The 144,179-nt window shown below is 40.5% G+C and overlaps 1 long non-coding RNA gene across 3 annotated transcripts; it reads right to left on the bottom strand.

The window, feature by feature from the left end:
- Positions 1-10,966: 10,966 nt before the first annotated feature.
- On the bottom strand, positions 10,967-119,403 carry LOC129463222 (uncharacterized). 3 transcript variants are annotated; one of them, XR_008651053.2, is made up of 4 exons: positions 118,776-119,403; positions 103,825-103,907; positions 30,443-30,553; positions 10,967-11,118 (listed from the first exon to the last, which is right to left on the bottom strand). It is a non-coding gene; the product is annotated as an uncharacterized lncRNA (long non-coding RNA). The 3 variants fall into 3 exon arrangements; XR_008651052.1 differs by lacking the exon at positions 118,776-119,403 and adding an exon at positions 118,579-118,687; XR_010115414.1 differs by lacking the exons at positions 10,967-11,118; positions 30,443-30,553 and adding an exon at positions 39,571-39,625.
- Between the last annotated feature and the right edge of the window lie 24,776 nt (positions 119,404-144,179).

Raw genomic sequence — 144,179 nt, forward strand, 5'->3', positions numbered from 1 at the left:
CTAGTGGGAGTGCTAGGGGAGGAGCACAAGGCTTCCTGACCAGCAAGCTTTGCTTGGGTGAGCAGGCTGGGGCACGAAGCCCAGGATGCAGAAATTTAATTTAATTCAATTTAACTTAAGAGTGCCAGTTCCTCACTAGAAACTACACTAGTTTTCCCCAAAAAGTAATTTTAATTTATTTAGAAAAAATTCACGTGGCTCTTTCATTTTTCCTCTATTTGGTTTGGAAGCTGCATTGCTGATGGTTAGACATTCATCTTGAGGTGGTGGTACAGGGACCTGGGTGGGCAACAGACTATTCTCTATTAGAGACCTTTGAGTGGTCTGCTTGTTTTAGGCTCAGCCCTCCACCTGCCCCTTCTGCAGTGGGCTTCTCTGGGCATTTGTAAGGTTGTGGATTTGCTCGTATTGTTGTGGCATGAATGGAAAGTATATGCACGTTGATACTATACTTGCTGGATTTAATTACATTTCAAATGTCTTTAAAAAGTTACATTCTGATTTGGTTTTAAAACAAAAAGATATTGGGTATACAGGGCAGCATGACAATGAGGAGCTCAGTGAAGATTTAATGTTAGTGAAGCAAACATTCACCATAACGAAATGTGCGCATTTCCAGTTAGTTTGGAAAGCAACATCCAAATTCTCTATGGGCTCTGAGAAGAACAATTTCCTGGAGTGGAGGAAGCTGGGTTACATCCTGTGACTATGACCCATGAAGGAGAAAAGCTGATCACACATTGAGCAGTGCACTGAAGCCCGGAGAAGTAACCAAATCCCTCCAGTGGACAAAGGAGACTTCGAAGGGACAAGAGGTTTGCTGAGGATCAATTCATGGATTAGGAAGGAATATTGTTAATGCATTGTGTCATAACTGATAGGTAACAATTTTTCTTTTTATTATGAAGTTTTATATTCAATTTAACATAAGTTCCTTTTCTGGTTTCTCCTCACATTCCTGAACGACAACAGGAAAAGTGCTCTGGGGCCTATTCTTAGCCCAGTTTCCCTTTTTCTGTCAACACCCCTGCCGTGGAGGAGCTCGTTGGTAATCATGGCTTTGAACACAGTCCGTAGTAAGAGCTGCTGTCATCCTACACAGATCACTTCCTGGCTGATATGGGGAAGTGGGGGTGAGGGGTTACAAATGGCCATTCCAGTGCCCCACAGTGGCACATTCTGATGCCATTTACTCCCAGAGCTCCCCAATGGGATCAGGCTGAGGCCAGATGTCAGCCAAACCCACATCTTTTTGTTGTTGTTGAGACAGAGTTTCACTCTTGTCACCCAGGCTTGAGTGCAATGGCGCTATCTCGGCTCACTGCAACCTCTGACTCCCTGGTTCAAGCGATTCTCCTGCCTCAGCCTCCCAAGTAGCTGGGATTATAAGCACACACCACCATGACCAGCTAATTTTTGTATTTTTAGTAAAGACAGTGTTTCGCCATGTTGGCCGGGTTGGTCTCGAAGTCCTGACCTCAGGTAATCTACCCACCTCAACCTCCCAAAGTACTGGGATTACAGGCATGAGCCATGGCGCCTGGCCGAACTGACATCTTTGCCTAGCTTCTTCCCCCATCCTATCCTACTTCCCTTGCTTTCTTAGAGATCTCATCTAGGGGCTGTAATAAATCATTTACCCAATCCCTGAGTAAACCATTTACACAAGAACCCCTATCTTGGGCTCTGCTTCTAAGGAACCAGACTTAAGGCATCATCTATATACTCAGACATTCAAATTTACATCTCTGGACTGGATCTATCTGCTGAATTTCCTTATCAACATTTCTACACGGAAGCATCTAATCTTAACATGTCTAAGAGTGAGCTCCTAATCACTTTTGCATTACCAAAACTAGTCCTAGAGATTTCCTCACTGTCCTAAATGGTAACTGATATTGTTTGGCTGTGGCCTCACACAAATCTTATCTTGAATTATAACCCCGTAATCCCCACGTGTAATGAGAGGGAGCCAGTGGGAGGTAATGGAATCATGGAGGTGGTTTCCCCCATGCTATTCTTTCTTGTTTTCTTTTTTTTGTTTTTTTTGAGATGGAGTCTCACTCTGCTGCACAGGCTGGTGTGCAGTACTGTGGCATGATCTCAGCTCACTGCAACTTCTGCCTCCCCAGTTGAGCGATTCTTCTGCCTCAGCCTCCTGAGGAGCTGGGATTATAGGTGCATACCACCATGCCTGGCTAAGTTTTGTATTTTTTATTTTTTAGTAGAGACAAGATTTCACCATGTTGGCCAGGCTGGTCTCAAACTCCTGACCTCAAGTGATCCACCTGCCTCAGCCTCCCAAAGTGCTGGGATTACAGGTGTGAGCCACCACACCCGGCACCCCCATGCTGTCCTCATGATAGTTAGTGAGCTCTCATGAGATCTGCTGGTTTTATAAGCATTTGGGATTTCCCTTGCGTTCATTCTCTCTCCTACTGCCCTGTGAAGAGATACCTTCTGCCATGATTGTAAGTTTCCTGAGCCATACAGAACTGTGAGTCAATTAAACCTCTTTTCTTTATAAATTATCCAGTCTCAGGTATTTCTTCATGGCAGTGTGAGAACTGACTAATACAGTAACCTTATTATTTCATTTGCTTGGTCTAAAAGCCATGGAGTCGACTTTGACTCCTCTGTTTCTCCTGCACCTGTGTTGAATCCATCAGCACATCCTGCCAGCTCCTCCTCCAGGTAGGTCCACACTTGTCCTTCTCACCATCTCCACTGCTACCATCTACTCCAGGCTATCATTATATCTCTCACCTGGGTTATTTTAACAGCCTCCTAAATTTACTTCCTGTTTCTGCCTTTGAACTTCTTTATTGTGTTCTCAATACAGCAGTCAGAGTAAGCCTGTTAAAATATAAGTCTAATCATAATACTCTTCTGCTCAAAATCCCTGAAAGCACCCCACTTTGGAAGAGTCCATCCACATGGGTTCCTGAGTATCCCTGCCTGTTCCTGCTTAGTGTGCCAAACTGCAATCCTAATCTGTCCTCTGAGAGTGAGCAATTTCTCTAGCTGGCCCTGTAGGCCATTAAGTTTCCTGGAGGAAGGGAGACTGGCTTGTTGGCTGTTTCATATAAAGTTTGCTGCCCACTCAGAAAGTGCTAGGCTCTTGGCTCTGAGTTCTTCTCCTGTAACACGATCCACTGTGTGTGCAGACACCCATGTTGGGGCCTTGTGCTGCCTCTGTGCAACTTAGCAGGGAATGGATAGCTGTACATAAACCACTATGAACTCTGGCTACTGTTGTGCCATCTTTGTCTCTGGCCCAGGAGTCTCATGTCTTCTGTTTGCATCCATGAAGTAACAGGCATACTTCTTAGCTTACAAGGAAGGTAAAGTTCCAGGCTCTGTGCAGTTCTTGACACCCATCACATTCAGAGTAAAAGCCCCAGTAGTCTACAAGGCCCCACCACTTGCTCCTCCTGATCTCGTTGCTTATTCTCTGTCCCTGGCCCACACTAATCCAGCCACACAGACCTCCTTCTTTTCTTTCACACATGCTCAGCACTCTCCAGCTTCAGAACTTTCACAGTTTTTGTCCCTTCTAAAAATAGCCCCCTCTCCCAGTCATCTGCATGGCTGGCTCCCTCACCTCCCTCCTGGCTTTTCAGACATACCACTTTCCTTGGGGCCTGCTCCACCCCATCATTCTTCTAAAAACTGCAACCCTCAGACCCTTATCTCCTTTCTTGCTTTCTTTTTCTCCTTGATAATCATAATCATCAAACCTCTATCTAGTTTACTTACTTATTTGTTCCCAACTTAGTCTCCCGCATTAGAATGTAAGCTATAGGGAGCAGCGAGTTTTGCTCATGTTATTCACTGCTGTTTCCCTAGTAACTAGGGCAGTGCCTGGCACATAGTAGACACTCAGTAAATGTGTTGAATGAATGAACTTCTGGCAAACACAATCTGCTAACTTGTATGCTATTAAACCTATGATCACCTTCTGAGAAATAAGAAGCAGTGGGGTCACATATGAGCAAAACAAACACAGTGCGTTCTACATGGAGTTTACCATTTTGTCAGGAAAACATATTTATCAAATAATCATACAAATACATAACTATAAATCATGGAAAGAGCAATGAATGAAAAATACAGAAAGCTAATAGGTCACATTAAATAATGCTGTTCTCACGGTGTAGAGTAGTTATTGGGAAGCACCTCCCTAGCAAAGGCCTACATTTCTCAACCTACTTTTTATCCAGGTGCAATTACGTGATCAGTCCTCACCAAAGGAGTGTGAGAGAAATTAGTGTACATCACTTGTGGACTGGGGTTTCAAGGGCAGAGGTGTGCCTTCTCTACTTTCTCCCCATCTTCTATCTGGAACCAAGAACTGCAAGATCCTGAGGAATGGAGGAATGGCAGGATAGAAAAGGCCAGGGGTCCTGAATTGCCACTTGCAGGAAGCCACTAAACCAACCAGGAACACTGCCAGAGTGGCATCAGAAGTCTACTGGATAGTCAAGACTTTCACCACCAACTAGTGGTGATGAGGCCACTATGTCATGTGTGAGTGGAGATCATGTGAGAAGCAGCAATGAGAAAGCCCTATCCCATCCAGCAAAGCTGATATCAACAAACACATAGTGGGGATCCTGAAATTCTACCCCTCCCAGGCAATAACAAGGTGTCCTACTCATTCAGGGTGTGTCAATGAAGACCAAGTAGGAAACCTGGACTTCCTCCCACATCTGGCAGTAAAAGAGTGGTACCCACTTCCCCTGCCAGTGAAATGTCAAAGGAAACCTATTAAAAGAGTAGATGTTTTTTAAAAAGTAGAGTCTCATAATATTCAATATTCAAAATACCCAGGGTTCACTTGAAAATCACTTGTACCAAAACCTGGAAAAATCTCAACTTGGATCAGAACAGATAATTAACAGGTACACAACAGAAATAACACAGAGGTTAGGATTATGTAACAAGAAATCTAAAGCAGCCATTATGCAATTGCTTCAATGAGGAATTACAAATACATACCACAAACTAAATAAAAATAGAAACATAGACAATCTCAGCAGAGAAATAGAAAATACAAAGACCAAAAGAAGTTTTGGAAATTAAAAATACAATAACCAAAATTAGAATTCAATAAATGGACTCAAAAGCAAAATGGAGAAAACAAAGTAAAGAATTAGGAAACCTTAAGATAAAACAATAGAAATTACCTAACTCAAACAATACTGAGAAAATAGACTGAAAAAAATGAGCAGAGTCTCAGGGACTTGTGGGATGATAATACAAGGTCTTGCATTCATGTCATTGATGTCCCAGAAAGATAGAACATATAAGATGGGATGAAAAAGCCTTTGAATAAATTATTACTGAAAATTTCTTATATTTGGCGATACGGTTTGGCTCTGTCCCCATCCAAACCTCACCATGAACTGTAATAATCCCCACATGTCAACGGTGGGGCCAGGTGGAAATAATTGAATCACAGGGGCAGTTTCCCCCATACTGTTATCGTGGTAGTGAATAAGTCTCATGAGATCTGATGGTTTTATAAATGGGAGTTCCCCTCCACAATCTCTCTTGCCTGCCACTACATAAGACATGACCTTGGCTCCTCATTCACCTTCTGCTGTGATTGTGAGGCCTTCCCAACCATGTGGAACTGTGAGTCAATTAAACCTCTTTCCTTTATCAGTTATCTAGTCTGGGGTTTGTCTTTATTGGTAGCATGAGAACAGACTAATTAATACACTTAGAAAATGCCGAAATTCTACAGATTCAAAAAGCCTAGAAAAATTCTGAAAAGGATGAACTGAGAGAAACCCACACAAGATATATTACAGTCAAATGTTTGAAAACTGAAGACAAATATCTTAAAAGCAGTGATGAGAGAAAAATGCTCCCTAGCCTACAGGAGAAAACCAATTAGATTACAGCAGATTCTCCATTAGAAGCCCTGGAGGCCAGAAAGAAGAGGCACGTGTTTTTCAAGAAATAAGCCAACTGTCAACTCAGAATTCTATATCCAGGAACAATGCATTTTGGAAATGAAGAAGTTAAAATATTCCCAGATGAATGAAAATTAGGAGAATTTCTCCCCGGAAGACTTACTTTAAAATAAGGACTAAAGGAAGTTCTCTAAACAGAAGAGGAGAGATAAAAGAAGGAATCTTGGGGCTGAGTGCGGTGGCTCACCCCTGTAATCCCAGCACTTTGGGAGGCCAAGGCGACTGGATCATGAGGTCAGGAGATCGAGACCATCCTGGCTATTGTGAAACCCCATCTCGACTAAAAATACAAAAAGTTAGCCAGGCGTAGTGGCGGTCGCCTGTGATCCCAGCTACTCAGGAGGCTGAGGCAGGAGAATGGCGTGAACCTGGGAGGCAGAGCTTGCAGTGAGCCAAGATGGCACCATTGCACTCTAGCCTGGGTTACAGAGCAAGACTCCATCTCAAAAAAAAAGAAAAAAAAAAGAAGGAATCTTGGAATATGCAGAAGGAAGAAAAATAAAAAGTAAAAATATTGATAAATATTTTTCCTCTTGAGTTTTCTAAAGTATGTTTGAGAGCTAAAGCAAAAATTATAACCCTGTCTGACATGGTTCTCAATGTGTTGGGAAAGGCAGTCATGCACAGCTCCTCAGCCCTTGAATAACTACCTGAGAGTAGACTTAGGCCTGGAACATCTCCTTTCAAAGAGCTAAAGAGCCCTCATAACCAATGCTGGATTTATTGCCTTTTGAGAGAGTATCTTTCCCTGTTCTGGCCTTGCTGTAGTTACTCCTTTGTTCTGCCTAAGCATGTGTATGTGTCAGTGTCCTCAGGCATGTCCCTGGCTTTCTATATTTCAGGTCCCCATGGGGAAAGGAGAAGGTGCTTCTACTGCAGGACACACTAGAGCGTGTGTAGCCACACTGCCAACATCGTATGTGCAGTGAATCTGCTGGCCACATGGGGATCAATGCATTTCAAGGGGCTATATCTTGTGTGCATGCTCTTTCCTTTTTCTGCAAGTGAACACCATGCAACTTGAGCCTGATGTGTCTATTGTCTGTTCTCAGCTACCTCAAATCATGCACTGGTCTGTTTCCTTGGTGGCACTAATCAGCCTTTTAACTTTGTTCAAACAACCTAGCCACCCAATGAACAATGAAGCACCCTGTATGTAGATAATATATACAAAACAATTATAATTGGGGGGTATTAAAAAAATGTGAAGGGAGGTAAGAGTTTGTAAATTCAAACTGGTAAAATGCTGACACCAGTAGTTTGTGATAAGTAGTCCTTCTAAAAAATGTATAGATAATGCAAAAGAGAATTCTAAGTTCACAGAAATGAAGGAAAAAGAAAACAGACATAAAAAATGAACAAGCACAAAACAACAACAAAAACACTCATCAGTTAAGGCCTTACATATCTGTAAATTGCATTACATTAAATGCAAGTGATACAAATACACCAATTAGAAAACAGAGATTGGGAAAAATAGATAAGAGCAAAACAAACAAACAAAAAACACAACTCCATTATATTCTGTCTATAAGAAACTCACTTCAAATGTAAGGTTGTAAGTAGGTTGAAAGTAAAAGAATGGAAAACGGTATACCATGCAAACTTTAATCAAAGGAAACTATGAGTAGATACATTGTTGTCAGATAAAGTTGACATCCAAGCCAACAAAAAAAATTACCAGGAACAAAAAGAAGCATTATATGATTTCAAAACATAGCAATCCACCAAGAAGGTATAGCAAATCTAAATCTGTATGCACCCATGTGAGGCAAAAATTGAAATAACAAAAAGGAGAATGTAAAAACCACAATAACAGAGACCTCAATACCTCTCTCTCAACAATTGATAAAACAACTAGACAGAAAATTAGCAGAGGACCTCAGCAAAATTATCAGACAGGATCTAATTGACGTTTATAGAACATACCATCCAACATCAGAATATGCATTCTTTTCAAGTGCCAATGAAATGAAATACGCTGTCTAGGGCAGCTTTCAGAGGAAAATCTATAGCACTAGTAGCACATATTAGAAAAGAGGAAAAATCACAAATCTGTAGTTGAAGTTTCCATCTTTAGAACCCAGAAAAAGACAAGCAAAATAAACCCAAAGCAAGCAGAAGAAGGAAAAATTCAGACAAGAGCAGAAATCAATGTTATTTAGAACATAAAAAAAGAAAGAAAATCCATTAAACAAAAACTTGATCCTTTAGAAAAATCTTTTAAAATTGACAAACATCTAGCGAGATGTTTTTGACAAAAAAAAAGAAAGAAGACACACATTACTAATAACAGAGATAAAATGGGAATATTGTTACTGCAGATAAGAAAAGGATAATATAAGAGTACTAGGAACAACTCTACAAATATAAATGCTATGTCTTAGAAGCAGCATATCAATTGAGAAGCACAAAGTATCACAACTTTCCTAACATAAAATAGTCTGAATAACCTTATAATGATTCAGAAAATTGGATTTATAACTTAAAAATTCCCCCCCCCCAAAAAATTTCCAGGCCCAGATGGCTTCATGGGAGGATTCTACCAAACATTTAAGAATTAACACTAATTCTACACAATGTCTTCCAGAAAACAGAAGAGAAAGAAACATTTTCTAGCTTATTCTGAGAATTCAGCATTATCCGGACATGAAAAAGAGACTAAGCAAGGATGTCCATTCTCACCACTCCCATCCACTATAGTACTAAAAATAAAGCAAGAAAACAAAATAAAAGGCATGCAGACAAAAAGAAGAGGAAGTAAAACTGCCCCAATTTGCAAATGACATAATGGTCTATACAGAGAAACCCAAGAAATCTACAAAAACTTTAGAATAAGTGAGTGAAGCAAGATCTCAGGGTAAGAGATCAACATATAGAAATAGATGGTACTTATATACATTAGCAGTAACATGGGGAAACAAATTTAAAATATAATACCATTTATTACTGCCCCCAAAATACTTAGGTGCACGTCTAACCAAATATATAGACTTGCATGGTGAAAACTAAAAATTACTAATGGAATAAATCAAAGCAGATCTAAATAACTCAAAAGACATGTCATATTTGTGGACTGGAAATTCAATATAGTAAAGATGTCAACTCTCCCTAAATTTATATACATGTATAATGCAATTCCTATCAGAAGCTCAGCAAGACTTTCCGTAGACATAGATAAAATTGTTCTAAAATTTATACAGAAGGGCAAAGAAACTAGAAGCTAGATCAATAGCTAAATCAGTTTTGAAAAAATAAAGAAGAAAGTGGGAGAAATTATTCTTCTCAACTTCAAGACTACTACAAGATATAGTAATCAAGATTGTGTGCTATTGGCAGAGGGAACAGACACATAGATTAATGGTACATAATAGATAATTCAGAAACAACCCAATACAAGAATGCCAGCTGATCTGATTTTTTGACAAACGTGCAAACACAGTTCAACAGAGGAAGAATAGTCATTTCAACAATTATGCCAAAGAAACTGTATATTCACAGGCACAAAAATGAACCTCAGCATAAATGTTATACTTTTTACAAAAATTAACGCAAAATGGATCATAGATTTAAATGTAAAACATTAAATTATAAAACTTCTATATGATAACACAGGAGAAATCTTCAGGACCTAGGGCTTGCTGGAGACTTCTTAAACCTTGTACAAAAAGCATGAATTATTGAAAAAATTTGTGAATTAACTGTCATCAAAATTAAATTTTTGCTCTGTAAGAAACTTTGTTAAGAAAATGAAAATACAAGGAGAAATATCTGCAAGCCCCATATCTGACAAAGGGCTTATATATATAATATGTAAAGAAGTCTAGAAATTCAACAGAAATTAGAATGTGCAAAAGATCTAAAGAGAGATTTCACCAAGCACCTAGAAATGTTCAATATCTGGTCACTAGGAAAATGCAAATGAAGACTGTCTTGGACCTTTGGTGCTGATATTTTAAAAACCACAAACTGGGTAATTCGTAAATAATAGAAATTTATTTATTGCAATTTTAGAGACCGAAGAGTCCAAGATCAAGGTACCAGCAGGTCTGGTGTCTGGTGAGGGTAGCTCTGTGCTTCCAGATAATGCCATGAATGCTGCATCCTCACATGGCAGGAGGTGAGAGGGCAAAGGGACTAGCTAGCATTCTCCAGTCCTTTTATAAAGCACTAATAAAAAACACTAATCAGTAATAGATAGATTAGCAATCTATTACCAATATTACTATAAGTAATAAAAAACACTATAAGTAATAAACATAGATTACTATAAGTAATAAAATATCTTTTAAGTAATAGATTACTAATAAGTAACAAAAAAACACTAAACTATCAGTAATCCATTACTTATTATTTATTCTTTCCTCCAAAAGGCCCCATCCCTTAAGCCTACCACAATGGGTTTAAAATTTCAACATGAGTTTTGGAGGGGACACGTTCAAACCATAGCAAAGACCATAATGAGATATCCTATGCACCTATTAAACTGCTAAAATAAAAATAATGAACATATCAAATGCTGGTAAGGACGTGGAGAAATGGGATCGCTCAGATTTTGCTGTTGGGAATATAAAATGGTATGGTGACACTGGAAAACAGTTTGACAGCTTCTCAAAAAACTAAACATACACTTACCACACAACCCAGCAGTCACACTCCTTGGCATTTGTCCTAGAGAAATGTAAACTCATATCCCCACAAAAATTTTTATAGCAGCTTTATTTGTGATAGTCAAAAATTAAAAACAATAAAAATTCTATATATCAATGAATGGTTAAACACACTGTGTTACATTCATACCATACACTTCAGTAATAAAAAGAAACAAACTATTGAGACTTGCAGCAACTTCAGTGGATTTCAGGGACAATACATGAGCAAAAAAAAGTCAGTATCAAAGATAGTATATTCTGATTCCACTTCCATTACATTCTCAAGATGATAAAATTGTAGAGCTGGAACACAGATTAGCAGTTGCCAGAGTTAGGAATAATGGGGTTAGGGGAAGGGTGTGGAGACATAGGGAGTGGTTGGGGCTACAAATGGATAACACAATGGAGTCTTGTGATGATAGGACAGTTTTGTAACTTGATTGTAGTAATTACACGAATCTTCTACATGTAATAAAATGATGCTGAACAAAACACACATATTGCACCAATGTCAATTTCCTGGATTTGGTACTGTACCATCAGTATTTGATAGTATTGCATAAATGAACTAAACACACATATTGTGTCAATGTCAATTTCCTGGTTTGGGAAATATGCCATCACATATTTGATAGTATTGCATAAGGTGCAACCATTGGGAAAATCTGAGTGAAGGGTACGTTAGGACATTTCTATGCTATTTTTGAAACTTCCTGTGAATCTATAATGATTAAAAACATTGATTTTGTATCCTGAGACTTTGCTGAAGTTGCCTATCAGCTTAAGGAGATTTTGGGCTGAGACGATGGGGTTTTCTCCTTAGGGATCTAGAACTAGAAATACCATTTGACCCAGCCATCCCATTACTGGGTATATACCCAAAGGACTATAAACCATGCTGCTATAAAGACACATGCACACATATGTTTATTGCGCCACTATTCACAATAGCAAAGATTTGGAACCAACCCAAAAGTCCAACAATGATAGACTGGATTAAGAAAATGTGGCACATATACACCATGGAATACTATGCAGCCATAAAAAATGATGAGTTCATGTCCTTTGTAGGGACATGGATGGAGCTGGAAACCATCATTCTCAGCAAACTATCGCAAGGACAAAATACCAAACACCGCATGTTCTCACTCATAGGTGGGAATTGAACAATGAGAACACATGGACACAGGAAGGGGAACGTCACACACTGGGGCCTGTTGTGGGGTGGGTGGGGGGGGAGGGATAGCATTAGGAGATACACCTAATGTTAAATGATGAGTTAATGGGGGCAGCACACCAATGTGGCACATGTATACATATGTAACAAACCTGCACATTGTGCACATGTACCCTGAAACTTAAAGTATAGTTAAAAAAATAAAAATAAAAACAAAATAGTTTTTTAAAGTAAAATATTCAAGTAAATAATAAAAACACAAAGTATGCAAATCAAATATCCTTTGATATAGGACTGAAAGGGTGATATAGTATGATGCCATCAGGACACTGCATTTATGTTAGCTTTGCTGGAGCCTAAAGTCCTTGTGTGAACTGTTGAGTTACTGCTGCACTACAAGTGAGTTTTACTTTCTTTTATTTTTCATACTTTAACAGGGATAACCATTGGAAATATAATTAATGGATTGAATTTGCTCACATTAATGGAACTCATTTAATGGTCTGAGTAATTAACTGGCTTAATATATATTTACAATAATTCTGCTTGCAATGCAAGTCATAACTATTTGTTTGACAATTTAATTTTATACTTCAACTTTTTGAGAGTGTGGCCTTTTCAAAAAAATGTGTCTATTAATTACAAAGTAAAAAAAAGATAAATGTGTCATATGATTGATTTTATAGTTACTTTTAAAAGCAAATTTACTAGAATAAAATTACTTATAACCAATTAAAGCAAAAAGTGGTAAACTTAGATGCAATAAATCTACTTTATGCAACTTTTCTAACTTTTTTCAACTTACTAAATGTTTGTTAAGAACTATCAATATACAGGACACTCTCACAGGCTTGGTCTAGATCAGCCCTCAAAAGCTTTTCTAAGTAAGCTCCAAATCAGTTATTTAATAAAACTTTCTGCAAGGATGGAATTTGTTTTATATGTGCTATTCAATAAGGTACCCACAAGTGGCTGTTGAACACTTGGAATATGACTTACAAAAACAGACATTGAATTTTTTATTTAATCTTATTTTAATTAATCTAATTTTAATTTTAAAAAGTTGTAGATGGTTAATGGCTGCCATATTGGGTAGCACAGCTCAAGACATTATCAAATAGATTTTGGATATTAACCCCTTATTTTCAGAATACTTTCCTTCACAAATTCATACAGAAATCTTCAGTGTAAACAGGGAAATCCTCTGTCAGACATTTTCCTGCCATGATTCCCCTTGCCTTTCCTCCTTGCTAGCAGAGGAAGCCTGTGTTCGTAGCTGTCAGATATGCCAGATCCAAATTATTGGGGCAGCTCTGGCCAATGGCACATGAAAGTGAGTCTCCCAGAGGATTTCTGAGATATGTTTCCCTGCCTGATAAAAGGAGAATAATAAAGAAGAGAAGACCTTTTTCCTCTCTAGGTTGCTTGCAGCTGCTATGGCCATCTTGTGACCATGAGGCAAATAGTGAAAGAAAGAAGCTTACCCTGACATCATTGAGCCATGGAATTAACTCTGGATCAACCAATACCAGCTGCTTATTTTGTAGAAAAAAAATCTTTATTGTTTCAGCTACTTTTTGTCAATATTTTGTCCGCTGCCATCTCAGCTTCCAAATTGGATAGAGATCCTTAAAATTCATGATGGTAGTTAAGGCTGGGTCATTCCATTGTAGTGGAAGAAGTGTATCAGTGTGGGGGAACAGAGAAGAAAAGGGAGGAAAGACAAGAGATGCTATAAAGAAAGATCAGTAGTTTTGTAACTACTCCAGAGGGAAACTTTGGGACAAGGTATGACACAGCTCTAAGCTGGGGTGGGAGAGCATGGCACTAGGGAGGATCTCAAAGTGTGGCCCAGGCAAACTGGTAAAGAGGGTGAAGGAGATGGAAGACCAGAGGAATAAGCAAAGTTCAAATCATGAAGGACCTGAAGGGACATACTGACGTTTTGGACTGATGTCTAAGGGCCATAGAAAACCACTGTTTTTAAGTTTTAAGTAAAGGACATGGTCACATTTGCATTTTCAAAAGCTTATTCTGGCTGCAGGTGGAAAATGATTTGAAATGGGGCAATTCTGGAAACTGAAATATCAGAGGGAGTACATCATATCAGGGAATCATGATGTTGACATGACGTAATATCTTGATGTTAACTCTGGTCACTTGTTAAGATGGCTTTTTTTTGTTTGTTTTTTGTTTTTGAGACAGAGTCTCACTCTGTCACCAGGCTGGAGTGCAGTGGCACAATCTTGGCTCACTGCAACCTCTGCCTCCTGAGTTCAAGTAATTCTCCTTCCTCAGCCTCCCAAGTAGCTGGGATTACAGGCATGCACCACCACACCCAGCCAATTTTTGTATTTTTAGTAGAGACGGGGCTTCATCATGTTGGTCAGGCTTGTCTTGAACTCCTGACCTCGTGATCTGCCTGCGTCAGCCTCCCAAAGTGCTGAGATTACAGGCGTGAGCCACCACACCCAACCTTAAGATAGTTTTTAAATCACTGACTGGTAGTTTCAAAGTCTAAAAACAATTATGTAATTTAGTAAGAAAACAGCATATAATAATGTTGGCAGGTATGCCAGTGTCAAAATATAAAACACAGAGTTTTTCATAGGACTTGGAATGTTAATTCTAAAAGTTACATAAAGTAGCAAAGTATGCCATATGCTCCTTCAGACCAAGAGATTGCTGAGCTAGCATCATGATGAGAGGATCAAATTTACACATAACAATATTAACCCTAAATGTAAATGGGCTAAATGCCCCAATTAAAAGACACAGACTGACAAATTGGATTGGATAAGGAGTCAGGACCCAACAGTGTGCTGTATTCAAGAGACCTATGTCACGTGCAAAGACACACATCAGCTCAAGATAAAGAGATGGAGGAAAATTTACCAAACAAATAGAAAGCAGAAAACAAGCAAGGGTTGCAATCCTAGTTTCTGACAAAACAGACTTTAAACCTACAAAGATTGAAAAAGACAAAGAAGGGCATTACATAATGGTAAAGGGATCAATTCATTAAGAAAAGCTAACAATCTTAAATATATATGCACCCAATACAGGAGCACCCAGGTTCATAAAACAAGTTCTTAGAGACCTACAAAAAGACTTAGACACCCACACAATAATGGTGGGAGACTTTTAACACCACACTGTCAATATTAGATCGTCGAGACAGAAAATTAACAAGTGTATTCAGGACTTGAACTCAGCTTTGGATCAGGTAGAACTGATAGATATCTACAGAACTCTCCACCCCAGATCAATGGAATATACATTCTTCTCAGTGCCACATGACACTTACTCTAAAATTGATCACATAATTGGAAGTAAAACATTCCTCAGCAAATCCAAGAGAACTGAAGTCTTAGCAAATAGTCTCTCAGACCACAGTGCTATCAAATTAGTACTCAAGATTAAGAAACTCACTCAAAACCACACAACTACATGGAAATTGAACAACCTGCTCCTAAATGACTCCTGGGTAAATAGTGAAATTGAGGCCAAAATGAAGAAGTTCTTTGAAACCAATGAGAACAAAGAGACAACATACCAGAATCTCTGGGACATAGCTAAAGCAGTACTAAGAGGGAAATCTAAAGAACTAAATGCCCACATCAGAAAGCTAGAAAGATCTCAAATCCTAACATCACAACTAAAAGAACTAGGAACCAAGAGCCAACAAATCCAAAAGCTAGCAGAAGACAAGAAATAACTAAGATTAGAGCAAAACTGAAGGAGACAGAGACACAAAAAAAACCTTCAAAAAAAATCAGTGAATCCAGGAGATGGCTTTTTGAAAAAAATATTAAAAAAATAGACTGCTAGCTATAACCAATAAAGAAGGAGAGAAGAAATCAAATAGACATAATAAAAAATGATAAAGGGAGTATCACCACTGACCCTACAGAAATAAAAACAACCATCAGAGAATACTATAAACAGCTCTAGGCAAATAAACTAGAAAATGTGGAGGAAATGGATAAATCCCTGGACACACAGACCCTCCCAAGACTAAACCAGGAAGAAGTCAAATCCTTGAATAGACCAATAACAAGTTCTGAAATGGAGACAGTAATAAATAGCCTAACCAATAAAAAGCCCAGGACCAGATGGATCTATAGCTGAATTCTACAAGAGATACAAAGAGGATCTGGTACCATTCCTTCTGAAGTGATTCCAAACAATTGCAAAGGAGGGACTTCTCCCTAACTAATTTTATGAGGCCAGCATCATCCTGATACCAAAATGTGGCAGACACACAACAAAAAAAGAAAACTTCAAGCCAATAACCCTGATTCAAAAATCCTCAGTAAAACACTGGCAAGCTGAATCCAGCAGACATGAAAAAGCTTATCCACCATGATCAAGTCAACTGCATCCCTGGGATGCAAGGTTAGTTCAGCATATGCAAATCAATAAACGTAATCCATCACATAAACAGAACCAATGACAAAAACCACATGATTATCTTAATAGATGCAGAAAAGGCCTTTCATAAAATTCAACATCCCTTTATGTCAAAAATGCAACATCAAAAAGTGGGCAAGCAACATGAACAGACACTTCTCAAAAGAAGATATTTATGCAGCCAACAAACATATGAAAAAAATCTCAACATCACTGATCATTGGAGAAATGCAAATCAAAACCACAATGAGATGCCATCTTATGCCCGTCAGAATGGCAGTTATTAAAAAGTCCAGAAACAGCAGATGCTGGCGAGGCTATGGAGAAATAGGAATGCTTTTACACTGTTGGTGGGAATGTAAATTAGTCCAACCATTGTGGAAGACAGTGTGGTGATTCCTCAAGGATCTAGAACCAGAAACATCATTTGACCCACCAATCCCATTACTGGGTATGTACCCAAAGGAATATAAATCATTCCAGTACAAAGATACATGCATGTGTATGTTTACTGCAGCACTAACAACAATAGCAAAGACATTAAATCAAGCCAAATGCCCATTAATGATAAACTGGATAAAGAAAATGTGGTACATATACACCATGAAATACTATACAGCCATGAAAAGGAACAAGATCATGTCCTTTGCAGGGATATGGATGAAGCTGGAAGTCATCATCCTCAGCAAACTAACACAGGTACAGAAAACCAAACACCACCTATTCTCATTCATAAGTGGGAACTGAACAATGAGAACACATGGACACAGGGAGGGAAACAACACACACTGGGGCCTGTTGGGGGATCAGGGGTAGCGAGAGCATCAGGATAAATGGCTAATGCATGTGGGTCTTAATACCTAGGTGATGGGTTGATGGGTGCAGCAAACCACCATGGCACATGTTTATTTAGGTAACAAAACTGCAAATCCTGCACATGTATCTCAGAACTTAAAATTAAAATAAATTTCTAAAAAAGCTAATCACTATCCTGACCTCTACTGATATAATTTAGTTTTGCTTATTTTTGAACTCAATATAAATTGAATTAACAATATGAAAAAAACAGATTGCTGAGGAAGGACAAGGTGAGATAACTTGTCAAATATCAAGACTTATTAAAACAATAACTAAAATGTTGTGGTATCAGCTTTGAATAGAAAAATAGATCAATGGCACATAATACATACCAGAAATAAATTCACTCCTGTCTAGAAACTTGATAAATAACAGAGGGAATTGCAGATCTTTGAAAAAGGAAAGTATTCTTCAGTAGAGTTTGGTACTGGAAATGCATGTAGAAAGAATGAAATTTGGTACAAATCTCACAGCAATTACAAACATCAGTTAGAATAGTTCCATGTGGATCAAGGATTGAATGTGTAAAGCAAAAATGTTAAACTTTTAGATGAGGACATAGCATAATACTTCTATAATTATGTGAGAATTCATTGAACAAAACCCAAAGAGATTGATAAGCCGGACCACTTTAAAATTTAAAACTTGTTATTGAAAGAACACCATTAAGCATCTGAAAAGATAAGATCTTTCTGACTTACATAACCAGAGAAGAGTTACTATCCAGTATTTATAAAGGATTTCTGAAAATTAAAAGGAAAAGAAGTCTTAAGAAAAAAAAAATGGAAAAACAATACATCAAGAGGCACTTCACTGAAAAACACGTGAAAAGATTAACCTTGTTAATAACCAGGAAATAGAAATTAAAACCAAATGATACATAATTTTACTTCTACTAAGACTGGAAAGGATGCTAGCCAATGGCACTCTCATCCTATGTAGATGACAAAAGTATAGCATTACTTTATGTAGCCATTTTCCTTGTGCCCATGTATTTTGAGGGACCCTTGCATGGGTACCACAGGTTTCACGCACAGGAATGTTCATAACAAAACTATTTTTACTAGCAAAAATTGCAAAGAATCCAAATATCCTTGGACAGAAGGATAAAATGGTGGCACAGTGCAATATAGGACAGGAGAGAGAAGAAATCAATTACAGCCATACACATTGCAGATTAACTCAAAATATAAACACTCAGAAGGGTGAGGAGGTAGGAGGGGGTTTGTATTAGTCTGTTCTCACACTGTTATAAAAAATACCTGATACTGGGTAACTTATGAAGGAAAGTTTAATTGACTCATGATTCTGCAGGCTGTACAGGAAACATAGCAGCTTCTGGGGCAGCCTCAGGAAACTTTCAATCATGGCAGAAGGCAAAGAGGAAGCAGGCATTTCTTACATGGCCAAAGCAGGAGGAAGGTGTGGCGGTGCTATACACTTTTCAACAATCAGATCTCACGATAACTTATTCACTCACTCTTTCCATAACAACACCAAGGAGGATGGTGTTAAACCATGAGAAACCACCCTTATTATTCAATCACATCCCACCAGGCCTCACCTCCAACATTGAGGACTACAATTAGACATGAGATTTGGGGGGAAAACAGATCACAACAATATAATTCCACCTCTGGCCCCTCTCAAATCTCATGTCCTTCTCACATTTCAAAACACAATCATGCCTTTCCAACAGTCCCTTAAAGTCTTAACTCATTCCAGCATTAACTCAAAAGTCCAAAGTCCAAAGTTTCATCTGAGGCAAGGCTCCCTTCCATCTATGAGCCTGTAAAATCAAAAACAGGTTAGTTACTTGCAAGACACAATGGAGATACAAGCATTGGGTAAATATTTCCATTCCAAAAGGGAGAAATCGCCACATAAAAAAGTCTATAGGCCCCATGCTAGTTTGAAACCCAGCAGGGTAGTCATTAAATGTTAAAACTCAAAATAATCTTCTTTGACACCATGTCTCACATCCAGGGCACACTGATGCAAGGAGTGGACTCCCAAGGCCTTGGGCAGCCTGCCTCTGTGACTCTGTAAAGTTCAGTCCCTGCAGCTGCTCTCAAGGGTTGGTGTTGAGTGCCTTTCCAGGCATAACTCTTAGGTGCATGGTGGAAGCTATCGGTGGACCTACCATTCTGGAGTCTGGAGGACAGTAGCCCTCTTCTCACAGCTCCAGTAGGTAGTGCCCCAGTAGGGACTCTGTCAGGGGATCCAACCCCACATTTACCCTCTGCACTGCCCTAAGAGAGGTTTTACATGTGGGGTCTCTACCTGCAGCAGTCTTGTGCCTGGACATCCAGACTTTTCCATACATCCTCTGAAATCTAGGTGGAGGCTCTGAAGCCTCAGCTCTTGCTTTCTCTGCACCTACAAGCTTTACACCACACAGAACCTGCCAAGGCTTATGCCTTGCACCCGTTAAGCAAGAGGTCTGTACTGACCCCTTTTAGCCAGGAGTAGCTGGGATGTAGAGAGCACTGTCCTGAGACTGCAAAGAGCAGCAGGGCCCTGGTTGCAGCCCACAAAAACATTATTTCCTCCTAAGCCTCTGGGCCTTTGATGGAAGGGGCCACCATGGAGGTTTCTGAAATGCCTTCGAGGCCTCCCTCTTGTCTTGGCTATCAGCATTTTCCTTCCTTTTAGTTATGCAAATTTCTGCAGCCTGCTTGAATTCCTCCCCCGAAAATGGGCTTTTTTTTCTACCATATGGCTTGGCTGGAAATATTTCAAGCTTGTATGCCCTGCTTCTCTTTCAAATATAAGTTCCCATTTCAGATCATGTCTTTGCTCACATATATGAGCATAGGCTATTAGAAGGAGCCAGTCCACATCTTGATGGCTTTGCTGCTTAAGAATTTCTTCCACCAGATACCCTAAATCATCCTTCTCAAGTTCAAAGTTCCACAGATCCCTAGGGCAAGGGCACAATACAACCAGGCTCTTTGCTAAAGCATAGCAAAAGTGACCTTTACTTCAGTTCCCAAATAAGTTTCTCATTTCCATCAGAGACCTCCTCAGCCTGGACTTCACTGTTCATACCACCATCAGCATTTTAGTCACAACAATTTAACAAGTCTCTAGGAAGTTCCCATTTTTTCTCATCTTTCTGTCTTCTTCTGAGAACTCCACACTGCCAACCTCTGTCTGTTAGTGAATCCCAAAGTCAATTCCAGATGTTCAGGTATCTTTATAGCAATATCCCACTCCTGGTGCCAATTTTCTGTTTTAGTCTATTCTCACACTGCTATAAAGAAATACCTGAGGCTGAGTAATATTTAAAGAAAAGAAGTTTAATTAGCTCATGGTTCTACAGGCTGTACAGGAAGCACAGCAGCTTCTGGGGAAGGCTCAGAACACTTTCAATCATGGTGGAAGGCAAAGGGCAAGCAGGCATGTCCTACATGGCCAGAGCAGGAGGAAGAGAGGGAAGAAACAACTAGATCTCATGATAACTTGCTCACTCACAATTGCCATGACAACACCAAGGGGGATGGTGTTAAACCATGAGAAACTGCCCTCATGGTGCAATCACCTCCGACCAGGCCCCATTTCCAACATTAGGGATTACAATTTGACATGCGATTTAGGCAGGGACACAGATCCAAACCATATTGGGATGCGTGATGATAAATTACTTAATGGATACAGTGCATGTTATTTGGGTGATGGATACTCTAAACACACTGATGTCACCTCTATGCAGTCTACGCATGTAAGAAAATTACACTTGCAACCCATAGATTAAATACAAATTTTCAAAAACAAAGCAAAAAACAAAGTTGAATGAAAAATGCAAAATGCGAAAAGTAAACATACAGGATTGCATCATTTACATAGAGTTGAGATACATGTGATGCTATATTGTTTATCGACACATACATCTGAGGTAAAACTCTAAGAAAAATTAAAGATGTGATAAGCACAGCATTCACAATAGTGGTGGCCAATGCTGAGAAGAGAGGGTGTGGGGACTGAGGAAGGTCTGCAAGGAATAGTGTTCTGTTAATTACCCTGGGAGGTGAGCATATATATATGAGTATTTACTCTCAGTTTTTAAACCTTATATATATACTACATACAGATATTCAATTATTTTATAATCAAAAAATGAAATTAATAATAAAAGACTTCCAGGTTTTTGTTTTGAGGAACTAGATGGCGTCACCATTATGATAATATAATCCTGACCACCAAATTATATCAATTCCCCAGTGGGAGATACGTGTGTGGTTCCCTAAGGAAAAACATTTTTGTCATGGGAATATCCACCAAGAGAATGGCTACAAACCAAAAACCTTATCTTATTTGGGTCAGACATAAGCTCTAACCCCATTACCCCAGGTTTATTATAGTCGCTGAATTTTCTAGGAAAACAATGGTTTAGCAGCATATACTCTGAAGAGCATTCATATTCTTTTCAATTTTAGGATGAACCATAAAACTTGTGTACACAGGTTTTGTAGGTTTGAATATAACATTATGGATGTGAAAACGGTTGAGAGAGCAATGTCTATAGAGGAGAAATAGGAAATTCTATTCTTTGTCAGGTGGAAACTTTTTGAAAGCAAAGGTAATATATGTGAAAGCAATTGTGGGGTGGGGGGAGGGGGGAGGGATAGCATTTGGAGATATACCTAATGCTAAATGACGAGTTAATGGGTGCAGCACACCAACATGGCACATATATACATATGTAACAAACCTGCAAGTTGTGCACAGGTACCCTAAAACTTAAAGTATAATAAAAAAAAAAATATATATATATAAATATTGGTTATTATTACATGAACAATGAATTCTGCTTACCCAGATACTGTTTCTGAATGCTTTTTTTTTTTTTTTTTTGAGACAGAGTCTTGCTCTGTCGCCCAGGCTGGAGTGCAGTGGCGCAATCTCGGTTCACTGCAAGCTCCACCTCCCAGGTTCATGCCATTCTCCTGCCTCAGCCTCTCCGAGTAGCTGGGACTACAGGTGTCCGCCACCACGCCCAGCTAATTTTTTGTATTTTTAGTAGAGATGGGATTTCACCGTGGTCTCAATCTCCTAACCTCGTGATCCTCCCACCTCGGCCTCCCAAAGTGCTGGGATTACAAGCGTGAGCCACCGCGCCCGGCCTCTGAGTACTTTTATCTGTCCCTGTAACAGATTTATTGAATGAGTTGAATTTTGTAGGGGGCAAGCAGAAAGTCAGTTTGCTTTTTGGCCAGCTCTGTATTTCCTCTGTTCTATGGCAAATCTCCCACCTCTAGCCCTGGAGAGAGCCTTGAGTAGATCTCACAATTACTGTGGTCATTCCCAGTTGTTACAATTAGTCTGATTTTTTAGGTATTAAAAAATCCAGATTAATTCAATATTAAACTTTTACCTTGCATCGACTTCAAAGTTTATCCCCTGTTCTGGCTCAGTCCTGGCTCAGATGGGGAAGCCTGCAATGGGGCAGGAGACCTTTATCACTATTATCTCCCACTCCTCTTCCATTTCTCCTCCCAGACTCATTGTGCCCTCCCTTGCTTCTTTAAGTTTGAAGATTGTGAGAGGAGAGACAGAAATGTCCCCAGTGGACTTGGATAGTTGTAACATGGCAGAAGTGCCATCTGGGTGTAGCAGATGACTTTATTTTTATGGAGTAACTTGGGTAGGTTCTTCAGAGACCCTTCTTCACCCAAATTCCTTGAGTCAATGGGATGTTAGAAGTCATAACACATGAAACACACGTGTATGACTGGGCTTCTCATTCTTGCAATTGTGCCATTGCCATAAGACTATGGAGTACAAAAAGCACATGGAAGCCAGCAAAGTCGTGTATAGCTATAATCTCAGCTATTTTGGAGGCTGAAGCACTTGAACCTACAAGTTCAAGGCTACAATGTGCTATGATCACACCTGTGAATAACCATTGCACTCCAGCCTGGGCAACATAGCAGGACCCCATCTCAAAAAAAAAATTTGTTTTTTTTTTTTTTTTTTTTTTTTTTTAAAAGCACATGGAGCAGAGCCAAATTACCAGGCCACCCTGACCCATACTCAGACCTGAGAGATATCCCAGCTGATATTAACAGAGCTCATTAGTTTGCTCCCAGCTGATCACAGGCATGTGAGCAATAAACACTTATTGTTTGTTGGTGAGGTTTTGTGATGATTTATTATCCAGCATTATTGCCATGATAGGTAGCTGACATAACTGTGAGTAGGATTTATTTTACTTCCACTTCACAGATACAGAAACGGGCATTTGGAGAGGTTAAAATTACACTACTCATGAATGGCCAGAGCTACATTTGGACCCAGATGTCCAGGGCTGGGCTGGGGCCAGGTTTGCTTGCACTGTCAGTTCTCAGTGTTACATGAAGGGTTACTATATATTGAGGTGGTATAAATGTTTGCTGACATTCTAACAGTACATTTCCTTCTCCTACAAAAAAGCTTGGGATCTGGGCATGGTGACTCATGCCTATAATCTCAACACTTTGGGAGACCAAGGAGGGCATATCACTTGAGCTCAGGAGTTCAAGACCAGCCTGAGCAACATAACTAAATCCCCATCTCTAAAAAAAAAAAAAAAAAAAAAAAAAAAAAAAAAGAGTACAAAAAATTAGCCCGGCATGGTGGTACACGCCTGTGGCCCCAGCTACTGGAGAGGCTATGGTAGAAGGATCAATTGAGCTCAGGACTTCAAGGTTGCAGTGAGCCATGAATGCACCACTGTACTCCAGCCTAAATGATAGAGTGAGACCCTGTCTTAATAAAGAAAACAAAAAGGCCTGGAATCATAAAGATCCACCAAGTATAGCCAAACAATCTTGAAAATGAAGAACAAATTTGGAGGACTCAAACTTGCCAACTTCAAACCTTACTATAAAGCTACAGTAATCATGACAGTATGGCACTTGCATAAGGATAAACACATAAAGATAAATGGAATAGAGTGGAAAATTCAGAAATAAACCTTTACATTTATAATCAATGGATTTTGGACAAGGTTGACACAAAAATCCAGGGGAGAAATGTCTTCAACAAATGGTGGTGGGACAGGTGGATATCTACATGCAAAAAGAGTAAATTTAGACACCTACCTCCCACTATATGAAAAAGTAACTCAAAATATGCCATGGACCTAAACTTATGAGTGAAAATTATAAAACTTGCAGAACTAATCGTAAGAGTCAATCTTTATTACCCTGGTTTAGGCAATGATTTCTTAAATTTAATACCAGAAGTTCAAGAGAGAAAAGAAAAAATAGATATTGTACATCATCAAAACTGAAAATATTTTTGCTTCAAAAGATACCATCAAGAAAGTGAAAAGGTGGCTAGGCACAGTGGCTCACTCCTGTAATCCCAGCACTTTGGGATGCTGAAGTGGGCAGATCACCTGAGGTCAGGCATTCAAGACCAGCCTGACCAGCATGGTGAAATTCCATCTCTATTAAAAATACAAAAAATAGCTGGGTGTGGTGGCACACATCTATAATCCTAGCTACTTGAGAGATTGGGGCAGGAGAATTGCTTCAACTCAGGAGGTGGAGGTTGCAGTGAGCTGAGATCATGCCACTGCACTCCAGTGTGGGAGACAGAGCAAGACTCTGTATCAACAACAACAACAAAAGAAAGAGAGAAAGAGGAAAGAAAAAGAAAGAAAGAGAGAGACAGAGGGAGGGAGGGAGGCAAAAGGCAAACCACAGAATGACAAAAAAAATTTTCAAACTGTAACTTAACATCTGATAAGATGTCCAACATATAACTCTTATAACTCAAAAATAAAAATACAAATAATCAATTTAAACACGAGCCAAGGATTTGGGTAAACATTTCTTCAAGGAAGACATACAAATGGCCATTAAGCACATGAAAAGATGTCAAAATCACTAGCTATTAAGTAATGCAAATCAAGACCACAGTGAAATATCACTTTACATCAAATAGGATGACAATAATATAATAATAATGGATAATAATAAGTGCTAGCAAGGATGTGGAGAAATTAAAACCCTTATGCATTGCTGGTGGAAATGTAAAATGGTGCAGCCACTTTAAAAACAGTCTGGCAATTCCTCAAAATGTTAAACAGACTTACCATATCACCCAGAAATTCCACTCCTAGGTATATTCAAGAGAAATTAAAACATGTGTCCATGAAAAAACTTGTACATGAATATTCGTAGCAGAATTATTTATAATAGCCAATGTCAGATATCCAATAATAAAAGGAATGAAGTACTGATACATGTTACAATATAGATGAAACTTGGAAAGAAGGTGCTAAGTGAAGAAGGCAGTTACAAAAGACCACACATTGTATGATTACATTAATAAAAAATACCCAGAATAGGCAAATATATAGAGACATAAAACACATTGGTGGTTCCTTAAGACTGAAGGGTTGGGAGAATGGGGAGTGACTACTAATAGATATTAGGTTTTCTCTTAGGGGAAATGGACGTATTCTAAAGTTAGATGAGGTGATGGATGCACAATTCTGACAGTTAAAAACAACAAATTGTACACTTCAAACTTAAAAGGGTGAGTTTTATACTATGCAAATTATATCTCAATAAATCTCTTTCTTAAAGTTTCATGCAAAAAACAAAAGCCCTGGTACAATGCAATTGAAACATTTCCAAAAAAAACAATGAAATGTACGTGGGCATCAAAATCTCCCCATCTGCCATTACTGCAAAATGACCAGGTAGTTTTACGACTGATTCTACCAAATGCTATAGCACATACATTCTCTATCTTATACAAATCATTCAATAAAAGATAAAAGGGATAAAAGTTATCCAACTCACTTCATGATGCTAGCAAAACTTTCATACCAAGTCCAGATAAATAGAGGAAGTTAAACAAAAATGTCAACTGACAAACGTCAATGCAAAAATATCAAAGTATGAACTATTTATCCAGCAACATCCAAAACAAATTAATCATCAGAGGTTTAAATCTCAAGAGGTGTATTAGTCCATTTTCACACTGCTATAAAGATACTACCCAAGACTGGATAATTTATAAAGGACAGAGGTTTAATTGACTCACAGTTCTGCATGGCTGGGGAGGCCTCAGGAAACTTACAATCACAGTGAAAGCGGAAGTAGGCACATCTTACAAGGCAGCAGGTGAGAGAGAGAGTGTGCAAAGAAGGAACTTGCCAAACACTTGTAAAACCATCAGATCTCATGAGAACTCACTCAGTATCACAAGAACATCATCAGGGAAAATGCCCTCATGATCTCATCACTTCCCATCAGGTTCCTCCCTTAACACTAGGGGATTATAATTCAATATGAGATTTAGATGGGGACACAAAACCTAACTATATCATTCTGCCCATGGCCCCTCCCAAATCTCATGTCTCTTTCACATTTCAAAACAAATATGCCTTCCCAAAAAGTGCCCCAAAGTCTTAACTCATTTCAGCATTAACTCAAAAGTTCAAGTCCAAAGTCTCATCTGAGACCAGGCAAGTCACTTCCACCTAGGAGCCTGTAAAATCAAAATCAAGTTATTTACTTCCAAAATACAATGGGGGTACAGGCATTGGATAAATGCTCCCATTCCAAATGGGAGAAATTTGCCAAAACAAAGGGGCTACAGGTCCCTCACATGTCCAGAATCCAGCGGGGCAGTCAAATCTTAAAGCTCCAAAATGATGTCCTTTGACTCCATGTCTCACATTCAAGGCATGCTGATGCAAAGGAGAGGCTCCCATGGCCTTGGGCAGCTGCACCCGTGACTTTGTACAACCCTCCACACTGGCTGCCTTCATGGCTGCCATTGAGTGCCAGCGGCTTTTCCAGGCACACAGTACAAGTTGTTGGTGGACCTACCATTCTGGGGTCTAGATAATGGTGGCCCTATCCTCACAACTCCACTAGGCATTACCCCAGTGGGGACTCTGTGTGGGGGCTCCAACCCCACATTTACCCTGTGCACTGCCCTAGCAGAGGTCCTCCATGAGGGCTCTGGCCCACACCAGACTTCTGCCTGGACATCCAGACATTTCCATACATCCCCTGAAATCTAAGCAGAAATTCCCAAAACTCAATTCTTGACTTCTGTGCACCTGCAGGCCTAATACCACATGAAGCCACTAAGGTTTGGGGCTTGCACCCTCTGAAGCAATGGCCCAAGCTATACTTTACCCCCTTTTAGCCACAGCTAGAGCTGGAGCAGCTGGGATACAGGGCATCAAGTCCAGAGGCTGCACAGAGCAGGGTGGCCCTGGGCCTGACCCAAAAACCATTTTTCCCTCCTAGGTCTCCAGGCCTATGATGGGAGGGATTGCTGCCAAGACCTCTGACATGCCCCAGAGACATTTTCCCCATTGTCTTTGGCTTCTCATTACTCATGCAAATTTCTGCAGCTGGCTTGGATTTCTCCCCAGAAAATGGGTTTTTCTTTTTATCACGTTGTCAGGCTGCAAATTTTCCAAACATTTATGCTCTGCTTCCCTTTTAAACATAAGTTCTCATTTCAGCTCAAAGTTCCACAGATCTCTAGGGCAGGGGCAAAATTACATCAGTTTCTTTGCTTAAGCATAGCAAGAGTGATCTTTGCTCCAGTTCCCAATAAGCTCCTCATCTCTATCTGAGATCACCTCAGCCTGGACTTTGCTGTCTACATCACTATCAATATTTTGGTCAAAACCATTCAACAAGTCTCTAGGAAGTACCAAATTTTCCCACATCTTCCTGTCTTCTCCTGAGCCTTCCAAACTGTTCCAACCTCTGCCTCTTACCGAGTTCCAAAGTCACTTCCACCTTTTCAGGTATCTTTATAGCAGTATCCCATTCTCTGTGGTACAAATTTCTAAGATTAGTTTGTTGTCACGCTGCTATAAAGATACTACCCCAGACTGAATAATTTATAAAGGAAAGAGGTTTAATAGAATCACAGTTCTGCGTGGCTGGGGAAGACTCAGGAAACTTACAATCACTACAGAAGGAGGAGCAGGAACCTTCTTCACAAGGTGGCAGGAGAAAGAAGAATGAGCAAAGGAGGAACTTATCAAACAATTATAAACCCATGAGGTCTCGTGAGAACTCACTCACTATCATAAAAATAGCATGGGGGAAACTGCCCTCATGATCCAATCACCTCAACCCAAGTTCCTCCCTCAATACCAGGGGATTACAACTCAAGATGAGATTTAAGTGAAGACACAAAGCCAAACCATATTAGGGGGAAAATGGCATTATCTGTTAGAGCTTTAGATACACATGTGTTCTGACTCATCAATTTTACTTCTAGATATACACCCTAGAGAAATTTTTGCACATGTGTTCTTGTAGACATGTATAAGAATATTCACAGCAGTAGAGTTCACAATTACCAAAAACTACATCAATGTTCCACTTCAAAAGACTTCAAAATAATCAATGAGTTGCAGTGATGTCATACAATGAAACACTTACAGTAATAAAAAGTAACAAACCTACATGCAATACATACAAAAAAATGCAAATAAAACATTGATTAAAAGAACAAAATAGGCCAGGTGCGGTGGCTCACGTCTATAATCTCAGCACTTTGGGAGGCCAAGGTGGGTGGATCATAAGGTCAGGAGATCGAGACCAGCCTGGCTAACACAGTGAAGCCCTGTCTCTACTAAAAATTAGCAGGGTGTGGTGGCACGTGCCTGTAGTCCCAGCTGCTTGGGAGGCTGAAGCAGGAGAATCACTTGAACCCAGGAGGCAGAGGTTGTAGTGAGCTGAGATCTTGCCACTGCACTCCAGCCTGGGCGACAGAGCAAGACTCCATCTCCAAAACAAACAAACAAAATAATAACAATAATAATAATAATAATAATACATTCTATATGAACCCACTATATAAAGTTCCAAAATAGGCAAAATAAACTATTTTGTTTAGAGTTATATATTGCTGGTACACAGATAAATAAAAGTAAGAAAAAATTATCATAAAATTGGTGGTTACCTCTAGAGGGTAGAGGGGAGTGTAGTGAGTGGTAAAAACACATGACTCTATCTTCCCTTCAAAAAGTACATAAACCTCTGAGATTCTGACTCAGACTACAATTTAATGATTTTAATTCAAAAATGCATCAAACCTTTAACATGTTGCAAAAAAAAGTGTTGTGGCAATTTTTTTCTTCAGCTTTTAAGTTCCAGGGTACATGTGCAGGATGTGCAGGATGTGCAGGTTTATTACATAGGTAAGCGTGTGCCATGGTGGAGAGATACCATTTTATTTCAAGAGCTTAACACTACTAAATTTTAACTGCCCTTTATTCCTGAGGTTTAAAAAAAAACAGCAAAACATGGCAATAAATAATGAAATTTTCAACATATCAGAGGGATAGAAGGCCTATAACAATGTAATTTTTATAAAAATTCTAAAAAACTTGAGAGAAAATTTACCCTACAGCGTTCCCCAAATGTCAGCCCAAAACAGAAAATTACATGGGTATTTGTTTCGTTTATTTTCATTTTGATCAGATTCCTGGGCTCTTACGGATAATTACAACACTGTGCTGTGTTGTCGTTCACTTCTGTTTTGGAAGAATGAGATGTAAGATAAGTAGTCACAACACTTATTACCTGAGCTGATTAACAGAGTTATTCACACGACAGCCTCTTGTTTGGAGTAGAATGAAGATAATATAAATTCAACATTCTGGTATCATAACAAAGCATTTGCCTTCTCTCATTTTCTTAATCTGTATCCACACAGAAGCACATGTACATATGGCTTTTCTTCATTAATAAGCCAATATAGTCACTATAAAATGTAGCTAATCATCCCAGAAATTAATTCATTTCATTACTTTGCTAGAGGGTCAAATCAACCATATGTTTGGTCCTATAAGGCCAAACATAAAAGAAGTGGAATCTCCAAGCACCTTGGTATTGGGAATTATTTGTGTGGGCTCTGGGAGGAAGTGCCTCAAATACAATTATGGAAGCCTATAGTTTGATAAGACTTTACACAGTGCATAAAAACTAACAATTACAACTCCCAATAGTTTTAGACTGATTTAATAAGATTTAATGACTATACCAGTTGTGCATTCTAAAATAGAAATGGTAATGTGGCTCAGATGTTCTACGGAATAGACAAGAGACTAATAGGCTCTGGGTTAAATACCTTATTCTGTGAACATTACTGCAGCTTTTCTATTGGCAATTTTTACCACCTTTTACATAAATGAATCATTCCTTCCAGAAGTCCGTTCAATACTTTACATTCCTCCTGCTTCACAGTTTAAACCACTTCACTGCTTTCCAATTCCTTTGGTGTTTCTTGTGTTGTGATTCTCATAACAGCTCTCTCCCACTTGGTCACTCTCCTAAGCAGAAATTATCATGTGGATCTAAACAGCTACTTACTTCTTATAGGCCAGCAGTCAGAACCTCAGCCCTGTTCCACATTGAAAATGTCCTATTATTTCCTTTCAAAGCAGGAAAATCCCCATCAAAAGAATCCACCATGAATTCCACCTGGAACCAAATAAGAAGAGAACGAATATGTCAGCAGAGATAAATTTCTGGTACCCTCAGGACTTCAAAACAGGGTTGAAAAGGGCAATTAGACTCGTGAGTATTCCCAATTCTATAGTCCATCCTAGTCTGTCGTTTAATGAGTCCTTATTCTGGTCCCAAAAGCTTAACAATTTAATTAGCTTTTTTGGGTTAGATTGGGAACCTAGCAACTTCTTACCATATTGTGGCTATGGCAAAATGCATTCTGATTGTTAAACAAGAAATGTATTAATATAAACCATATCTGGAATGTCCCCATCTGTGTGTAAGTCAGGGACTGCTTGTATTTCATTTTTACTGTGGCTCTAAATTCTTTATGCACACTGTAAAGATATATTCCTCACAATTGGTAGAATGAACCCTCAAGAAATTAGAAATACTGTAAAGGTACACAATAAATGAATGTATAAGCAACAATGCACACAAGGAGTGGAGGCAAAACATTAGCTCATGATGTGAATTAGAGAGTGGTAGAGCATATCAATTCCCTGTGAACAGCGGCATGAATAAAGCTGAAAGATTAACCTGCTAGACAGAATACATAAAGAGAAAGCAGCAATAATATGCAACCTAGGGCCACACAGCTCACCTTGCATCCACCACTACAGCTTCAGAAATGCCGCACTCTTTTATTTCTTTAGTGTTCACTTGCAATACAATCTGTCTTTTCCTCAAAATCTGAGTTAGGTGATCCAGGGATAATTAGAAGTTTGGCCTGAGAGGAGCCTGATTGGTGTCCCAGGTTCCCTGTCTCTCTCCTCTCCCTGCATTTGCTATGAGACCCTCTGTAATGATAGAACTAAGAATTTCTTTATTCAAGCCCAAACACTAGGAATTCATTTCCCTTTTGTTTTGTTTCTCTGGTGAGAGTAGGAAAAAAATGAACCTAATATAAAATAAACATGAAACTCTGAAAGATAATTATGGAAATACTAGCCAACTACCAATTGAAGATCTAAAATCTACACACCTAAATATTTTCCTTTCTTCAGGTATGTATTCCTTCATGTATTAAACACCTTTTAAGTGTTTAGTGTTTGTCTCAAACTCTTAAGTCCATAGTAATTTTAAGAACCAAATTAAACATGCAACTATTTGAAAGAATCACTCTTACAAATTCAAGACAATATTTCTTAAAAGAATACAACTACTAAGAGTCATTGCAGTAAAAGGAGTGGTAAACAGTCAACCAGAAAATAGGCAAGATGAACATAGGTGGGGGTAGGGAAGGCCAGATAAGAAAGACAGAGTGATGGGAAGAGGACCCATGCTGGGTGGGTCCTAGGTGCCAGGACAGTGACAGATGGGACCCGCCTACAGTCATATTTCACAGAAGTCAGTTTGGAGGAGGATCTGCAATGGATACTAACATCCCCCTTCCAGCAGAGGGAAGGAAGCTCTCCCTGGATGTCTTCTTAAGCACAGACCATATCCCATACCTCTGCCCTTTTTTTTTCTAAAGGAGAAAAAGATTTCATATATTCAAATGCAACCTGTGTTTCTGAACATAAAGCAACTCGGTGAGTACACAGGCAATGTCCCTATTTCAACAACCACATTAAAAAAAATACCTATTGAATATTTTTCTGTTTCATATAGTATTCTAGGAGCCACATTCCAATATAAACGACAGGCCATAAACAAGAAAATAAAGAAGCAGAACCACTTCAGATAGGAATTAGTGATTACATGATTTGTTGGACAGGAACAGTGGCACAAGAGCAGTGTTGGTGATTTATATTAGATGGTCAGGGGGGCCCTCACAGAAGACACCACACAGGCTGAGAGCTGAATGGCCAGAAGAAGCAAAACCAGCAAAGACCTAGGGAAGCATGTTCCTTAGCAGAATAAGAAGTCGCCAGGGCAGTATAAACTCCATCTGTCAGGTAAACAGAAATAAACACAAGGGCATGGAGCATGGTCACAAGAGGAGAGAGGATAGATGGACATCTGACCCATAGATTTTCGTTGTCAGTGGGCCTTAATCTAAACTGAAAGAATGCCATTTAAGGCCAGACATGGTGGCTCACGCCTGTAATCCGAGCACTTTGGGAGGCCAGGGCAGGTGGATCACAAGGTCAGGAGTTCGAGACCAGCCTGGCCAACATAATGAAACCCCGTCTCTACTAAAAATACAAAAAAAAAAAAAATTAGCCGGGCCTGGTGGCATGCGCCTGTAGTCCCAGCTACTCGGGAGGCTGAGTGAGATGGGAGAATCGCTTGGACCCAGGAGGCAGGAGTTGCAGTGAGCCGAGATCGTGCCACTGCACTATAGCCTGGGTGACAGAATGAGACTCTATCTTAACAACAACAACAACAAAAGAATGCCATTTATACAGGGGAGGACAGGACAGGATACAATTTACATTTTTGAAGATCATTCTGTCTGGGGTTTAAAGATGGAAGTAATGTGTTCAGCAAGAGAAGAAGCAAAGCTTTAATATAATTTACTTGGTGCCTGGATTAACGTAGGAAGGGGTGATGGCAGTCCAGAAATAGAGTGGTGATAGTGGATTTGGAGACTAGCGAAAAATGGGTGGATTCTGAGGTTATGTTGAGAGAACTCGTCAATAGAGTGAATGGGAGCAGACAGCAAGAAAATAAAAAAAGAGGATTAATGACGAGTCCTAGGTTTTTGTTTTTGTCGTTGTTGTTATTTGAGACAGAATCTCACTCTGTCGCCCAGGCTGGAGTGCAGTGGCATGATCTCAGCTCACTGCAACCTCCACCTCCCGGGTTCAAGGGATGCTCCCACCTTAGCTTCCTGAGTAGTGACGACTACAAGCACATGTCACCATGCCCAGCTAATTTTGTATTTTTAGTAGAGATGATTTCACCATGTTGGCCAGGCTGGTCTCGAACTCCTGACCTCAAGTGATCCACCTACCTCGGCCTCCCAAAATGCTGAAATTATAGGTATGAGCCATCACACCCGGCCAGGGTCCTAGGTTTTTGATTCTGCAGTTAAATAATGCACCAGGGTAAGGGAATGAAAATACCAGAGGATCGTGAGTGTGTGGGCATGTGAGAGAGAGAGAGAGAGAGAAGTGTGTGTGTGAATAAAAGGTCTTCTTTTGATCATGTTAGGTTTGAGATACCAACAAAACATCCAAGGGATGTCAAATAGGCACTTGCTATCTAGAGAGAAAACAAAGGAGTAGGGGAATTAGCAACATTAATATCCAAAACGTAAAACAACTGCAGAATTAGGAATATAGATTAAGAAGAATATAGGGTTTCCTAAAACTCACTGCTATAGATTTCTAGAAAAATGTAAGAATCTAGAAAGGTAAACACAGCTCTCTAAGAGTATTTGCTAGCAACCCCTTGCCCCAAATACCACCACCAAAAAGCTGTGAGTTTGAGCCATAGTACTGGCCATCTCACAGGGCAAGAAAATACAGGTTAAATTCCAGACCTGCCCAAAGTGGAGATTCCAATGAACACTCAGTCACATATTAACTGGGGACTACCAAAACCAAGACTCAAAATATGAAAATAAACCAGGAAGTTATTGAAACCAGAGCTCTTATCATCTGCATGGTCCAGATAACATCAAATTTTAATCTTGCATTAAAATCATCCACAAACTGGTAGTGTCACTAAATGCCTGATAGAAAGAAATGTGAATCCTCCTTGGAAGAATATACCCTCATCTTAGACCTCACATTATTCCTACAAAAAAAGTTTAAAATACAATGACCAGCACACAGTCAAAGATAACCTAGTACACACACACACTCACACACACACACACACAAAGACACTAAAATGGAGGGAGAACAGACAAGAGAAACAAACCTACAAAGACCTGATATTGAAGTTATTACATATGACTAAGAATGCAACTATAATTACTACTTTAGTAAAAAACAAAATTCAAGCTTGAAATTATCAGCAGGGAACAGGAAACTATTAAAAAATGATATAAGTAATCTGAAAACAAAACAAAACAAAACCAGAACATCTATGATTAAAGTATTAAAAATTTTTTAAAAGTTCACAAAGTATGGTTTGCCAGCAGATTAGACATAGCTAATGAAAGCATTAATGAGTTGGAAAGTAGGTCACAAGGAACTATTGAAAATATAGTACAGAGAGACAAAAATATAAGAAAGAAATGCAGAAAGAAAAGGCACAGAAAATAGGACAAGAAAGTCTAGCATACTTTTAATCTGCTTGCCAAAAAGAGGAGAGAATGGGACAGAGGCAATGTTTAAAGAGATAATCTCTGAATTTTTTCAGAATTGAAAAAGAATTGTGACAGCTGTGTTCATCTTTTTCTCACTTCTTGAATTGGCTGCTTAGCTAGCTAGTATTCAAAATGTTTTATTTTCTAATAAATTTATTGAAAGCTATAAATTTCACTCTGATAACTGGTTTAACTATAGTACAAATGTTTAAAATATAATCTTTTTCTTAATTTTCCTCACCTCTTATAACTTATGGATTGTTTTGAAATGTAATTTTTCTAAGTATTTTTATAAATATTTGAGTTTTTTTATGTATTTCTGATTCTTTATTTTCATTGCACTGTAGTCAGAGTATGGGTATATGATATCAATTCTTTGGGATTTGTTGAAACATTTTAATGAATATATGGTACTTTTTTTAAAGTTTCACATACACTTGAAAAAAGTATATTCTTTGTCACATGCAAAATTCTATGTAAAACTATTAGATCAAACTTTTCAACTGTGTTTTTCAAAATGTCTATTTTTTTAGATGTTTGAGTCATTGTTTTCTGAAGGAAATATGTTAAACTTCCTACTGTTAGTGTGGCTTTGTCAATTTCATCTGTTATTCTGTCAGTACTTAGTTCAAAGTTCTGGAAATAGTATTATTATACATAGGATTATTATTGATATAACTTCTTGAGATTTTTTAAATTTCTTTTTAAATATTTTCTTTTTTCTTTTTCTATTTTAATCTAATATTAGTTTTCATTATTAATCTTTATCACTTTATTTTCATATTTACCTGGCATATATGTTTCAGTCCTTTGTCTTTCAACATTTTTGCATCCTTATGTTTTACATTTGTTTCTTGAAAATATAGACTAGATAAAATCTGAGTATATCTGTCATTTACTTTCTGTTTTATCCATTCATATATTTTATGATTTTTTAATATACTTGAACTTATTTCTGACACCTTGTTCTGTTTTTTATATATATTCTATCCACTTCTATTTTATTTTTTGCTAGCTTCCACTAGGTTGATTAAACTACATACATTTTCTGTCTTTTCCACTATTTGTTTATAAATTATCTACTATATTTTTATTATTTGTGTATTTACCCTTGTTTTTTCACATACATACTTACATTTCTGTTGTACAAACAAGTATAACATTAATCAATATCTCTATTCTCTTCTCAGACAAGACAAAAAAATTAGTAATAACTTCCCTCCAAACTTTCTACACTCTCAAACCTCAATTCACAAGATTAATATGGTGTTGTTTCCATACAGCCTATAAACTCATATACAAACAAAATATTTTTCACTTTTGCCCTCATTACTATAATCTTATTTTATAGTGGACATGCATTTAAATATACCACCACATTCTACAGTGTTTCTGTGCTCACAATTACTTCTTGCACCCCACTCCTTCTTTATGGATTCATATTTATTGCTTAAGTACATTATTTTGTATATTTCATCTATCTTGCTGTAATAATCTTTATTTTTATATATTTATTTACCAATTTGTAGGGACAGGGTCCCACTCTGTCACCCAGGCCGGTGTACAGTACTGCAATCATCGCTCACTGCAGCCTTGAACTCCTGGGCCCAAGAGATCCTTTCACCTCAGCCTCCTGAGTAGCTGGGACTACAGGCACATGTCACCATACCCAGCTATTTTGTGTGTGTGTGTGTATGTGTGTGTGTGTGTGTGTGTGTGTAAGAGACAGGATCTCGCCATGTTGCCCAGGCTGGTCTTGAATACATGGCCTCAAGCAGTCCTCCCACCTCAGCCTTCCGAAGCTTGGGGATTACAGGCATGAGCCACTGTAACTCTCATTTAAATAATAACAAGTATTTGTACGCTGAAAATGTTTTCATTTTGTCCACGTTCTTACATATTCATTTATCGGCAAGAATTTTAAATGAAAATATTTCCTTGGAGTTTTAACTTGATTCCATTGTCTTATTTCTTCTTTTATTGATCATGGAAGCCTATCAGATTGTTGCTTCTTTGTCAGTACTCTGAATTTTCTCTGTTGTGTTTTAGAATTTTCTTTTGAGGTTTTACAGTTTCATGACAACATTTCTCCATGTATTTATACAACTTATTTATATTATTCAACCATTTCAATCTGAGAGTTTCTTCATTTCTGGAAAATTGTCAGTATTACAGTTTTAAACATTAACTCCACTATTCCCTCCATAAACTTCTGGAACTCCAGTTAAAGGTAATTGGACCTTCTCATTTTCTATTCCTTATCTCTTATTTTTTCTTTTCTACATTTCATCTCGTTATGTCTCAGTGCTGATTCCTGAAAGGTTTACCCAATCTATCTTCCATTTCACTGATTCTCCCTTCAGTTTTGCCCAGTCTATTATTTAATCAATCCCAAAAAAATTTCAAAGTACTATATTTTAGGCTATTTTTTACATTTGCTTGCTCCATTTTATGACCTCGTATTCTTTCATCGTGTTCACTATTTCCTCTTTTATATTTTTGGGCTGCTTTTAAACATATTTAGTTGAATTCATTTCTTCTCTTGGCTCTTGGTTCTTACTTATGCATTCACCAGTGGGCAGGGGGATGTAGGCTGATTTTCTTGGAACTATCTCAAATATTGTGTCATCCTTCTCTATGACCTTGTTTCCCATCATAGGTTCTCCTTGAGTTTCTTTCTCTGGGTCATCAAGACCTCTCTGGATACTGATCTATTGGTTGCCTTTGCTCAAACCCTACTGTGGACCCTGCCAGTCAGTCTCAGGGAGAATGTAAAGCCGAGTCCAGCAACCTGATGTTCCACAGGTCTGAGGTCATAGATGTTTCCGGTTACAGCTCTGAATGGGAGTGGTCAGTTTGCTCTTTGCTACAACTGAGGCTGGAGGACAGATAGCACAGTCCCTCGTCAAGAACAAGCAGCAATTTCCCAGCTTCTGGGTTCATATAGGAGTTCAGTGTCTACTCCTTCCTCAGCGTGACTCCTACAAATTTGTTTCGCAATCCCATAGGGGTGTCAAAAGCCAGCCATTGCCCTGAGGCCAGCTCAGTTTATCCTCTGCTTCCATCTAGAGTTTCCTACATGACGCTTGCACCTTTAAAACATTTTAAAATATTTCATTCAGAATATAAGAAGGTGACTGGAACATAAGAAGGTAATTTGCTACATTCGATCCACCAACTTGACTAGAAGTCAAGAGCTACTTTAAAACAAATATTCCACTTTGTTTTAAATCTTGAAACATCTCTGCATGTCTGAACTTAGTTGATCCTGGAATATAGACATATCTGTGAGTGGAATTAAGCAACCCTTTGTGCTCAGATGTCTGTCTGCTCCCATCTACTTGTATGGGGTCAAGGAGCCTCCTGGGGAAAGAGTTCAAAAGTGTTCGATAGCACCATTTAGATCCTTAGATAGAAAGCTGAAGCACAGCAATAGTTATGTTAAAAACTAAACTGTGGTGTGGATTCTAGGGACCCAGACTGGACCAGCAACTCTGTGGCAAATATAGCACTGAGAAGCAAAATGATGTATAAATTAAAAGAAATATAAATCCCTTGGGCCAAGCAACTGTAAAGCAAAGCCATTCTGTGAGGGTAGACACCAGAGGAGTAGATTCTATTTCCCCATAAGCAAAGGCACAGAGATTATGCAGGCAGTAGAGAGAATGGAGCATCTAAATTGGAAAGCTGCATGTCACAGGCAACAGCACCTACAAAGTAGCTGTGTGGCTGGCATCTGGCATGCATTAGGCCCTCACTTGTTTGCTGCTGGCCAACTGAAAAGAGACCAAGGGCATTAGGCTGAGTGGGGCACCAGGGATGCAACTTGTGACAGAGACAAACAGTGAAAATGACTCCTGGGAGGTTGAGAGCAGGTGAAGTGGAACCAAGTGACAGTGGAGACAGCCACATGCTGACTTGAGAGCCTGTGGAGACATCCCGACTGCATGAATCCCATTGCTGTGTGAAAGAGAACTTCTTAACAAGGCAAATTAAATTCCAGATGTCGAAGGGCCTCAATGGTGCCAGAGACGAAGGGAGGCCTGTGTCACTTGTGTGATGGAGGATTTTGGCAAAATAAAGATTTTCCAGAATCTTAGAGGAAACAGTGACCAACAAAAGCTGAAACAATAACAACTCTATGCAAAGGTTTCAGAAAATTAAATACTTCCACATTATTCTACTTCATTGTCACAGTAACTATGTGAGAAAGTCACTGTTAGCCTTTGTTTTTAAAATGAGGGAATAAAACTTGAAGTTAAGTGACTAAACTAAATCACAGATTTAGAAGGGGTCAGAATCTGAATTCACAGCTATCTTATTCCAGAGACAATGTTCCTTTAAATATAGTTTCCTGCATCATTTCCCCCAGACTGTATCTATTAATATATGATACTCGCACACACATTTTCCTGTTTATTGTGATTGGCTTTAGCTTCTCATGTATCAGTGAGTTACAAGTACGTACCAGCATACCTTGTTTTATGGCACTTGGCTTTATTGTGCTTTGCAGGCACTGCATTCTTTCCAAATTAAAACTTTGTGGCAATCCTTCATCAAGCAAGTCTACAGACACCATTTTTCCCACACCATGTGTTTACTTTGTGGCTCTGTGTCACATTTTGCTAATTCTTGCAATATTTCAAGTTTTATTATTATTATATCTGTTGTGGTGATCTGTAATCAGTGATCTTTAATGTTACTATTGTAACTGTTTGGGGGCACGTTGAACCACAGCCATATAAGACGACAAACTTAATTGATAAATGTATGTGTTCTGATTGTTCCGCCAACTTGCTGTTCCCCCATCTCTCTCTCAATGCAGACTTCTCTATTCCCTGAAACACACAATATTGAAATTAGATCAATTAATAACCCTACAATGGCATCTAAGTGTTCAGGAAGGAAAAGTCGCACGCCTCTCACTTTAAACCAAAAGTTAGAAACAATTAAGCTTAGTAAGGAAGGCATGCCGAATGTCCAGATAGGCCAAAAGCGAGGCTTCTGTGCCAAACAGCCAAGTTGTGAATGTAAAGGAAAAGTTACTGAAGAAAATTAAAAGTGCTATTTCAGTGAATACACGAATGATAAGAAATTAAAACAGCCTTGTTGCTGATAGGGAAAAAGCTTCAGTGAGCCAATTAGAAGATCAAACCATCTACGACATTCCCTTAAGTCAAAGCCTAGCCCATGCAAGGCTGTAACTCTCTTCAGTTCTATGAAGGCTGGCAAAGGTGAGGAAGCTGCAGAAGATAAGTTGGAAGATACCAGAGGTTGGTTCATAAGGTTTAAGGAAAGAAGCCATCTCCATAACATAAAAGTGCAAGGTGAAGCAGCAAGGGCTGATGCAGAAGCTGCAGCAAGTTATCCAGAAAATCCAGCTAAGATCATTGATGAAGATGGCTACACTCAACAACAGATTTCCAATGTAAACAAAATAGCCTTCTCTTGGAAGAAGATACCATGTAAGACTTTCATAGCTGGAGAGGGGAAGTCAATGTCTGACTTCAAAGCTTCAAAGGACATTCTGGCTCTCTTATTAGGGGCTAGTGCTGCTGGTGACTTCAGTTGAAGGCAGTGATCATTTGCCATTCCTAAGATCCTTTAGAATTATGCTAAATCTACTCTGCCTATGCTATATAAATGGAACCACAAGCCTAGATAACAACACATCCGTGTGCAACATGATTTACTGAATATTTTAAGCCCATTATTGAGACCCTTTGCTCAGATAAAAAAGATTCTTTCAATATATTACCACTAATTGACAATGTACCTGGTCACCCAAGAGCTCTAATAAATGTACACAGGAGATTAATGTTGTTTTCATGCCTGCTAACACAACATCCATTCTGCAGCCCACAGATCAAGAAGTAATTTTGACTTTTAAGTCATCTTATTTAAGAAATAAATGTTATAGGTTATAGCTGTCATAGATTATGATTCTCTGATGGAACTGGGCAAAGTAAATAGAAAACCTTACAGAAAGGATTCTCCCATTCTAGATCTTGTTAAGAACATTCGTGATTTATGGGAGGAGGTCAAAATATCAAGATTAACAGGAGTTTGGAAGAAGTTGATTGCAAACTTCATGGAGGACTTTAAGGGGTTTAAAACTTAAGTGGAGGAAGCCACTGCAGATAAGGTAGAAATAACAAGAGAAGTGGAATTAGAAATGGAGCCTGAAGATGGGACTGAATTGCTGCAATCTCATGAGAAAACTTGAACAGATAAGGAGTTACTTCTTATGGATGAGCAAATAAAGTGGTTTCTTGATGAAATCTACTCCTAGTAAAGATGTGTGAACATTGTTTAAATGACAACAAGGAATTTAGAATATTACATAAACTTAGTTGATAAAGCAGTGGCAGGGTTTGAGAGGACTGACTCCAATTTTCAATCAATTCTACTGTGGAAAGAAGGCTATAAAACAGCATCACATGCTACAGAGTAATCTCTTGTGAAAGGAAGAGTCAATCAGTGTGGCAAACTTCATTATTGTCTTATTTTCAGAAGTTGTCACAGCCACCCCAACCTTCAGCAATCAACACCCTGATCAGTCAACAGCCGTCCACTTGGAGACAAGACTGTCCAACAGCAAAAAGATAATCATTAGCACTTTTAAAGTATTTTTAATTAGATTGTGTACATTGTTTTACACATACTGCTATTGCATACTTACTAGACTACAGTATAGTATAGTCTGTTAAACATAACTTTTATATGCAGTGGGAAACCAAAAAATTTGTGACTCACTCTATTGCAATATTCACTTATTGCAGTGCCCTGGAGCCAAGCCTGCAATATCAGCATGGTATGTCTGTATTAACATTTTACAATCACTTTCATCCTACGTTTTTATGATGTGAATAGAAATATGCAATGAAGTTGGCATTTTCTATGTAGCAAGTTTTAATTTAGGGGATATGGCATGTTGTAGCCCTCATTACACTATAATTAGTTTCTTTGCCTTTTATTTCTTGCCCTTTCTCGAAGACCTACCTCTCATGAGTTCTTTGAGGGTGACGACTGTGTGTCTCATTCCCCTTTTGTCTCTAGCACCTTGAAGCTGCCTCCCACAGAGTGTGAACCCAAAATATGTTATGAATCAATGAATGATCAGGGCAATGATTTGTATAATGCAATAATTACTAAAGGGAATTCTTAGAGCATCTAATTTATATCCTAGTTATAAATTAAATGCTGGGAGTTACAGTTTTTGTTTGCTTATAGCAAGATTTTTCAAATGCTTTCATAGTTAATGCATTTTGTATATATGTGTCTGACGATAAAGGTAACGACTCTTCTATCACTTTATCTTTGAAAGACAGTTTTTGACCTGAAAGGAGTTTTCTCTGTAAGCTGGTCAACCTAGTCCTTTCACCAGTGATAAAATTTTGATGTAGAAAATTTCAGAGGGTTTAAATGACCTGCTTAGTTGTACAGGGAGAGATAAGAAGAGAGTTAGGGTGAGAGTCTCACAGTTCCCAGCGTGGAGATGATTTTACTCTCACAGACTGTCTCTCAATCCTGAGCCCCCCAGTATTATCATTCCCTAAAGAAAACTCATCTGTCCCTTCCACAAAGCAAAATGTTTGTTAGATTCAATTAAATATCCCAGGCACCCCCACAGCAGGAAAACCAAGTTCTGTCAGCAGGGATTTAACTTGCTTTTAAATTGCTAAAAGAAAGTCAGAACCATTTGCACACGTGAACACACACACAGTCACACACAGCAGACCAATATTTAGTTGAAGTTTTGTGATTGTGGTAATGTTCTAGCAGCAGAAGCCTCACTTTTGAGCAACAAAAGATTTTTTTCCCTGCACATTCCTGGATATAGTGACAAGAGGGCCAAGCATGATGTATTAGTCCAGTCTCATATTGCTATAAATATACTCCCCCAGACTGGCTAATTTGTAAAGGAAAGAGGTTTAATTGACTCACCGTTCTGCATGGCTGGGGAGGGAGGCCTCAGGAAACTTACAGTCATGGCAGAATGGGAAGCAAGCACATCTTACATGGCGGCAGGTGAGAGAGAGCATGTGAGAGCACAGAAAAAAACTACCATTTATCATTTATAAGACCATCAGATCTCGTGAGAATTCAGTCACTATCACAAGTACAGCATGGGGGAAAACGCTCCCATAATCCAATCACTTCTCACCAGGTCTCTCCCTGAACACCTGGGGATTACAATTCAAGATGTGACTTGAGTGGGGAAACAAAGCCTAACCATATCACATGGGGACCATCAATCTATCTGCCAGTCCCCTGGACAGCTCAGATTCTGGTGACAGAGTCCTCCCAGCAGAAGCAGCACACAGGCCTGCTCACCACTTGCACATGTAGCTGGACATAGGCAGCCACCACAGGCTCCTTTCCAATCCCATACCTGCCCCTCTGGCCTGTGGCCTCACAGTCCCTGCACAAGAAGAAAGGAGCTTGGTGCACTAGCTACTCCAGTCTGCCTCATCCCAGCCTAGGGTGTAGGGTCAGAACTGGGTAAGACCAAGTCTATAACCAAACTGATCTTTACAGAGAATTGGCCTCTGTAGAATACAGAAACAGGCATAAGTCAGTTCCTACCAAATGACAGCCAGAGAAAGAACCACTATCAGATGCTCATCACAAGTTAATCTACTTCTTGATCAATCTGTAACTTATTCCTTTGTACGGTTTTATTATTTCACTTTTCATGAAATATTTTAAATAAAATCTTAGCAAGTTTGCATTACACTTGAATAATAGCATGATATATTTCCATTAAATCTCATTTAATTGATATTCACAGTTGCAACTCACTAACTCATTTAGTGTCTGTTATTAGGTACGTAGAACTAATAATATCTGGTTTGCCCTTTGGGGTTAAAGTTTCATAAAATTAAAACCAGAGATCATTTTGCTTCCCTGAGGTCAAGATCTAGACTAAGAACAGTTTCTACAGTGGAAAGTATACTATCAGGAAAATAGGCCAATTTTCCTTTCCGCCACCAAGGCATACTCTAGAAATAACTTTGCTTATCAGGTAGGTTCAGGTAAGTAATGCACATCCTCTGCATCAAGCTAGTAAAATGGTGTGGAAAAGGCCAGCAGGTAGTAGGGAAGTTTCCTGGGTAGGCTCTGTAGGAAGAGAAGCCACAGAAAACGGATATATATATGGCTTTGAGTTGAACCTAAGTCTCTCCAGTGAGGAGAAAAGAACAAAGCCTCTACCTTTATGAAAGCCGCAACAAAGAAAAAATGTCAGAGAAGTGCTTTGTGGATTTCCAAACCACGGTCAGGAGCAATTCAAACTGTGATCCAGATAGCTGAGTAACTAATAATAGTGATGTTTATCAACACCCTCTGACTCACTGACATTTACAAGAAATTAACATGCATAGAGGGAGCATGCTCTGAGTAAAGTGTACTGAGATGTATGCTAATGGAGCATCTAATCATATCATCTGTCCACCAACAAGTGCCCCATTAGCTCCCACACAAAGAGGTGGGAAGAAAGAGAAGCCAAGAGAGCTGAGGACACGCTGATATAAGGATGTCATGAGAACAGAAGGGATGTTCATGAAATACGCAGCACCTCGATAGACATCGAAATTGAGTTCTGTGAATAGAGCAGATGCACTATTAGCACTCACAAGGCAGAACACTCATAAGAATACAGGGGAATAAAAAAGTAAGATGAGGAAAATATGTGTTTGCATATATATAGATACATTCATTTGAGATCACATTTTTGCAAAAACAGATGTTAATTTTAAAATTGCACCTGCACGTGAATGCACATATCAGTGTATATTGGTAAACAGACATAAGTCCTTGGAGAAAAGAGAGAAGGATGCAAACCAGACGTTAACATGCGTTCCCAGGGAATGGTAGAGGAGAGGGAAGAAACGCATGCACACACTCTTGCATAGTGCACAAACATGCACATGTATGCACACGTGTACATGCACACTCACATTCACACATTTATACCACTCTAAATAAAATTGCTTGCATGTGTGAATTATATGTGAATTATAGATGTGCATGTATATGCATAAAGCAAAGCATGGAGAAATAATAACTAAAAATTGTTAATGACAGTTATCTCAGGGGTGGAATATCAGATGATTTCACTTTCTTCCAAATACATTTTCAACACTGAATATTTAATAGTGCACAAGTGATATATGAATAACCACATATTATTTGTATAATTAGGGGAAAAAACAAGTATTTTCATTGTGAGAACGTCTTTCCCTGCATTGCCATGATTTCACAGCACTAAGGAGGCAGCTGCCAAATGTAACCTGGAGCTAAGGTCACTCTTTTTTACCAATTACTCCCACAGTCTCAGAACATGAATTACTTCTGTCCATCTCCCGCCCCAAAGAAATCACCAATCTTATCAGTATCAAAGTTCCCTATGATCATGAAATTCTTTTATTTTAAAGCAAAAGTTCAGAATCAACCTCAGTAAATATAATTGCACATGATAATGTTTCTCAGTCAGCATAATAATCGGGGTCATTTTAAAAGGTTTCTCTTCCCCTCCCTTTCCCCCTCCCTTCCCACCCTCACTTCCACTCTCACTTTCCTTTTCTTTTCCTTCCTGGCATTGTGAACCCTGGTAGTACTATTCTGACCAACACAAATATCTTAGACTCCCAGATCTGGTTTTTAATGCAGTCTTCAACGTCATGGCATTTCTGACTTTTCCAGGAATTCTCTTGTGTTCTCCTATCCAGCTCCTTTGCTGGGCTTACCTGTGCATCTGCCCCTTGGGGACTGTTGTGGGCCAAATTGTGTCCCCTCAAAATTCTTATATTGAAGCCCTGACTCCTAGCACCTCGGAGTTGGACTGTATTTGGAAATAGGATTTTTGAAAGGTGATTTAGTTAAAACGAGACAGTTAGAGTAGGCCCTAATCTAATCTGACTGATGTCCTTATAAGAAGAGGAAATTTGGGCACACAGAGAGACACCAGGGATGCACTTACAGAGGAAAGACCAAGTGAGGACACAGCAAGAAGGTGGTGGCCATCTGCAAGCCCAGGAGAGATGCCACAGGAACCACTAAACCTGCTGACTCCTTAAGCTGACTTCCAGCCTCCAGAACTGTGAGAAAGAGTTTCTGTTGTTTACGCCTCGCAGTCGGTGGGATTTTATGACTGCAGCCTGAGCTAAGAATAGTGTTGTGCCTCTTCTACACATAAAATATATTTTATACATATATAATATATATATATATGTATATACAACCTAAGAGTGATCCTTGATTCTCTTCCCCACTCCACCCCACAGAGAGTCACAGCAAATTTTATCAGCCCACCTCCTAGGTAGATCCTAAACCATATCTCTTGTCAAAACTCCACAGCTATTACCTTAATCCAAGCCACCTTCCCCTACCTCCTACTCCACAGCAATGCCTGCCAGCCCATCTCCCTGTCCCCAGCTCTGACCCCTACAGCTAATCAGAGAGAGACTTTCAATCATAAATCAGGCACTATGCTCCAGTGGCCTCTCATTCACTTAGGATAAACTCTCACCTCCTTCAGGTGTCCTGGGGGCCCATGTGCTCTGGTCCTACTGTCTTCCCCACCACCACACTCAGCCACATCAGCCATTTCCCTTGGTCTGAACCCTAAGTTATTCCTGCTTCGGGGCTTTCGACTGTCTGTGCCCTCTGCCTGGAGCCCTTGTCCCCCCACTGCCATGGATGGCTTCTTCCTCTTTAATGGATCTCAGGGAGGCTTCCCCGACCTCCAGTCTGAAGGGGCTCCCTGTTCTACCCATTACTTTCTATTCCATTGCCTTATTTTATTTTCTTCAAGCACTGAATTCTGCATAAATGGTATTATTTTTTGGTCTGTATATTTGTTTATATTGTTGCCTTCTGCCACTAGAATGCAACCTCCGTGAGGGCTCCATCCTGTTGACTGTATGGGGCGTCCTAGCTCCAGCAAGTGGTGGCATTTCCTACGTATTGTTCAGCAGATACATTCGTGAGCCTGCAAAGCACCTGTAACCCTACTCCTAACCTAGGAGGTGTGCAGCGATTGTTCCGAGTTAACCAATGAATAAATCCATGTTTTGAATATATGAAAAAATATACATTTAGGGCAGATGAGTAGGAGTATACTAACTGAATGTTTCCTTAAAGAGATAATTTATCTTTCATTTTCACTCTTGCTTAATCTAAATTTTAAAATTACTGATCAGATGCAATCAGTTTGGATTATACTCATGAGCATGATTACAACAAGGTTTTTTTTTTTAAAAGACATTGTCAAAAATATTTCTAGGTCTCCAACTTTAAGGAGCTTTAGGTCTTATAAGAAAATCTTCTCAAAAATATAATGCTAGGAATTATATTTATAAAATTATTTGGTTAATATTTGTATACTAATCGAAAATATAAAATACGAAATGTAAACACAACATGATCACTAAGAAACCCTTACAACTGTAGTAGACACCAAGAGAATACAGGTGATGATACGCTTAGATGAAAATAAATGTAACTTCCAGATCTCTTGCTGGAAGGGGCAATACAGCTTGCTTAATGAGATATCAGTGAAGCTTTCGGGAAGGCGATAATTTTCCCAGTGAAAAGATACCAGTTCATCTGGTTCATCATAAAGATTCACTGTGTGTTTGGAGGTGGTACCACCTTTGGATAAGGCTTTTGCATAAAGCCACCTTTGCATAAGACTTTTTTTTTTTTTTTTTTTTCACATTCACGTAACATTTTATTAGAGTATACATTGTTACAGTCGTATTTTATTTTAATTGTTGTTAATCTCTTACTGTGCCTAATTTATAAAATAAACGTTATCATGGGCATGCAGGTATAGGAAAAAACATTGCATATATAGAGTTTGGTACTGTCCACAGCTTGAGGCATCCAATGGGGGTCTTGGAAAGCATCCCCCACCGCCCCTGGTAAGGAGGAACTACTCCAGTTTTGAGAGGAGAAACTAAATAGATATGAAAAACATACAAGTTGTAACCTAATAGGAAATTTTTAAAAGCGTTATTAAAAACCATATCTTATATATCTCATATATTAAAAGACTTCACAATGGACTTTAGGAAATTAAGATGGAAGTTGCAATAGCACAAGTTTAGCAATGCGTATTCTTACATACGAAAATCGAAATTAACCTAGCAGTGTTCTGAGCAACTTCACTTTAAGAAGTAAAACTAGTGAAATGATAAAGGTATATGGGTGCTGACTGTTATGTAATTAGGCTGATATAATTTAGCAAGAATATCAGAAATCATATACCCAAAATGAGCTTTATTATATTCAAATTAGTCACTTCGGAGGCAGTACACTAATTGCAATAAGGTAAGACTGCTGGAAATTTCTTTATTTCTCCTCACTTTAAAATGTTTCAGAGCCCATAGTAATTTATTTTTAATATCTTGCTGAGGCAAGTCTTTTTTTTTTTTTTTTTTTTTTTTTTTTTATTATACTTTAGGGTTTTAGGGTACATGTGCACAATGTGCAGGTTTGTTACATATGTATCCATGTGCCATGTTGATTTCCTGCACCCATTAACTCGTCATTTAGCATTAGGTGTATCTCCTAATGCTGTCCCTCCCCCCTCCCCCCACCCCACAACAGTCCCCCGAGCGTGATGTTCCCCTTCCTGTGTCCATGAGTTCTCATTGTTCAATTCCCACCTATGAGTGAGAACACGCGGTGTTTGGCTTTTTGTCCTTGCGATAGTTTACTGAGAATGATGTTTTCCAGTTTCATCCATGTCCCTACAAAGGACACGAACTCATCATTTTTTATGGCTGCATAGTATTCCATGGTGTATACGTGCCACATTTTCTTAATCCAATCTATCGTTGTTGGACATTTGGGTTGGTTCCAACTCTTTGCTATTGTGAATAGTGCCGCAATAAACATACGTGTGCATGTGTCTTTATAGCAGCATGATTTATAGTCCTTTGGGTATATACCCAGTAATGGGATGGCTGGGTCAAATGGTATTTCTAGTTCTAGATCCCTGAGGAATCGCCACACTGACTTCCACAATGGTTGAACTAGTTTACAGTCCCACCAACAGTGTAAAAGTGTTCCTATTTCTCCACATCCTCTCCAGCACCTGTTGTTTCCTGATTTTTTAATGATGGCCATTCTAACTGGTGTGAGATGGTATCTCACTGTGGTTTTGATTTGCATTTCTCTGATGGCCAGTGATGAGGAGCATTTCTTCATGTGTTTTTTGGCTGTATAAATGTCTTCTTTTGAGAAGTGTCTGTTCATGTCCTCTGCCCACTTTTTGATGGGGTTGTTTGTTTTTTTCTTGTAAATTTGTTTGAGTTCATTGTAGATTCTGGATATTAGCCCTTTGTCAGATGAGTATGTTGCAAAAATTTTCTCCCATTGTGTAGGTTGCCTGTTCACTCTGATGATAGTTTCTTTTGCTGTGCAGAAGCTCTTTAGTTTAATGAGATCTCATTTGTCGATTTTGGCTTTTGTTGCCATTGCTTTTGGTGTTTTAGACATGAAGTCCTTGCCCACGCCTATGTCCTGAATGGTATTGCCTAGGTTTTCTTGTAGGATTTTAATGGTTTTAGGTCTAACATATAAGTCTTTAATCCATCTTGAATTAATTTTTGTATAAGGTGTAAGGAAGGGATCCAGTTGCAGCTTTCTACATATGGCTAGCCAGTTTTCCCAGCACCATTTATTAAATAGGGAATCCTTTCCCCATTTCTTGTTTTTGTCAGGTTTGTCAAAGATCAGATAGTTGTAGCTATGCGGCATCATTTCTGAGGGCTCTGTTCTGTTCCATTGATCTATGTCTCTGTTGTGGTACCAGTACCATGCTGTTTTGGTTACTGTAGCCTTGTAGTATAGTTTAAAGTCAGGTAGTGTGATGCCTCCAGCTTTGTTCTTTTGGCTTAGGATTGACTTGGCGATGCGGGCTCTTTTTTGGTTCCATATGAACTTTAAAGTAGTTTTTTCCAATTCTGTGAAGAAAGTCATTGGTAGCTTGATGGGGATGGCATTGAATCTATAAATTACCTTGGGCAGTATGGCCATTTTCACGATATTGATTCTTCCAACCCATGAGCATGGAATGTTCTTCCATTTGTTTGTATCCTCTTTTATTTCATTGAGCAGTGGTTTGTAGTTCTCCTTGAAGAGGTCCTTCACATCCCTTGTAAGTTGGATTCCTAGGTATTTTATTCTCTTTGAAGCAATTGTGAATGGGAGTTCACTCATGATTTGGCTCTCTGTTTGTCTGTTATTGGTGTACAAGAATGCTTGTGATTTTTGTACATTAATTTTGTATCCTGAGACTTTGCTGAAGTTGCTAATCAGCTTAAGGAGATTTTGGGCTGAGACAATGGGGTTTTCTAGATATACAATCATGTCATCTGCAAACAGGGACAATTTGACTTCCTCTTTTCCTAACTGAATACCCTTTATTTCCTTCTCCTGCCTGATTGCTCTGGCCAGAACTTCCAGCACTATGTTGAATAGGAGCGGTGAGAGAGGGCATCCCTGTCTTGTGCCAGTTTTCAGAGGGAATGCTTCCAGTTTTTGCCCATTCAGTATGATATTGGCTGTGGGTTTGTTGTAGATAGCTCTTATTATTTTGAGATACGTCCCATCAATACCTAATTTATTGAGAGTTTTTAGCATGAAGGGTTGTTGAATTTTGTCAAAGGCCTTTTCTGCATCTATTGAGATAATCATGTGGTTTTTGTCTTTGGTTCTGTTTATATGCTGGATTACATTTATTGATTTGCGTATGTTGAACCAGCCTTGCATCCCAGGGATGAAGCCCACTTGATCATGGTGGATAAGCTTTTTGATGTGCTGCTGGATTCGGTTTGCCAGTATTTTATTGAGGATTTTTGCATCAATGTTCATCAAGGATATTGGTCTGAAATTCTCTTTTTTGGTTATGTCTCTGCCAGGTTTTGGTATCAGGACGATGCTGGCTTCGTAAAATGTGTTAGGGAGGATTCCCTCTTTTTCTATCGATTGGAATAGTTTCAGAAGGAATGGTACCAGTTCCTCCTTGTACCTCTGGTAGAATTCAGCTGTGAATCCATCAGGTCCTGGACTCTTTTTGGTTGGTAAGCTATTGATTATTGCCACAATTTCAGAACCTGTTATTGGTCTATTCAGGGATTCAACTTCTTCCTGGTTTAGTCTTGGGAGGGTGTATTTGTCGAGGAATTTATCCATTTCTTCTAGATTTTCTAGTTTATTTGCATAGAGGTGTTTGTAGTATTCTCTGATGGTAGATTGTATTTCTGTGGGATCGGTGGTGATATCCCCTTTTTCGTTTTTTATTGCATCTATTTGATTCTTCTCTCTTTTCTTCTTTATTAGTCTTGCTAGCGGTCCATCAATTTTGTTGATCTTTTCAAAAAACCAGCTCCTGGATTCATTAATTTTTTGAAGGGTTTTTTGTGTCTCTATTTCCTTCAGTTCTGCTCTGATTTTAGTTATTTCTAGCCTTCTGCTAGCTTTTGAATGTGTTTGCTCTTGCTTTTCTAGTTCTTTTAATTGTGATGTTAGGGTGTCAATTTTGGATCTTTCCTGCTTTCTCTTGTGGGCATTTAGTGCTATAAATTTCCCTCTACACACTGCTTTGAACGTGTCCCAGAGATTCTGGTATGTTGTGTCTTTGTTCTCGTTGGTTTCAAAGAACATCTTTATTTCTGCCTTCATTTCATTATGTACCCAATAGTCATTCAGGAGCAGGTTGTTCAGTTTCCATGTAGTTGAGCGGTTTTGACTGAGTTTCTTAATCCTGAGTTCTAGTTTGATTGCACTGTGGTCTGAGAGACAGTTTGTTATAATCTCTGTTCTTTTACATTTGCTGAGAGGAGCTTTACTTCCAACTATGTGGTCAATTTTGGAATAGGTGTGGTGTGGTGCTGAAAAAAATGTATATTCTGTTGATTTGTGGTGGAGAGTTCTGTAGATGTCTATTAGGTCCACTTTATGTAGAGCTGAGTTCAATTCCTGGATATCCTTGTTAACTTTCTGTCTCGTTGATCTGTCTAATGCTGACAGTGGGGTGTTAAAATCACCCATTATTATTGTGTGGGAGTTTAAGTCCCTTTGTAGGTCACTGAGGACTTGCTTTATGAATCTGGGTGCTCCTGTGTTGGGTGCATATATATTTAGAATAGTTAGCTCTTCTTGTTGAATTGATCCCTTTACCATTATGTAATGGCCTTCTTTGTCTGTTTTGATCTTTGTTGGTTTAAAGTCTATTTTATCAGAGACTAGGATTGCAACCCCTGCCTTTTTTTGTTTTCCAGTTGCTTGATAGATCTTCCTCCATCCCTTTATTTTGAGTCTATGTGTGTCTCTGCACGTGAAATGGGTTTCCTGAATACAGCACACTGATGGGTCCTGACTCCTTATCCAGTTTGCCAGTCTGTGTCTTTTGATTGGAGCATTTAGCCCATTTACATTTAACGTGAATATTGTTATGTGTGAATCTGATCCTGTCATTATGATGTTAGTTGGTTATTTTGCTCGTTAGTTGCTATAGTTTCTTCCTAGCCTCGATGGTCTTTACAATTTGGCATGTTGTTGCAGGGGCTGGTACCGGTTGTTCCTTTCCATGTTTAGTGCTTCCTTCAGGAGCTCTTTTAGGGCAGGCCTGGTGGTGACAAAATCACTCAGCGTTTGCTTGTCTGTAAAGTATTTTATTTCTCCTTCACTTATGAAGCTTAGTTTGGCGGGATAGGAAATTCTGGGTTGAAAATTCTTTTCTTTAAGAATGTTGAATATCGGCCCCCACTCTCTTCTGGCTTGTAGAGTTTCTGCCGAGAGATCAGCTGTTAGTCTGATGGGCTTCCCTTTGTGGGTAACCCGACCTTTCTCTCTGGCTGCCCTTAACATTTTTTCCTTCATTTCAACTTTGGTGAATCTGACAATTATGTGTCTTGGAGTTGCCCTTCTCGAGGAGTATCTTTGTGGCGTTCTCTGTATTTCCTGAATCTGAATGCTGGCCTGCCTTGCTATATTGGGGAAGTTGTCCTGGATAATATCTTGCAGAGTGTTTTCCAACTTGGTTCCATTCTCCCCATCATTTTCAGGTACACCAATCAGACGTAGGTTTGGTCTTTTCACATAGTCCCAAATTTCTTGGAGGCTTTGTTCATTTCTTTTTATTCTTTTTTCTCTAAACTTCCCTTCTCTCTTCATTTCATTCATTTCATCTTCTATCAGCGATACCCTTTCTTCCAGTTGATCGCATCTGCTACTGAGGCTTCTGCATTCTTCGCGTAGTTCTCGAAACTTGGCTTTCAGCTCCATCATCTCCTTTAAGCCCTTCTCTCCATTGGTTATTCTAGTTATCCATTCTTCTAATTTTTTTTCAATGTTTTAAACTTCTTTGCTATTGTTTTGAATTTCCTCTCGTAGCTCAGAGTAGTTTGATCGTCTGAAGCCCTCTTCTCTCAACTCATCAAAGTCATCCTCCATCCAGCTTTGTTCCGTTGCTGGTGAGGAACTGCGTTCCTTTGGAGGAGGAGAGGTGCTCTGTTTTTTAGAGTTTCCAGTTTTTTTGGTCTGTTTTTTCCCCATCTTTGTGGTTTTGTCTACTTTTTGTCTTCGATGATGGTGATGTACAGATGGGTTTTTGGTGTGGATGTCCTTTCTGTTTGTTAATTTTCCTTCTACCAGACAAGACCCTCAGCTGCAGGACTGTTGGAGTTTACTAGAGGTCCACTCCAGACCCTGTTTGGCTGGGTGTCAGCACCGGTGGCTGCAGAACAGCGGATTTTCGTGAGACCACAAATTCAGCTGTCTGATAGTTCCTCTGAAAGTTTTGTCTCAGAGGAGTACCCGGTTGAATGAGGTGTCAGTCTGTCCCTACTGGGGGGGTGCCTCCCAGTTAGGCTGTTCAGGGGTGAGGGACCCACTTTAGGAGGCAGTCTGTCCGTTCTCAGATCTCCAGCTGCGTGCTGGGAGAACCACTACTCTCTTCAAAGCTGTCAGTCAGACAGGGACATTTAAGGCTGTGGAGGTTCTCGCTGAGTTTTTGGTTGTCTGTGCCCTGCCCCCAGAGGTGGAGCCTACAGAGGCAGGCAGGCCTCCTTGAGCTGTGGTGGGCTCCACCCAGTTCGAGCTTCCTGGCTGCTTTGTTTACCTAAGCAAGCCTGGGCAATGGCGGGCGCCCCTCCCCCAGCCTCGTTGCCGCCTTGAAGCGTGATCTCAGACTGCTGTGCTAGCAATCAGCAAGACTCTGTGGGCATAGGACCCTCCGAGCCAGGTGCGGGACACAATCTCCTAGTGTGCCGTTTTCCAGGCCCATTGGAAAAGCGCAGTATTAGGACGGGACTGACCCGATATTCCAGGTGCGGTCTGTTTCCCCTTTCTTTGACTAGGAAAGGGAACTCCCTGACCCCTTGCGCTTCCCGCGTGAGGCAATGCCTCGCCCTGCTTCGGCTCGCGCACAGTGCGCTTCACCGACTGTCCTGAACCCACTGTTAGGCACTCCCTAGTGAGATGAAACCGGTACCTCAAGCAGAAATGCAGAAATCACCCGTCTTCTGTGTCGCTGGGGCTGGGAGCTGGAGACCGGAGCTGTTCCTATTCGGCCATCTTGGCTCCACTGAGGCCTGCATAAGACTTTTTGAACTCCGAGTTCAAAAAGCCTTATGCAAAGAGCAGAGCAGAAAAATAAAACTGCTTCCAGGCCGGGCGCGGTGGCTCACGCCTGTAATCCCAGCACTTTGGAAGGCCGAGGCGGGTGGATCACGAGGTCAGGAGATCCTGGGTAACATGGTGAAACGCCGTGTCTACTAAAAATTCAAAAAAATTAGCCGGGCCTAGTGGCGGGCTCCTGTAGTCCCAGCTACTCCGGAAGCTGAGGCAGGAGAATGGCGTGAACCCGGTGGGCGGAGCTTGCAGTGAGCGGACATCACGCCACTGCACTCTGTCGCCTGGGCAACAGAGCGAGACTCCATCTCAAAAAAAAAAAACTGTTTTCTTGGTGGCAACTGCATATAGCTACTCCATCCTCGGGTCCCTGCCTCTAGATGTATGAGGGAAAAAATAGCTCCCCATTTGGTTAAACATCTGTAATAATGATTCATTTATGTGCAACTGAACAATGTCCACAGAAATGATAATGTTCATTTATTTAGCCCACAAATATTTGTTCGGTGTCTGCTTTGTGTCAGACACTATGCCAGAAGCTCTGTAAACACAGAACAAGACACACGGCTCCCACATTCTGGAATTCACATAAGAGTAGGAAGACCAGGCCATTTACCCATGAATTCAAAAAGGTCAACTCTTGGTACATTCATTTCTGTATTTTTCTTTCTTTCCAATAGTTTCTACTTGCTTCATTAGTCAGGGGTATTGCATTATAGCAGGAATGCAAAGGACAAGAAACAGTTAATAGCCTGATTTTAAACTTCCAAATATGGATCTTGATCATAAAGGGTGGGATGATCCAAATGATAAAAAATGATTTAAAAAAATGAGAGGAGAGACTGTGAGCCATAAAAAATAATGTAAACAGAGTGGAGAGAGAGGCAAGAGCTTCCCTTTCCCAGGAAAATAAGAGAAGGGTTTCATAGGGTAGGTGGTGAGAGAGAAGGTTGTGGGAGCAATGTGGCAGATGTCAGTGGCTGAAACAAGCAGACAGATCCTGGGGGAAGGAGGGAGACAGGAAGGAACCAGCGCTGAGAGACGACATGACCTCCAGTTCCAGGGAGGAAAAGGAAATCAAGCCAAGGCATGCTGACCACCCCGTTTGGGGGAGCTCATCAATCAAAGGCAGACTCCTGCGTTCTTCTCATCCCTGCAGGAGGAAGGCTTGCTAACAACAGCTGCCTGCACTTCGCCTGTGGATCATCCAGCAGCACACGCATAAGCTTCCTGCAAGGGTTGTCCACTGAGCAAGCCCAGGGGCATCATTCACACACACTGTGTTGGGCATGATGTCTCCTGTAAGTGTGCAACACGGTGCCCCTGTTCATGAGGATAGCCCCTTCATGATAGGCAAGGACAAAAAGTACCCCTCATTAAAACAGACAAACAAAAAACAGTGTAGGGCCTGGATTAGCAAAGAGGCAGAGTGGTGTAGAAAAAGAAGGCTGTAAATACTGGAATGAGGGAGAGGCTGACTTAAAGTAGTGGGTAATTCCATGTCTTCTGGCATAAACTTTTAATAACTTCTCTGGGGTGACAGAGGTCATCAGCCCTCTGGCCTCTACTCCACTCTCCCTTCCATGGACATGCAACTTGTTTTTTTCAACTACCCACTTCATCTAACCTCCTAAGGCCCCATATTCCACCATGCACTCCAGCAACCTAGTAGGAAATTAGAGAATCTTAAAAAAAAAAAAAAAAGTACTGGGATCCTGATGACAGCAAGGCCAGGCCCAACATTGGTACATTGCAGATGGTGCAAACTGGTACAGTGGTTTCAGAGATTCATACCCCACAGGAAAAAATTTCAGGACTTCATTAAGAGCACTTGATCATCAAACCCTAGGAGATTCTTCCCCCTGACCCTTCTTAAGGGAGAGGCTTTCTGGGGAAAGGGTGCCAGCTCTGCTTTTTCCATAGGAAGAGTCACAGGCAGTGAGCCAGCCATGGTCTGAGGATCCTTCCAGGCTCCTCTTCCTTCCCCTCTGTGTGTTTCTCCATCACTGAACTTCTCAGAACCTTAGTGTCTATCTTGGCTTATACCTGTTATCTTGACCTATGGCCATATTTTTGGTTTTGAACCACTTGCCTCAACTGAGACCTTGCTGTACCTTCAGGACCCTCCTTTAGAATTCTCACCCTGGTTCCATACATCAACACGGTTAAGCAGCCCACCTTGTACCCCAGGATATTATGAAGAAGGCCTTGTGTTCTTCTGAACAAACCCTGTTTGGGGAGGGACATTGATATCACTTATATAGTAAGAACAATACAATTATCTCCCCCAACCCATTCCCCACAAACTAATTTTACATTGATTTAGGTTATCATTTGATTTGCAGTTGTCTTTGCCCTAGGTCTGTTGGCTCCATGAAGAGTGCAACTTTTTGTATCCCTAGTACCTGCTGTGTAGCATAGCCTCAATTGAATATTGGTCCTCAAATTCACTTCCATCTTGTTTTACATGCCAATAAAACACTGATTATTTCTAACAGGCTCATCCAGAATGACAATTCATATTATGTTCAAGTAATTAGGTAATATTAGTAGTATACAATGTTTAGTTTGTGTAATTTTCTTAGAAAGATCATTGAAGTCCTCTAAAATAGCCCACAAGTAGCTTTCTTTTCTCTGGACATAATGATAAAAAAAAGCAAAGGGTAAAAACTCTTTATCTTTTCATTGCAGGGCATTCTCAGTGCTAACCCGCGGCCCAGACATCCCATTATCACCTAACAATTTTAACCTATACAAGAGGGCTCTGGATCCCATAACAAGGAAGCTCTTTCTAAGCCAGGTTTTCTCAGCCACAGCCCTGTTGACATTTTGGACTGAATAGTTATTTGTGGTAGGGGCTTTCCTGTGTTGTAGGATGTTTAGCGGCAACCCTGGACTCTCCCCACTAGATGTCAGTGGTAGCCCTTCTCCCAGGTGTGACAATCAAAAAGTGTTTCCAGATGTTGTCAGATGTCCCGAGTGGGGCAGGGGGCAAAGCTGAGAACCACTGCTCCGACCCAGGAACACTGGTGGGATCCCATGGCTAGCACATGCTGGGTGGTCAATAAGGCCTTTACTTGGAAGGACTTCTAGGAGAGCAGTTGGCTTTCAGCTTTCATCATCATCATCATCATCATTCACCTAGGTGACACTGTCCCCAGAGATCCTTCCATAACAAGGGATCTCATCTTCCCATTCGCCTGCTTGGGAAGATTGTGCTGCTTCTTGTCACATTCACAAGAAAGTACCTTCTCAACTCAAGGTTTCATTATTTCAAATCATATACTTTGGGGGGAAGAAAGAAGTTATTCTATCTAAGAGACATTTTTGCATACAAGGAAAGTTACCTAGGGCATTGTTTTCTCAAGTGAAGGTGAATCGTTGAAAGGAAGAGAAGGGATGAGACCAATGATTTAGAGAGAGTGGATGTTTTCTCCTGTTTAGCAGTGAAGAATACAGATTCATCTCTTCCACAGATACTAGTTCAAAGAAACATCAATTTAATGGACTACATATATTATATATATAACATATGTAACGTGATATATGTATTATATAACATGTATTCTAATATATATGACAATAAAGTTTCATTATTTCAACAACTTATAGAAGAATGTTTATCATAGTGCATTCTAACGTCACTTCTATTTTTGCCTGTTGAATTAGACAAAGTAAATGAAAATTATGCAAAAACTTTAAAAATCTAAAAATTAAATAAGGTTAGGAAATCAAATCAAAACCAAACTTTCATATCCATATTTATTTGTCTTAAGAATTTCTAAACCTCTAAGTGAGGGCAGTTTTAAAACTGCTGATCACAAGATCAAGTCACTTGTTGAGGCCATTGTTTTATAGATGAGGGTTTTAATTTGTTTTTGCTTTTTATTTGTCGGGCAGCAGTTCATGGGTTTTTTTAAAGGGCAGTGACTTATTTTGAATGTGGAACAACTTATGGATTTGCTATGAAAATGGCTATGAGTAGGAGAAGATATATACATACATTAAATTAAAATAAATAGTTATAAATCTTACTTTGTTTGGCCAGTAATTCAGGTTGGATGATAGTAGGGTTGTTTTGGTCAACCTTCAGTACAAAGGCAAGACTATCGGAAAAGCTACTATGTTTCAAGCACTGTGCTTGATTTTTTTGAAAAGCTGTCACTTATTGAGTCTTCACAATTCCAAGAGACAGAAGGCACAATTTTTAAATTTTACAGATGAGAAAGTCAAGACCCTGAAACATTGACTCCCTAGCTATGGAGCTACGATAAGCCAAACAGTTCAGCTCCAGAGTTGCTGGCCCAACTGTGATATTAAACCACCTTCTGCGGCTCTCAGAGACACTGGCTGGGTACGCGTTTATCAGTAAGTGAGGATTTGTGACATTAATGACAGGCAGAGTAAATAAGACTAGCACCATATTATTCATTCTTCCTCCTGCCGCCACTTGTCCATTGTCAATATAACAGTATTTGGAGAAAACCAATCTCAGATAATTGAACATACAAACAACCTTTCCTCTAAATTGATAGTTTCTAGAGCCAGTAGCTGTGAAAGAGATGAATCTGTACTTTCATTTTCATCCAGGAGAAAACACACACTCTCTAAATCCTTGCTCTTGTGTACTTACTTCCCTTTGTTTCAAGAGTTCACCTTCACTTGAGAAAACCATGCCTTGGGCAATTTGCCTTTTTGCAAAGAGTTATCTCTCTGCGAGATTAACTTCTTTCTTCCCCCAAAAGTATATGATTATAATGACCCAAAATGACCTTTGCTTTTTAGAATAGACTTTTTTTTCTCTCTGAAAACAGATATACTTTAAAAAGATTAATGCTGGCTTCTGCACTTTCTTCTGTGGAGAATAAAAAAATCTGTCCATTCTCTAAATATTTTCAGGGTAGATTCTAAATTCCCTTTAAAGGAGAAATTCAAATTCCCTTATTACCATAGGAGAAATTTTATTTTATGTAGCTATTGGGATATTTACCTCGAACAACAACAATAATCCAATTCCTCTGAACTTAGGGATTAAGATTTCCTGTCACATTTGCAACAGTGAACAAATCCTAGGAAATACGATTCCAAAATGAGCTACAATTTAAAATGTAGTAATTATTTTTAAGTAGTATCTCATCCATCATTTATCTCTTCTAAAAGGAAAACTGGTTTTAAAAAGATGCAACATTGCCACCTAGTGCTCTGCATACAAATTATGAAATCATTACTAGAAAGATGCCAGTAGAAAAAACTTTACCTTTAATCCTACCGTAACTAGAGTACAGTGAACACATCTGTGCATAAATAAATAGGAAAAATTTCACCACATAGCAACTTTGTCCCATAGTGCCTATAGCATAAAGGTGTAGGTAGGATTTAATAAACCGATAAATTTAAGTCGTTCCATACTATGAATGGGATGTTTACAGGTATGTCTGCAAATTTTAAAATGTACTTATTCTTTCCCAACTTGAATTTCTACTTATATTCCTTCTACAAATAGTTCACCCGGCCTATGACCACCAGGCAGAATACAAAATTATGCAGTTGGGAATTACAAAAATCTTTAACAAGCATCTCATCCAATTTGTGCTTTTTATAGAGGAAGCCGCTGAGCCCCAGAGAGATGAAATAGCAGCCAAATCCACACCTCCGGGTAATGGCAGAATTGGGACCCAAAGCCGTCTCAAGAGTGCCCGTTTAAAGAACTTTCATGTGCTCCCCTACATGCCATTTTTATCATGGCTGACCAATGTCTTGTGGAGTCAACTGTAAATTCCATCACCTAGCTTCCAACGCCCATACCCTCAACCTTCATACTTCATAGATTCAAAAAACTGCAGAAGACCAACAGGGGCACACGTGGCAGAAGCCATGGGTCCAAGACATTAGGGAGTGACAGGGACTCTATTTAACTGACATGACCTACCTAAAGCATTTGTCACAGTGTTTGCCATTTACTTTTAACTACTTCAAAACAGTTAGTGTAATATTAGGTGTGTTCACTCAGTCTAACAAGTTGCTGAAGACAGAAATGTGCAGATCCAGGGCAACCCACCGGTTTCCTGATTGGCAGCACAGTGGCTGCTATAAGAACTCCTGTTATTCACATCACAGCCAACACTTGAATCTTTTTTTTTTTTTTTGAGACGGAGTCTCACTCTGTTGCCCAGGCTGGAGTGCAGTGGCGCAATCTCAGCTCACTGCAACCTCCACTGCCCAGGTTCCAGCTATTCTCCTGCCTCAGCCTCCCAAGTAGCTGGGACTACAGGTGCATGCCATCATGCCCAGCTAATTTTTGTATTTTTAGTAGAGACAGGATTTCACCATGTTGGGCAGGCTGGTCTCAAACTCCTGACCTCGTGACCCACCCACCTCAGCCTCCCAAAGTGCTAGGATTACAGGCGTGAGCCACCATGCCCGGAGCACTTGAATCTTTTCTAATGATCCTACTGAGTATCAGGGAGAGGTTTTCATTGGAGAAGATAGTGACCTGTCATAGCATGATGGAAGTTTGAAATGGGCTGTCATTGGGAAAGATAAATGTACTCAAGATATGTGGATTGACTGAAATAAACTAGGCGCTGCCTGTCTTTGCATCCATGGAGTACACCCAGAGAGACCTGTATCTGTTGCATCCACTTTGTCCCTAAGGAACCCTTGTTCAGCCATCAGTTCCCTGATGCCAGCTATAAGGCTGGAGAATCCTGCTCTGTAATGTTGTTGTGCTAACATAGTGTTGTGGACAGATCTTTCCTGCAAGTGGTGGCCTGAGCTCCAAAAAGACAGAACCCACAGGCTTCATTGAGCCTATAAGTCAGGCCATGTGGTTGTTCAGTTAACGCAGGTATGAGAGGCTGATTTTTTCTAAGGCTTGCTCTTGTTAACACCTGGTAGTAAAGCGAGTATGAAGCTTTAAGGGAGACACTAACTCTCTTTACCCACCCCAAACTTCTTCGTGACTACTATACAGTCCAGAAAGAAGGGCTTAATGTCAATGATCAGGTTGGCTTAGGTCCTCTCCAGGCAGAATTCAAAATCATATTTATTAGAAACATTGTGCCACTGCAGCAGATTGCATCCATGAAGCAAACACTTTAGTGCTATTTAAGCATACGCAGGGCCAGCTACATAATTGGTAGGGCCCAGTGCAAAATAAAAATGCGAGTCCCCTTGTCCAAAAGTCATTAAGAATTTCAACATACAGCAGCAGCACATCAGTCAAGTGTCAGGCCCTTCTGAGCATGGGGCCCCACGCAACTCTAGGGACGACATGCCCATGAAGCCAATCCTGACCACATGGAATATTTCTCCACCCCCACCCTAAACCTAACTCTCTAGGCCAACCTCACATTTTCCCATCTGTTTATTCAACAAACTCTTTTGGAAGACCAAGCTCTCTGGTACCCTGGGGATGCACAGGTGAAAGACACTGCCTCAGAGAGACTTCATTCTGCGTTCTCTGTGAATCTCTATGGCCACACCCATGCCTCTTCTTGGGACCTCCCACAGCATTATCATCACTGGGATAGGTCTGAGCATTTTATTGTATTATTGCTGCTTATCTCCACTCAATGTCTAATTTCCCCAACTGGATCATAAACCTCTTGAAGCCAAAGAGTATGAAACATTATTTCTTTGCACTCTCTGTAGAGTCTACATTGAGCTACACATCTGAGGAATGTTTAGTAAATAATCCCCCAATTGGACAGGTAGAAACTGATAATACATCTCTTCAGACCTAACAAAGTCAGTTTAATATTTTTCTCACTTGAGCAATGGCATCTGCTTTCTGTTTTGTCCACATGATTTCTGTTTTGCCACATGACTAAATTTATTTCCCTAGACAAGCAGTCAATCAATAAAAATGTACTATGTACCTACTATGTGCCAGATGCCGCACTATGTATTGAGAATACTATGTTAAACAAAACAGAGTCACTGCTCTCATGGAGCTCCCAGTTTAACCTTAAGCTCAGAACTTTGGCCAACAACTCTGAAGCTATGAGTCTTTTCACAGGTTTAAACATCAATACACTTTTTCCTACTTCCAAATTAATTTGAATCATAATAAATGCTGAGGGGAAATATGACTTTATTGTCAGAATTCCTGCTTTGTCTTTCTTCAACTGCACTCTATAAATCCAATGTTATTCTTTTTAAGATGTACTGTCTCTTTGGTACCAACATCTCAAGTCATTTCTGAAATAATAAAGGGGATTAAATGTATACATACATTAAGAACACTTATAAAAGTGTGTACTAGTTTGCTAGGGCTTCCATAACAAAGTACCACAAAGTGAATGGCTTAAACAAGAAAGATTTATTAGCTCAGTTCCGAAGGCAAGATGTCTGAGATCAAGGTGTCAGCCAGGTTGGTTCCTTCTGAGGGCTATGAGGAAGACGTTGTTCTGTTATCTCTTTACTAGCTCTTGGTGGTTTGCTGGCAATCTTTGGCATTTCTGGGCTTGTAGATGCATCACTTCAATCTCTGCCTTCCTCCCTGTGTGTGTGTCTGTGTCCAAATTTCCTGTTTCTATAAGGACGCTGGTGATAATGGATTAGGGCCCACCCTATCCAGTTTGTCCTCATCTTAATTGATTACATCTGCAATGACTCTATTTCCAAATAAATTTCCATCCTGAGATATAAGGGATTAGGACTTCAACAAATGAATATTGGAGGGACACATCTCAACCCATAACATGTAGTGAGATTGACATTCTAAAGGACAGACAGCAAGAGGGAAGGGAGACATGTGACGACGGGTAGGAGAGTCTTTTGGAATGAGGACATAGTCTCTGATAAAAGAAATTACTCATCTGAGTGAGGTATTATGATTCCATATGAGAACCCAAGACAAAAGGAAGATGAGGAAGGAGGAAGAAGGGGAGAAATTTAAAGGGGGAAAGACAGAAAAAGAAGAGGAAGGGGAGGAAGAATTTGGATTAAAATTATAATTGAGCAGAAAAGACACAGTTCTCTTCAGGAGTGGGAGAGGTCGAAGTGAAGATCTGAAACGCACTCCAGCAAAATTCTAGTTAGGTAACAGATATGTGTATATTTACACACAGAGGCAACTCATAGTTGTGTAACAACTGATGAACAATTAGCTTCATAGAGCATCTTGGGCCATGTAAAGAAGTTCCTAAGCCGAGTGAAGGCCAATGAAATATGTGGTCAAGATCCACTGGGCATCCACAGCTCCACCCCATTCTTCTGGGACATATTTACATACTTTTTACTTGTATTATTTTTATTCTTTCACCAAGAAAATAATATTGTGACTATAGTATTCTACTAAATACCACATTTTTTCATGAAAACCCACACATACCTTTCTAGAGATGTTTGACCACATCTTCTTAGGTGCAAGAAACAAAATGCACCCTCACCTTCTCTCCGCCCCAACACCTTAATAGAATGTCTGACTGCTATTCAGTTCAGTCGGTTCACTCAAATTTTACCTTCAAGAATCAGTGTGATACACTGAGGAATTAAATATGAAAACAAATTTTTTTTTCCAAAAAGCTTAGTATTATATATAGGAAAAGGGCAGCATCATAAAATTTTTTATATATTTTATATATGTAATATATAAATATTATATAAACATTATAATATTTATATATTATATAATTAATATAACATATTTTATGATATAAAATATATAATTATATATTTATGATATAAAAGATATAATTATATATTTATGATATAAAAGATATAATTATATATTTATGATATAAAAGATATAATTATATATTTATGATATAAAAGATATAATTATATATTTATGATATAAAATATATAATTATATATTTATGATATAAAATATATAATTATATATTTATGATATAAAATATATAATTATATATTTATGATATAAAATATATAATTATATATTTATGATATAAAATATATAATTATATATTTATGATATAAAATATATAATTATATATTTATGATATAAAATATATAATTATATATTTATGATATAAAATATATAATTATATATTTATGATATAAAATATATAATTATATATTTATGATATAAAAGATATAATTATATATTTATGATATAAAAGATATAATTATATATTTATGATATAAAAGATATAATTATATATTTATGATATAAAAGATATAATTATATATTTATGATATAAAAGATATAATTATATATTTATGATATAAAAGATATAATTATATATTTATGATATAAAAGATATAATTATATAATTATATATTTATGATATAAAAGATATAATTATATAGTTATATATTTATGATATAAAAGATATAATTATATAGTTATATATTTATGATATAAAAGATATAATTATATAATTATATATTTATGATATAAAAGATATATAATTATAATATAAAATATTTATAATTATATGATACATAATTATATGATATATAATTATATGATACATAATTATATGATATATAATTATATGATACATAATTATATGATATATAATTATATGATACATAATTATATGATATATAATTATATGATACATAATTATATGATATATAATTATATGATACATAATTATATGATACATAATTATATGATATATAATTATATGATACATAATTATATGATATATAATTATATGATACATAATTATATGATATATAATTATATTATATATAATTTTATCTTATATATAATATTATATATATTATATTTTTTATATTTATTTTATATATTTTTATGTATTTATGTATTTTATATATTTTGCATGGGCTTTCCCCATAAATTCATCTTAAATGTAAACAAATAATATTCTGTTTGCCTAAAGCCACAGTCAAAGCCAGAATCAAACCAATCCCAGAACTCACTCCTTCCATGCCTCCTATCTCACTCTTATTCTTATCTCATCACCCACAATCTTTATAGGGGCTTCCCTCTCCGTGTCATTCACCTGGAACTTACCATCTTGTGTTGCTGTGTTTTCCTGTGTGTATGATTTATATCCACAACCAGCCTTTGAGGCCCTGAAGGCAAGTTTCATGTCTTCAATGGGATCTATGGGATCAACCTTCCAAAAGCACCACTTCTATGTGCTCCTCCTTTTCTCAGAAATGTCAGCTGTCCGGGCTTGGACACAGGGCAGGTAGCAATCTCTCCATACGGCATTAATATCATTACTAATGATGAAGACACCAGCACGCATTTGTGTTTCCCAGGGCCAGGCACCTTGCCACATGGTACATAGGGCATTCTATCTCACAATAACCCATGAGCCAGGTATTGTCATCAACACTCGACTTTACAAATTAAGGAACTAGGACTTGAGAGTTGAAGTGACTGGCCTAAGGTCACACAGACGGCAAGAGTTGAAGGATATCATTTAAATTCTGACAAACTGATCCCAAACTTCACAACTTTTTAAATTTACAGACTTAACCACTACCATAGATAAATAGGTAGGTAGATAGATAATAGATAGATTAGATAGATAGATAGATAGATAAATAGATAGATAGATAGAGATAGATTATAGACAGATAGAGGCAGACATAGAGAGAGAGCAAGAGAGACCTAAGCTTAAAGTTGTTTCAATTAACATAAGTATATGAACATACCTATAACAACAAAGGTTCCTCCACATATAGGCTTGTATAAAACCAAATGCATCTTTTGTTTGACTATAAAGTCCAAATCTGTTGCAACTTCTGAACTCTCCACCATTTGGTCCTAACCAACCTTATCAATCTCATCTCCTCCTAATTCTCTGCACTTAGTTCAGCCTCAGTCCCCTAAATATTGTTGTTACTGAAATGCCAGGGGTCCAGTTTAGGTCTCATTGCCTGCCACATAGAAAACCACCAATTACTGAGACAATAAGTATTGCCAGGGAAGAAAGGCTTTCTTTGGATGATGTCAGGAAATAGGAAAGAAGTCTCAAATCCATCTCCCTAACCAACTAAAATTGGGGGTTTATATAGCAGGGAAGGAATGTAACTATGTGCAGGAAAACAGAAATTCGGGAGATATAAGGAAGAGGAGTTGGCCTAAAGAAAGCAGGTGGTCTGTCGGAAGAGAAGCCACAGGAACTAGATTTACGCCTTTCAGTTGAAACTAAATTTCTCCAGTGAGAAGAAAAGAACAAAGCCTCTACCTTTCATCATGATAGGTGAAGGGTCTGGCATGTCATTGTCCACTTGCTGTGGTCTGGTGAGTTTCAGCTCCTTGATACAATCTGAGAGACCTGATGGTTCGTTTCCTAAGAAAGGAACTTGGATATGACAAATGTAAGTTTCAAGCTTTAAGACTGGGATGGTCAATTTCTATGTTTATTCAAAAATACCATAAGCATCTGTTCTATGGGGAAAGTAGGCCAGTTTCAGTGTTGCCTTTATAGCCAAGTCACCCCATCCTCCTTACCTGGGTGCTTTCCCCATTTACAGCTGTCTCACTGCTCCCTACCCTTTGTGACTAGGTCAGTTTCCCTCCATCAGTGGAGCCTTTGTGCACACTCCAGCAATCCTTTCCTTAACATACTAATGTCTTAAATCTCACCCTTTTATTTTATTTCTTCATGGAGTCTTCACTCCATTAGCATGTTTTCGGAGGATACAGGAAACAAACAATATGTCCTTGTCTTTAGCAACTTCCAGTCTAAAAGGAGATGGAGAAAAAGCCTACCAAAAACTACCATAGAGTTGGACAGTTCCCTAACAGAGCCAAGCACAGAGCTGTGGTAGGTTAGAAAGTGGCCTATGTCCACATGGCTCCCCACATATAAGTCCTTTTAAATGTGACTTTGCAGCTCCCCAAACAAGAGGAACTCCCCTTGCATCAGGGCTGGCCTCATAACTTGCTGTGGCTGATAGAATGTGGCAGAAGTGGCTAGTTCTGATCCCAGGCACTGGAAGGCCTTTAATACGTTCCCTCATTTTCTTGGAGCCCTGTCTATTGCCCTGTGAGGAGGTCCAGGTTAGTCTCTTGGAGGGGTGTGTGGTTCCAGCTGAAGCCCCTGCAGGAAAGTCTGGAGGCTGACCACAGACATAGGATTTAGCCCAGGTGAGACCAGAAGAACTGCCCAACTGAGCACAGGCCAAAGTCTCCAGTCCTGCCCAAATCATGAGCTTAGTATGAGCTGTTCATTTTAAGCCACTAAGTTTTGGGGTGGTTTTTCAAGCAACTATTGTTATTAGTGTGGAAGCCCAGAAGCAGGTTCACCTGGCACGAAACAAGATCTGGTAAATGTAGGGAGAGAGAAGATGAATTCAACTCAGGACAGAATGAGTATAAACATCTACGCTTAAGTATTTTGCCAGTATTGATGGACATACCAATAGCATTTTTCACTGCCCTCTTAACAAATAATATTAAGCCTAATTTAACCATCTCTTAATGCCTGCACATCATCACGATGAAGCTTTATGATCTCGCACCACTGTGCTGCACATGCTCACATTGATACTCCCAGGTTGATTAAGAAATACAGAAGTGTTTGTTTCCATACATTAAGTGGCCCCAGTTTGCTGTGCTTGGATTTTTAATTCACTTAGCTTCTACTCATAAAATGCCAAGGTTTTCTTCACTGCCAGTCTATCAATTGTCTCTTCTTGATCACCTGCAATTCTGTGGCAGCCTCCCATAGCCATGGTTTGCCCCATCCTTTTCCAACGCATGTGGAGCCCTGTCTGCCCATGGGTCAGCTAAGGCCATGGAGCTGCACTGCAGGTCTGGGAGGGCTTGGATGAGGAGGTGCAGTGAAGGGGTTCTCATGTGCAAAGCATGCCACTAGGCACCAATTACAAGTCTTCAAAATGCTTTAAAATAAACATGCTATTTTACAACCTCCCTGTGAGGCAGACATTGCAGCCACCACCTTTATAGGAAGGGATGGCAGAGGGTCACAGCACTGTGCCAGCTCCAGGGTCCTCAACCTTCCAGGTCACAACCTGACCTCAAACCTTTGTGCACTTTCCAGGATCTTAGGATGTCTCAGCTTTCATTTTGATAATTCATCTATCGATAACTGAGAAGCTTCCTTTTGTTTTCTAATTTTGACCCTTTCTTCAATTTTTAAAGGTGCCAGATCAAAAACCAATAAGAAATATGATTCTTTCTCTTAATCATACAGGTACCTAATCCAGTATTTATAACCAGTAAATAAGAAATAGTTATTATAAATCAGCTTACATGGGAGCAGACTTCACCTGATCCCTAAAAACCCATCTTATTAATATTCCCCAATTGAAAGAGAAGGAACCTGGGCTTTCCAGCCTTACATTTGAATCCCCACTCCGCTGCTTCCAATGCTGAGATGTGGGCTGTATTATAACAACACATGAGATAGGCTGCCTGAACTGCTCCATTAAAGAATTCACTTGTGAGCTACCTAAATCCATCAGCAGAAACAGCATGAAGAAGGAGCACTTTCCTTGCAGCACGTCAGTCAGCCTATGTTAACAGAATCCAGGGGTGATAAGAACAAGAGACTGTCAAGCCAGTGCAATAATGTATAAACTTGAAAAAAAGTCAGATGTAAATCATTTCAGACCCCAGATGGCTCGTCAGGACTAAAAAAGAACACTTGTCTTTTTTCTCCCTTTAAAGCACTCCTAGTGATGTTTTGGAACATGCTCTGCTCCAAAAGACCTTCACTCTGGAAAATTCCATACGCCCTTTAGCTTCAAAGTTGCGATTTAGAAGGTTTTACAGTAATGAGCACCTTGAGAGTCTGTGAATTTATACATTTGCCAGAGGTAGAATGACCCCTAAGAGTTTTCAAGCTACACAGTGAAAATTGAAAGTTGTTACCCAGAAAAGACTCACCTCTCCTTCCATCCTTATTTCTGTGCCTACCCTTTCTCTCACTTCCTACCACCTCCGTTAACCCCAGGAGCAGAGGGCACTACAGTCTTGCAGGCCTTCCAAGAGGGTGGATTCTCCATCTGTGGATTCAACCAACCACAGGTCAAAAAACAGTTGGAAAAATAATGGATGCTTGTAGATGCACTGAATATGTAGACTTTTTTCTTGTCACTATTCCCTAAACAATAGTGTAAAAATCATTATGTAACATTTACATTACATTGTATTAGCTATTTTAAGTAATCTAGAGATGACTTACAGTATAAAAAAGGAGGCCGGGCATGGTGGCTCATGCCTGTAATCCCAGCACTTTGGGAGGCCAAGGTGGGCAGATCACGAGGTCAGGAGATCGAGACCATCCCAGCTAACATGGGGAAACCCCATCTCTACTAAAAATACATAAAATTAGCCTGGTGTGGTGGCAGGTGCCTGTAGTCCCAGCTACTCGGGAGGCTGAGGCAGGAGAATGGCGTGAACCCAGGGGGCAGAGCTTGCAGTAAGCCAAGATCACGCCACTGCACTCTAGCCTTGGCGACAAAGCGAGACTCTGTCTCAAAAATAAAAAAAATTAAAAATAACAAGGGTATGTGCAGATTATATGCAAATACTACACCATTTTTTATCAGGGACCTGAGCCTTCCACAGATCTGATATTTGCCAGGGGGGTCCTGCAGTTAATCCTCCAGGATACTGAGGGACAACTGTTCTTGGTTATGGCAGCTCTAGCAGAATAATATAGACACACCATTGGAAAAGGCTAGAAGAGGGGCGAGATGCTTCCAAACTGGATCTACCCCAAAGTCCTGTCCTGTGAGAACTCAAGAGTGGGCCAAACAGAAGAGGGGCTGAGCTCACAGGGCAGTGAGGCTGGCAGTGCTGCCACCTTGATACCTTTCTGCTCTCCTCCCTGCCTGTTTGAGGCTGACAGGAGGCACACGTGGGGATGCCCATGGCTCCTCAGAATGTTACCAAAACACCAGGGGTTTGATCTAGGTCCTGTTGCTTGCTGCACAGAAAGCCAATCACCGAGATGAGTATTGCCAGGGAAGAAGGCTTCAATCGGGTGCTGCGGCTGAGCAGATGGGAGCTCAGTCTCAAACTCACCTCCCTGACCGACTAAAATTAGGAGTTTATATAGCAGGGAAGGAATGTAACCATGTGTTGGAAAACATAACAGGCAGCAGGTGGTCACTTAGGTAGTCATGATGGGTGAGGGGTCTGGCTTCTCACTGTCCAAACACAGGGATCTGGTAAGTTTCAACTCCTTTATACTATCTGGGTGGCCTGATAGTTCCTTTCCTGAGAAAGGAACAAGATAAGACAAATGTAACTTTCTCAGGTTTTAAGACTGAGAGAATCAATTTCTATGTTTATTCAAAGAAACCATAAACATCAGCTCTACAGGAAAAATGGGTCAGTTTCAAGAGCTCAGCTGTGGTAGGCCAACTGAAGGCAAGAGGCAAGAAGGGGCTGAAGACAGAAGAGGAATTCTGCCCAGAGCACGCATCTGCAGAGATTCTCCTGCAGACCTGATCTACAGGCAGGTAAGAGTAGTCACAGGGTGCCCACTTGGCACTAATGAAACACATCAACAGGGTCCCTTCTCTTTTTGGTCTCCAACAAACCCAAAAGGACTCCTCCATGCTGTCCCCTTGCCTGACATGTGGCACAACCTGCCCCAGCTCATCCACAGGTGGCTGGTGGTGACCAGTCCATGCACAGCAGAGGCAGGAAGGCCCCCTCATGCCTGCACAGGCCAAAGCCAACTCCAGCTGGGATTCTCCTCTAGAAGCACGGGACCTAATCCTGGAGAAGTCTATGAACCAAGGTATGCCCACTTCTTCAAACAAGGAAAACACCGGAGGCAGTTGTTATAATAAAAAATCCGAGCTAGAGAACAGAGCTTGACTGTGCATGGAAAGGCAGAGGTGGCAGATCTGATTTGTAAGCAAAATCCAGTCAGACAGAAGCAGTCATGTGTTTGCTCATCTTTGCTGTGAACTTGAGTACCTGTTTTCTCTTAAAAACTGTATTACCATGCCTGCAATCCCAGAACTTTGGGAAGCCGAGGTGGGTGGATCATGAGGTCAGGAGTTTGAGACCAGCCTCCCCAGTATGGTGAAACCCTGTATCTACTAAAAATACAAAAATTAGCCAAGCATGATGGCATGTGCCTGTAGTCCCAGCTATTCGGAGGCTTAGGCAGAAGAATTGCTTGAACCCAGGAGGCAGAGGTTGCAGTGAGCCGAGATCGTGCTACTGCACTCCAGCCTGGTGACAGAGTGAGACTCTGTCTCAAAAAACAAAAAACTGTATTTACAATGAATATCATAACCATGCTGAAGGCAAGATAAAAGGAAAGAACTTACCTAAGTGACTGCATAAAACAGTCTACAAACTGTGGGGATGAAGACCAAAAGAACCACATATTAATACTGTAAGCTAATCAGCAAATATGTTTCTCACAGGAATGTGAGTTAGAAAATCCTAAACTAATTCTTAGATATGCTAAAATTGGGAAAACAAGGAATATTTTGTAAATTAAGGAGAACCAGGATGCTCACTGTTAGAGGGAAAGTTACAAAAAAGGAATTGGAGAAAGTTAAATGGAGCCCTTGGTGTTGGACTGGAATCTGAACTTTCAGTATAAACCCATGGTTTTCACATACACAGAGATAGATGATAGATAGAAAGGTAGATAGATAGAGACAGAGAGACACAGAAGTACAGATATGTGCATATGCATGTGTTTGTATGCTCATATTGCTCCAACTCTGACTGCTGACAGGGCTAGAAGCAATGACTCCCGGCAGTCATAAACACTCAGTGCTCAGATCTTATTTCTAAACGCTCAGATCTTATTTCTAAAAGGACCCAGAGCTTGGTGGAGACGAGATGGCTGAATAGGAACAGCTCCAGTCTACAGCTCTCAGCATGAGCGACGCAGAAGATAGATGATTTCTGCATTTCCAACTGAGGTACCGGGTTCATCTCACTGGGGAGTGTCGGACAGTGGGTGCAGGACAGTGGATGCAGCACACCAAGCGTGAGCTGAAGCAGGGCGAGGCATTTGCCTCACCCGGGAAGCATAAGGGGTCAGGGAATTCCCTTTCCTAGTCAAAGAAAGGGGTGACAGAATGCACCTGGAAAATCAGGTCACTCCCACCCTAATACTGCACTTTTCCAATAGTCTTAGCAAACGACACACCAGGAGATTGTATCCTGCACCTGGCTTGGAGGGTCCTATGCCCATGGAGCCTGGCTCATTGCTAGCACAGCAGTCTGAGCTCAAACTGCAAGGCGGCAGAGAGACTGGGGGAGGGGTGCCCGCCATTGCCAAGGCTTGAGTAGGTAAACAAAGTGGCCAGGAAGCTCGAACTGAGTGGATCCCACTGCAGCTCAAGGAGGCCTCCCTGCCTCTGTAGACTCCACCTCTGGGGGCAAGGCATAGACAAACAAAAGGCAGCAGAAAATTCTGCAGACTTAAACGTCCCTGTCTGACAGCTTTGAAGAAAGTAGTGGTACTCCCAGCATGCAGCTGGAGATCTGAGAACAGTCAGGCTGCCTCCTCAAGTGGGTTCCTGACCCCCAAGTAGCCTAACTGGGTGGCACCCCCCAGTAGGGGCAGACTGACACCTCACACGGCTGGGTACTCCTCTGAGACAAAACTTCCAGAGGAACGATCAGGCAGCAACATTTGCTGTTCACCAATATCTGCTGTTCTGCAGCCACCGCAGCTGATACCCAGGCAAACAGGGTCTGGAGTGGACCTCCAGCAAACTCCAACAGACCTGCAGCTGAGGGTCCTGACTGTTAGAAGGAAAACTAACAAACGGAAAGGACATCCACACCAAAACCCCATCTGTACTTCACCATCATCAAAGACCAAAGGTAGATAAAACCACAAAGATAGGGAAAAAACAGAGCAGAAAAACTGGAAACTCTAAAAATCAGAGCACCTCTCCTCCTCCAAAGGAACGCAGCTCCTCACCAGCAATGGAAAAAAGCTGGACGGAGAATGACTTTGAGGAGTTGAGAGAAGGTGGCTTCAGAAGATCAAACTACTCCAAGCTAAAGGAGGAATTTTGAACCCATGGCAAAGAAGTTAAAAACCTTGAAAAAAAATTAGATGAATGGCTAACTAGAATAATCAATGCAGAGAAGTCCTTAAAGGACCTGATGGAGCTGAAAACCATGGCACAAGAACTACGTGATGAATGCACAAGCCTCAGTAGCCAATCCAATCAACTGGAAGAAAGGATATCAGTGATGGAAGATCAAATGTATGAAATGAAGCCAGAAGTTTAGAGAAAAAAGAATAAAAAGAAATGAACAAAGCCTCCAACAAATATGGGACCTTGTGAAAAGATAAAATCTACGTCTGATTGGAGTACCTGAAAGTGACGGGGAGAATGGAGCCAAGTTGGAAAATACTCTGCAGGATATTATGCAGGAGAACTTCCCCAATCTAGCAAGGAAGGCCAATATTCAAATTCAGGAAATACAGAGAACGTCACAAAGATACTCCTTGAGAAGAGCAACTCCAAGACACACAATTGTCAGATTCACCAAAGTTGAAATGAAGGAAAAAATGTTAAGGGCAGCCAGAGAGAAAGGCCAGGTTATCCACAAAGGGAAGCCCATCAGACTAACAGCGGACCTCTTGGCGGAAACTCTACAAGCCAGAAGAGAGTGGGGGCCAATATTCAATATTCTTAAAGAAAAGAATTTTCAACCTAGAATTTCATATCCAGCCAAACTAACCTTCATAAGTGAAGGGGAAATAAAACCCTTTACAGACAAGCAAATGCTGAGAGATTTTGTCACCACCAGGCCTGTCCTTCCTGAAGGAAGCACTAAACATGGAAAGGAACAACCGGTATCAGCCACTGCAAAAACATGCCGAATTATTAAGACCATCAAGGCTAGGAAGAAACTGCATGAACTAGCGAGCAAAATAACCAGCTAACATCATAATGACAGGATCAAATTCACACATAACAAAATTAACCTTAAATGTAAATGGGCTAAATGCTCCAATTAAAAGACACAGACTGGCAAAATGGATAAAGAGTCAAGACCCATCAGTGTGCTGTATTCAGGAAACCCATCTCACATGCAGAGCACACATAGGCTCAAAATAAAGGGATAGAGGAAGATCTACCAAGCAAATGGAAAACAAAAAAGGCAGGGGTTGCAATCCTAGTCTCTGATAAAACAGACTTTAAACCAACAAAGATCAAAAGAGACAAAGAAGGCCATTACATAATGGTAAAGGGATCAATTCAACTAGAAGAGCTAACTATCTTAAATATGTATGTACCCAATATAGGAGCACCCAGATTCATAAAGCAAGTCCTTACAGACCTACAAAGAGACTTAGACTCCCACACAATAATAATGGGAGACTTAAACACCCGACTGTCAACATTAGACAGATCAATGAGACAGAAAGTTAACAAGGATATCCAGGAATTGAACTCAGCTCTGCACCAAGTAGACCTAATAGACATCTACAGAGCTCTCCACCCCAAATCAACAGAATATACATTCTTCTCAGCACCACACCACACCTATTCCAAAATTGACCACATAGTTGGAAGTAAAGCTCTCCTCAGCAAATGTAAAACAACAGAAATTATAACAAACTGTCTCTCAGACCACAGTGCAATCAAACTAGAACTCAGGATTAAGAAACTCACTCAAAACCCCTCAACTACATGGAAAGTGAACAACCTGTTCCTGAATGACTACTGGGTACATAACGAAATGAAGGCAGAAATAAAGATGTTCTTTGAAACCAATAAGAGCAAAGACACAGCATACAAGAATCTCTGAGACACATTCAAAGCAGTGTGTAGAGGGAAATTTATAGCACTAAATGCCCACAAGAGAAAGCAAGAAAGATCTAAAATTGACACCCTAACATCACAATTAAAAGAACTAGAGAAACAAGAGCAAACACATTCAAAAGCTAGCAGAAGGCAAGAAATAACTAAGATCAGAGCAGAACTGAAGAAAATAGAGACACAAAAAACCCTTCAAAAAATCAGTGAATCCAGGAGCTGGTTTTTTGAAAAGATCAACAAAATTGATAGACCGCTAGCAAGATTAATAAGGAAGAAAAGAGAGAAGAATCAAATAGACACAATAAAAAATGATAAAAGGGATATCACCACTGATCCCACAGAAATACAAACTACCATCAGAGAATACTATAAACACCTCTATGCAAATAAACTAGAAAATCTAGAAGAAATGCATAAATTCCTTGACACATACACGCTCCCAAGACTCAACCAGGAAGAAGTTGAATCTCTGAATAGACCAATAAAAGGCCTGGAAATTGAGGCAATAATTAATAGCTTACAAACGAAAAAAAGTCCAGGACCAGATGGATCCACAGCCAAATTCTACCAGAGGTACAAGGAGGAACTAGTACCATGCCTTCTGAAATTATTCCAATCAATAGAAAAAGAGGGAATCCTCCCTAACTCATTTTATAAGGCCAGCATCATCCTAATACCAAAGCCTGGCAGAGACACAACAGAAAAAGAGAATTTTAGACCAATATCCCTGATGAACATCAATGCAAAAATCCTCAATAAAATACTGGCAAACCAAATCCAGCAGCACATCAAAAAGCTTATCCACCATGATCAAGTGGACTTCATCCCTGGGATGCAAGGCTGGTTCAACACACCCAATTCAATAAACGTAATCCAGCATATAAACAGAACCAATGACAAAAACCATATGATTATCTCAATAGATGCAGAAAAGGCCTTTGACAAAATTCAACAACGCTTCATGCTAAAAACTCTCAATAAATTAGGTATTGATGGGACATATCTCAAAATAATCAGAGCTATCTATGACAAACACACAGCCAATATCGTACTGAATGGGCAAAAACTGGAAGCATTCCCTTTGAAAACTGGCACAAGACAGGGATGCCCTCTCTCACCACTCCTATTCAACATAGTGTTGGAAGTTCTGGCCAGGGCAATCGGGCAGGACAAGGAAATAATGGGTATTCAATTAGGAAAAGAGGAATTAAAATTGTCCCTGTTTGCAGATGACATGATTGTGTATCTAGAAAACCCCATCGTCTCAGCCAGCCCAAAATCTCCTTAAGCTGATAGGCAACTTCAGCAAAGTGTCAGGATACAAAATCAACGTGCAAAAATCACAAGCATTCTTATACACCAATAACAGACAAACAGAGAGCCAAATCATGAGTGAACTCCCATTCACAATTGCTTCAAAGAGAATAAAATACCTAGGAATCCAACTTACAAAGGACGTGAAGGACCTCTTCAAGGAGAACTACAAACCACTGCTCAATGAAATAAAAGAGGATACAAACAAATGGAAGAACATTCCATGCTCATGGGTAGGAAGAATCAATATCTTGAAAATGGCCACACTGCCCAAGGTAATTTATAGATTCAATGCCATCCCCATCAAGCTACCAATGACTTTCTTCACAGAATTGGAAAAAACTACTTTAAAGTTGGGATGGAACCAAAAAAGAGCTTGCATTGCCAAGTCAATCCTAAGCCAAAAGAACAAAACTGGAGGCATCACATTACCTGACTTCAAACTACACTACAAGGCTACAGTAACCAAAACAGCATGCTACTGGACCAAAACAGAGACATAGACCAATGGAACAGAACAGAGCCCTCAGAAATAATGCCGCATATCTACAACAATCTGATCTTTGACAAACCTGACAAAAACAAGAAATGGGGAAGGATTCCCTATTTAATAAATGGTGCTGGGAAAACTGGCTAGCCATATGTAGAAAGCTGAAACTGGATCCCTTCCTTACACCTTAGACAAAAATTAATTCAAGATGGATTAAAGACTTGCATGTTAGACCTAAAACCATAAAAACCCTCAAAGAAAACTTAAGGCAATACCATTCAGGATATAGGCATGGGCAAGGACTTCATGTCTAAAACACCAAAAGCAATGGCAACAAAAGCCAAAATTGACAAATGGGATCTAATTAAACTAAAGAGCTTCTGCACAGCAAAAGAAACTACCATCAGAGTGAACAGGCAACCTACAAAATGGGAGAAAATTTTTGCAATCTACTCATCTGACAAAGGGCTAATATCCAGAATCTACAATGAACTCCACCAAATTTACAAGAAAAAATAAAACCCCATCAAAAAGTGGGAGAAGGATATGAACAGACACTTCTCAAAAGAAGACATTTATGCAGCCAAAAGACACATGAAAAAATGCTCATCATCACTGGCCATCAGAGAAATGCAAATCAAAACCACAATGAGATACCATCTCACACCAGTTAGAATGGCCATCATTAAAAAGTCAGGAAACAACAGGTGCTGGAGAGGATGTGGAGAAATAGGAACACTTTTACACTGTTGGTGGGACTGTAAACTAGTTCAACCATTGTGGAAGTCAGTGTGGCGATTCCTCAGGGATCTAGAACTAGAAATACCACTTGACGCAGCCATCCCATCACTGGGTATATACTCAAAGGATTATAAAACATGCTGCTATAAAGACACATGCACATGTATGTTTATTGCAGCACTATTCACAATAGCAAAGACTTGGAATCAACCCAAATGTCCAACAATGATAGACTGGATTAAGAAAATGTGGCACATATACACCATGGAATACTATGCAGCCATAAAAAATGATGAGTTCCTGTCCTTTGTAGGGACATGGATGAAGCTGGAAACCATCATTCTCAGCAAAGTATCGCAAGGACAAAAAAACCAAACACCGCATGTTCTCACTCATAGTTGGGAATTGAACAATGAGAACACATGGACACAGGAAGGGGAACATCACACACTGGGGCCTGTTGTGGGGTTGGGGGAAGGGGGAGGGATAGCTTTAGGAGGTATACCTAATGCTAAATGACAAGTTAATGGGTGCAGCACACCAACATGGCACATGTATACATATGTAACAAACCTGCACGTTGTGCACATGTACCCTAAAACTTAAAGTATAATTAAAAAAAAAAAAAAGGAACCAGAGCTCTTTGAGAAGTGGTTGGTTCCAGGTCTGCAGCAGGGAAAATACATACAAGGTGAGCCTGAAGCATCTTGTGGTTCCAGAAAGTAAGAAAATTATATATATATATGTGTGTGTGTGTGTGTGTGTATGATATCCTATATATAGTATATATATGCACTTATAGAAAGACCACAAGAGCCTATCTGAAGAAGATCCTAATGCAAAAGCTGAAATAATTTGAAGAACAAAATACATTGTAATAGAATTAGATTATGGCACATAACATAACATAAATATCCATGAGTCCCTACTGATATAAATTTTAAAAACTGATGTAATAAATAAATAAATGGAGGAGAAGAGAAACCTCTTCCTTTTGGTAGAATTCTATTTAATGAATGTAGGAGGAAAGAGGGGAATAGAAAATCAGCATTAGGCAAACACTACAGTAATTGTTATTGCAGGAAAGATCTGCTGGTGAATGTTAAAATTAATGGGCAAAGTTTCAGGAGAAACAGGAAATAGTAAATATCCCAGGATATTTACTAACTGCAAAGGGAATGACAGAAGTCTTACAATAAAGAAGCCCCGGCAGAAATCACCTTCACCAAGTGACAAAGGTCAACATCACCAGTAATTAGACACACTGATCTCTGGAACATGTGATACGATGCGCTGAGAACACAACTTTCTTTTTTGGTATTCTCGGCAAAGTGAAAAAAGTGAAAAGCCTCAGGCCAATCTGGAGAAACATCAGACAAATCCAAATGTGGGGATATTCAGCAAAATAACTAACCAAAATTCTTTAAAAATGTCAAGATCATGAAAGACAGGAAAAATTGAGGAATTACAGATTTCAGGAGAATAAGGAGAAATAAAAACCAAATGCAATGTGAGGTTCTGGTTTGGATGCCAGAAAATTAGTGAAAAAAAGTGATGAAATTAGAGTTCTTTACTTTGTTAACAGTATTGTACTAATGTTAATTTCCTGTTTTAATTATTGTGCTATACTTATTTAAAATGTTGACATTAGAAGAAGCTGGGTGAGGGGTATCTGCAAACATTCAATATTATTTAGACTTTTCTGAAGGACTAAAATTAGTTCAAAATAAAACATTTTTTAAAAACCAAGTTCAAGCACTGTTAAGTGGATAGCCTGAATGAATTACCTTGTGTCCTTTCAAGGGTCACTCTTGCCTTGCTCATTATAAAATCTATCTTGAAAACTTGTCTTTGAACCACATAGACCTCATGAAATTAAGTTTCCAGTGAACACCAAAGGTCTTGAATTAAGAGAACGCTGAAATGCCTATGTTCTTGCAGTTTCCTCTTCAGCTATCACACTGTTGCCATCCACTATTTGTTCAATTTACCATATGTTCCATTATCTTTTACTTCTGTGAAATGCATTCTGTGCTCTCTGTTTTATTGGTCTTCTAATTTTACAATAGGTTGAAGGGCTAAATCCCATTTTATGGCTTACCTAGCAGGGTAGTGATATTTTCTTTTCTGCTGCCTAATTCTGAGGAACTACACAAGAGCAATTTCCTTCATATAGGCTGTGGCCAGTGGAGAGGTAATCTTAACCAGAAAGTCAGAGATGAAAGCAGTTAAGAAGGATGAGCTGTCATGAATCAGACATTCACTCCATAGGACTGACAGCATTTCATCCCGGAGTGTTTACCATAGGGAGCTGACTTTGAGCTGCTCTCTGGATAGAAATCAACTTAGTCTAACAATTCTGACAGAATTCCATTATGCACATGGTGGGGGCAGAGGGTGGCAGGCTGAGATGAGGAATTATAGGGCAGAAGAAAGATAAATATACATTTTAAGAAAACAGATATCTACACACTCAGCTTGCAGATAGCTTTAATTTTACAAAGGATTTTCTCACTTATTATCGAATTTGATGCAGCCAAACGTTGCAGTGTATAAAAGGTCTTATCTCTATTGTGCAGGCAAAAAGAACAAGACCTTGAGAAAACTTCGAGTGTTTCAGAACAAAAAGTAACTTAATATGGAGCCAGAACCAGCATCTATTTTGATACAATCTTGAATTCTTCTAATAGAAACTCCTGTTGTTTTTCTTCCCAAAGAAGCCATATCCATCTGTCATATGACAAGATGGAGGTGCCCAAGATACCACTTTCTTTGCAGTGGAAGCCGTCTTCAACTGTCCTGCCCTCCATCTGTGCCCAATAGCTACATTGTGTCAGGGCAAGGTGAATGCTTGGCCATACCTGTAGATGCTACACAGCCTGGAGCAGAGTTACAGGAAACCAACATGGAACCTTGGCAATGGAGATGCAGAAGGACTTTCCAACTGATGATGACTAACGTTACTCTCACAAAAGTAAATTGCCAAACCACATCACCCTTATCAGTGAAATGTATGGGGTCCCCAAGAAATGAAAAGCCCTATGCCCTCATCATCCCTCCATGCACTTGGACTTTCCCTTTAGGTGGGCTAAAGGGGTCACTTGGATGGAGTCCGTAAAGCCCATGAAATTTAGCAGGACCCTTCCAAGTCACATCAGCACCTCCAGCTATCAGGGAAAGAAAATGAAAAGTAGAGTTCTGTCTGTGGATCTTATTTGGGAGACAAGGGGCAGACATTCTGGCATCAGAAGAGCAAGAGCTCTGGATTTCAAGAGTTAAACTCATAATCTCACACCAGGAGACTGTCCTGAGCTCAAACCTGTCTCCTGCAAGCCTCCTCCTTTCCCCAGAGAGTTGGGATTGGGATTAAAGGAGAGAATTAACCAAAAAAAAAGATATTTTAGGTAAATCATTAGCAATATGCTGCTTCTTGCTAGAGCCTGCTTCCCCAAATTACATATTCGATATGTGCTTGTGTAGATGTCAGTGTCAACGCAGGTGCAAGGAAGGCGCTCCAACATACATAAAAAAGAAAAGTCACTTTTTATTCCTTCTTATTGCAGATTGTAAAATGAATATTTCTCAACTACACTTCTTATAATGAAGCCAATGGCTAAAGCAATGATTGTTTTTCACATATAGTTCAAGCTGTTGCTGGGACTCACTGTAAACTTTCAATTTGAAAGCACAAATGAAAACAGGTGTGCAGGAAGCAGAAATGCACGCTCTTCCTGCAATCTGAAAGGCATTGTGCCCTTAGTTTCTATAGCAATTGTCTCTGCTTCATCTCTTCTCTGCAGGCTGGGCAATCTTGATCATTCACAATGAAGATGTTAGTTGTTTCCAGTATGAATACTAATGGTGTCTGATTGAATGTTTGTTTATTCTTGAGATAATCAGCTAATGATTTTGATTTGAAAATGTGTATACAAATAAGTATATACATCGCAGGGAAAGGAACACAGGTGTGTTTGAAATTTTTATTTTAATAATTACTAAACAAAGGTAGAATAGAACATATCCCTTCTCCCTAGTGTGCTGATAAGCAAGTTCATACTCCTTTACAGTTGGGAACAAATAGGATGCTATGGAATTTTAAAACTTTAAATCAGAAAATACAGAAAACTGCTCATGAAATTAGTAAATGTTGTTTATATAAACTCAGTGATAAGGAGTCAAATGAAATCAGCAGGCTCACATCTTGCTAGCAGAACTGTAAATTGGTGTACCTTTTCAGGAGGACAGTTTGGCAGTATATCTTAGGACCCTTAAAACTGTTTGTATACTGCAGCCAGGTAACTTCTATTCAGGAAATATTCTAGATAAGTAATCCTAAATATCGGGAAAGATTCCCATATTGGGGCTCATCACAGTATTTACTATAACAGTGGAATATTAGAAATAATTGGTCAATCATAGGGAAATCAGTGAATAAATGTTGGCATCTTAAATGGATGCTATACCTCCATTCAAATTGTGTTTATAAAAAGTTTTGCACTAATATGGGAAAAGCAATTATAATAGCATGACAATGGAAGAAACAAAATGTAATATTGCTCTTACTTTGAAGATATGTAGACTAAATCTCAAGATAGATGCAAAGCCATGAAGAATTTTAATCAACAATTAAAAAACACTCAATTCAAGTTTTGAATAGCAGAGGAAGATGACTATACTTTAAAAAGTATATTGTACTCAGGTGATGAAAACCCTGAATACCCTGATTTGATCACTACACGTTATATACATGTAACAAATTTTCTCTTATACCCTACAAATTTACACAAATCATTTAAAGAAGAAAATTTGGGCAAAGAACAGTGTTTTGTTCTCTACTTTTCCACTGACTGATCTACTGAAATATCATTTTGTATATAATCCTTATTAAATGTCTTTAAATCCCAATATCAGTAAATTAAATTTATATTTTACAAAGCACTCTTATTTCCTAAAACAGATGATGCTATCATTATTTCATGAAATTTATTTTATTATTATTATTATTATTATTATTATTTGAGATGGAGCCTCGCTCTGTAGCCAGGCTGCAGTGCAATGGCACGATCTCAACTCACTGCAACCTCCACCTCCCAGGTTCAAGTGATTCTCCTGCCTCGGCCTCTCCAGTAGCTGGCATACAGGCACGCACCACCACGCCCCACTAATTTTTGTATTTTTAGTAGAGACAGGGTTTCACAACATTGGCCAGGATGGTCTTCATCTTTTGACCTCATGATCTGCCCACCTCAGCCTCCCAAGTGCTGGGATTACAGGCGTGAACCACTGCACCCAGCTGGAATTTATTTAAACTCTAGGGAAACCACCAAATATTTTTTTAAAGAATTATAATTGATATGAGAGGAGAGAAAACAGAATTATATAAAATGACCATTTAAAATCAAAGAAATCAGAAAATGATTGCAAGACAAAAGAAAAAGAAAGAAAGCAAAAAAGAAAGATGAATAGAAAAGTTACAAATGTAGTAGACATTAATCCAACAATATCAATAATCATCTTAGATGTGAATGTTCTACATATATCAGTTAAAAGATGGAGACTATAAGAGTGGATAACCCATCTCCACAATATCCAAATGTATGCTGTCTATAAGAAGCCCACTTAAATATAAAGACAGATAGAATAAAAGTACAGAGATGAAGACAAACATGCCATAACACTAATCAAAAGAAAGGGGAGTTGGTGACTCAATTTCAGACAGAGCAAATGCAGAGCAAAAATGAAAAACTCATCAGGGATAAAAAGGTGTATTACATTATGATAAAGGGCCCAGCTCTCCACAATGAGATAGCAATCCTTAATGTGTGTGCCTAACAACAGAGCATCAAAATACATGAGGCAAAAACTGATCAAACTGCGAGGAGAAATAGGCAAATTTACCACCGTAAGTTGGAGACTTCACTACTTCTGTATCTGTAACTGACCCATCCTGCAGGCAGAAAATCATTGAGGGTAGACTTGAATTGAACAACACCATCAATCAATTTGATCTAATTGACTTTTATTGAATACGTTATGCAACAAGAGCAGAATATACATTTTTCTCAAGCTCACATGGGACATTTACTAAGACAGACTACATTCTGGGCCATAAAACACAGCTTACAAAGTTAAAAGAATAGACATCATGCAAAGTATGTTTTCAGACCACAATGAAGCTAAACTAGAATTAATAACAGAAAGATATCTAGAAAAGCCCAAAATGTTTGGAGATTAAACAACATACTTCTAAATAACATATGGTCAGAGAAGTCTCAACAGGAACTTAAAAACACTTTGAACAAATGAAACTAAAATTACAACCTATCAAAACGTGTGGAATGTAATGAAAGCAGTGCTTAAAGGGAAATTTATAACATCGAATGCATGTATTTAAAAAGAAGAAAACTCTAAAATTAGTAATCTAAACTTTCACCTTAGGAAACTACAAAATTTTTAAAAAAGTAAATGCAAAGTAAGTGGGAAAAAAAGAAATAATAAAAATCAATAAAATTAAAAACAGAAAAACAATGGAGAAAATCAATAAAAACAAAAGCTGGTTCTTTGAAAAGACCAATAAAATTGATACACCTCTAACCAGGGTAACCAAGAAAGTAGAAGACATAAGTCATTAACGTTAAAAACGAAGAGGCCATCACTACTGATCCCACAGACATTAAAAGGATAATAATATTATCCTTTATCCTTACTAACAACTCTTTACCCACAGACTTTATCATTTACATGAAATGGACCTACTTCTTAAAAGATACAAGCTACCAAACTCACATAGGAAAAATTGATAATCTAAACAGTTCAATTTTCAAAATATATCTATTTTAAAAGTGAGATTTATTCCAGGTAAGCAAGGATGGTTAAACATTTAAAACTCGATTAATCCAATCCACCATATCAACAGGCTAGACAAGAAAAATCATATCAACAGATGCATAAAAAGCATTTGACAAAACTTAACACCCATTCATTATGATGAAACATTCTCAGCAAACTAGGAATAGAAGGAAACTCTCTAGTTTGATAAAGAACATCTACAAAAACCTACAGTTAACATTTTAATTTAACATTATAAAATGTATCTATTTTTAAAAAATTGAAGCAATAATTAGTAGCTTTCCAAAACAGAAAGCATCAGGCCCAGATGTGTTCACTGGTAAATTCTACCAAACATTTAAGGAAGAAATTAAACCAATTCCCTACCATCTTTTTCAGAAAGTAGAAACAGAGGGACCACTTTCTAACTCATTCTATGACCAGCATTACCCTATTACCAAAACAAAGGCATTACAAGAAAAGAAAACAATAGACCAACATTTCTCAAGAACATATACACCAAAACCTCAACAAAGTATTAGCACATTGAATATAATAATGTATAAAAAGGAGTATACACCACAGCAAGTGAGATTTATTCCAGGTAAGCAAGGATGGTTAAACATTTAAAAATCGATTAATCTAATCCACCATATCAACAGGCTAGACAAGAAAAATCATATGACCATATCAATAGATGCATAAAAAGCATTTGACAAAATGTAACACCCATTCATTTAGGATTAAAAATTATCAGCAAACTAGGAATAGAAGAAAATTCTCCAATTTGATAAAGAACATCTACAGAAAACCTACAGCTAACATTTTAATGATGAGAAACTAGATGCTTTCCCGCTATGATCAGGAACAAGGCAAAAATGTCCTCTTTCACTACAACTATTCAACATTGTACTGGAAATCCAAGCTAATGCAACAAATAAGAAAACCAAATAAAAGGTATACAAATTGAGTGGGAAGAAATAAAACTTCATTCACAAATGGCATGATTGCCTATGTAAAAGATTTCCAAGAATCACCAAAAATCTACTGGACCTGACAAGTGATTATAGCAAGGCTGCAGGATAGATACAAGGTTAATATACAAAAGTCAATTGCTTTGCTATATACCCAAAATGAACAACTGGAATTTGAAACTTAAGATAACACCATTTACATTAATACCAAAAATTGGAATACTTAGATATAAATCTAACAAAGTATGTACAAGATTATGTTAATTATATCATATTATTTTTTGTATTTTTGATGCTCTATTATTTAACGCTTCCCTGACCAGGGAAGATCTGCCCCTCCCAGTGTTAGCTAATTTTTAGAGATAGTAAACAACTCGCCCAAGAGCATGCATTTCACATGCAAACTAAGCAATACAAAGTCCATATCCCCTGCCCCCAATCCCCAAATTTTCTCTATGGAACTCTCACACTCAGGTCAAATATTACCATGCCCTAATTATACCAGGTCTGGGTACCCTACACCTGAGAGCCTGCTGAATTATTCAAATGAGCCAATCCTAAACATGTTTAGCCTGCCTTAGCCATTTTTCCCCACAGAAACCACAATAAAGCCTCTTGTTATATTTTCCTCCCTCTTTCTGCTTCCTGACCAACCTTAGCACATCCCTGTGTGGTGCCTTCGTGATGTGGTGTGCCCTCTCCTCTTGGGAATGACAAACTATCTTTTCAATGGCAGTTATCTCCTTACGTGCTATGCTCACCATATTTGAATAACAGTAAAACCTGTCAGGCCTCTGAGCCCAAGCTAAGCCATCATATCCCCTGTGACCTGCATGTATACATCCAGATGGCCTGAAGCAACTGAAGATCCACAAAAGAAGTGAAAATAGCCTTAACTGATGACATTCCACCATTGTGATTTGTTTCTGCCCCACCCTGACTGATCAATGTACTTTGTAATTTCCCCCACCCTTAAGAACATTCTTTGTAATTCTCCCCACCCTGGAGAATGTACTTTGTGAGATCCACCCCTTGCCCGCAAAACATTGCTCCTGACTCCACCGCCTATCCCAAAACCTATAAGAACTAATGATAATCCCACCACACTTTGCTGACTCTCTTTTCAGACTCAGCCCGCCTGCACCCAGGTGAAATAAACAGCCTTGTTGCTCACACAAAACCTGTTTGGTGCTCTCTTCACACGGACGCGTGAGACAAAACCTCCATTTCTATTTCTTTTCCCTTGGCCTTATTAAGGTATGATTGATAAAAATTATATACTGCATATTTTCAGTGTACAATATTAAACACACACACACACTGGGAAATGACTAAATCAAGTGAATTAACATAGCCATCACCTCACATCCTTCTTGTGGTGAGAACATTGAACATTTAAGAACTACCATCTTAGCAATTTTCAAATATTTAATACATTATTGTTAACTATAGTCATCATGCTATAAATAGATCACCAAAACTCGTTTATCCTGTTTAACTGAAACTTTGTACTCTTTGGCCAACCTCTCCACATTTACTCCCCTCACCCCTACCATCAGGCTCTGGTGACCACCATTCTACTCTCTGCTTCTACTTCTCAACTATTTTAAATTCTACACAAAAGGGAGATCATGCATTATTTCTCCTTCTGTCCCTGGCTTATTTCACTCAGCATAATGTCCCCTAGTTTCATCCATGTTGTCACAAATAATAGAATTTCCTTATCTTTTAAGGGTGAATGGTATTCCATTGTGTGTGTGTGTGTTTGTGTGTTTGTGGTGTGTGTCACATTTTCTTGATCCATTCATCCTTCAGTGGACACTTCATTTGATTCCTTATCTTGTCTACTGTGAATAATGCTTCAGTAACAAGGAAGTGCAGATATGTCTTTGATGTACCGGTTTTACCTCCCTTGGACATATGCCCGGAAATAGAATTGTTGGGTCATATTTAAAAAACAACAACAACAACAACAAAAATCCCCTACATTTTAAAACAAAGATCTATATAAGGAAAACTACAAAATTCTGATGAAAAAAAGCGGTTCTAAAAAATTGAGAAATATTCCATGTTCATGGATAGGAAGACGCAATATCATCAAGATATTCGTTCTTCCCAATTTAATATATAGATGCAATACAAACCCAATCAAAATCCCAACAAGTTACTTGTGGATATGAACAAACTGATCTCAAAGTTTACATGGACAGAGAAAAATCCCAGAATAGCCAAAACAATATTCAGAAAAGAAGTGCCAATCAGAGGACTGGCATTACCTCACTTCAAAACAGTGTGGTATTATAAAAGAATAGACAAATTGGTCAATAAACCAGAATAGAGAGCGCTTAAATAGACCCACATAAATGTAGCCAGCTGATCTTTGGCAAAGGAGCGAAGGTAATAAAATGGAGAAAATATAGTCTTTTCAAAAGACAGTGCTGGAACAACTGTACATCCACATGCAAAAAGTAAATAAATCTAGACATGGATCTTATACTTTTCACAAAAATGAACTCAAAAATAATCATATACATAAATGTAAAATACAAAACTATAAAATTTCTGTAAGGTTATATTTGGGAGATAACATAGTTAACATTGTGTTTGGCATGACTTTTAGATACAACATCAAAAGCACAATTCATGAAATAAAATATTGATAAATTGGACATAATTAAAACTTCTCTGTGGAAGACACTGTTAAGAGAATGAAAAGACAACCCACAGTCTGGGAAAAAATACGTGCAAAACATGTGTCTGATAAAAGACTGTTATCCAAAAAAATTAAAAGAACTCTTAAAATTCAACAACAAGAAAACAACCCAATTAAACAAGTGAACAAAAAAATCTGAAGCGATGAAAGAAGATAATACAGTTGACAATCAGCATACAAAAAGATACTCAACAGCATCTTAGGAAATTGTAAATTAAAACAATGATTAGATACCACTGCCCACCTTGTAGAATGGCCAAAATTCAAACCACTGACAACACCAAGTGCTGCCAAAGATATGGAGCAAGAGAAATTCAATGCTGGTAGGAATGCAAAATGGAACAACTCCTTGGAAGACAGTTTGACAGTTTCTTACAAAACTAAACATAATCTTAACTGTAAGATCCAGCAATGGCACTCCTTAGTACTTTCCCAAATGAAATGAAAACTTACGTCTACACCAAAACCTTCACATGCATGTTTAGAGTAGCTGTATTCATCATTGCCAACACTTGAAAAAAACCAAGATGTCCTTTAATGCATGAATGGATAAACAATGTGTGGTAGATCCATACAACAGAATATTATTCAGCAATAAAAATGAAATGGGCTAACAAGCCACAAAAAGACATAGAGAAGCCTTATGTCAATTTGCAAAGTGAAAGAAGCCAATATGAAAAGGCTATATACTGTATGATTTCAGTTACAGGGGCTTTTGAAAAAGGCAAAACTATAGAAACAGCAGAAAGATTCGTGTTTGTCATGGGTTGAGAAGTGGGTGAGAGGTAGGATGAAATGAACAGGTGGACCACAGAGGATTTTTTAAGACAGTGAAGCTATTCCATATCATACTGTATTGGTGGACACATGACATTATACATTTCTCAAAACCTATAGAATATATAACACAAACAATGAGCCCTAATGTAAACTATGGACTTTAACAATAATATTTCAATGTTGGTTTATCAATTGTAAAAAAGGTACCACACCAATGCAACATGTTAGTAATGGAGAAAACTCTAGGGTTGGAGAGGGAGTATGTGAAAAATCTCTGTACTTTCTGCTCAACTTCCTATAAATGTAAAATTGTACAAAAATATAGTTTACTGCTATTTAAACAAATGATAAGGTAATAAACTCAAATCTGAATAGCAATCAAATTGCTAATCATACATAAATAATAATGTATTTGTTCCACTGGCCTGAGAAGATGGTGTCATGGTTCCACATGATCACCAGGCAGCTGTCGCCTTAGGCAGGCCCAATTTCTCCCCAAATCTGCTCCTGCCACTCTGCCACACGAGTCCTAAGTGAGCTGCATCTCCAAGCAACTCCTTCTCTCTCTTCTCTCTCCATTAGCCCCAGGAGCTGTGTAGAATTGTTCAATGCTGGTCCCTTGTCAGGTAGGGACTCAGCAGTTAGCCATTGCAAAGTGTTGGTCTGTCAGCTGTCCAGGCAGGATATGGGATCTCTCTCTTCCCAGGCTGCCCTCACCCAAGCACATGCGATGGGTCCTCTGGTGGGGAGACCCAGTGTCCCTTCTCCTCAGTCTGAATCCACTGATGTAGTTATACCAGTTTTCTTCAGCCATTGAGTGAAGTGGAGCTGCCACTCCTGCCGCATTCTGCCATCTTGAGTGCACCCTCATGCCCTCAGTGTTGCATGCATCCTTGCCCTGCCCCAGCCCTCCTACCTCCCCAAACCTTCGACTATGACCTATGGGCCCCAGCTTCATAGGACCACAGAACAGCACTCCCAAGCCTTTGCCAGTGACCCTGCCTGTAGGTACCCTATTCCACACAGAGATCAGGCATTCCTGCCACCTCAGATACCTCAGGGTCAGAAAGTAGAGTTCAGATGCTTCTTACTTCCCTCAACCTTCCATTCTATTGTAAAGCAATCAAAAGAATACATAAAAATAAAAATAACCTTGCTCTTTTAAAACTGCACATGCTGCTTCTCCTTGTTGAACTCTGGTTAACCCTCCCCACTGGCTGACCACTCTGGCACCTGGCTTGCATTTTTTCCTACCCCCAAGCTCTGCCAATAGTTGAATTTGACATTTTGATTTTCACAAAGTGCTAATCTCAAAACCATTTTCCTCCACTGCTATCAGGTGTCCAACACATAACTGCACTCTGGACCTTGTCATTTCTTGTAACGGAGCCAAGTCCAAAAATCATTAACTCAGACACCACTCGCCTGCAATCGCCGTCTTTCCAGCCTGCTTGGCAACTCCTCCCCGAGTAACGAAGTTTTCTCTCCTCTCCACTTTCCCTCTATCCATGATCATTTTCTTCCTTTACCTACTTCATTCAGCCTGTATTCCACAATCATTGTCCAGTGACACAGTTGCCTTCATTTCTCTCAACTTTCTGCTTCTATGCTTGCCCCTGAGAACCAACTGCTGCTGAAGAGCACACCACAGTGATAACTGATTTTATTATGAATTTTTAAATACTTCATGTGGGACTTTGATGATACTGGAAAACCTACTAGATTCCTCTACTCAACTCATTCTCCCAACCCTTCAGTGTTTCATAATTGTTCTGCTTTTCTCAAAAGATGAAAGTCATCAATCTTCTTCCATCCCAGCCACTTTCTCAGCAGATGATGAATTATTTCTATTTGCAGAGAAAAAGAAGTCATCAGGTGAGACAGCCTCGCCTTCCTAACTCAGCTGCATCTCACACACCCCAGCTTCCCCTCTTTCATTAACAGTAGGGATGCTGCCCTTCCTCCTATCTGGGGTCAGAACTCCCCTGGCCATTTGTTCCACTGCTTTCCAGCTTTTCAGGATCCTAGTACACCTATATAATGATTATATGTGAATATGCATAGTAATCTAATCTTATCTTTGCACATTCAACCTCTTCATCCCAAGTAGATGCATTCCTTCTGCTGGCTTGAATTAGCCATTTCCTACTTTGATAAGATCCTTCCCATTGTTTTTTTGTAAGTTCCTGACACTTTTTTTAAGTGCACTCTAATGTGACCCTCACTGTACCTTACACAGTATCATATCTCCCTTTGGCCTTTCATAAATGTCTTTAAGAGTTATTTCAAATATCCAGATGGAGTAATAAATTCATGTTTTGATCCACCCCCTCTTCTAACATCAGTGACAAATAAAATACAAAAAGAGAAAACCAAAACAAAATAGCCTGTTTCAAGTAACAAAAACAATAAGAACCAACCATAAAAGCAGACATTTATATGCCTGAACACATTAAAATTTAACACATCTGTTCAAAGAAAGACAACAAAACAAACTGAGGAATAAGGCACAGATTGGAAAAATATATTTGTAATGCACATTCCTGACGAAAGATTAGAGTCCAGCATACATAAAGAATTCCCATAAGTCAGTAAGGAAAATAACAAAAATCTCCAGAGAAGAACAGGCAAAAAGATAAAAAAGCAATTCAGAAGAGGAAATCAAGTTGCCAGAAAGTAGCATAAAGATGCTCAACTTCATGAGTAATGGGGAAAAGAAATTAAAGCCACAGGCCAGATGTGGTGGCTCATGCCTGTAATCTTAGCACTTTGGGAGGCCAAGCCAGGTGGATCACTTGAGCTCAGGATTTGAGACCAGCCTGGGCAACACGGCAAAACCCTGTCTCTATCAAAAATGCAAAAAAATAGCTGTGTGTGCTGGCACACACCTGTGGTCCCAGCTACTCAGGAGGCTAAGGCGGGAGGATCGCTTGAGCCTGGGAGTCAGAGGTTGTAGTGAGCTGTGATCACCCCACTGCACTCCAGCCTGGGTGACAGAGTGAAAACTCATCTTAAAGAAAAAAAAAAAAAAGTAAGGAAAAACAAATAAAAGCCACAGTGAGATACCTTTTCCCATCCATCTGAAAGGCAAGTTAGAAAGTCTGACAACACCAAGTGTTGAGGATGAGAATGTGATGATAACAGAAGCTCATATGCTGTGGGTGATACTGTGAGAGCCACCAGCATGCTCTGGGAAAACTCCAGGTATGTGGCCTCCCATCACAGCATTCCCATTCCCAGGAATAGTTGGACACAGGCATGCAAGGGGGCACATACAGGAATGTTCAATGCAACTCTGTTTGTAATTATACAAACTTGGATACAGTTTAAACATCCATCAGTGGAAGTTGCTAAATTAAGGCATATTTATAATATAAATAAACCTGAGCTATATCTTCAATGGATACATCAATAAATTTCCAAAGTATAATATTGAGTTTAAAAAAGCAAGTTGCAGAAAGAAATATGATATATAATACCATTTCGATTCAGATTGCAGACTTGCAAAGCAATAGTGTATGTTATTTATACAAATATATAAATGAAGTGATAGGATTAAATATAATACAAGTGAAAGACACCAAATTAACAATAATGGTTATCTCTGGAAGGTAGGAAGTGGGATTGAGAAGGAGTATACAGGGGAAGTCGAGTCACTCTGTATATTTTTTTAATCTAAAGCAAATATGATGAAACATTAACAACTGATAAAGCTAGATGGCAGGTACATAGGTGATCATTATACATTATTTTCTAATTATATATTTTAAAAATACTAAAGTTATCTATAGTCTTTATATCCACTTCTTTGCCTAGCTCCCATCCCACTGCACTCCTAACTGGTTTCCAAAACCATCATTCCACCAAAACTAACAATGCCTCTGACTTCCTGTGTACAACCCAATGCACATTTTCAGTCTTGCTTGACCTACCAGAAATGGTCTCCTGGCTTTGATGACACAGCTTCTCATTTTTCTCTGCCTCACTGGTGTATCCTTCTTTCCTTCAGCAGCTTGCTGAAAGACAGCAGGGATCCTCTTCTATCTCTGCTCCTCAAAGCTAGTTTTCAGAGAGAAACTTCCAGCACCACACTATGAGAAACCATGCAGACACCTGCCCCCCCACAACCCCTGCCACCAGCAAAAATGGTAAACATCTTTTTAAAACAACCATTTAAAGTCTCTGGAAATGGTCCCAAAAGCATATTGCAAAAGAAGAAATAAATGAAGAAAATCTTTTAAAATGTGGTAAGAATAGTGAGTCTGTGGTATTTAAATTGAAACTCACTCCCTTCCTCCCCTGTCCCAACTCAGTGTGATAGAAATTCTACTCCAGACTGGTGCAGCCAAGAAAACACAGCTCCTCTCCTCCCAGAAGCTAGTAAGAGGGCTTTCTTCCCAGGAGGGGCAGGATGTCAGCATTTCTCATTCTGCCTCCAGCTAACTATTGTTGAGGCTCCAAGTTCCAGGTGAGTATGGCCAAAAGGTGCAGGCTCCCCCTTCTTCTGCCCAGCCCTCACCCATAAGACAGAGGCTCTACCTTGAGAATACCAGGGTCTGGATTGCCTTTGTGCTAGCTCATAAGGCAATGGTTCCTTGCCAGGAGAGGCAAGCCAAGACATGAATCTACTGCCTGCTACCTCCACCAAGCACTCAGCTCCTTTAGTGGAAATGTCGCTCAGAAAAAATGTACTGTTGTCCTCATCCTCAGCTAGATTCCTGGCTCAGAAGTTTTGCCTAAGGGGAGAAACAAGCCATAAACCTGACTACTAATCCCTTCCCAAAGAAACTGATTCCATTTGCAACAGCGTGTAGAGAGGTTCAAGCCTAAGGGCACTCTCAAAAATAGTGGAAGTCATCATGAAAGCCAACTAAGAGGAGACAGATTAACTGAAAGATTAGATTAATTGAAAATACACAAGGAACTGCAGGTCAGCTAGTTTGCCCAAGAGAACCCAGAAAAGAGATAGCCTGGAAGAACCCGCCTGGGATCCAAACAAATATCGTACACTGACCACAGAAATTCTTCATTTAAAGAAGTGTAATATGATTGGTTTGATCTACGGGGCAATTGATGACTCACGGCATTGACAAAAACACTGCAATCAGCCAGCAATTAATAGTCTACCAGTTGGGTGTGGTCAGGACAAGCAACAGCCAAAAAGACCCCTGCCAAAACCAGTGCCCAAAGAAATGTAGGACACTGTAAAGCACAGCAACATATGCATAATGGATGTCACAGAATGACAGGAGAGAGAGAAAAGAATATGACACATATTCAGAGAAATTATGGCTGAAAACCTGCAAAATATATTAAAAGTTAGCCTCCCTCAGAGTTCAAGCCTAAACTCTCTCTGCTTCTCACTGTGTACTCTCTCCCTAAGTAACCTGGTATCTGTGTGTAAGATATTAATGACTTGGCCTGTTTGTGTCTCAGTTCAGACCTCTCTGAGCTCCAGACCTCTATATTCGACTCTTTATTTCACATCTCTTCTTGTGTGTGTCAAAAGCTAACCTCAAATTTAATGTCTTCTCTCTTTTCTACAGCCACCATCCCTATCCTATGACCCAGTAGACTTTCACCTGGATCACCCCAATGACCTCCTCACTGTGCACTTGCAGCAACTTACTAGATAGTACAACTGCACCCACTCCTGCTCTGCATCCCATTTGTTCACTTCCTGCAGCCAGAATGCAGCTGAGCCCAAAGCTTGTGCCATTCACCACGTGATAGCCAACAAGTCAAGAAACAGGTATTGGGGCAAGAAGATGACTTTATTTCAGAAAGCTAGCAAACCAGAAGATGGCGGACTGATGTCCTACAGAACCATCTTAAAAGGCATGAATCTCAAGCTTCTTTTTATATTAGTGGAAGAGGAATAAGGAGGGCATTGAAGTCAGGAGGTAACAGGTGACCACAGACATCTGAGTGTCAGCAGAGGTCTGAGGAGTTTGCAAAATGTCTTTGCACTTGTTCAGGTCACAATGCTTCTATAGATCTTTAAACATGATTACTTTTGTACATACTCACCTTTTCAGGGGTAGTACAGGGAAGAGACTGTAATCATCCTTATAGTTAAACTATAAACTAAATACCTCTCATCGTTAGCTTGGCCTACTTTCAGGAATGAGTAAAAGCAGTTTGCTTATGAGGTTGGAAGCAAGATGGAGTCAGCTATGTTACCTTTCACTTACAAGAGTGATGTTTTCCAAACACAATTTGGTTGAATCCAGCCTCTCTTCCTCATGGGGAATATTAACTCACTCTAATTAACATAAAATTCCTTAGCTTGGCCTAGAAGGCCTGTGGGGTCTGGCCCCCTCTTCTAGTCTTATCTTGCACCATGTTTGCCACCAGGTGGTACATGCTGGCCTTGCCTCAGGCCTAAGTATCCAGCATGCTTTCTTCACCATAGGATTTCTGTATACACCGTCCCTTCTGCCTGGAACACCTTCTTTACGTCTCTTTACCTAGTGACTGTTACTCTTCCTAGAGTAGATCAAACGTCTAGTCTTCAGGGCAACCTTCCTTGACCCTCAAGCTAGGCAAATTCCCCTATAATACATTCTCCAAACACAGTTTTTCTTCTTCATGCCCTTAAAGAGAATTGCAGTGTTAATTGTATTTGTGTGATTCACGTCTCTCTCTGGTGTGTGTGTGTTGTGTATTCCAGAGCTCAATGATGGCAAAATTTTTGTCTGCTCTGCTCATCATTGAACGCCCAATGTCTAGCACATTGCTCAACAAGAATTTTTAGATGGATTCAGTTTACTGAGAATGGCAACGGACTGAATGCTTGTGTACCCTCAAAATTCGTTATGTTGAAATCCTAATCCCAAGGTGATGGTATTATAAGGTGGGGGCTTTGAGAGGTGATCAGGTCATGAGAGTGGAGTCTATGAATGGGATTAGTGCCTTATGAAAATGACCTTGGGCTAGGCAGAGTGACTCTTGCCTAAATCCCAGTACTTTGGGGGGCTGAGGTGTGAGGGTTGCTTTAGGCCAGGAATTTGACGCCAGCCTGAGAAACAAAGTGAGACCCCCCTCTCTACAAAAAAATTTAAAAACAGCCAGGCATGGTGGTGCACACCTGCAGTCCCACCTACTCACTGGGGGCGGGGAGGCTGAGGCGTGAGTTGACTTGAGTGATCGCTATGATGTCACCACTACACTCCAGCCTAGGTATCACACCAAGACATTGTCTCTAAATAAATAAGTACAACGTTTTAAAAACAGGGGGGGCCTCAGAAAGCTCTCTTGACTTTTTCCCACCATGAGGGTACAATGAGGAATTGGCAGTCTGTAACCCTGGAGAGAGCCCTCACCAGAACCTGGCCATGCTGGCACTTGGATCTCAGCCTTCCAGCCTCCAGAACTGTGAGAAATGAATTTCTGTTGTCTATGAGCCACCCAGTCTGTGGTACTTTGTTATAGCATTCCAAACTAAGACAATGACCCACTCTCAGCCATTTACAAAGGAAACAAAATCCCTGTCTTCATCTTACATTGATTGGAACAAAATGGAAACTACATAATATATTGGAAATACAGCCTATTTGTTTGAGGCTTATAATATTAAAATAATTCCAACGATCTCTGTCCCCTACAGAAGTCAACAAAAGGAATTAAATTTAATATTGTTCAGAAGTCTGCATGAGTCTGTTCAGTAGGTGCAAAATAATGGTCTCTATCACAGCATCAGATAGATTTATAGAGATTATTGGAAGAAGAGATGTAAGGCTTTAGTCTAACCTAAGTTATAAGTGGATGATTTCAAATCTTTATTGAGTTTGCTATTTCAGTAGATGAGGATTAATACATGGAAGGAAGAATTGAATGTTTCAGAGAAGTTCCATTACTTTAAAATTCTGCTCCCTGGCAGCTCATTTAGAAGTTGGAAATAGTGTGAAATCATGTTTCTCATGAGCAAAAACCAGTTTCTGAAACTGCCTTCAGGCTTCCCCTCTTCCTACAGTCTAAGATTGATATTGGTTAAGATGAAAATATATCCATCGTCTTTCACTAAGTTTCACTGTGGAAGCATGCAATCTCAAACTTACATTGCCATACAACAAAGCTTCACAGTGGGCTCCAAAAGAGAGGCACTTTTGCTCCTCTCCCCAGTGTCTTCTTCATCCCAGCCTGCATGTAAAAGGAGCTGGTCCATCAGTACTTCATCTCACTGCAGAGGGGAGAGGTCAAAGACAGCCCAACTGTACTCCTAAAGCATCCACATGGATGCATTGTGGGTCCTGTCTGCTCACAAGACTCATGGCTAAGGCTGATGCCAATGGAAAGGAAGCCACTCTCCACACCAGGCACTCAGAAGGCACACAGTTCTGGGTGGGGACACCTGCTCTTTTTATGGGGAAAGCAGGAGCCAATAAAGCCACGCCCATCAATTGCTTATTGTCAATGGCTGCTTTCCAGATAACAACATAGAGCTGCAGCAACAGAGATGTAGGGCTTGCAAAGCCTACAATCTTTTCTAGCTGGCCATTTATAGAAAAAGTTTGCAGCCTTAATCTAGAATCTAAGCCAACAAAAGGCAAAGCATAGTAATAATAGAAGCAGACAGATTCGGGTTAGATTTTCTTTTTATTATTATTCTCCAAAGACAATGTACTCCCACCTCCCAAACTCCACCCTCTCCACCCCTCCCCATTACTAACTAAATCTAGGATGGGCATTCGTACTGACCCACCTTTGGCATGCCACTGTTGATCATTGTTACATTTTTGGTTTTTACGAAATTTGAATCTCATGTATCATATTATTTAAAAGGATTTTCTTCTTCTTTGTGCCAAAAAGTTATTAAAATATACATAATTATGTAATCTGGACAAAGCCATTTTAGTCCATTTATAATTTTTTTCCAAATTGCAAAAAAGATATGTAATTCAGCTTTCTGTCCAGTACACTTACTTAGATATAGATGCTTCTAATGGATAGTTCGAGAAAAATGTGTATTCCCCTTGCTGCTTTCAGAATGATTGAGATCAGCAAGGAATCCATTTAAGCACAGAACACTTTCCTGATGGATGTCAGGCTACATTAAATTCAAACCATAAAACGGTTAGCAACTGCTGCTCGTCCATAAATAATTTGCTTCTTAGGTTCCACACTCTCCCATACATGTCCTCACTGACAATTATGGCAGACCCCCCCCATCTGCATTGTGGGATTCAGCAATGTTCAGAAGAAAAAAACACAATAAATAAACAACAGCAAAACAAGATACAAATAAAAAATATAGTGTAAGAATTATATACACAGCATTTACACTGCATTAGGTATTATAGGTAATCTACAGATGACTTAAAGTGTATGAGAGGGTGGGCATAGGTGATGCTCAAATGCTGTGCGCCATTTTATAACAGGGACTTGAGCATCTTTGAATTTTGGTATTTGATGGAGGTCCTGAAACGAACCCCTGTGAATACCAAGGTATAACTGTATATTACAATGAAACTCATTTTACATACATATTCCTCACTTTAGTTTCTTCTGATTTCCCTCCATTTTCTCCCTGATACCTCCACATAACCCTGTTGGCTCCCTGTGGTACAATATTGTACTGACTTTTGGGGGAGACGGCAATAAACAATGGAGGAATTTTTGTATCATCATGGCCGCAGAAGTGAAGCCATCAATACTTGATTTTTTTTAATGAACCCATTTATTTAGATCTTCATCACTCCTTGCAATATGACCTTATGACCAAAAAAATCACCACGTGAAACCATTTTAATTAGTTGAGTGTATGCCATTGTATAATGCAAATTAAAATAAGATAATCTTATTTAAAGCAATTGTTTTGTAAATTGTGAATGAACTCTGAAAAACTGGTGGTAATATTAGAAACAATAATGGACACGATAATCTTCCATACATAGATTGGTAATATTTTCTTTTCTTTCACAGTAGTTGAAAATAGTCATAAACAAAAATTGAGACCTCACCTCCTTAAAAGTACCTGCTTATTCCTTGAGACCCTTGAGCCAAATATCTTTAAATTAACAAGTGATAACCTGAGTAATAGCGATGCCATGAATGGAGAATATTACTAATTTAGATATATCAATGCCATTTCCTAATCTCTATGAAACACTCATATATGCATACAACCCTGTACTGTACAACATACTTTACATTAATTTCTATTTTATTATTAGCATGGGTGCAAGGAATTTAATAAACTCAACTGGTTCAAATTGGTGGTAATCTCCATTTAGATTTTTTATTATAAAAATTTTCAAACAGAAAGCAAAATTAGAAAGAGTAGTAAAATGAAACTCCTCATTACCCTGACTTTTAAAAAAATTCCTAATGCTTGATTTATCTGAGTTGAGTCATGTACGATCAAAATAATAGCCCATTCTAATACATTTTGCAAGTGTGATTACTTACCTTATTTCAGGCATCTCTGTCTCTTCTGTTCAAAGACTATCCTCTACGACTGGAAGTGAGCAATTACACAATGGACATGAATTGAGCCCCTAAAGGGAACTTAGTGCCAGTTGGTCATCACTTTAGGGACCCAGTTGAGGCTAAACTTCATAAACTTGAGTTTATGAAGATCTATCCACCTTAACTAACCCTTCCTTATCATGTTATCTTTCTTTAACACAGTAGTCTTTCAAAAAATTGATCTCATTAAAGCATACATATTCCATATTTTACAGCTCATGCAGTGTCTTATCACATTAAATTATCTCTTCACTCATTCAACATGTATGCATTGATTATGGACTATGTGTGATATGGTTTGCCTCTGTGTCCCCACCCAAATCTCATGTCAAATTGTAATCTCCAATGTCAGGGGAGGAACCTGATGGGAGGTAATTGGATCATGGGGGCATACTTCTCCCTTGCTGTTTTTTGATAATGATGGAGTTCTCATGAGATCTAACTGTTTGAAAATGTGTAGCACTTCCCCCTTTTCTCTCTCTCTCCTGCTGCCATGTGAATATGTGCTTGCTTCCCCTTTGCTTTCTGCCATGATTGTAAATTTCCTGAGCCCTCCCTGGCCATGCCTCCCGTACAGCCCACAGAACTGTGGGTCAATTAAACCTCCTTTCTTTATAATCTACCCAGTCTCAGGTAATTATTCATAGCAGTGTGAGAACGAACTAATACAATGTGCTAGACACTATTTAAGCCACTAAAACTAAAGCACAAATGTGAGAAATATTTGACTGAAGTGATACTCAGTATTTTAAAAGCATCAACATCAAATGCTGATATACTGTGACTATTGAAAGATTCTCACTTATCAAACTGCATTAACTTTAGGTCTGTTAAATTATTTTTTCACCAGTGAGCCCACATTCTTCAAGATTTCTGAATTTACTGTCTGTTCTTAATTGAATTTAGTTACAATATTTCATGTTTTATTGATTTGTGATATTCCAATAAAAAAGTCCACTTTACAAAAGTTCAATGTCATTTTTTTATCATCAAGGAATATGCAAGAGGTATGTATCTATAGTTTTATCTTAAAAAGTTTCTCAAAAAAAGTTTTTAAGATATCACTATACAAAATAGACATTATTGAATTATTTCACCAAAATGTGTGATGTCATAAATAATTATTGGCATCTTTGATTGAATATTTTATTCACTTCATGAAGAGGATAACCATGTAAGTTGTTCTCTAAATAAGGACATTTATGAAAGAGGGTGCCATTAATAGTTCCACCAGGAAAACAGAAGTAAGTCAGATCTTACCTGGGCAAATTATTTTTATGAGTCACTTTAAGTAGTCTTATTTCTAAATGGTTCTTTCCCAAAATTAAACCCCTATCAAAGGCCTCTTGTCTAAGTTTTAGGATTGCACACCTATCTTCCTGCTTATATCTCATGTGGATGTCTGACAGGCATTTTGAATTTAACATTTCCAAAATCAAACTCCTCATATGGCACCCAAACCAGCTTCTGCTGCAGGCTTTCCCATTCAGTGAATAGTAATGCCAACCTTACAATTGTTCAGGACTGAAGCACTGGTGTCAGGTGGATTCTCAGGCCTGCAATTCCCAGGGAGCCTTAGGCTCTTATGTGTGCATCCTCTGGGGCTTTTTAAAGTGATTATTAAAAAGGTTCCACTTGGAGGCTGGCAGCATGCAGAGCTCCATGAACTCACACCCACTGATAAAAGCATAACTAGTAGAAGCTATTAAAAAAAAAAACCAAAGCATCTAAAACCTCGGAAATTGTCCTAAGGAACAATTTACCTAAAGAAGAATTATCCAAGAATAATTTATTCAAATCTACTAAACTCAAGTAAAATAGTGAAGATCTGTAGCTCTTAAGCCACAAACTGCTCTCTCTCTCCTACTACACAGCTTGACAGGAGCTCTGCTCCACGTGAGTGTAACAAAGAAGAGGGCCCTTTACTCCTGATTTTCCAGGAAGCTGCTATGGTGTCTTCCCAGGATGAGCAGGCTGCCACTATTTCTCTTATCCTCCAACTCAACCTGCAGAGACTAAGTTCTGGTGAGTGTGGCCAAGAAGTCAAAACCTATACTCTAAAAAACTACAAAACGTTGTTTAAAAAATTATAGAAAATCAAAATAAATGGGAAATAACACACATAAATGAATCAGGAGATTTGGCATTAGTATGGTGATACAGTTTGGATGTTTGTCCCCTCCAAATCTCATGCTGAAATGTAATCTCTAATGTTGGAGGTGGCGCCTGGTGGAAGGTGTTTGGGTCACGGAGTGGATCTCTCATGAATGGCTTGGTGCTGTCCTTGTGATAATGAGATTTTGCTCTGAGTTCTTGCAAGATCGGGTGGATTAAAAATGTGTAGCACCTCACCCCTCTCTCCCTTGCTCCCACCCTCACCATGTGATGTGCCTGCCCTACCATGATTGTAAGCTTCCTAAGACCATCATCAGAAGCCAATCAGATGGTGGTGTCATGTTTGTACAGTCTGCACAACTGTGACCCAGTTGAATCTCTTTTCTTTAGTAATGAAAAAATGGACTAACACAGAAAATTACTACCAAGGAGTGGGGTGTTGCTGTCAAGATACCTGAAAATACGGAAGCAGGCTTGGAACTGGGTAACAGGCAGAGGCTGGAAGAATTTGGAGGACTCAGAAGAAGATGGCAAGATGAGGGAATATTTGGAACTTCTTAAAGATTGGTTAAATGGTTGTGACCAAAATGCTGACAGAGATATGTACAGTGAAGGCTGTGCTGATGAATTCTCAGATGGAAATGCAGAAGTTATTAGAAATTACAGTAAAGGTCATCCCTGTTACATCCTAGCAAAGAACTTGGCTGCATTTATGTCCATGTCCCAGAGATCTATGGAAGTTTGAACTTAAGAGTGATGGCTTAGGGTATCTAATGGAATAAATTTATAAACATCAAAGCATTCAAGATGTGGCTGGACTGCTTCCAACAACATATGATCAGATACAGAAGCAATGAAATGACTTAAAGTTGGAAGCAGAGCATAGAAGTTCAGCCTAGCCATGTGGCACAGAAAGTAAAAGCATTTTCAGAAGAGGAATGTAAGCAGGCTATGTAGCAACCATTTGCTAAAGAGATTTGCATGACTAAAAGACAGCCAAGTGCTAATATCCAAAACAATGGGAAAAAGGCTGTGGAAACATTTCAGAGATCTTACAGACAGCACTTTACATCACAGACCCAGAGGCCTAGGAGGAAAGAATGGTTTCAGGGGCCAGGTCTGGGGCCTTGTTGCCCTGCTCACCCTCAGGACACTGTTTCCTGAATCCCAGCTGCTCTAGCTACAGCTGAGGCTCAAAGGGCCTCAAGTACAGCTTGGGTCTGTTCTGCAGGGCACAAGTCATAAGCCTTGGTGGCTTCCACATGGTGTTAAGCCTACAGCTGCACAGAATATAAGCATGAAGGAAGCTTGGCAGCTTCCCCCTAGATTTCAGAGGAGGTATGAGAAATCCTGGGTGCCCAGGCAAAAGGCAGCCATAGGTGAAACTCCCACAGAGAGCCTCTAGTAAGACAGTGATGAGGGAAAATGTGTGGTTGGAGTCCCCTCACAGAGTCCCCACTGGGGCACTTCCTAGTGTAGCTGTGAGAAGTGGGCCACTATCTTCCAAACCCCAGAATAGAAGATCCACCAACAGCTTGCACCTGGAAAAGCCAAGGCACTCAACACCAGCCGCTGAGAGCAACCACAGGGGCTGACCCTACAAAGCCTCAGTGTCAGGGCTGCCCAAGGCCTTGGGAGCCCACTTCTGACACTACTGTGCTCTGGATATGGGATGTGAAGTCACAGGAGATTATTTTGTAGCTTTAAGATTTAATAAATGCCCTGCTGGGTTTCAAACTTGCATGGGACTTGTAGCCCCTTTCTTTAGGTGAATTTATCCCTTTTGGAACAGGAATGTTTGCCCAATGCTGGCACCTGCATTGTGTCTTGGAAGAAAATAACTTATTTTGGTTTTATAGGCTCTTAGTGGGAAAAAAAAAAAACTCATCTCCAGATGAGACTTGGGAATTGGGACTTTTGAATTAAAACTGAAATGAATTAAGACTTTGGAGAACTATTGAGAAGGGATGATTATATTTTGCAATGTGAGAAGGACACGAGATTTGGCAGGGGCAAGGTGGAATGATATACTTTGGATGTTTGTCCCCTCCAAATCTCATATTTAAATGTAATCTCCAGTGTTGGAGGTGGGGTCTGGTGGGAAGTGCTTGGGTCACAGGAGTGGATCCCTCATGAATGTTTGGTGTGGTCCTTGTGATCACAAGGAATTATCACTCTGAGTTCATGGGAGCACGGGTTATTTAAAACAGTGTGGCACCTCACCTCTCTCTCTCTCATTCCCACTCTCACTTTGTGACCTACCTGCTCCTGCTTCACCTTTCACCATGATGGTAAGCTTCTTTAGGTCCTCACCAGAAGCCAAGATGTTGCCATGCTTGTACATCCTGCAGAACCATTAGCAAATTAAAACTTTTGTCTTTATAAATTACCTAGTCTCAGATATTCATTTATAGTAACGTAAAAATGGACTAATACTGATGCCAGTACTTCCCAAATTGATCTACAGACTCAAGGCAATATCTATTAGAGTCCTAGGGAGCTTCTTTATAGAAATTAACAAGCCAGTGTTAAAAATTCATGTGGAATTTCATGGGTCCCAGAATGGCAAAAACACTCTTGCAAAAGAAGAACAAAATAGAACAATGTATACTTCCCAATACCAAAACTTAGAATAAAGCAACAGTAATCAAGACAGTGTAGTATTGGCATGATAACAGACATGTAGATCAGTGAAATAGAATTGAGAGTCTAGAATAAACCCATACACCTATGGTTAACCGATTTTTGATGAGGGTGCCAAGGCCATTCAATTGGGAAGAAATAGTCTTTTCAACAAATGCACTGGGTCATTTGCATAGCCACCTGCAGAACAAATTTGGAGATTTACTTTATGTAATATGTAAAACTTAAAATGGCTCAAAGACCTAAATGTAAGACCCAAACCTATAAAACTCTTAAAAGAAAATAGGGAAAAATCTTCATGACATTGAATTTGGCAATAATTTTTTGGATATGACTCTACAAGCACAAGCAACAAAATACAACATAGATAAATTGGACTTCATCAAAATGGAAAACTTATTACCTGAAAGGATGCCATCAAAAAAATAAAAAGACAATTCACAAAATGAGAGAATATATTTGCAAACCATATATCTGATCAGGGAATTGTATCTGGAGTATATACAGAATTCAAAAGAACAACTCAACAATAAAAATGTTATTAAATATAAGAGATACTCCTATAAATACTTTTCAAAATCTATAATAAAAAGAAAAAAACAGATTTAAAATGGGCAATGGACCTGGATATACATTTCTTCAAGGCAGATACACAAATAGTCAATAAGCATATAAAAAGATGTTCAACATCATTAGTCATCACGGAAATGCAAGTCAAAACCACAGTAAGGTATCACTTCAACTAGCACTAGGATGGCTACAATAAAAAAGTCAGATAATTACAAATGTTAGTGAGATTATGGGAAAATTGGAGCCCTCAGCACTGCTAGTGAGAATGTAAAATCGCAAAGTTGCTTTGGAAAACAATCTAGTAGTTTACCAAAAGATTAAGTAAAAAGTCACCATATGACTCAGCAATTTCACTCCCAGTCATATATCCAAAGAAAGAATTGATAGCATATGTCCACACAAAAGCTTGTACGTGAATGTTTATAACAATACTACTGAAATAGCCAAAAGGTGAAAACAAGCTGTGCCCATCAACAGGTGAACAGAAACAAAATGTGGTATATCCATACAATGAAATATGATTTGGTCAAAAAAAAGAAGTAAACTACTGACATAGGCTACAATATGGATGAACCTTGAAAATGACATGCTAAGTGAGAGAAGTTGGTTGTAAAAGGTGACACACTATATATGATTCCATTCATGTAGAAGTCCCAAGTAAGGAGACAAAAAGGAGTTGGTGTTGCTCAGGGCTGAGATGGGGAGTATAGGGTGGTGATAACTAAAGGTCATGGGGTTTCCCTTTGAGGTGATGAAAATGTTCTAAAATTGACTGAGCTGATGGTTGTATATGTCCGTGAATATACTAAAAACCATTAAATTGTATGCTTTACTTGAATTGTATGTTATACAAATTCTATCTCAAGCTGTTAAAAAAGAATAAAAAGAATATTATGAAGTCCTATGTCAATAAATTTGACAAATTCCTTGAAAGATAAAAACTATCAAATCTAGCTCAGAAATAACTTGAATACTTCTGTATCTTTTAAAGAAACTGGCCAGGCGCGGTGGCTCACACCTGTAATCCCAGCACTTTGGGAGGCCGAAGCAGGCGGATCATGAGGTCAGGAGATTGAGACCACCCTGGCTAACATGGTGAAACCCCATCTCTACTAAAAATACAAAAAATCAGCCAGGCATGGTGGCGGGCGCCTGTAGTCCCAGCTACGCGGGAGGCTGAGGCAGGAGAATGGTGTGAACCCAGGAGGCGGAGCTTGCAGTGAGCCCAGATTGCACCACTGCACTCCAGCCTGGGAGACAGCATGAGATTCCATCTCAAAAAATAATAATAATTAAAAAAAAAAAAAGAAACTGAATTTATAGTAAAAACTTTCCAACGAAGTCAACTTTTGGTTCATTTAATGGCTTCATTAAACCTATAGCTGTAATGCAACTCCACTCCATCCCAACAAGCTATTACGTACAAATTGACAAATTGCTTATAAAATGTACGTAGAAATACAAAAGAATTAGAAGATCAAAAGCAACCTTAAAATGAAAATTAAATTAGAGACATCTGATGCTGAAAACTAAATATGTCATATGCTGCAAAAGCAGATCTTCAATGGGATCCAATGATAGATGTATTCCTGTATATATACACATACAAAACTACATGCATATGTACATATACACATCACATGTATATATACATTATATGTATGCACTTACATTATATATATGAACACAACATTTACATTGCATACAATTACACACGTGTATGTTCATACATATGCACATGCATTACATACAAGCTTACATGCATACTTGCACACCCATTGCATACATGCAAACTTAATTATACACATAAGTGCATGCACACATTCATGTTATATGTATACATACATACATACACTATATATACATCCAGAAGCCTGGTCTTTGTCTTATTCCCACAGTGTCCTCCTCTTTTGGCTGCCAATAACTACCTTAAAGACAGTGGATCATATATTGTTATTAAATCATATTCTCCAGGATATTTACTTTGAATTCAAAGACCAAAAGGTAAATTAAAAATCCAAAACAATTAATCTGTAAGGGTGAAATGACAAGTAAATGCTCTTATTTTATGTTAGAACATCATCTCTTTCCTTTCTCACCTTCAGTTTAAACCAAATCTGCTTCTAAGCCCAGCCAAATTGCAAACACAAGTAAGGAAATGAAATTAGTACATTAGAACCTAAAAAGCCTCCAGCAATTTCAGTGGCAGACTGTCAGCTTATTAACTGAGTTCTCATTTATTTCTTGAAGTTTAATTTACTAGACTTAAAAACCTTTAGTTATAACAATGAGGAAACTTCACAGGTACCTGCAGCCTTAAAGCATGCACATGATGTGTCTAGGAGGTATCTTTGAAGAGAAAATTAGATTTTAAAATAGAAGCATTTAACCCAATACACCAACAGTTCTCTTTCCTCAGCTCAAATTGAGGCTATAGCAACATAGCAGAAAGGCCAAGGATATGAGAAACGTGCTTCACAAAAATATTAATCATTCTTTTACTGAGCTGGTAATGATTTCATTTTGTAGCAAGGATTGCAGGTGGTAGACAGGAAAATTTGGAGTAGGTATGCTTACAGCAATTACTACATGCATCTAATCATTTACCATAAGATGCATTGTTTTCTTTAAGACTATTTAGTTTATGGCCATACCTTGTATCTGTCACTGTATGAGATGTGTTTTTATTTCAAAGAGTTAAATTCAACCATAAATATTTCAACAGATCATTTAGTTCCAAGACTTTATAACAAACGTGTTATTGCGCTGGAATGATATTTTTTCCAAGACTGCAATCACGTCTCTTTTCTCATTAGCCAGGAATTTATACTTGTCACCAACTACTAAAAATAATTTTATTCTTGAGTAAAGATAAAGGTGCTATTATCAAGAGTCCTGTTGTTAAAAGTTACTTCCACCTCTTTGTAGGCTAACTAGTACAATACCTTACTTCAAGTAAGCATCCAGTGAATGTTTATTCATGGTGATCATTGCAGAAATCATCAGGATGTTTACAAATATTCAGTTCTCTCCTTGTGGGCAGATGGTAGAACTGCATCTCTGGCCCCACCGAACAAATGATCACATTAGTTGTTTTGATAAGAATGTGAGCAGTATCATCATTTGCCACTTTGAAGAGGAAGTGCTAAGGGCCATTCTCTTTTCCTACTACCATGGTGTCTAAGTGTTTCAGCAAGTGACTCCTCCAAAGACCTGGGACCCAGAGTATGGATAAAAACAGAGAAGAGCAAAGCCCAACTTTCCTGTGATGGGCAGGCAGTGAGAGTGGGAAACAGACCTTTGTTGTTATAAACTACTAAGATTCAGACGTTGTTAGTGGCTGCAGCATAACCCAGCTTACCTTGACTAATACAATCATTATCAGATGTAACCAGAAGAGCCTTGTGCATTTGTTTGTATTAAACGAATCCACTCTACCCTACAAATATTTATCAAGCATGTACTTTGTGCCAGGTATTATTTATATTATGGTAAAAACAACTATGTGCCAAGCGTTTTAGATGCACTAACTGATTTGATTCTTAACACAACCCTACAAAGTAAAGAACATTACTATCATCCCAGTTTTTCAGATTGTCTGGAAAGATTAGGTATCCTTGCTAAGGCCATACTCTCTGTGCCAAACCCACAGCAGTATGGTAAAATACAGAAAAAGTTAACCCAAAGACTATAGCTGGACTGGAAACCAAGAAAACAGTTCTGTGAACCAAATCAAAAGACAAATGCCAGGTCATAAGAGGAGCAGAGGCTGTGGGCCTGTTAGCCTTCAGGGTCACAAGAGACAGGTGAATAGTAACCTGGCTACTGCAGGAGAACAAGCACTAGAAGTTCTTTAGCAAGAAGGTATCTTGGAGCCAGCTTATGTTTGGTGACTAAGAATTAAGCTGACCACTTACTCTACGGCCACCTTCTCTCTGGTTGGCAAAAATGTGAACTCCAGATGATGAGAAACAACCTAGCTACCTCTAGTTATTTTAAATCATATTCCCAATATCATAATGGAACAGAAGTCCTTGAAGTCCATCATGATATTTACTTAAGGCCAGGAGGCTTGAGGGGCTGGCTGAGAGCAACAGCAAAACTAGAAAATTACCAGATAAGAAAAGAGACTCAGGAAAAAGCAAATAATAGAACTGAACAAACGCAAGAAAATTTCCATCTCAAAGGAGCTATTCTCTAAGAAAAACAGTCAATAAAATTTTAAAAATAGGACTGAGTTCACACCAGCTGAAATTAATGATTAAGCATTGTGTTCAATAATTATGATATCTAAGATGATAAAAGCACAGCTTCCATTAATAAAGATATAAAATAAATTTATAAGACGTAAGATAAGTATAAAAAAATTATAAATTTGGAAAATAAAAAAATTATCAGGGATAAACTGTAAACTGGACACAGTAGGGAAAAATTATTTAATTGGAATATGGTACTGATATGGTTTGGCTGTGTCCCCACCCAAATCTCATCTTGAATTGTAGCTCCTATAATTCCCACGTGTTGTGGGAGGGACCCTGTGTGAGATAATTTAATCACGGGAACAGGTCTTTTCCACGCTCTTCTTGTAACAGTGAATAAGTCTCACAAGATATGATGGTTTTTAAAAGGGGAGTTTCCCTACACAAGCTTTCTTCTCGTCTGCTGTCCTATGAGACAGGCCTTTCACCTTCTGCCATGATTGTGAGGCCTCCCCAGTCATGTGGAACTGTGAGTCCATTAAACCTCTTTCTCTTGTAAATTGCCCAGTCTTGGCTATGTCTTTATCAGCAGTGTGAAATGGACTAATAGAGGTACCAAGAGATTCACCCAGAATGCATCACATACAGACAAACAGAAAAGAATGTATGGAAGAGCAGGTAGGATTTATGGAGGACAGAGTGAGAGGCTCAAATATCTGTGTAACAGACAACCCAGAAGCAGTATTTGTGGAGATCATAGTGAGGGTGTGGTCTGGCCAACCTCAAGCTGCCACTTCCAGCCATGAGCCTGGTCCCTGGGCAGTCTGTGGGCTTCCTGGTAACAAAGGATGAGGGGACACGGAGGATATGAGCAATTCAATTGCTCCATTATAATCTTGGAAAGTCGTGACTTCATGGTTGACCTCACAGGATGCCAAAGGCAAGCAATCCCAGAAAGTTAGCCACTTGCTCTCAGAGACAGCTTCATCCCTCTAACATGTACATGAAAAAACGGTGAGAAAACATCAGGCAAGCAGAAGTCTATAGTAAGCCAGAGGGTCAACCTCGGAAGCTGTTGTGAAAGCCCCACTCTGCAGATATAGCTACTTACTTTAGAGAACAATGAACAAGCAAAAGCAGCATCATGATAAAAGATGCAGAAGGTTTACAAATTAAGACAACCAAACTGAACAAGGAATACTCTTTAGATTCTCAATGAGTAGAGGAATTTTTAAATCAGAATCAACAGCTTGAGTGAGCAACAGAAAATCCTGATATCATCAGAAATTTGCAAGGTTCATTGAGAGCCCAGCATGGTAACTGAAGATGATATGCAGTATCTACAAGAAATAGTGAAGATTATTTGAATGTTTTCCACTTTTTTTCTCCAAGGATGCTTCCCTCCAGAAGAAAACACTACTAAAAAAAGTCTCATATTCTTGAAATCAATTCAAACATGAAAAATGTGTAAGTGGGCTCAGGCTTGTCTCTTTTAGATACTGAGAGGACAGAAATGCAAAGGAAAATTATTAAAAGCCATGTTTCTAATATTAGATCACAGAAAACTAAATGAAATTCTGAAGACAAGTCCCAGACATGGCAAATTAAGTTGCTTCAGATCAACCCTCCCACTGAGACTTATTTAAATATTTTAAATCTTTTTTTATTTTTAAATATTTTACATTAAATATTTTGCAAAGGCTACATAATGCATAACCTTTTAATGTTCTTTAATGTTTTTGAAATAAATTTATAAAAACGGAAAGCAAAAAATAAGACAGTGTTCTGTAGATCAGTAGGGCGAATATTTAGTTTATAATAATCTATTGTACATTTCAAAGTAACTAGAAGAGAATAATTCAATGTTTCTAGCATAAAGAAATGACAAATATTTAAGGTGATGAATATCCCAAGTGCACCGATTTGATCTTTATAAATTATATGAAAGCATTAAATTATCACATGCACCCCCAAAACTATGACATCTATTATGCATCAATTTTTAAAATTGTAAAAAAAAAATGGCAAACAGATTAGTGGTAGGCAGTCACTAGAAAGTGGTGCTATAAAAGGGTAGCAAAAGAAATTCTTAGGATGAAACTGTTCTGTATCCTGACTGTGGTGACATCACAGGAATCTACAGGTGACAAAATTGCACAGAACAAAAAATACAGACACAAATAAGTGCATGTAAAATCTGAGTGAAATCTGAGTAAGGTCAATGGATCCTATCAATGTCAGCATCCTGGTTGTGAAATCATACTACAGTTACACAAGATGTCACCATGGGGAGAAACTGGGTGATGAGTATATAGGATGTCTGTGTGTTATTTCTTAAAACCACATGTTCATAATAAATTTAATTCGTCAATTCCATATATTAATTCTTAGAAACAAAATTTAGATAAAATCATACCTGGACACACACTGGTGAAACTGCAAAACATTAGGGATGAGAGGAAAATCTAAAAGCCTACCAGAAGCAAAAGACATCTGCCCTACCATTTTAAAAAAATTAATAGGAGACTTCCTCTCAGCAATTCTAGTGTCCAGGTGTTTTCAGGCATAAAGTCTGATCTCAATTTAAAAATAACTAAAATTCCCAAAATAACCAGAAATAATCCAGCTTCTGGTAATGGCAAAGAAGCTTCATCAGACTAAGTCTCCTTCAGAAATAAAATACAGTTAACACCAAACCAAATGACTACGGAAGGCACCTGGAGCCCAGGCTAATGCAAGCAAAAACTGGAGGGATGTCCAGCCTTGAAAGATGGAACCTAGAAGAGAACATGTATGACTCTGGCTTCTTGCCTATGGGTACCACCCAGTATGTGGGCACAGCTTTGAGGCTCAGAAAATTGTAGCTGTTCTGGCAAGAAGTGCTAGAAGACAAGAGTTTAGAGTCTGACAGAACAGCTAGAAAAGTATAAGGAAAATCCTGGGAGAAAGCGTGCCCCAGAATCTACATGTAATTATCCTCCAAATGTCTGGCTGACTACTAAACTTCAAATGTATGGGTGAGACCCCAGTAAGCCAACAGAAAAGGTAGCAGCTGGAACCTGGAAGAACTGAGCCAAGACTTTGCTACCCATCATTAAGATACAATAGACAAAACTGAAAATATTAGTGTGAGTTTGGAGTATTGTATTATCTTTGTTTTTAGCATAATTTTAATTGTAAGTTCAGATAACTGAACCTTAATAATGGTTGTGCTTAACTACTGGCTTGCAAAATTCCTGAAAATTTGACAACTGGCTCCCACGAGCTGGTTCAAGCTGGCTCCAGCACATCACTGAAGCCACCTCATTATTGGAGGGGCTGATTTTGTACTGTAATCTTACCTAAACTCGAACTCTATTTTCTAAATTTCCCTTCCATGTATGGCACCCGATTGGGGCTGGCTGTAAGAGAAATCTGTGCAAGATGTGGAAATTGACGTGAAGCCGCTGCCATGACTGTCGGAAACTAAACATATGGCCCCAACACGGCAGTGGACTGTGCGCATTGTCACTGATGCGTCAGCTCAGCCTGTTGACGCAGCATTGCACGGGGTAGCAGCCTGGCCTGCAGCTCCCGCAGCACCTGCCAGATAATCTCTTTCGGTGCTCCCAAGCCAGACACGTATATAGTTCTGAGATGAGGGGCACCAGCTTTTTCTGCTGTTCAAACACATCTTCAAAGTTAGATTCCATGAGAGACAGACCAGGCTCCAGGGTGTCCTCTCACTTATCTCCATGAGTTCCAGTCTGTGTTTCTTCTCCACCTCATGTCCAGTGTCTGTTCCCAGCTGCCTGCTCTGCGGGCCCACAACCCACCATCTCAGGACCACAATAGCTGCAGAGGCAACAGCTTTCCTCAGACTTGTTCACTTCTCCCCTGTGTAGTTCTGAATCACTGTCCTCTTTCAGACCTTTACTTCTTCAGTTAAGCAAAACTTCCCTGGCACCACAACTGTAATTGCGTAACTGTGTAAAAGTAACAAGCCCTATAAGCAATCTCATATTCTATAATACTCATGGTGGCTCTGCTTCCATGATTGGTCCATTGGTCCCTATGCAGTGGGTCTTGACCATATTTTTTTTCTTTTTTTTTAAAGAGATTTCTCACTTTCTATCACCCAGGCTGGAGTGCAGTGGTGCAATCTCAGCTCACTGCAACCTCCGTCTCCCAGCTTCAAGCAATTCTCGTGCCTCAGCCTCCTGAATAGCTGGGACTACAGGCACACGCCCCCCATACCAGGCTAGTTTTTGTATTTTTAGTAGGATGGGTTTTCGCCATGTTGGCCAGGCTGGTCTTAAACTCCTGACCTCAAGTGATCTGCCTGCCTCAGCCTCCCAAAGTACTGGGCTTACAGGTGTGACCCACCACACCTGGCTTGACCATCATTTTTAAATGGAAGGAGATGGGATAGGATAGCATAGGTCAGTGATACGGTTTGGATATTTGTCCCCTCCAAATCTCATGTTGAAATGTGATTTGATCCCTGATGTTGAAAGTGAAGCCTGGTGGAAGGTGTTTGTGTCATGGGGATGGCTTCCTCATGAATGACTTGGTGCCCTCCCCATGGTGATGAGTGAGTTCTCACTCTATTAATTCACATGGGAGCTGGTGTTTGTAGGAGCCCAGTACCTCTTTCTCTTTCTCTTGCTTCCTCTCTCACCATATGACATGCTTCTTCCTATTTAACCTTCTGCCATTAGAAAAAGCTTCCTGAGGCCTCCCCAAAAGCCAAGTAGGTGCTGGCACCATGCTTCTTGTGCAGTCTGCAGAGCCAAATAAACCTCTTTTCTTTATAAATTACCAAGTCTCATATATTCCTTTATAGCAATGCGAAATGGACTGACACAGTTAAGATAGGACAGGATGGGACAGGATAGTATAGGATAATGTCAATGCATCATGGAGAGCATCATGGAGAGTAAAGGTGACTTATTATTTATAAAGATTTTGCTTCAAATTTTTACATAATCTAGGTCACCTTGTGTTTAATCCCAGGGATATCAATCCTCATTCCAGCCTGTATAAATGATGCCCTCCAGAGCTGTGCAGTGTGTAGCCTGTGTGTTTATTCAAATGACATCAGTCCTGATACAAAAAGTATTTCTATATGTAGGGGCATCTTAGTTTGTTTTAGACCACTATAGAATAAAACTACAGACTGGGTAATTTAGAATGAACAGAAATTCATGTTTCTGGAGTCTGGGAAGTCCAATAGCATGTGCTGGCCTCTGACAAGAGCCTTAGTGCTGCATCACCCGTGGCAGAGGTGTGAGGGTGAGAGGGGGAAAGAAGAGGGCCAAACCTCATCCCTTTATCAGGAACCCACTCCAGGAATCATGGCATTAATCCATTCGCAAGAGCCATGCCTCGTTTTAGGGTAAAGAAATTTAGGTGCATAAAACCTGTATTCAAAGATACCTCCTGATCTCTAACTAGGTACACCACTACATAACCCAGTTTTTGACTGGACATCACGTCTTAGTCCTCTGAACCTAAACTCATATTGAGGAGAAAGACAGCTGTGTCCAAACACAAATAGAATTCACGGTTAGGCAAATACAAAGAAAAGCCCTCTTCTCAAATGGAATGTGGTTCCACTAGCATCAGGGCAAAAGGATCTCCAGGTTGGAGGCAGATACATAGGCAAGTTGCTTTAAGGACAAGTCCTAGGGAAGAAGACAAAGACAAGAGGAATGGGAACTAACAAAGCTCAGAGGATGCAAGATTTTGTGAGATTGCAGGAGCAAGCAAAGATTTGACAACTGAGGCACAGAGCTGAGGATATGCTAGTTCCCCTGACTGCCCATAAGCGTCAGGATTCTGAGGGACATGGTGCCCAAGAATGACATTGTTTTATTATTAAAAAATATCCCAACTCTTCCAAAGTCACTTACGCTCTTCCCACCTTTTGCCTAGTCTGTGCTCTGCAGGCAGATATGTCCTGTTAAATATTTAGACAGATCATCTGGGCATTGGTACACTGCAGTCTCACCTACTCAGGAGGCTGAGGCAGGAGGATGGCTTGAGCCCAGGAGTTAGAGGCTGCAGTATGCTATGATCATGAAAAAAAAAAAAAAAGCCAGATGATGCCACTCCTCCTCGACACCTCCGTTTGTCTCACCAACTGTCTCTGAAATCCTGTGAGACCTGGCTTCCACCTATTTATCTGACCCATTTCCTACAACACATCTCCCATGCACACACACTGACCTCCTGCTGCTTCCAGAATGGGAAGTTTTCTATCTCAAGGCCTTTGCACTTGCTTTTCCCTCTGCCTGGCATGCTGTCCCCCCAGAAACCTGTATGGCTCTCTCCTTCACCACCTCCAGGTTTTTACCACCTTCTCCATGAGGCCTTCCATGACTTATTTAGTCACAGCTCCACACCCACAATCTTCTTCCTTCTTCCTCACTTCTGCATCTCCCAGGGGCCATAACACATCTCACACTTAGCATATTTTACTTATTTGTTAATTCTCTGTCGGTCTTTACTAGAATATAAATGCCAGTGAAAAGAGGGGTTCTTCTGCTTTGTTCACAGCCATAGTTTCAAGACTAAAGGGGCCTAGAGGAAAATCCACACTCAATACGTACATGTTGAATGAACTCGATTTCCTAGCTGGTTTTGCCGATATAGAGGAACGGTGCTGTATACATATATACCTGTACATGTACATACATGTTGGTATTCAGACAGTTTAGTGAACTTTATTATTAGTCATAACACTGAGTTAATTCTCAGTTTTTTGAATATAGATATTTACACAATATCAAAACATTCCTTCGTAGAAGCAATGAATCCCAGACCGACCTAGGTGTTTTGTAAATGGTAGTAATATTCAAGAATAGGGAGGCAGAAAAAGAACAAGACTTTCAAACAATATTTTAAAAATATTATCCAGCCACTATTGAGAAAGGGCTTATATCAGAGTCAATTGTTGATTGGATTGCTGATTCATTTTAAACAAAATAACTTCACGAGATGGAAAAGTGGCTTTAAAAAGATTTTCGTGTATTCAGTACAGATTCAGTATGGTACTAGTAATGCCAGCCCAGGTGAACCTCAAAAAAATAACTAGTATTAGGAGTAGAAGGATCCTACTACTTTTTTTTTTTTTTTTTTTTTGAGATGGAGTCTCCCGCTGTCACCCAGACTGGAGTGCAGTGGCCCAATCTCAGCTCACTGCAAGCTCCACCTCCCAGGTTCATGCCATTTTCCTGCCTCAGCCTCCCGAGTAGACTACTTCTAATACTAGGTTCATCATCAACCACATTTCAAGATAGAAGCAATGAGACTATTTATCAGGGAAGAAAAGAAGTTGAACAGAAACTATCAAGAAAGAACAAGGTTATATTTCCACCACTGGTGGCAAACCTCTGCCTGTGTGACTTGCGATATCGGCTAATGCTATTAGGAACCCATCAGCATTAGAAAGACACTAAAAGACACTGAAAGACATGAATAAGGATGTTGAAAGACATCCTTATTTCACCTTCAGCTCATCACTTAGTACTCGTATACAAGTTATGACTAAATAAACAAACATATTGGGGATGCACAGTCCAAAAAGTTTCAGTATCACTGCTGCAGAGCAATGTATATTAAACTTCTGGGAATATGAACCCTATACAGAATTTGGTGAAAGCCGAAGGTGTAACCTTAAATAAGCATTCACACTGTCACAAGGGCTTGGTCACCTCCAGGAGGCCCACCCGCATATTTATTTTTATTTATTTATTTATTTAGAGACGGAGTCTCACTCTGTCACCCAGGCTGGAGTACAGTGGCGCCATCTCGGCTCACTGCAACCTCCTCCTCCCAGGTTCAAGCGATTCTCCTGCCTCAGCCTCCCAAGTAGCTGGGACTACAAGGCGCCGGCCACCGCGCCCGGCTAATTTTTTTGTATTTTTAGTAGAGATGGGGTTTCAAGGTGTTAGCTAAAATGGTCTCCATCTCCTGACCTCGTGATCCACCCGCTTCGGCCTCCCAAAGTGCTGGGATTACAGGCGTGAGCCACCGCGCCCGGCCACCACCTGCATGCATACCTTTTAAGGGTCTGTGGGCTCCGAAGTAAGAATCCATGCTCTTGTTAGAAATATTGGCTTATCTTTTATTTAGGTTAAAGGGTAGTGAGTGCTTTCTGTTCATTTTTCTGAAGTGAACAGAAGCAATGAAAACGTTTCATTTTTTGGACAAGAAACGAGACATAATGCGAAGGTTCACAGGCCGCACAGGATTTCCCCACTGGCTGCGCATACCCTGGGTGGGCAGCAGGGGGCAGCGGAGCGCAAGAGGACCAGGACCACAGCGCCCAGAGGCTGATCCACAGGGCCTGATGGCGGATCCCCCGCAGCTGATCCACAGCGCTGCAAGCTCACCCCTAAGAGGGGCCGTGTGTGAACCCAGGGGACTCTGATCAAGTGAAATAAGACACGCACAGAAGGACAAACACCGCAGGATCTCACTCATATCTGAAATCTTAAAAAGTTGATTTCATGGCGGTATAGAGTAAAATAGTGACCAGAGGCTGTGGAGAGCAGGGAGGAGGCGGGGAAGCAGAGAGGTTGGTCAACCGGGCAAAGTCACGGTTAGATAGAAGGAATGATTTCTATTACACAGTAGGGTGACCATAGCAAATAATGTAGTGTATATTTCAAGGTAACTAGAAAATACTGAATGTTGTCACCACAAAGAATAAATGTCTAAAGTAAAAGATGTGGTAATTATTCCAGTTTGATCGTGTGCATGGAAACAGCACACTGTACCCCATACACTTATACAATGATAATGTGTCAATTATACGTTTTTTTAAATCTCATTAACAAAAAAAAAAAAAAGAGGGACCAATTGTCCTCTGCCAAACCGAGTATTCTAGGCTTGGCTAGATCTGTACGGCCAAAGAAAAATGAGGCAAAATAATTAAACTCTCAAATGTCACCTACAAAAACCAACAGCACACACTATCTAAAACCAAGCAGTTATTACGTGGGAGTGGCCGAGGCAGGAGAATTGCTAGAGCCCAGTAGTTCCAAACTAGCCTGGCCTACATTTACAAGCAACAATATCCTGTCTCTACAAAAATACAAAATTAGTTGAACATGATGATGCTGTAGTCCTGGCTACTCGGGAGGCTGAGGTGGGAAAATCGCTTGAACCCAGGATTTTGAGTCTGCAGTGAACCTTGATGGCACCACCGCACTGAGCTTAAGCCACAGAGTAAGACCCTAAATACATACATACAAAAAATCTATTTAAAACAATTAAAATTTCTACTGCTACTATAGTACAACACAACTAGATTCAAAAGTCTTCTAAACAAAGCAGAATATTTTCCAAACAATTCTAAGCCACACGCTGCCATCCTCTACTCTGCATCCACCCCTAGCCCACACAACTCCCTACCCTCGGCCCTGACTCACTCAACTATCTACCCGACCCCACTACCCACCCATACGCCGTGTAAACCCACGCACTATCTACACCGTGCCCCATTCCACTCAACTCCACGCTTATTAACTTACCTTCCCCAAGCACATACCTGCTCACAATCTACCTTTCATTCCAAGTAACAAACATAAAATCATTCTCAAAAGCATTGACATACCTGCAGTACTCTTTTCCCTGCAAAAATATTCTTTCCCTTTACTGAAATCTTTTGTGACTGTCAGATAAATTCCAGTTTTTTCATCTACGATTTTATGGCTTCTGTTGGCTTATTCTATTTGTTGTTGTAAACAAAATATTTTCCATTACATATTCAACATTATTGTTGCAGCATAAAAACAATTGACTTTTACCTACTTTTTATGTTGGAACTTTTCTGAACTCTTGCTTGTAAGTTTGTGAACTGATTCTCATGAGTCTTCTCTCAAAATGTTTTCACACATAGGAAATGTTGTTGGAATCACAGCAAGAGTGGTGACAAACAGAGGTAGAATGAACCAAGATTTACGCTTGACCTTCATGGTTCCACCCCCTGGCCCAGCCTCTGGGTCACACCATTCCTTAAGGTTGCCCTCCCAGTTCCCATCTCTCTCGGTTGAGCAAGCCCAGGGTGCTTCCTTGCCAATCTGGACCTAGTGCTGTGTCCGTTCTCGGTCTCACTGACTTCAAGAATGAAACTGCAGACACTCATGGTGAGTATTACAGTTCTTAAAGACGATACGTCCAAAGTTTGCTCCTTCCGCTGTTCGGACGTGTTCGGAGTTTCTTCCTTCTGCTAGCTTCGTAGTCTCGCTGGCTTCAGAAGTGAAGCTGCAGACCTTCACGGTGACTGTTACAGCTCTTAGAGCTCTTAAGGTCGCAAGTCCACATTTGCTCATTCCTCCCAGGGGACTCATGGTCTCAGGAGTGAAGCGGTAAACCTCTGCAGTCAGTATTATAGCTCATAAAAACAGCGCGGACTCAAAGAACTGGCAGCAGTTAAGATTTATTTCAAACACTAAGAAAACAAAGCCTCCATCCCACGGAAGAGAACCTAAGCTAGTTACCGCTGCTGCCTGGGGCAGCCTGCTTTTATTCCCTTATCTGACACCCCCCCAACATCCTGCTGATTGGCCCATTTTACAGAGAGCTGATTGGTCTGTTTTGACAGGGTGCTTATTGGTCCATTTTACAGAGAGCTCATTGGTCCATTTTACAGAGAGCTCATTGGTCCATTTTACAGAGAGCTGATTGGTCCGTTTTACAGAGAGCTGATTGGTCTGTTTTGACAGGGTGCTGACTGGTGTATTTACAATCCCTGAGCTAGACACAGAGTGCTGATTGGTGCATTTATAATTCTTTAGCTAGACATAAAAGTTCTCCAAGTCACCACTGATTAGCTAGACACAGAGCACTGATTGGTGCCTTTACAAACCCCAAGCTAGACACAGAGTGCTCATTGGTGCATTTACAATCCTCCAGCTAGACATAAAAGTTCTCCAAGTCCCCACCCCTTTCAGGAGCTCACCTGGCTTTGCCTAGAGTGTGGCACATGCTAGGATGTCATGCAGGGGCGCAGGTGGAACTGCCAGCCAGTCCTGCTGCTCCACCACCATCACCACTTCCCACCCCCCTCCCGCGCCTGCACTCTTCAGCCCTTGGGCGGTCGATGGGAATGGGCACCCGGGAGCAGCGGGTAGCTCTCCTAGGGGAGGCTTGGGCTGTGCTGGAGCCCACCGCGAGGAGAGGGGGGGCGGAGGGAGGGTTCTGGCGTGGGGCTGCAGGTCCCTAGCCCTGCCCCAGGGGAGGTGGCTGAGGCCCAGGGAAAATTCGAGCATGGCGCAGGCGGTCCGGCACTGCTGGGGGACCTGGCGCACACCGCAGCTGCTGGCCTGGGTGCTAAGCCCTTCACTGCCAGGGAGTGCGGGGCCCGCCGAGCCCGTGCCCACCTGGAACTCGCGCTGGCAAGCACTGCGGGCAGTCCCGGTACCTGCCCGCGCCTCTCCCTCCACACCTCCCCGCAAGCAGAGGGAGCCAACTCCGGCATCAGCCAGCATAGAGAGGGGCTCCCACAGTGCAGGGGGGCGCTGAAGGGCTCCTCAAGCGCGGCCAGAGTGGGCACCGAGAACAAGGGAGCATGCTGTCACCTCTCAGTGCCACCACATCAGTGGGCCCTTCTTACTTAAAAGGTGTCTGACAGCTAACCTGAGGACTGACTATTCTGTAACAGATCTGCCCTAGATGCCTGAGGCATCGCTGCCTTTGAAGAGCTGAGGTTCGCTCCATCCTAAGCCCGCTGAGGCCTCTTCCAGCTGCTGTGTGTCCACGGCACAGGCACCTGACGCTCTTGGGCCATGACAGGTGAGGTGCTGTTTTAGAGAAGCCTCTTAATTCTTGAAATGCACTGATGGAAAGACATGGCCTCCTCTTCTCTGTGTATTGTGCTATGTCTGATGGGAGTGCATACCTGAGGCCACTGTTTTGACACCAGGAAAGGAGGGAACGTTAGGTACAGTAGTCATAGGAGGCATGCAGGACCTGCCAGGAGCATTGCAGAGAAGTGGAGCCGGAGCCTGATGCCCCTAGGACTTCTCTCCACTCCACTCCTTGCCATGGGCATAGCCAATGGTCTTCCAGTGTGGGCAGGGAAAGTATCCGCACTGATCATCTGAAGGATGCAAAATCAGCACAATCACACAATGGCTTCATGCAAGGACGCATTATTCAGCAAATTATTTATCACTAGCTAGGCGCCAGGACTCTGTTTATCTCTGTATCTAGATCAACAGTACTTCCCAGTCCAAAAGCTATAAAGGAGAAGATGCATGGACATAACCAGAGAATTTCAAAATGCCTTCAAGACAAAATTATTTTCTAAAAATAAGCAAATGCAAAAGTCAAGTGAAAACTGGAAAAACTGTATTTACAAGGAATCTAATGAAAACCCAATTTCCTTATGACATTAAAAAATTATCAAATCAATAGCAAAAAGTAAAAAAAAATAAAAATAAGCAAATGACATGATAGGACACAATCCTAAATAGATAAATACATAAATAGATGACTTTAAATAAGTTCTTAGCAATTTCAAACTCACATTTTAAAATTCACCAGCTATTATAAGAGATCCTTTTTACCTATCCAAGTAAAAATTGTTTTACTAGCTTGATCATACACAATGTTTGCAGTGTTGGAGGGAAAGGTACCCTTATACACTGTTAGAGTTAAACAGGCGCCGCCTCTTTGGAATTTGGAATTTGTCAAAAACGTAAGCATTTTAAATGCATGCAACCAATGACCCAGCTATTATCCTTTCTAAAATTTGTTTCACGGATGAACTCATTCCTTTTAAATAACTGATTTAATAAGTGACCTTAGGACACAGATTATTTGACAGGAATATTTATTGTCTACTTGAATTCAGAGGTTTTGGCAGTGTGCAAGGCACACATGGGGTGTCTATAGATACGTGCATAAATAGCATCCCATCAGACAGCTAAGGACAGAATCATTCCCTGGAATTCTTTCCTCCGGGTATTGTCAATGCGATGTAAGAGTATAAAACAAATAATGAGAGAATTCTAAAGCGAGAGGAAATAGAAAACGCTAACCCAAGGGGTTTGGTCGCTTTACCTCATCCTGACTCTAGATGGCAGCATCCGCTCACTTCCCCCAGCTGGGAACCTAGCGCCGGAAGCAGCCCGAATCCGAGCGAAATTGAACGTTTTCATGTATGAGAATCAGCCGGACACAGGCATCTGTTCAAGCCCCATGTGCAGTTAGGAGGTTTCTCCCCACTTGAACGAACTCACAGAAGCAGATATCTGACCCCACTTTGGTCCCTTTACTCCGTACATATAAGCCAAGGTAACAGCATTTGTTTCTTTTTCTTTTCTTTTCTTTTCTTTTTTTTCTTTTTTTGGTGGAGGGGAGTTGTGATTTGTTTGGTTATGAGGTTATGAGCCAGAAAAATGCCAGATATGTCCTGAGTGCTTCCCAAGCTCAATCACGGATAGGCACTTCCTTGACCTAACTGAGCTTCAAAAACGCATCAGCAAAAACACCCACGTAAGATGTCCGAAGGCAGGCACCTGGGGACACATCCCAGGCAACAGCAGGGAGGCCCGCTTCCTCCTACCGGCCGCTAGCAGCACAGCACCTCTAGGGCCCGCGGAGAGAGCGGGGTCTCCCTGCCATGCGTGGGGTGGAGGCGGTGCCGTGCAGGACTCCCCTGCGGTCCACCTAGACTCTCAGCTTTAAAACTCCATCCCCAGGCTAGAAGGAAAAGAAAGCACGGGGAGGAGGAAACGGACAAAGAAGGTCAAAACTCAGGTTATGGAAAAAGAGATAAATGAATCCTCACAGAAGCAATTTAGACTAGAGGCTTGAAAAGCCCAGAGTTATCCGGAAGAAATGAGATTTCCCCTAAGCATAAAACCTATGGTATGGTATGGAAATGAAACTGATTGAAGAAATACATGTGTGTGTGTGGGGGGGTGTCTATCTCTCTTTCTCTCTCTGTCTCTGTATCTCTGTCTCTCTGTCTCTGTCTCTGAACTCTGTCTCTGTATCTCTGTCTCTATGTCTCTGTATCTCCCTGTCTATCTCTCTGTCTCTGACCTCTGTCTCTGTATCTCAGTAGCTCTCTGTAGCTCGCTCTGCCTCTATCTTTCTGCCTCTCTCTGTCCCTGCCTTTCTGTCTCTCTCCCACACACACACACACACACACTCCAAACAAAGTATAGTGAAGGAGAGCTGGATAAATTACTGCACACATGCTGAGGGAAAAGGCAGATTGATAGACAGGGGTGGCTAAAAAGCAACCCTGCGATCTGGTTGCCAGCAAATCTGCCCCTCAAGTTTCTCATCTCATCAGGAATGGGAAGGAACAGAAGGCTCCTCTGCGGTGCTGGCTGTGGGCTTGTACATTGCCGATCCCTGGGGACTGGACCTAGTGCTGTTCTGCAGAAGGTAATTGAAGAAACCCTACTAGGAATGAAGAAACGCCACAAGTGAAGGAAGGTGACAGACGGAAAGGAATGCTTCTAAGCAGTTTTCATGCACGGTTATGAAAATGAAGCGTCTACAGAGGAAAAGGACATGTTTCACAGGCTCAAGGATTTGAGTTTAAGCTTCAATAAAGATGAGAAACAGAGTAGGAATTTCCCTAGCAGTTCTTTCTACATAAATCAGTATGAAGATCTGAAGGGCTTCGGTACTGACAGCAACTTCCAAACTGCTTCAAGCTGCTCCGTCAAATGAGGTGAATATCCAAAACATTTCTTCCCTAGAGAGAACTTCTGACAAGATCAGGGAAATGTAAGTTTAGCGACCGAACCAGGACGCAGTGGGCAGGCTCACGGCAGCACCCTCCACTCAGTGTGGCTTCCTTCCTGCCCCTGTCATCACCTGTGAGGTGTGGGCCTTGCAGTGAGTTTGGGGTATTCACCCAGTTTTCTTCCTTGAGTCTAAGTGAGGATTGCTTGGTAGACATTAGAATCCACAAGCATAAAACGTAATGTTGCAGGGGCTAAGGAAGCCACTGCCATCCGGGGAGCCACAGAATGTGGAAGCTGCAGGACAGAAGGCGGAGCCCTCAGAGGAGCTGAGCAAAAGAGCTTCTAGCAAAACTGCAGTTGCTTGGGGGGACTGGGCACTAAGATTACAAGAATTTAGCGTTAAGTATAACCTGGATAGGAGTAATTAAGCTTAATATTGCAGAAACAGTATTTTAAAGAAAAAAGATGGACATATGGCCCAACAAAGAATTTTTTCTGATTTGTGGATTTATGAGTGAAAGTCTTTCAACAAGGGGAAGAGAAGGTGAGGGGAGGGGAGGAGAGGGGAGGGATATAAGGCCTGCTCATGAGCCGTTTCCTCTGTAGGCAGCTGGGGCCCCAACCGGCTGGGTCTCCTGGACAGTGTGGACACACCCCAGGGTTGCCTCTCCTGAAGGAAAGGATGCTGGGCACGCCGGCTTTGGTAGCTGCTTTAGTGGCTGCTCCTGGTGGTGTCAACTGCCCTGCACTTCTGGCATGTTACAAGCATGAAACAGCAAACAAAGCCCTTGGTGGGGAACCTCAGGTGCCTGGAGTATAGACCTTCAGAGGGTTCCGGAAGGGCCACTCCAGAAAGCCTCTGAGCAGCAGCATCCACTATGCACCCATGTAAGAGAGCAGGCTGCCTGGTTATTATGGGGTGCCACAATCTCTCCAGCTACCAACATACGAGATGATCCTAGAGATAACCAGAGGCACCATGGACTGGCTGGTTCACCGTGGTACAATGGATTGGTTTGGCTGCATTTAAAGCTGGCCCCAGTCCAAAGAAAAAGACAGATGCCTGCCTGGCCTCTGCTGTCACCTTCAGAGCAGAGTTGCTCTGTTTTTCTAACAGCTGGTTGGATTCATCTAGATAATTTCCACTCTGCCTTTTTGCCAGCAGATCTCTTTAGCTGCAGTTTTGACCCTAGGTCGCCAGTTTACCACTCACCAAGATGAAAAGTGGTAGTGTATTTTTCTGTCAGCCAGCTCAGAGGCTGCCAGCAGTGACCCTTGGCCAAGGGCTTTGACCTTGGACGTTAGCGAGTGATGACCCACAGGGCAGCAAGCAAGGGGAAGTGTTGCTCTCTCGCTTCCTTCTTATTTCTCATGCTGTCTGGGAGTTTTCATAAATTCAAACTAGCTTGAAGTCATGTACATCATGTTTATGTGCAGAAAAAAAAACCTACACTGTATTAATAACTTAGTTTACAGTTTACACAGATACTTTCACATTCTTTCTTTATCTGAATTCAAATCTGCCCATACATTGGTCTCTCCATCAAGCCTAATATTTAAAGGTCAGTTTACAAACAGCGTGTGTAATCTTATGAATTCTTGCCACACGGTGCCATCTGAGTCCATCTCCCAATCACCTTTGAAAATCTAAGAGAAATTCCTCTGATTGTTTGACTTTTTAATCTGATAATAGATGATCTCTAAACAGTTTACAACATAGTCATTTTGAGATTAAAAATAATCAGTCTTATTTTTTTGTTTCACAATGGCTGCTGCCTTAAAAACCAATCCAGTTTGCTGTACTTATTGTCTTATTTGCTACAAATCTAGAGCCCATTATAGCAGTTTCTCATACATTGCCCATAAAAAATGCTATACTAGTTCAGCTTTTCAACTGATGGATACCCTCATAAGAAAATCAGAAAGCTTCCAACAATGTGTCTTATAGATGACTACTACTTTGTCCTCATTTCCAAATGACACAGTCATCTAAGGAATTAAAGGAACTGGAAGTGGAGTGAGTTTTTTTGTGCGTGATGAAGAATGTTACTTTCAAAGTACAGATGCAGCCCAACTTACACAACGGGGTTACATCTCGATAAACCCATGGTTAACTGTCCAAGTAAAAAATGCATTTAACACACCTAACCTACAGAATATCATAGCTTAGCCTAGCCCACCTTAAACATGCTCAGAACATGTACATTAGCCTACAGTGGGGTAACATCATCTGGAATCATGGCACCCTGTACATTATCAGCTGTTTGCCCTCACGATCATATAGCTGACTGGAAGGTCCGGCCCATTGCCCTGCCTAGCATTCTGAGTATTGTTCCACATATCCCTAGCCCCAGAAGAGATGGAAATTAAAAATTTGAAGTACTATTTTTACTAAATTCATATTGCTTTTGCACCATCATAAAGTCAAAAAATCCTAAATTGAACCACTGTAACCATCTGTAGTTGGTAGCTGATTGGCGAGGCAAGACAACAAAGACATATGTCTAAATAAACATGATGTTTTCTGAAGCGTTCCTATTTATCTTTCCAAAATATTTAGCAAAGCATCGTATATGCATTAAACACTTTGCTGGATGCTGAGAAAACAAAGAGAAAAAGTCTTGGCTTTTGCTATCAAACAGGGAAGTTGTTTCAGAAAGAGGAATGCACGTGCAAAGTGACATAGGAATGAAATCACGATCTTCAAATCACACTTCCATTCTGCTGGGGCGTAAAGAGGAGGCAGGAGTAGTAAAGATGAGGCCAAGCAGGTGGGCAGGAGATTGGGAAAGTCAATCCCGTGTGCCCTGGGACGAGCCTGGTTGATACGCTCCTGGCACTGAGCGGCCACAGAATATGTGCGAGAGTGGCCAGCTTTTTACCCGAGAAAGTCACTGTAACTACGATGTGGAGTGAAGCAAGATGCTTGGTGTATGCCCATTGTATGTCCAGAGGATAAGTGGCAAGAAGGTGGGAGACATGGGACCTGTGAGAAACATTAGGCAGGCTGGAGGGACAATCAGATGCGTAGATTCAGAAAGAGCCAAATCCAGGATAAGGCTCAGGTTTCTGGCTTGGGTAGGAGGTGCATGGTGAGGTGCTTCATGGAAATGGAGAGAGGAGAAGGAGCCAGTTAAGGACAAGTCAATGTGTTCAGCCCTTGCCACCTTGAGCTACACATGCCCCAGGGGCTTTTGAGTCCATGACATCCATGACACGCTGGGGCTCAGGAGAAATGTCTATGTGGAAAATGTAGAACCTCCCTCTGTAGAAAGAGGAGAAGAGAGAGGGCTGAAGACGGAGCTCATCGTTCACAGGTGCCCACAAAGGAAACTGAGTGAGGGCCACCCTAGGAAGAGGAGGAGGTCATGGACTAAACCTTGCCAATCATGCTGCGAACACCACACGCCCATCATCAGGCTTCACCCATCATCCCTGAATGAACCAATCTTTTTCTCTTACACCTCAATCCACTTTTTCTTCCCCAGATTGGAAATAACTCCCAGACATCAGAGCTTTTGAGAGGTGAGGCCAGCTGGACTTCCTGGGTCCAGTGGGGACTTGGGGAACTTTACTGTCTTACCAGAGGATTGTAAAACACACCAATCAGTGCTCAGTAAAATGCACCTATCAGTGCTCAGTAAAATGCACCAATCAGTGCTCTGTAAAATGCACCAATCAGTGCTTAGTAAAATGCACCAATCAGTGCTCTGTAAAATGCACCAATTAGTGCTCTGTAAAATGCAGCCATCAGCAGGATTCTAAAAGTAGCCAGTCCTGGGAAGGACTGAAAAAAGGGCACTCTGATAAAACGGAAATGGAACATGGGAGGGGGCAAGAAGGGAATAAAAGCTGGCCACCCCAACCAGCAGTGGCAACCTGCTAGGGTCCCCTTCCATGCTGTGGAAGCTTTGTCCTTTCGCTCTTCACAATAAACCTTGCTACCACTCACTCTTTGGGTCCGTGCCGTCTTTAAGAGCTACAACACTCGAAGGTCCGCGGCTTCATTCTTGAAGTCCGCGAGACCACAAACCCACCAGCAGGAACCAACTCCGGACACACTTTCCTCTCTAAACACAGGCGTGTGCAGCTCCAGAAGACAGGACTCTCTTTTAAAAAACACAACCTTAGGCCGGGCGTGGTGGCTCACGCCGGTAATCCCAGCATTTTGGGAGGCTGAGGCAGGTGAATCACTAGGTCAGGAGTTGGAGACCAGCTTGGCCAACATGGTGAAACCCTATCTCTACTAAAAACACAAAAAATTATCTGGGCGTGGTGGCGGGCACCTGTAATCCCAGCTCTTCAGGAGGCTGAGGCAGGAGTATCCTTTGAACCCAGGAGGCGGAGGTTGCAGTGAGCCGAGATCATGCCACTGCACTCCAGCCCAGGCGACAGTGCGAGACTCTGTCTCAAAAAAAAAAAACCACCTTAGTTTCCGTCCGTTTTGTGGGCCTCTTGTCATATTTTCATTATCTCAAGGGACTTCTTTCGCGCCTATGGTCTGTTTTCTTACGATAACTTTCCCATGACTCTTGTTTATTTTTATGATTATGATATGAGTATTTTAGTAACAAGAGTTTCCCTGAACATATTGGCAGGAGCTGGGAGTCAGCATAGCTTGTCTATCATCTGTTGTTTTTGCAAAGTGGTCCAAAATGGCCTGTTCTCTCTCCAATCTGCCTCCTCTCCTTTTGTTCTTAATTGACAAATAATAATTGTGTATATTGATGGGGTACAATGCGATGTATTCATCTATGTCTACATTGTAGAAAGATTCAGTCAAGCCAATTAACATACCTATCACCTCACCAACATACTTTGTTGTGATGAGGACGTTAAAAATCTATTCTTTTAACAATTTTGAAATACACAACACATTATTATCAGCTGTGATCTTCTGCTTTTATCTGGACCTTCTCCTCTCTGTTCTTATCATTCTTGTCTGGCTGTAATTGGATTCTCCTTCCAGTGTTTGCCTCCCTGTGGATCTGTTTTAGAAGGGAGTTGAATTCCTTGGTCAGGAGACTGTATAGGTCAGGTTTCTCCCACACCATCAGGCTGATCACATCAGAGCCTCTGGAACAGGAATGCTGCAGACGCCCCCGCAGTGCCTGTTTGGCCCAAACCACCTCCCACAGTGGCAGATGGAGGATGGGGAGCCACCTCCCAGGGCAGTTGGCTCCCCTCCCTTCCCTCCCCTCCCCTTCCCTTCCCCTTCCCTCTGCTTCCTCCACACAAGCGCTCATGCCACATTGGTCCTGGGGCTGCAGGTGGTCCCATCCTGCGTGCTTGTATTTGGGGCGTGTGGGGTTCCTCACCGCTCATTTGGCTCTCTGGGAGATGTTGTCTGAGTGTCTTTGGTTCTGCTATCCTAAGTGCCTTGTTTGCTTTTATGGGCAGATCCTGGAAATTCAAATCCTACCAGGCAGCCCCTGACATCCTTCCAGAATCCTCTCTAGATGAGAGCACAGAAGAGAGGAGAGAGCAGTGAGACACTAATATAATTAATTAAGTGCTGGCCGGATGCGGTGGCTCATGCCTGTTATCCCAGCATTTTGGGAGGCCAAGGTGGGCGGATCACTGAGTTCAGGAGTTTGAGACCAGTCTGGCCAACATGGTGAAATCACAACTCTACTAAAAATACAGAAATTAGCCGGGCGTGGTGGCATGTGCCTGTAGTCCCAGCTACTCGGGAGGCTGAGGCAGGAGAATCACTTGAACCCGGGACACAGAGGTTACAGTGAGCCAAGATCATGCCACTGCACTCTAGCCTGGGCATCAGAGCCAGACTCCGTCTCAAAAAAAAAAAGACAAGTGCCATAAAAGGCTCACATTTTCCCAATTAAGCCCAGCCTAAAACTGTCTCTTTACATATTTTAAGTTTGGCCTAAAGGTTTCTCCATACACAGTGAACCATAACCTAACTGTATCTGTCAACAGACTGTCACTGACTCTTCTCAGCAGATTAGCTCAACCATGCACAGATGCCCAACTGTTCAAGCCACGTTCAAACAATGCAAGCACCAGCTGTAACCAATCCAGCTGTTTCTGTGCCTCACCTTCTCTTTTCTAACCACGAATGTTATCTCACCATGTGGCAGCCCTGGAGGTGCTCTGAACCTATTCTGGTTCAGGGGCCTGTCCCACTGGAAAATCATTCTTTACTCAACTAAACTCTGTTACATTTAATGTATCTAAAGTTTTTCTTCTAACTTTCTTTCCAGCTAAGATACTATTGTTGTTAAATGTCTGTGCGCCCCCTACCACCACCAGTTGATAAACTTTTTGAGGGAAGCTATCATATTTTATTCAGCTTTCTATCTCCAGACCCTATTGTGGCATCCATCATGTAGGAAAGACACGATCAAATTGGGTGCATTGAATTAAAGTAATATTTCTTGCTGGAAACTGTGTATCTACTTATTTTTTTTTTCTGCTGGGGCTAAACAACTGCTAGGAAATAAAAAATGGGTCTAGTTCATGTGTATTTGTAGTCCCAAACAGATTTTCTTTTCCTGAAGGGAAAGTAAGAGTATAATAGACCAAAGAGACCTGAGGTCAAGTAATCAAGGAATTAAAATTTAAGAGACCCTAACTGATAACCTGTACTGATGGTGGCTGCCTTTTTAGAAAATGAATTTGTGCAAACGTTTTCAAAATTACCTGTTAAAAAGTCAGTGCCACCGAGCGTGGTGGCTTACGCCTGTAATCTCAGCACTTTGGGAGGCCAAGGTGGGTGGATCACCTGAGGTCAGGAATTCGAGACCAGCCTGGCCAACATGGCAAAACCCCGTCTCTACTAAAAATACAAAAATTAGCCAGGAATGGTGGCGCACGCCTGTAATCCCAGCTATTCAGGAGGCTGAGATAGGAGAATCACTTGAACCTGGGAGGCAGAGGTTGCAGTGAGCCAAGATCGCACTATTGCACTTCAGCCTGGGTGACAGAACAAAACTCCCTCTCAAAAAAAAAAAAAAAAGTCAGTTCAAAAATGATAGCAGTTCTTATAATTCCTTTTGTTTCATTGCTACTCTGCAGTCTCCAAACTGGCTTCATATAGATCATCTTATGTGAGGCTCACAGCATTTGCGTGAAGTTGGTGGCAAATGAGATGAGCTACAGTAATGCCAAGAGTTAAATAGCTCTTGAGAGACCACGTATGGATTCAGATTCAGTCTTCCAGGAACAGCAGACTATCTCTCATTAATGCTTAGATTTCTGGCCCCACTCTAGAGTAGCTGATCCAATAGGTCAGGGCGGGGCTTGGAAATTTGCATTTATGACAAGCTCCTAGGTGATGCTGATGCTGCCAGTCAAGGGACACACTTTGAAAACCACAGGTCTGCTGTATTGGTTAATAATGCTGGTCAACCTTAAATAATGAGATTCAGAAAATATGATTAAGTATAGAGTTTATTTGAGTACAAAGCTCAAGGATGGCCACCCCGAAACACTGAACCAATGGAGTCAGCGTTCCAAAGTGGAGAGGTTAAGGGTTCATTTATATGGAAATTTTAGCAGGATTGCAACCTTTTCCATACACTACAACAGTCTGATTGATTAAAGATTGTTACATTCTAAAAAAAAATTACTGGGCCAAGCACGGTGACTCATACCTGTAATCCCAGCACTTTGGGAGGTTGAGGCAGGTGAATGACGAGGTCAAGAGATCGAGACCATCCTGGCCAAAATGGTGAAACTCCATCTCTACTAAAAATACAAAAATTACCTGGGTGTGATGGCGTGTGCCTGTAGTCCCAGCTACTCGGGAGGCTGAGGCAGGAGAATCACTTTAACCCAGAAGGCAGAGGTTGCAGTGAGCTGAGATCACACCACTGCACTCCAGCCTGGTGACAGAGTGAGACTCTGTCTCAAAAAAAAAAAAAAAATTATTACTCTATGAGAAGGGGTAGTGATCTGAGGGGGGCTTATCTCTGGGCACCATTTGGTCTTAATTATGTATGCGGAAATGAAAGGCAGAAGTTGCAGCTGCATGATGCTTGATGCAGGCTGCATAGTCGCGTTCCTCTCAAGACTCAGGATAATTTAAAGTTCCAACAGCTTTAAGTTTGAATTCTTTTAAGTTTTTATTTAATTTCGCATGCTTAACGGTTATTTACATGCTCATTTTAAGTTCTGAAGATTGAAAATTCTTAAATATTCACACTAATCAACCTCTACTTCAAACACCATAGGAATTGGAAATGTTTGCATGTTTATCTTCATACTCACATCAATGGTTGTGTATTGGGGCACTGGGTGTGAAGAGGAGTATTCATTTTCTTAGAGTTGTCAATTAATAAATAATTACCTGTTTGTATCAGCTACAGTAAAACACCACATTTAGTAGCCTTTACAGTCATTCCACTGAGTTGTATCAAGTTCAAAAGATGAGGCCAAACAGCCTATACCAACAAGGCGCTCAGGTAGGTGTTTCTTAGAAGATGAAGATACAGTTTTCCTGCATACCACCTGGGGGCAGCAATGCTGCCTGTGTTTTACAACTGTTGAAACAGAAACTAAATAGAAACATGGAATGTCAGTATCCAGCTATTGTTTGAGCAAAGCTGCCTGGTCTGCATAAGAGCATAACAATTATAATTGCATTGCAATTTGCCAGATAATAACAGTTCCTGAGCTGAAATGTCTGAATTCTGAAATAACAATGATGGGCAGGTAAGAAATAAATGAGTCTTTAAAGTTCATATGTCTTAGCAAACATGTTATTTAAAATAAATATCATTGGAATCCAGTTGAAAATATTAATAAACTATGTATTTGTCATTTTGTGCAGATCACAAATTGCTGCTGTGAGCAGATCCTTCCTTTTAATCCTTCCCCTCCATATGCCTTCAGTCTCTTGCCTGAACTGGATCTGGCACTGCCCTGAGAGGCCTCTTGTGCTTTTGCCTGCTGAGGGGTCGGTATCTTTTGCTCACACCCATTGTATCCCTGGGCTTAGAAGTAGGAGATAGTCCTGTTTGTTCCTTGCCATCATTTTCAAATCTTTATGCTTTTTCTCCTGCCCTCATCATGTCCCCCATAATCCCTGCCTAAAGAAAAAGCTGTGTGGCCCATGCTGTAGACTGTGGCACCAACCTCGACCCTTAGAGGTCTCCTCTGAGGCCACCGGCCTCATTCCCTGAAGATCTTAGCACCTGGCCCCTGTCTGTCTCCCCAGCACTGCTTCTGCTACAATGCCTCAGTGTGCATATCCACATGGATAGTCCCTCCAATACCTGGCCCTTCAGTGGCTTCCTCCTCTCCTCCAGGCTCCTGCTGCCCACAGGATACCAGGAGCCACTTTCCATCACATCATAGACAGCATAATGATCATAACTGTGACCCTCCATAATCTCTGTCAAGCATCCCACTCCCTGAACCCACCTCCAATTTTTTGGCCATGCACCTCCACCCCAACAATAATTTGATCTCCCTGGGACCTACACCTCCCTGATGCTAGATTTGCAATGGTCCCTCCCTTCCTCTTCATCCTCGATTCCATCCACACCAACTTGGATTCCAGAGCCCACCATTTGAGTCCTTCCCCTCCATAAGCACTCAGCACTTTTGTCCATTTTCCCACAGTCACGTTAGCCTGGAAAACCCCCAAACCCAATTAAACCCAACTCTACCAGCCCCTCACTGCACCCTTGCACCTGATTATACTGGAGAAAAACTCCCACCTGGTCTACTGGCCGCACTTAAATTTAGGACCACTGACCTCAGGAGGACCCTCCAAGCTGCCTGGAAATCTTGTGTTCACCTGGTCACTTTAGTGTCCCCCTATCCTAGGAGACTATGTCACTCCTATTCCCCTCTCCCCAAACTTTCAACCCTTCTCCCAGCCTCACTCTCATCTGATGACCTAACTTTCTTTTTCACTGAGAAAACCAATCAACAAAGGATGTCTGCATCTACCCACCTCCCCGTGTCTAGACCCACACTTGGCCTTCCCTCCTGTTACTGCATCTACCCACCTCCCCATGTCTAGACCCACACCTGGCCTTCCCTCCCGTTATTGCATCTACCCATCTCCCCGTGTCTAGACCCACACCTGGCCTTCCCTCCTGTTATTGCATCTACCCATCTCCCCGTGTCTAGACCCACACCTGGCCTTCCCTCCTGTTATTGCATCTACCCATCTCCCCGTGTCTAGACCCACACCTGGCCTTCCCTCCTGTTACTGCATCTACCTGCCTCCCCATGTGTAGACCCACACCTGGCCTTCCCTCCTGTTACTGCAGAGGAATTGTTTGTGCCAACTGTTCATGAACCAACCAAGGCCAAATCCTCTGGGGCACTAAACCCATCCCTTCCTGCCATCTCAAGGACAGGCCTCCAGCAATTCTCTCCTCTTCCTCTCAGGCATCACGGAATTCCCCCTCTCCTGGATCACCCAGTCAGGACACAAACAAGCAGACGCTTTTCTCATCCTGGAAAAAAGAAAGATAGGAAGGAAGGGAGGGGGGGAATAGGGAAGGAAGGGAGGGAGGGAAGGAGGGAAGGAGAGAGGAAAGGAGGAAGGAAAAAAGGAAGGAAGGTTCCTTCCAGTTCTACGTGGGCTTAAACCGGTCTCTTGTCATCTTCTCCATCCTGGTGGATGACAGCAATGTCCTTGGGCCTAGGGTCCTCTCCACATCAATCCTCAGCAAATTCTCCCAGCTCTGCCTCAAAGGAGTGCCTTCTCCCCACTTCCTGAGCCCCACCTTCTCCCTCAGTGCCTTGCCCTGGTTTATCATAACTGCCTTGTGCCTGCTTCCTCCTGTCCCAACCTTCCCCCGGAGGCTGTCCTCAAGAAAGCAACAACCATGAGCTCCTAAAAATGCAGTCACTCATGTTCCCCTGCTCAAACCACTCACAGCTCATCTCCCTCTAGGGCTAAAGTGGAGTTCTTCCAGTGAGCCAGTCTACAGAATCACGTAGCCTTCCCCAGTCTCCCTGGCCTCTCTCACCTGTTTCCTGCCTCTCTCTCTAGCCACGCTGACCGTGTCCCTTTCTTAAGGTCCCACTCCTTCAGGGCTCTCCTCCGACGTCTTAATAGGCTCCAGCTGCTATAACAAATTACCGTAGACTAGAGGCTTAAACAACAAACATGTATTCTTCAGTTCCAGAGGTCAATGTCCAGAATCAAGGTGCCAGCAGATTCCGCGCCTGGGAGAGCCTGTTTTCTGGGCTGTGGATGGCCGCTTTCTAGGCGCACCCTCACAGGGCTGAGACAGAGCTCCAGGTGCCTTCTCTAAGGACACGAATCCCATCATGGGGTGTCTTCCTCATGACCTCATCTCACCCCAATCAGCTCCCAAGGCCCGTCTCCCAATACCATCCCATTGGAGGGCAGCGTTTCAACATACGAATTTTGATGGGACCCAAACATTCAGTCCATAGTGCCCCATATGCCCTCGTGTGCACTTGGACTTTGCTCCATGGAACGTGCGAGTCCAGCAGCCTTCAGTCGCCTCAGACAGAGCCAGTTTGACCCAGGCGGTCCTGTCCGTGTTGATTAGATCAGGGTCCCCCCAACCCCCAGATGGTCACGGGCATCCTGTAGGCCACACAGTCAATAAGCAGGAGCTATGGAAAAGGATGACCACATTGAAAAATATTTTAGAACAATTTTTGCTTGGATCCTTCCTACATGTAAACTCCCAGATAATCTTCAACTGCAGTGGCTACCACCTATGTTAATCATCATGAGAGGTGTTTCATGTGAATTAACTAATTCTTAGTTCAGCCATGTTGCAGACAAGTCTAATTTCAATAAGGTGGAAAATTCAAACATTCAACATCACCCTCCCTTCCGCAGGTTAGTGATCAATCCTGAAGGTCAGATGGTACTAAGGCCCCTGATGGCTCATGGCTTCCAGCAACCGGTATTGGGAATGTGATGCATGCTGTCAGCTCTCACCCTGTTCCCCGGCCTCGGTTGCTCAACAAGAGGGCCTCCTTTCTTTAACCCTCCACTCTCAAATCCAGCGTATGTGTCCCCAAGTCTGATTTATTCTGTCTGGCACAGTACACTTGACCTGCAAATAGAGCAAGATGGCTTTTGACAGCTGGAGTCCTTCAGGGTGGGCACAGGCACACCAAGTCAGTCCCCTGTGAGGCCCCACCTGCACATGAGTTATAGCTCAGTGACTTTGCTACCTTTTTCTTCCAGTTGTCCAGAGGGTTACTGCTGTCATCACACATATATGTGCACACACATGCACACACAGACACACTCATGCACACATACAGGTGCATATGCACACACACGTACTCTCTCTCTGTCTTTCTCTCTCTCTCGCACACACACACCCTCTTTCCAGTGGCAAGTAGCCATTTCTCCTGTGCCCTTAAGGAGAGAGCAGTTTCCTAACCACTCCTTGCTCTTCGAGGCCACCTCGCCCACAGTGCAGTTAGTGCTTCACAAGACTTCACAGGATTTTGCAGAGCAGGAGTGGTTCCTTTTCTTTTGTCTTTGGTACATTTTCAAATTTGCTGACTGGGTGCTAGAAATAAGAAAAGAACTTGAATTAGCCAAGCAGAAACTTCTAAAGGGCCAGTCCGTAGCCACAGAGAGACTCAGCGGGAGATTCTGATTCCTTTTGTGTAAGAATCCAATTAAATTATTTGACAAGGTGTCCCCCCAATCCTACCCCCAGTCTCTAGTTGAAATGCAGGCTGATGGCTTTGTTCTTCCAGGTGACATTATACACATCAGATATAGAGAAGGCAGCATTCAGTCTATCCCAAGGAGATACTATCTTTTTCTCAAGTGATAATGCTTCTGAGAGTCCTGCTTCAGGAACACTCAGGACTTGCATGATGCAGGAGAACTGAGAACACAGCCAGTGCCCCAAGAAGGGTCGACATCTAGGAAAAATGATGCAAAAGCCGGTGTTGACGGAGGTGGTACAGTCAAGCAGGTAAAACTGGTAGTCAGATCAGTTCAGTGAGGTCTGTTCATGGGCCAGGAAAATGGTGCACAGCGAAGGCGAGAGAAGAATTTGGGGCACATTTATGGGAATCCTGGGCTGTTGGAGCTCAACAGGTAAGGCAGGTGAGCTACAGCATTGAGCAGTCTGCCTGGGTGGCAGGGCCCCTGCTACCGGTTGGGGCATAGGTAAGGGCCATAGTCCTTTGGAAGGAGTTGAGCAGTCTGCCTCAGAGTCCCCTAAAAATAACACATCCAGCAAAGGGACAAGGGAGGTAGTGCTGGAGCAGTGCAACAAACCACACATCCCTGGAAGCCCTAATTTGCTCAACAGAAAGGTATGCCAGCAGTCTACTCTCAGGAGTGTTTGGGAAGCAACAAAAGGTCTTGCTACTGAGAACCCAGGTTTAAGCAAATGCGCCAACATGAACATTTAGAGAGAAAGCGGCCTGTCATCTTAGGTTGGATAATAGCACAAGGAGGGAACTCTGGGTGTAATCAAACATGAACCAGAGTAGGCATGACGAGTACTCACCACTGGCAGCTTTCCTGTTATTCTGTAACTCAGAAGACAGTACTGGCAGCCCCCTTGCACTTGGGAGGCCATATGACTAGGTCTGTCCAAGGAAGGGTGGGCAGAAATGGCACGAGTCATTTTCAGGTGGAGGCAGTGAAGAAGCCAGGCCTTACTCTGACATGTCTCTGGCCAGAGCAAAAAAGATGGAAGGAGCTCGGTCCCTGAGTCTCTGTATGGAGGATGGGACCTTGAGGAGCCCACCAAACCCACAGTGAAGTGAGAACACACTCTTCTGTGTACTGTTGTATGACTTGGGGCTTGCGTGTTAGGGTGAGGCATAGCCCAAGCTAACCTAACTAATATAGCAGGTTTCAAGACTTTCTGAAACACATTAAAGTATAAGCCCATGCCTACAAAGTCCAAGAGAGAAAAAAATCTCAAGTCGTTAAAGGGTCTTAAAGAAAACTCCCAAAACTCTGATTCTACAAACAAATATTATCCCAGTGAGGAAATGAGGAGTGAAGATACCCAAAGCAGAAAATGTCATTGAATCAAGAAGACCTCTGAAATGCTTAGGAATAAAAGAGACATGTATAAAAAATGAACATAGAATATTTGACCCACCACAAATGCAAATGAAGAGCAGTGAAATGAATTGTTTCAGGAAAACTGGGACCTCAAAATAATGGAAACTTGTTGAAAAGGCAATGGGCCTTCAACAGCCCTCAATTAGATATGATCAAAGAAAACCAGTGGGAAAAAGGACCACCAATGGGGGCTAAGAAAAGAAAAAGAAAGCACAACTGCTCAGCTGCTATTTTGCTTCCAACTTCTGTCTAAGTGGGAAAATCATGGAACATGAAGGGAGGTGAAACATGATTGGATTGTTGTGCTTGATGCTGGGCATATTTTTAGAAGAAATCTAACAAGTTAGCTCTTCTCCGAGGAGAAATTATCAGAAAAGTAAAAGGTCAGAATCCTCTTATATGAGCACAGGTTGAAGGCCAGGTGCAGCCGCTCAAGCCTGTAATCCCAGCACTTTGGGAGACTGAGGTGGGTGGATTACTTGAGCTCATGAGTTCGAGACCAGCCTGGCCAACATGGCGAAACCCCATCTCTACAAAAATACAAAAATTAGCCAGGTGTGGTGGTGTGTGCCTGTGGTCCCACCTTCTTAGGAAACTGAGGTGGGAGGATGACTTGAGCCCAGGAGGCAGAGGTTGCAGTGAGCCAAGATCATGCCATTGCACTCCAGTCTGGACAACAGAGCCAGACCCTGCCAATAAAGAAAGAAGGAAGGAAGGAAGGAAGGAAGGAAGGAAGGAAGGAAGGAAGAAAGAAAGGAAAGGAAGGAAAGAAAGAAAGAAAGAAAGAAAGAAAGAAAGAAAGAAGAGAGAGAAGGAAGGAAGGAAGGAAAGGAAGGAAGGAAGGGAGGGAGGAAGGAAGGAAGAAAGAAAGGAAGGAAGGGGAGACAAAGGGAAGAAGGAAGGAAGGGGAGACAAAGGGAAGAAGGAAGGAAGGAAGGAAGGGGAGACAAAGGGAGGAAGGAAGGAAGAAAGGAAGGAAGGAAGGGAGGAAGGAAGGAAGGAAGAAAGGAAGGAAGGGGGAAGGAAGGAAGGAAGGGAGGGAGAAAGGGAGGGAAGAAGGGATGGAGGAAGGAAGGAAGGAAGAAAGGAAGGAAGGAAGGAAGGAAGGAAGGAAAGAGAGAGAGGAAGGAAGGAAGGAAGGGAGAAAGAGAAAGAAAGAAAGGAAAGGAAGGAAAGAAAGAAAAAGAAAGAAAGAAAGAACGAAAGAAAGAAAGAAAGAAAAAAAGAAAGAAAGAAAGAAAGAAAGAAAGAAAGAAAGAAAGAAAGAAGAGAGAGAAGGAAGGAAGGAAGGAAAGGAAGGAAGGGAGGGAGGGAGGAAGGAAGGAAGAAAGAAAGGAAGGAAGGGGAGACAAAGGGAAGAAGGAAGGAAGGGGAGACAAAGGGAAGAAGGAAGGAAGGGGAGACAAAGGGAGGAAGGAAGGAAGAAAGGAAGGAAGGGGGAAGGAAGGGAGGGAGAAAGGGAAGGAAGAAGGGATGGAGGGAGGAAGGAAGGAAGGAAGGAAGGAAGGAAAGAAAGAAAGAGAAAGTGTAGCGGAGGATAGGGGCTGCAGTCATTGAGTGTTAGGCATAACTCTTGGATTGAAGTGTCCAGAATCTAACCTGAGAGGGAAAAATCTACCAGCTCAAGGACCCCCAAACTCTGGACTAATATGAGCATAGAAAGATCCAAGCCCTTAGGTGCTCTCTCAAATTCACCTTCCCTCCCTCCCTACTTCCTTCCTCTTTCTCTTCTTCACCTTTCACTCTGGTTCCATTTCAGGCAGACACGTTCTATATGGCAGAAAACAAGATCACCACAGCTCCAGGCTCACAGCCCCCTCCATCACTGTGGGACACATGTTTCCAGATAGCTGCAGCAAAGCTACTTATGGTAACACTGAGAGGCTCCCGTGAGTCATGTTCTCTTTATTAGACCAGTCATGTGGCCAGGGCGATGGCATCGTCTCATTTGCTGGCTCATCCCTGTGCCTACAGCGGCTGGGAGAGGGACAGCGCCCAAAGCATAAACACAGTGGCGTTACCAAGGAGGGGGCAAGGGTCTCCAAAGTACAAGATGCTGGCCTGGAAAAAAATGAATAAAACATGTCCCATACAATACATTTGAAAGGTTCTCACATGGATTTGATTTGAAATATTCATTCCTAGGCAGTATTACTCAGTCCAAGTTGCAGAGATTTTTATTTAATCTAGGGAAACCCTTTTTTAAAAAAAATTGGAATTGTTTTTTAAAACAGAAACAGAAAAAGAGAAGAAACATTCTGCTTCATAAAGTAAAGAGCATGGTTATTCACCTGAGATTCTGAGGTGGAATTCTTGCTTTGAAAGAGAGGCTGAGTCCGCTGGCTTTCAAAGTCAGTTTCCACACTGACATCAAAACCCTATGATTCTATTGCATTGTTCAAAGAAAAAAGAAAGCACATTACCAGAAGTATAACCAGGAAGGCAAACTTCAGCAAGATTAGGCTGTTAAACAAAGTTCTTTTCTTTTTCCCCCCTGGATAAATACAAACCCACTGTGGGTCTGCCGTTCTCTAGGTACCAGCGCAGCTTACTGGCTCGAGTGTCAGGGAGCTCTGAGATAGCTTCCTTGTGGACACAACACTCTTACTTAAAAACGGAACCTTTCGACATATGATTTTGGTTTACTGCCCCTGAGAGTGTAAGGTGCTCCCCATATTTCAAGGTGATGTTCCTGACCACAGGATCACTCCCACCCATCCTGTGCCCTGCAGCACCTGGGCCCTTGACATGGAGTTGTGCCCATCAGAGGCATTTAATAAATACTGGTTGGATTCATGCATGAATAAATTAGTTGTTTGACTAATTAATGAAAAGTCTTATTTAACATTAAGATGGAATGAGCTTATAAGATAATCTAAGTGTTTCTGGAAATGAGGTAATTATAAGCCTTTTGGTCTAATTTTAATGGATAAGAGATATCTTAGAACTTTTTAATTCAAAATAAGGCCAGGCACAGTGGCTGACGTCTGTAATCTCAACACTTTGGGAGGCCGAGGTGGGCGGATCACCTGAGGTCAGGAGTTCCAGACCAGCCTGGCCAACATAGTGAAACCCCATCTCTACAAAAAATATTAGCAGGGCATGGTGGTAGGCGCCTGTAATCCCAGCTACTTAGGAGGTTGAGGCAGGAGAATCGCTTGAACCCAGGAAGCGGAGGTTGCAGTGCCCCGAGATTGTGCCACTGCTCTCCAGCCTGGGTGACAGAGCAAGACTCTGTCTCAAACAAACAAACAAAATTAAAATGAATTCTATCATGCATTAACTAATTTCACAAATAGTCCAGTCTTAAACAATGTGAGTAGCTCATTGGTAAAGATCTGAATGCAGCTGATGGAACGTTGTAGAACTTTAAATTTATTCCATTATGTAATAGTTCATGATTAAAGTTAGTTCATGATTAAAGTAAATAAACAAAAATTTTGGCCCAATTGTCCATGAACAACAATTTTGTTCAACATAATTATCAGACATCTCTCTGAGTTACTTTCTCTATACTCACAGTGAACTGGTTAGCACTAAACTTATCCCCACAGTGGAATTTTACTGCACTCCTGTGTCTGAATTGTTATCTGACTTTTCCCCTTTTGTATAGAATTTCCCACTTGCTGCTAGTTGAATACTGTTGCTTTGATTAAATGCTTTTGCCCTGGGAATGGTTGGCCTTTTACAAACTATTTATTAAACTAATAAGTGGATTTTTTTTTCAAGGCTAACTGGAAATAGCAGAACTCTAGATTTTCTTCACTAAGAATTTCAGAGATTTATCTCTTAAAAGCTACTTAAATGTACTTCCTTCCTCTGTGTTAATTATAGTCCTCTGTGAACTTCAGAGAGAAGTTCAGTAGATGAAAGAATCAAAGTAAACTCTTTATATGCTGTTACTTGTCTTTTTAGATTTTTCATTTGTTATTCTTAAGAAAGGGAAAATGTGGGATGTTCCCAGGTGAATATCCATGTTCAATATTCCAGGCTTGAATTTTTTATTATTACAATTTCCAAACATGATTTTATTCTTTCCCTTTGATTTATTCAACCTCATAAAGAAAAATCCTCTGAAATTTACACAGACAGAGGACTGTTTGTTCAATGGTAAGGCCATGGTGCTGTTCCACATTCTTGAGCCCAGAATAAAATGAACACATGAGCAGACAAAGCCTCCTTCTGGGGCTTCACTTTTGGATCCATCTCCCCAGCAGTGCCACCTTGCCTTGCCTTCCTCTTCTCTGGGGCTGTCTGTACCATCTTCCTGCCTTTGCCCTCCTGTTGTCAGTATGCTGCTTTTTTGGACATCATTTGAGTAAACTGAATTGTACAATAGAAATTATAACAACTTCAAGGGTTAATCCCTCCACTATCTGTTGCATCTAATTGAAGACAATTCATTGGTAGCAGGTGCGGTAGGTGGTGGAAGGGGCAGGAATGGCACCCTCTGAGAACTGTTTCCTGTGAGCTTCGTCCTCGTGAGCTCATGCCACACCTAGGACTAGTCAACTCCGGGAGCCGAGGGATCAAGTTTCTGAGGCTGCAGGACCAAGGACCAGTGTAAATCCAATATGGTAGGGGACTGCAGAAGAGGCCGGGCTTCTGGGCGCCACTCCTCTCCTTCTCATTAAAGTCTCCTTTCAGACTTTTACAGCCCTTCCTGGCATCTGCCACAGCCTTCCCCATCCTCCCAGACCCCTTCAGTGCCTCAGCGCCTCTTTCCTTTGCCTACTATGCCCCGCTGTGGTCACCAACTGAATGACCACTCTGTCTCCTCCCATACTGGCCTGTGAGCTCCTTTTTACTTTGTCTCTGCACTAAGTACTTTTAAAATTAATTCATGAGTGAATGAATAAGCTCCTTACATTGGTTTGACTTGAAAGACCTTGAAAAATTGGGTCCAGATGTCGCTCCCAATGAAATTGTATAATTGAAGCTGTCTCTACAAAGATAGACCCATCCGTTTCCCAAATTGATGCTTGCCCCAAAACAGATCCACATCCTACATAGCACCCAATTAATTACAGGCCCTAAGATGCCTGGAAGCCCAACAGGCATAGCTGAGGTCTGTGTGGCTGAAACTCATAGTCATACGTGCAGAGCCACCTTTTGGGGCTGACAAGTACAGCAATTTTCAGCTAACAAGTTGGGGCTGACAAGACCAGCAATTTTCAGCTAACAAGTTCTGAGGAGCCAGTTCCCCAGTTCATCCCAGTGATTAATGCTCTCCTGTGCCTGTTCCTTCCCGTTTGGCTGGGTGCAGTGCTGAGCTGGGGAAAGCTGGTAAGAGAGGTCTTGGGTTACATTAATCCCCCGACCTAAGGAAGAAAGAACATCCAAGCCTTCCTTTCCAAATAAGTCAAAAGAAGGTCAGAGAGACTAGAAAGTGATTTTGAAGAACATAAAAAAAAAACTTACAAAAGATTCCAGACTTGTGCTTAGAGCTGTAATCAAAGATTATTCCTTCATGGCTGTGTTTTGACCAAAAGAAAGTGATTTAACATATCACTTTACCCAGGGGTCGGCACATCTTTTCTACAAAGGTTTAGATAGTAAATACTTTAGGCTTTGCTAGCCATATGGTTTCTGTTGCAACTATTCAACTCTGAGATTGCAGCATAAAAACAGCCATCAACAAGACATAGAGCAACGTGCATGCTTCTGTTCCAAGAAAACTTTGTTTACAAAAGCAGGTGGCAGGCCGGATTTGGCCCACTGGCCATAGTTTGCCAACTCCTTCAGCTTATTGAGTAGAACACAATTGTACTTGGTAAGCCACATTATAGACTCAAAACAGATAACAGTTTAAAAACACAACTCTGCACTGAGAACCCATCAGAAATCAAATGTAGGATTCTCTGTTACTAACCTGACATATGTAAGATTCTCTCTGTTTAGAACAGAGTTTCTCAGCCTCTATTAACATGTGGGTTGGATAATTTTTTGCTCTAAGAGCTGTCCTGGGCACTGACAAGATATTTAGCTGCATCCCTTGCCTCTACCCACTGGATGCCAGTAGTACCCTTCTGCTGCCAAGTTATGACAATAATAAAGTGTCGCCAGACATTGTCAAATAGCCCTGAGAGAAAATTGTCCCTTTGATATCCACTGATTTAGAAACACAGACAAATGCAATCTCGTCCAAATGGCAAGCTCAAGGTGTCAAAACACTGACGAACCAAACTGTGCTAATATAGCAAATGTTCATTGTCAGCAGAAAAACCTCTCATGCTGCAAGAACCATTTCAACTATTTCCTTTTCTATGATGCTTTCTATGTATGCCGACTTCCCCACTGCCACAGAACAAACACCATGGGAAACTGATATCATGACAGGGCCCTTCTGAAGACAACCTTAGTCCAGTGGGCACGTCTATAATGGCACGTTGGGACGGACGGTTACTAAAAAGGCCTCTTAAAAGCAAATGGGACCTGCAAACGGTGCCAACATTGGGCATTCGTAAATCTCTCCTGAGA

This window comes from Symphalangus syndactylus, chromosome 14, assembly GCF_028878055.3.
Source record: "Symphalangus syndactylus isolate Jambi chromosome 14, NHGRI_mSymSyn1-v2.1_pri, whole genome shotgun sequence".
Taxonomy (NCBI): domain Eukaryota; kingdom Metazoa; phylum Chordata; class Mammalia; order Primates; family Hylobatidae; genus Symphalangus; species Symphalangus syndactylus.